Source organism: Bos taurus, chromosome 3 (assembly GCF_002263795.3).
Source record: "Bos taurus isolate L1 Dominette 01449 registration number 42190680 breed Hereford chromosome 3, ARS-UCD2.0, whole genome shotgun sequence".
NCBI classification, from domain to species: domain Eukaryota; kingdom Metazoa; phylum Chordata; class Mammalia; order Artiodactyla; family Bovidae; genus Bos; species Bos taurus.
This window is the reverse complement of record NC_037330.1, coordinates 114,531,984-114,675,109: the sequence shown is the minus strand read 5'-3', so window position 1 is coordinate 114,675,109 and position 143,126 is coordinate 114,531,984. Positions and strand designations below refer to the sequence as shown.

The 143,126-nt window shown below is 51.4% G+C and overlaps 1 protein-coding gene across 9 annotated transcripts; it reads right to left on the bottom strand.

Moving 5' to 3' along the window:
* Positions 1-41,154: 41,154 nt before the first annotated feature.
* On the bottom strand, positions 41,155-139,857 carry SH3BP4 (SH3 domain binding protein 4). Of its 9 annotated transcripts, XM_059884541.1 has the most exons (9): positions 139,727-139,809; positions 98,085-98,159; positions 93,959-94,019; positions 90,913-90,972; positions 67,915-71,043; positions 63,002-63,252; positions 54,860-57,219; positions 44,334-44,522; positions 41,155-43,089 (listed from the first exon to the last, which is right to left on the bottom strand). In XM_059884541.1, exons 6-9 carry the CDS (start codon positions 63,117-63,119, stop codon positions 42,865-42,867), a joined length of 2,892 nt encoding a protein of 963 aa, XP_059740524.1. In that variant the 5' UTR covers positions 63,120-63,252; positions 67,915-71,043; positions 90,913-90,972; positions 93,959-94,019; positions 98,085-98,159; positions 139,727-139,809; the 3' UTR covers positions 41,155-42,864. The 9 variants fall into 9 exon arrangements, with proteins under 9 accessions (XP_059740524.1, XP_059740526.1, XP_024844851.1 ...); XM_059884543.1 differs by lacking the exons at positions 90,913-90,972; positions 93,959-94,019; XM_024989083.2 differs by lacking the exons at positions 67,915-71,043; positions 139,727-139,809 and having other exon boundaries at positions 93,959-94,016.
* Positions 139,858-143,126: the final 3,269 nt, after the last annotated feature.

Here is a 143,126-nt window from a genome sequence, read left to right as displayed (position 1 = left end):
TGTTGCCTCAAACAGGATCACCAGTCTCTCAGGCCTGAAGAAACAGCTGGAATCAGGTCACATGTTTATGTGAGTTGGTTTAAAGTAATTTGAAAAGTCCTGATTAGATCTGCTCCCTGTTTATCAGTTTGGTGTAAACCAAAATAAAGAAGGAGAAAAAAAAAACCAAAAAACCCACCCCCGAGAAAGGACTGGGTTGAGATACTTCTCTGCACAATAATTTCCCCTGAAAGAGCAATACCTACCTAAAAATCGCCAGAGAAAGCAGTGAGTAACCAGGCAGAAGGATTTAACCCTGGTCTCTTTGGAGAATCCTCTTCTGATGCGAAGAGCCAGCTCACTGGAAAGGACCCTGACGCTGGGAAAGATTGAGGGTAGGAGGAGAAGGGGCGGCAGAGGATGAGATGGCTGGATGGCATCACTGACTCGATGGACGTGGGTTTGAGCAAATTCTGGAAGAAGGTGGAGGACAGAGGAGCCTGACGTGCTTCGGTCCTTGCAATCTCAAAGAGTAGGACATGACTGAGTGACTGAACACTCCTTGGAAAAACATGAGTTCAGGCAGCAGCTCCTCTGAGGACAGAGGCGTGTCTCCCAGTTCCTCACACCCAGAGAGGCTCTGTTGATCAGAGCTACCACCTCCCAGATTATCTTGGCCTTCATATGTAGGACATTTGGTCTACATATAAAGATGGCCATCTTTGTTTCTCATGAGAAAGAGAAATTTCTCATCAGAAGAGCTGGGAGTCCAAGTTTTAGAAGCCATTTCCCTGCTGTTTTTCTTCACAGACTCCAGTGGCTACAGAAATCAGGATTGAAGAGCCAGAGAGCAGTTTTTTAACAGCTTTCTTAGCAACCCTTGGCCTGACTTCTCCCTGCAGGGTTGCTCTTTATGGTGAATTAGTATTTCTCAGAAGGCCAGGAGTTAGGTCGGTTGATTTAAAAGGGGTCCCGTTGCCTCATCAACAGCATTTACGGACAGACAGTCTCAGTTGGGTAAGGGCTGTGGGAGTCTGCTGTGATGGAGGAAGAGATCGTCCTAGACGGTGCAAAAGGAAGGGCTGGGATGATGCTGGAGGGAACTGGAAGCATCCTCGTGCCCTCGGGTCCTTTGCTCATGGTCCTTCTTTGAAAAAGAACCTCCGTTGGACATAGGTCCTTATTAAGCCGTAATTCCCTGTCCACTTTTATATCCAGTTCCACAGCAAAGAGCATCAGAAGATAAGCATTCTCAGATCAGAGTGCTTGTGAATCCACCCCCAGACCACACGGAAGCCAAGTTTAAACTGGGCCGTCTTTGTTTCTCTCCCGTGAACCCCACGTGCTCCGCACTGCCCCTCACCTCCATCTGGGGTCAGGAGGGGCAACAGGGGTCTCCCCGCTGCTGCTGCTGTCATGGACCCACCTAGGACCCTGCCTGTGTCACAGCTGTTCATTCCCAGAAGTCCAGGGTGGCCTTCTTACAGCGAGGCTCCCCAGCGTCTCAACGGGGAGACGTGGTCTGCGGAAGGAGCGTGTGGCTGGGATGAATGCGTGCCTGGTGCTGGGCTCCTCATGGACCCCACGTTCTCAGACTGTCCACCACTCCCCCCCCAACCCTTAGGCCGTGCCTGATAACAGACGGGCATTTGCATTCCTCTGGAGGAAGAGGGGCTTTTCCTGAGGGCAGCACAAGCTACCAGTCTCTCCCCACCAGGTCCTGCATGGCTCTCCTCTCTCCCCCAGGCCTCAGACCCCAAGGGAGGACCACTTTGCACGAGGGTCCCTGCCTTCCCAACAGCAGCCCCTCTCCCGGTCTCCCGGTTCCCCACGCCCCCTCCCCCTCAAGTATACCGGGCTCCGCAGAAGCTCTGACAGGATGGGCTTTGCTTTACACGGGGCTGAGTCAGCACTTGGGAATCACGACGGCTCTTTACAAAGCTGACAAGAGGTCTCTTTTGGACAGGATTTTGTTTGTGGAGCCTTAGTCCTCCCCCAGGTTGGAAATCACCGCTTGAATCCGTAACCTCCCTTGTACAAATGAGAGAAGGGAGGCTCAGAGAGGCACAGTGCCTTTCTTGGGGTTGCACAGCAGCTGGTGGCAACAACGATAGCTTAACTGCAGTGCATTGGCACTGGCAAACCTAGATTTGGCAAAGCTCTCCAATCCCCCTTTGAAGAGTAACAGCTCCTTTCCTGGAGAAGGAAATGGCCGCCCACTCCAGTATTCTTGTCTGAGGAACCCCATGGACAGAGGAGCCTGGCAGGCTCCTGGGAATAACTTTTATTAGGCTGGGGAATTATTGGCAGAGTGTTTCAAAACTAAGAGAAAACTTAGGGAACATTTTGCCGCATTTACTCATTGAATAAATTCTAAAACTGGCAAACCGGAAGTCATAAAGTTACTGGTCCAAGTTAGCCTGCCTGTAAAGAAAGGGCCGGAATCAAGTTTTGTGGGTTTTTTTTTTTTTTTAAACTCTCAACATGGAGCTATTTGTTTTATGTGATGTACTGAGGGTTTTCAAGCTTTTAATCAACAGCAGCGACCCTCCATTCTATGATAGATGTATACAGTTCTTTCAAAGAACTCTCCCTCAGATCAATGGTGCTGACTTTCTGATGTGATCTGTATTCTTTTTCTGCTGTTATGTAAGAAACTGGCACCCGTTTGGCAACTCAAAAGCAGCCACATTTCTTATCCCATCGTTTCCGTGATGACGGATGGCTGGGTTCTCTGCTTCCGTTCTCACTGGGCAGGAATCACGGGGAGGCCATAGGGGTTGAGGAAGTCCCCGGGGTCCTCGTCCAAGCCCACCTGCTTGTTGGCAGAGCCCAGCACCCGGCCTAGAGCTCCAAGGCCCTGGTGAACCTCCCCCAGGTCCAGGCTCTGTGGTTCCCCTCACAATCATTTGCTTCTTCCAACAGGTGTGGAGTCTTAAGCTCACTAGGTGACCTTGTTATGTAATGTCCCCAAGCATCCGCCCTTTTCCCCATCCTCACATGATCACTAGCAGAGGGTGTCAAGGAGACAGAGGGCTGCCTGTGGTATCAGTAAACAAAGGGTGTTACAGCCGTCCAGCCGTAACATTATAGTCGCCACAGTGGTGAGCAGGGTAGAGACCGGATGCCCGTCGTCAAGCCATGAGCCATGGCAGCCACCCCCGATGATGAACCGCGAGGAGATTCAGGGCGACAAAGCACAGGATGCTGGCCCCAGAGAGCTGAGGTGTATATCAAAGGAGGGATTTCAGTGAGCCCAGACCCCGGGTTCAATCCCTGGGTGGGGAAGATCCCCTGGAGGAGGAAATGGCAACCCACTCCAGTGAGCAATTAACATTAACAGATCGTTGCATCTTCCTGTTAGCAAAAAGCACAAAATTCTTTAACTTGAGATGTCTGGTTTTCTTTAATTAACATGCATCTTTTGATGCTCTGACTACCTGGTCTTTGTTGCAAAAACACCTGTGTATCCTGGTGGCTCCCTGACCTCTTTGGAGCAGTCCCACAGAGCTATCTGAGAGGCTGCATCCTGGGCTTTACTTCAGTTCAATTGCTTATTCGTGTCCAATTCTCTGCGACCCCAGGCAGTGCAGCACGCCAGGCTTCCCTGTCCATCACCAGCTCCCAGAGATCACTCAAGCTCACGTCCATCGAGGCAGTGATGCCATCCAACCATCTCATCCTGTCATCTCTTTCTCTTCCTGCTTTCAATCTTTCCCAGAATTAGGGTTTTTTCAAATGAGTCAGATCTTCACATCAGGTGGTCAAAGTATTGGAGTTTCAGCTTCGGCATCAGTCCTTCCAATGAATATTCAGGACTGATTTCCTTTAGGATGGACTGGCTGGATCTCCTTGCAGTCCAAGGGGACTCTCGTGAGTCTTCTCCAACACCACAGTTCAAAAGCATCAATTCTTCAGCGCTCAGCCTTCTTCACAGTCCAACTCTCACATCCATACACAACCACTGGAAAAACCATAGCTGTAAGTTTTGTCTGCCGAATAAAATCTGATTCTTAACTTGCAGGTTGTGTGTTTTCTTCAGCCAATGGGTTATACCCAAGTCTACACCAGGGGGGCTGGGATCTTGGGGTGTGTCTGTGTGTTAGTTGCTCAGTCGTGTTTGACTTTTTGCAACCCCGTGGACTGCAGCCCTTCAGGCCCCTCTGTCCGTGGGATTCTCCAGGCAAGAATACTGGAGTGGGTTGCCATTTCCTTCTCCAGGGGATCTTCCTGAAGCAGGGATCGAACCTGGGTGTCCTGTATTGCAGGCAGATTCTTTACCGTCTGAGCCAAAATCTTGGGAGGCCCCTTAAAATCCTGTTACAACACAGCCTGATGTAGCTGCTCTTTCTGAGGCATTTATTCAGGATGCTTTTTAGTTCGTTTTCTACATGATTTCTGAGAAAAAACTTCTGTACACACATTTGTGAAAACCTCCAAGTCTACCTTTCACAACTATTCAACATTATTTCACAGAGATGTTATGCAGACCCCTCTTTGAACCTGAATATGTGGACTCCCCACCATAAATGGTATGTTTGGAATGGAATTTAGTTTCATATCATCCACACCCCCGACTGCCAGCCCCGGCAGAGCTATCTCTCAGGGAAGCGCAGAGATTTTATTTTCAAAAACCCATTTATACTCGGTCTTCCGGAGCTGTTGACGCTCTCCAAGTCTTTGACTCGTCCTGCCTTCCTCTGGGGGCCTCCACCTCCTCTGGGTTGACCTTTAACCTCCTTCCCTGGTGGAGGTCCCCATGGGGAGGAAGATGCTGGAGAATCAAAGAGCTTCTGAAAACGTCTTTGTTCGCTTTGATGTTTTGGGAGTTCCATGATGAAGGAATACAAAGTTCTTTTGTTTCTAAGGCGCTTAATTAATGAAGAATCACCAGGAGGCAGAACTGAGGGATTAAATCAACAAATTCCGAATCTAGGAAGCAGATGCCTGGGCGACCTATTTATTTATTCAGCCCGTGTGCCGTGGGTGACTTGCTTCCATAAACGCTCTTACAGGCAGGGAACTCCTCCTCTGAGAGGGTTTTGTACGAGAGAAGGAAGAACAGTCTCCTCTGCTCTCCCAGTTCCTTTGATGCAAAGTCCTTGGCTCTGGGTCCCAACCTTCAGCTGATAAGCCAGCTTGTCACAGCACGCTCCCCAGAGGATAACACAGGTTATCAACAACTACAAAAACGGCTGCCGTTCGCATTTGTCTCTGAGAAGAAACAGTATTTCTCTATTAAAGAAAAGGGGCCTTGTGCTAAAAGGTCATTCCACCGTAAAAGATCTCCAGCGACAATTATTTTAACAGGATAAGAAGTAATGACTTTAGAAAGTTTAAGGGACTGTGGGCAGTACCTACTGTAAACTCACAAGAGAATGATTTTTATTGCATAGTTCTGGATTCATAATAAAATAAAACTCTGATTCTCAGAAGGCTTAGAGATTTGATTTGCTCTGGTTAATTTAATTTTGGGGCGATGTAAAAGCCAATCTAAATGTTGGTTTCGGTGCTTGTTGAAATCTCTCTAAAATTCAGTGGTTGGAAAATGTACAGATTCCCTTTTTGGAAAATGTGGTTAATTCTCTTGCCTTACACATTTACTGGGAACTGGAGTCCTCTAAAGTCCCTCTTGATAGCTACATTTTGGGATGTCTGCCCAGCTCTAAAGGACGGCTTGACACTGTCCTGCCTTGGTAAGCTCTGATCATGCTTGTGACAATAACCTTGGCCTCTGGCCGCATGGAGTGGGCACCCAACTCGGAGGCCCAGTTAGAACCTTTTCCCTGGGAAGCTGGGACTAGGACCAGCAGTGAGAGGACAGTTTCTCCCAACAGCAGTGATAACCCCTGAACCTGGGAGCTGATGCAGCCATTTTCTGTAGACAGTCTACTCAGTGAACTGAGGAACAGAGAAAGGCAGTCTGTTATGGGAGAAGACTAGACAAAGGTGGAGGAAGGAGAGGGTGTTCTCCCTGGCCCGAGTTCCAGCTCCTTCCTGAGGTCTCTCTGCATTTCTGTCTTTATCTTCCAGGGCCCCCTGCTGCTGCTGCTGCTAAGTTGCTTCAGTCGTTTAGACTCTGTGCGACCCCATAGACGGCATAGACCAGGCTCCCCTGTCCCTGGGATTCTCCAGGCAAGAACACTGGAGTGGGTTGCCATTTCCTTCTCCAATGCATGAAAGTGAAAAGTGAAAGTGAAGTCACTCAGTTGTGTCCGACTCTTAGCGACCCCATGGACTGCAGCCTACCAGGCTCCTCTGTCCATGGGATTTTCCAGGCAAGAGTACTGGAGTTGGGTGCCATTGCCTTCTCCTGGGCCCTCTGCTAGCCTTCTAGAAAATCACCCATTTCCCACCGAAACTCACTCCTGCTGTCTGATGTTACTGATGTTACCAGCATCCCAAAGAAACAGAACACAGTCCCTGAAGCCACTGGTCTCTGGGGGTGGGGGGTGCTGGGCTAAGCTCCTCTTTCTCCTCCTCTGTTTTGTTCTGGTTCCACCATCTCTCATCATCCAGGCATGAGAGTAGGATGTCACCTTCAGTGTCTCCCTCTGTCCCAGAGCCAATCAGATGCCAGAATCCACGGAATCCTTCTTTCTCCCTCTCTCCCTGTGCCCACTTAAAATTACATTTTTAGTATGAGAAAATTCTTAAAGAGATGGGAATACCATGTCACCTTACTTGTCTTCTGAGACACCTGTATGCAGGTCAAGAAGCAGCAGTTAGAACCTGACATGGAACAATGAATTGGTTCTAAACTGGGAAAGGAGTACATCCAGGCTATATATTGTCACCCTGCTTTTTAACTTATATACAGAGTACATCATGCAAAATGTCAGGCTGGATAAATCACAAGCTTGACTCAAGATTGCCGGGAGAAATATCAATAACCTCAGATATGCAGATGACACACCACCCTTATGGCAGAAAGTGAAGAGGAACTAAAGAGTCTCTTGATGAAGGTGATGAAAGGGAGTGAAAAATCTGGCTTAAAACTCAACATTCAAAAAATGAAGATTATGGTGTCCTGTCCCATCACTTCATAGCAAATAGATGGGGAAACAATGCAAACAGTGAGATACTTTATTTTCTTGGACTCCAAAATCACTGCAGAAGGTGACTGCAGCCAGGGAATTAAAAGACGCTTGCTTCTTGGGAGAAAAGCTATGACAAACCTAGACAGCTTACTAAAAAGCAGAGACATTACTTTACCAACAAAGGTCCATCTAGGTTAAAGCTATAGTTTTTCCAGTAGTCAAGGATGGATAGGAGAATTGGACCATAAAGAAAGCTGAGTGGCGAAGTATTGATGCTTTTGAACTGTGGTGTTGGAGAAGACTTTTGAGAGTCCCTTGGACAGCAAGGAGATCCAACCAGTCCATCCTAAAGGAAATCAGTCCTGAATATTCATTGGAAGGACTGATGCTGAAACTCCAATACTTTGGCCACTTTGGACTGATGCTAAGAGCTGATTCATCAGCAAAGACCCTGATGCTGGGAAAGATTGAAGCAGGAGGAGAAGGAGATGACAGAGGATGAGATGGGTTGGATGGCATCACCACCTCAATGGACATGAGTTTGAGCAAGCTCTGGGAGTTGGTGATGGACAGGGAAGCCTGGCATGCTGCAGTCCATGGGGTCGCAAAGAGATGAAACAATTGAGTGACTGAACTGAACTGAATTGACTTTTTCAGAAGAAAAGCTATAACAAATGTAGACAGCATATTAAAAAGCAGAAGCATCACTTTGTCAACAAAGATACATACAGTCAAAGCTATGGTTTTTTCAGTAGTCATGTACAGAAGTGAGAGTTGAACCATGAAGAAGGCTGAGTGCCAGAGAATTGATGGTCTTGAATATTGGTGCTGGAGAAGACTCTTGAGAGCCCCTTGGACAGCAAGCAGATCAAACCAGTCAATCCTAAAAGAAATCAACCCTGAATATTCATAGGAAGGACTGATACTGAAGCTCCAATACTTTGACCACCTGATGGGAAGAGCCAGCTTATTGAGAAAGACCTGATACTGGGAAAGATTGAGGGCAGGAGGAGAAGGGGGCAACAGAGGATGAGATGGTTGGATGGCATCACCATCCAATGGCCATGAGTTTGAGCAAGCTCAGGTAGTTGGTGAAGGAGAGGGAAGCCGGGTATGCTGCAGTCCATGGGGTCGCAAAGAGTTGCACATGACCGATTGAGCAACAACAATGGCACATTCATATGTGGTTGCAAGAAATAAGACAGAAACATCTTACTAGTCTTTCATCCGTTTCCTTTAAGGGGGCGCCTTGCGTAATTGTAGTGCAGTGCCACGGCTGACATGGTATAGCATGACGCTGATACGGAGACAGAGGAGAAGAGCTTGGGAAGACCAGGCAGTGATTGGCGTTATGCTTCCAGAAGCCAAGGAAGACTATGGCCGTGGAAGCCGTAAGAGACAAGGATTCTCCCTTAGGCCTTCTGGAAGGAGCAAGGCTCTGCTGACACTTCGCCGGCCTCTGCCCTCAGAACCCAGAGAGAACAAACGCCTGCTGCCTTCAGCCAGCTGGCTGTGCTGTTTTGTTACTGCGGTCCTCGGAAACTAAGGCTAACCTCACTTGTGCTAAGTCACTGCAGTCATGTCTGACTCTTTGTGACCCTATGGACCATAGCCCACCAGGCTCCTCTGTCCATGGGATTCTCCAGGCAAGAATACTGGAGTGGATTGCCATACTCTCCTTCAGCGGATCTTCCCAACCCAGGGATCGAACTCAGGGCTCTTGCATCTCCTGCATCGGTAGGTGAGTTCTTTACCACTAGCGCCACCTGGGAAGCGCAACCTCTCTCAGGCTGCCTCATTTATGAAATGCACTGTGTGCCTGCATGCCTGCATGCTAAGTCGCTTCAGTCATGTCTGACTGTGTGCAACCCCACAGACTGTAGCCCACCAGGCTCCTCTGTCCATGGAATTCCCAGGGTACAATACTGGAGTAGGTTGCCATTTCCTCCTCCAGGGCATCTTCCCAACCCAGAGGTTGAAGCCAGGTCTCCGGCGTTGCAGGCGGATTCTTTATCATCTGTGTACTTGCTTGTTTTCCCACAACTCTATTTTGTATGTGAATTTGTGTGACCGTTACAGTAAAGACACAGAAAAACCCCATCCCAAGGATCCCTCGTGCTGCCCTGTCATAGCCAAAGCCACTTCCTTTCCTTCACCCACCCTCCTCCCTGGGGATCACTCATCCATTCTCATCTCCATAATTGTGTCCTGTCAAGAACGCCATATAAATAGACTCACACAGCGCGTGTATCCTTTGAGATTGGTGTTTTTTCCACTGAGCATGATCCCCTTGGCATCCTTCCCAGTTGTGTGGGTGCCTAGTTGGGTCCTCTTTTTATTATCGAGTAGAATTCCGGAGTACAGCCATGACCCCACTTTTTAACCATTCACCTGTGAGGGACATCCTGGTTGTTCCCAATCTGGGGCTATTACAAAGAAATCAACCACCAACGTTTATGTAGTTTTGAGTGTGCAAAGGCATTTTCATTTCTCTGGGATGAGGGCCCAGGAGTGCCATGTCTGGGTCGTATGGTGAGCACATGTTCAGTTCTGTAAACAGCTGCCCACGCTCTTCCCCAGTCTGGCTGTATTACTACGTTCCCACCAGTCTTGTGTGAGTGACCTGGTTTCTCCTCATGCTCATCAGCATTTGGTGTTGTCATTATTTTTTGTTTTAGCCATTCTGATGAGTGTTTGGTCTCCTAACTCACTGTGGTTTCAATCTACATCTCTCTGGCTGATGGTGTTGAGTATCTTTCTGTGTGTTTATTTGCCATCTCTATGCCCTCCACTGCAAAATATATGTTCGTGCCTTTTTGCATTGCTTATCTTGTTACTGATGCGTTTTGAGAGTTCCTTCATTTATTCTCCATGCAAGTCCTCTGTCAGATACGTGGTTTGCAAAGCTTTCCTCCCAGTCTGTAGCTTGTCTTTTTAATCTCTTAACAGGGTCTTTCGCAAAGCAAACGTTCTAATTTTTGATAAGGTCCAATTTATCGGATTTTCTTCTTGTAGATCCTGTTTTTGATGTCAAGTCTCAAAACTCTGCCTGAATCTAGGTCCTGAAGATTTTCTCCTAGGTTTTTCCAAGAAATTTTTTTCTTTCTCTCTTAGATTTTTTTTGATTAAAGTTAATTTATAGCATTGTGTTAGTTTCAAGTGTACAGCAAAGTGATTCAGTTGTGCATACGTATACATGTGTTCTTTTTCATATTCATTTCCTTCACAGATTATTATAAGGTTAGTAAGTATAGTTCCCTGTGCTATACAGTAGGTCCTTGTCACCAATTTTACATATAGTAGTGTGTATATGTTAATCCAAAACCTTTAATTTATTTTCCCCCTTCTCCCTTTGGTAACCATAAGTTTGTTTTCTATGAGTCTGTTTTGTGAATAAGATCATTTGTATTATTTTCTTAGATTCCTCATGTAAGTGATATATTTGTCTCTAACTTTCTTCACTTAATATGATAATTTCTAGATCCATCCATGTTACTAAAATGTATTTCATTTTACATTTAAGGCCATGATTCACTTCGAGTTAATTATGTAAGGTGTGGAGTTTAGGAAGAAGTTTATTTGTGGTTTTTTTTTTTTTTTTTTTTTGAGGAGGAGGGGTCTGCGGATGTCCACAGTTGCTCTGGGCTACCTTTTAATCATTGGTCTCCACCGTGTTACTGTTCCTTCTGTATTTCACTCCCATAGGAGTCCCTTGCTCTGTGTGAGGTGGGGAGCATGGGGGGCGTGTGGAAGGTTGGATTGGGGAAGTAGAAAGGGGAAAAAAGAAGGGGGAGAAAAGGAGGTTGGTCAGGGGTAAGACATCAAATGATGCAACAGCCTAACCCTCATTCCTGCCAGCGACGGCTGTGCCCCCTTATAGTGCTGTGATGATAATTGAGGACGTGTATGAGGAACTACGGTCTTTCCAGGTGGTGCTCGGGGTAAAGGACCTGCTCGCCAGTGCCAGAGACATAGGAGTCTCAGGTTGGATCCCTGGTTTGGGAAGATGCTCTGGAGGAGAGAATGGCAGCCCACTCCAGTATTCTTGCCTGGAGAATCCCATGGACAGAGGAGCGTGGCAGGCTACAGTCCATGGGGTTGCAAAGAGTCAGACACAGCTTAGCGACTTAGCACATATATATGAGGAACTATAACAACACAGCCCTCAGCAGACCTGCAGATCTGTTTGACATGAGTCCGGTGTGTGGTCAGGTGTTACGGTGGAATCCCTCTGGGTCACTTACAACCCTCCTGTATTTGTAAACTGCAGTCCTCCTAAAGTGCTTTCACGTACTATCTGCCTTTGCTCTCAGAGATATTTATTCATTTTCAGGCAAAAATACTGAGGCTATTACTTACCCATCTGTGTATTAAGTCAGCACTTATTGAACATTTACTTGTGCTTACAGAGAAATTAGAGAGAAACTAGACCTAGGAAGCAAAGGAAAAGCACAGATATTTACAAAAAAGAATTGGCAGTGTTGAAAAAATGATTCTTCAGTGATCACAGACACTGAGGTTTCGGGGCTACTGAGCCAGCCTCTGGGGCTGCAGAGCTGGCCTAAAAGCGGGTGCCCCTGGGGGGCTCTGACCTCAGTGGATTCTCTGTGCCTGGTTTCCAGTTCTTGTTTCCAAAACCTGGTTTAGTTACTGCTGAGACAGACACAAGTTAACTAGACTCACAGTGACTGATGTATAAACCCAGTGCTGCTTTCTCCATCAATCAGGGGAGACGTGATTACTGAAAGGATGACGTGTCTCAGCTTATGGGGCTAGTTCTTCTGCAGGCTGGTCCCGAGGGCATCTGGATGACAGATGCAGCTCTGTCCAGAACAGAATAGAAACAAGACCGGTGTGGGGATGTGGGAGCTCTCTCACCCTCTCCTAGCTAGATACCTGAGAATGATTAGGCAAGCTTCCCTCACCCACCTCACAGCCTGGCGTGGCTCAGATGGTAAAGAATCTACCTGCAATGCAAGAGACCTGGGTTCAGTCCCTGGGTCAGGAAGATCCCCTGGAGGAGGGCATGGCAACCTACTCCAGTATTCTTGCCTGGAGAATCCCATGGACAGAGGAGCCTGGCGGGCTACAGTCCATGGGGTCGCAGAGAGTCGGACACGACTGAGTGACTGACACTGTCACCTCCACCCTCACCCCCTGGTGGGCCTGGCATCACCCTGACCATGTTTGAGCCCAGATTTCTACACCTGACCAACAGATTTCCTCCTCTGACACAGCCTGAAACAATTCATCAGGTTTCTATTGCATAACCTAAAACCCTTGCTTCCCCAACATCACTCCCAGCTGGGGTCTGACGTGTCCTCCAGCTCACCCTCCGCCCAGTTTGGGGAATCCTCCAAGCTGGCTGACTCAGCGGCTGGTGATGTCCAGTGTGGGGATTTGACCAGCTCGACTCCAGGTTTTTAGGAAACCGTGTCAGCGGAGCCCCAAGTTCTGGCTACAGCTGGACACACGGGGTCATCTGTTACACATGGGGTTGGCCCTGGCTTTCTGAAACGAAAAATTGAGACTCAGGAGGGGAGAAGCTGGGTGCTTTATTACAGCACTTTTTCTTCTCTTTTCCTCTGCCGTGGGTGGACCTCTAGGGCTTTGTCCGAATGCCTTGTTCCAGAACGGCAGCTCATCAACAAGGAAAGATTCATGCACTAAGAGGGAACAAGCATGCATCTCCAGACAGACGCTAGGGCCAGCCTGCTATGGAGGTGACAGCATGTTACCTGGAGAACACTTTTCCTTGTTTATGTCCCATCCCTCTGGGACCTGGCAGCTGAAGAATACCTGTTGTTATCCCCAGATCGCCATAGCATGGTTCTCAGGAAGGCTTCACGCTACAAGGAAATTCACATCTGATTAATGATCACTTTTTGCCTGAGACAGACAGCCCCTGCAGCCTGGCTGTAGTGGTCTGTACAGAAAATGACACATTTTCAAATGCTCGTTCACAAACATATTTCACTCGGAGCTCATAATCACCCCCAAGGGCAGATAAAAATATGTGTTGCATGTGAGAAAATAAGGCACTGTGACTAAATAAAAGCTTGCCCAAGGTCACTCTGTAGCTGAGACTAGCTCCTGAACATCCGTCTTGGGGGCAGGTTCCTCGACTGTCCTGGGGATTGCTCTGAATGTTTTCAGTCTGCCTGACCTTGACCTGACCAGGGCAAGAGCAGAAGCAATTGGAATTTGCTTGGTCTACCACGGTCTTGCTGCTGGTTGGAAAGTATTTGCTGGAGGGGGTTGTGAATGGGAGATGGGGACGGTGAGGTATTCATGGACACCATCAAAATTCTGTGTCTTTGCAAAGTTATGAAACTTGTGAGATTTACATGGCCTTCAGCAGATGAATATGGAGATCTGGCCCTTCCTCTGTCAACACAGGGTCCCAAGAAAACTTAAAAAATGGGGATGGGGGTTCTAAATTGGCCTGGAGGAAAGTCAGCCAAGGAGTCCCAGGGCAGAGGCTTCATGTTCTCCTTCTGGGGCAAATGGGCCACGGTCTGCCCCTGACCTTCTTTGGCCTCAAGCAGAGAGTTTAGAGTTGACTCCAGGCCCTGAGTGGTCCCCTATAAATCCTATTTTCTGTGCTTTTGAGAGCTGAGCTTCATGGCTCAGTGGTAAAGTGTCTGCCTGCGATACATGAGACTTGGGTTGGATCCCTGGGTTGGGAAGATCCCCTGGAGGAGGTAAAGGCAACCCACTCCAGTATTCTTGCCCAGAGAATTTCATGGACGGAGGAGGCTGGCGGGCTGCAGTCCACGGGATCATGAAGAGTTGGACACGACTGAGCTGCTGAGCATACACAGCACACGTCTTTGGTGAGTGCCCTTCCTACTGTTGCACGTGGGGAGGGATCAGTTCAGTTCAGTTCAGTCGCTCAGTTGTGTCCAACTCTTTGCGACCCTGTGGACTGCAGCACGCCAGGCCTCCCTGTCCATCATCAAGTCCCGGAACTTACTCACTCATGTCCATTGAGTCGGTGATGCCATCCAACCATCTCATCCTCTGTCGTCCCCTTCTCCTGCCTTCAATCTTTCCCAGCATCAGGGTTTTTTCCAATGAATCAGCTCTTCCCATCAGGTGGCCAGAGTATTGGAGTGTCAGCTTCAGCGGCAGCATCAGCATCACTACCAAAAGCAATCTATTAATAATTCCAATTTTTCTGTGGCTCTTTTGTCCTCAAAATATATCCCACTGGAGGGTACACAGAGTAAACTTTTCAGAAATTACTTGAATTCCCTGTTACTTTTCTCTGTGGTTAAGGTATCAGTTTGATCTATCGTTAGAGTCATCTGTTTCTGCTTGTAGTCAACTGTATTTGATCCCAATTACAAAAGCCCAGAAAAATAGAAGACAGTTACTTTATATAAGACATGTACATAGAACAACCATGAAAAATATTACTCAGGAAATGAAAATCAGTTTCAATCAAACAGAAGATATTTCTTAAGAGATTTACTAACATAGGTTGACCAAACTTACGATATGTGCTTTTCCACCACTTTTTAAAAAATTTATTTGTTTATTTTGTTATTTTTTGGCCGTGATGGGTCTTCTTTGCGGCACCCAGGTTTCCTCTAGTTACAGTGAGCGGGGGCTACTCTTTCTCATCGCGGTGGCTCCCTTGTCGCGGAGCACAGGCTCTAGGGACGGTGGGCTTCCGTAGCTGTGGCTCCCAGGCTCACAGTAGCAGTGCGCATGGGCTTAGTTGCTCCTTGGCATATGGGATCTTCCTGGACCAAGTATCGAACTGGTATCCCTTGTGTTGCAAGGCAGATTCTTAACCACTGGACGCCCAGAGAAGCCCCTCCATCACTGTTCTTTTGAGCTATCTTTGAAGATGTGGGAACTTCCTAAATAGTCACACAATAAACAAGGGCCAAGATGAATTTGAGATGTAGGGAAAGTCCTGAAAGGTGATCATGGACCAACCAAGCAAGGAAACATGCTGCCTGCAGAAGAAACACACACACTTAGCAGTCTCAGTGGATGCAGAATAACGTGGAATAAACCCAGGTGTGCACCGGACATTGACTGGCCAGACTTAATACCTTCTATACTAAGGTGTAGAAGTAACTGACAAAGCAGGGTCACAGCAAATATGCTGTTGCCTCGTTTCTTCTGGAGACGCTGCTGCCTTTGACTCAGAAATTGTTCTGATCAAAATTTGGCAGCTCAGTGACTTCTTAACATCTTTATTTTCCCAAAGTATAATACATAAGGTTAATTAAAATTCAATTCTAGAGTGATTCATACATTCCGTAATTTTCAAACTTTGTGATCCGAATCAGGCTGACCTCCCCCAAGGAGCTACTGTATGTACAACAAGGAAATTAAAATGTCAGATGTGAGTGAAATATGCTTTTCTGCCTTAATAAACAACTGAATACATGCACACTGTGAATTCAAATCCTTTCCCCTGTGTGTCTTCAAGTTACCTAGCAAGACCACGATTCATCATCCTGGGTTTCCCTGGAAACCATTGATAAGATTTCAAAACACTTCAAAACAATGTAACCCTTCTCTGGAGATGTTTCCTTGGTTGCCTAGGAAACCTGTCTCTTGTTTTGGCTCCAGAGTGGATGGAATGAGATTCCTCTGCCAGGAGCAAAATGGTATCTGAAAATTCCTGAAAGGTGGGTTGGCCCCAAGCACCTTAGGTATTTCCGTCACTCCGCCTCCGGGATTCAGTCCGCTGTCCTGTTAGGGGCCCTCCCACCCAAGACAAGAGGGCTGCCTGCTCCGAAGTCCACCGCCCTCATTCCTCACCATCTTCCCGCACAGCTGGAGACGTCAACTTTAGAAAATGTGTAGGTGATTCAGTGTAGTGGTTTCCTGGCTTTCCTGCTGTTATCTTGGTTTCTTACTGTTATCCAGATAATTCACAGAAACTGAGTCTGCAAATCCAGGTCCCACCCTCCCCTCTTGCTCCAGCCCAAAAAGTTGTGGTTGTGGGCAGGGGTCTGGGGTGGGAGGCAGGACGTGGTGAATGACACAGGGAGGAAGTGATCACTGGCATGGAGAGCAGAGACATCCATCAGGGCCTTGTAGGTCCCTTCCAGCCAGGGTTTGGAGCAGAGGGGGCATAGAGCCAAGGTGAAGGTCAGCTTCTTCCTGCGGTCTGATCAGAAGGTGCCTCTGGGCTGGGTGGGGGGTGGGGTGGGGTGGGTGTGGGGTGGGGGCAAGTGTCCCATGGGGATAAAGACAAGGCTGCAGATGGAAGGAACTGCACGGAGACCCGAATGGACATGTGCATCCAGGAGTGGATGTGACCGGGCAATGGGCCAGGATGGGCTGAGACCAGAAGGACAGGAGTCCAACCCCTACTGACGGGAGGCTCCCTAGGGGAGGGGTGGGAGGAGGGGCCCAGGAGGAATGTTCCAGAAGGAGCTGGAAGCATCCGTGTCCAGCCACGGGGTGAAAAGCCTCCTCACAAACACATAAATCCACTTTTTTAGAGAAAGCACAGTACTTCTTAGGAAAGTTGAACTGTGTCTCTCAGGCTCAGTTTGAATGATGAGTTTGACTCAGACTGAGGCTTGACTCCCGGGCACCCCAGCCCTGTCTGGGGGCAGCAACAAGCCCACAGTGCCTGGGAGGGCAGAGGTCAGCTTTGGGAGCCTGGATGCCCCCGGGCACACAAGGTGACCGGACACTGCTGAGTCCTCAAGAGATACAGGCAGGTGGGTAGGGGACCTGGGGACACTCATGGGGCAGGAGGTGCTTGCGTGAAGCCTGAGGTCAGGTGCCCTGTTTATGACCCTTGAGAAGGAAGGAAGACTGTCCAGGAGCGATGTGATGGGAGAGTTGGAGGCCCAGTGTCCGGAGCTCCGGTTTTCGAAAGGGGGAGATACAGGTGGGTCCCGGCAGGTATGGGAAGCCTCGGGGTCCCTCTGTGGACAGCTGACAGAGCCCACAAACCCATCGGTGGCTTCACAGCTGCTGAATATGCCCCGCTTGGAAACATGGGGGATTTTCCTACTCTCAGGAGAAGGGGGATGAAGGCAGGATTTGGAGGAACCGCAGGCCGGTGGTGGAGACAGCTGGCGTCTGGGGTTTTTCACATCCTGCAGATGGGCCAAGGCTGCTGTGTGCACAGGCTGGTGTGTAGGGGAGCCTCAGGGTCCCAGTGAATCCAGGCACCGCGTTCCTCTTACTGAGGACACAAGTTGTCGGGCCAGGACAAGGCTCCTTCACAGGCAGGGCTGATGGATGCTCAGCATGTGGAAGGAGATTCACTTTGCTCCCTCAGCTCCCTCCCTCCTCCCCAGGGATGTCAGTTCCAAATCGCCCTTCATTCTGCATTATCAGTGTTTCCAGCTACGGGGTTATCCCCATTAGCGAATAAACTAAACACACACGCACACCAGCAGCAAAGTGGCGACCTTCCCTGCTCCTCCGACCACTCTCTTGTTTCCTCCTCCCCTTCGGCACTCAGCTTCCTGAAAGAGCCGCCTTGACTGCTTTCTGCCCCTTTTCTCCTCCCAGCTCCACACTCTCCCTCTGTGCTAGTTTGAGCCCCATATACACGAGCTGGATTAATCACGGTCCTCGATTCCTGCTCTACCCTCACGGTGGATCCATGGGTGAACCACACTGGCTTATCTACTCGTTAGTCACCCTTAAGCTCCTTTGGACTCACCGCCCAAAATGAAAGCTGGCGCGCTGACAGCGACCCACCTGTTGCCACCTGCTTTTCTCTGCTTCGGAGAAGGCAATGGCACCCCACTCCAGTACTCTTGCCTGGAAAATCCCATAGATGGAAGAGCCTGGTAGGCTGCAGTCCATGGGGTCGCTGAGGTTTCTCCGCTTGCCCATCCTGCTCCCGGTTCCTGCTCCCAGAGGCTGATCATCACCCTGAACCCTGAGTCTGTCTTTCCCCAGCTTTCCTTCCTGTGTGGCTTTACCACCTGGCTGGGTGGCAATGAACAGGTCATCTCTCCCATCGACCAGCATGAGGTTGTTCCCACGTCTGTGCTAAGGCCCCAGGGCTGCAGTGAATGTTCCTGTACAAGTTTCCTGCTGCACCATCTCGAGGGCTCACCTCTTTTCTTTTTAAAACACTGTATCCAGAACTATCTTCAATGCACACATATCTTTCTTCCTTGGGAAATGCACACGACAGCATGTCCTGTTTCTACCGTCCTCATGTAACGTGGTCGCGTGAAGTGGTCACAAAGTCCACTTCATGGATGTGGCCCTTTACCTCTAACTTCCTTACTGTATCTCATGGCTGATGCAAACGATCCCACCTTGAGTGTACTGACGGCACGACTTCCTGTGAATTCAGATTTGTGTCCCCTTTCCTTTTACACCATCGACCCCATGGACTATATAGTCCATGGAATTCTCCAGGTCAGAATACTGGAGAGGGCAGCCTTTCCCTTCTCCAGGCAATCTTTCCAACCCAGGGATCGAACCCAGGTCTCCTGCATTGCAGGCAGATTCCTATCCCTTCTCCAGTGGATCTTCCCAACCCAGGAATCCACCTGAGGTCTCCTGCATTGCAGGCAGATTCTTTACCAACTGAGCTATCAGAGAAGCCCTCACAGATACTTAAAGAGTAGTAAGTGGAAGTTTAGCAAATAACTAAAGCAAATGGCTAAACCGGGACCTTTCAACCCCCTCGACTGTGTGGATCTTCAAACCCACCATGGGTTTTCTCTTTGGCTTGTTTTCATAGATCTGTAGGGGCCGACTATGTTTTGTTAATAAATAATTGAAAGGCGCTCCCTTGGTTTCTTTAGGAAGGACAGGAAGCGTGCAGAACTCCTCCAGGCATAACAGATGTTGGGTGAGAGAGAGGGATGCATCAAAGAGATGAAAGACTCTCCACCCATGTGCGAGACTGAGGAGGAGAGCTACCAAGCAATGCCCTAGCTATTTTGCTATAGAACCAAACTCCCTGAAAAGTCGAGGTGGAAAACAACATCATCATTCGTGCGGATTTTGTGGGTCAGGAATTGAGGCAGGGTAATGGGGAAGGCTCATCGCTGTTCTACCATGTGACTAGGATCTGCTGGAGGCTTCTGCACTCACATGTGCTTTGAAGGATGGAGTTTGACCAGAACTGTCCCCATGGCCTCTCATGTGATCTGGGCTTCTTACACAGGTGCAGCCTCGTAGGACTCCTTTTGTGGCGGTCAGGACATCAAGTGTCTTCTGGAAGTCGCAGACACTAGGGGGCCCTCCTGTCCTGGCTTCAGATGTCACATAGCATCACTTGGCCGCACTCTGCAGGGTGAGGCAGTCACAGTCCATGTAGCTTCAAGGGGAGGGTGCAGAGAATGCAGAGCAGGCTGGGAGGAGGGACCAGGTGTCATTTTTAAACTAGAGATAGCAAGGGAAGGAAACTTGGTCTCAAAGGGCAACTCTGCTGTTCTGCGAGTCCCAGGAGAGAGCAGAGTGGGATAGAAGTGGGGGTGCTGGGAGCCCAGCCTGGGGAGCTCTGAAGACTTCGTGCCTTGATCACATTCTCCCAAAACATGAGAGCTGGGCTGCTCCATGGCATCCTTAATCCAGCCATGCAGGGAGAAGGGCTGACTGTCCTGATTCAAAACTGCTGAATGGTCCATGATTTCTGCTCTTCAAATGTCCTCACCACTGTGGTCCAGGCTTGGCAACCCCTTCCAGAGTAAGATAAAATGAGTTGAGAGTTCACTGGACTAAATGCATTCTAATGAGAAAGAAAGCCATGAAGTTAGAAGACACTTGCTCCTTGGGAGAAAAGCTATGACAACCTAGACAGGATATTTAAAAGCAGAGACATCACTTTGCCAACAAAGGTCCATATAGTCAAAGCTATGGTTTTTCCAGTAGTCTTGTATGGATGTGAGAGTTGAACCATAAAGAAGGCTGAGGCCAAAGGGTTAATGCTTTCAAACTGTGTTGCTGAAGAAGATTCTTGAGAGTCCCTTGGATTGCAAGGAGTTCAAACCAGTCCATCCTAAAGGAAATCAACCCTGAATATTCATTGGAAGGACTGATGCTGAAGCTTTAATAATATTTTGGCCACCTGATGCAAAGATCCAAGTCATTGGAAAAAATCGTGATGCTGGGAAAGACTGAAGGCAAGAGAAGGGTGTGGCAGAGGATGAAATGATTCAATAGCATCACCAACTCAATGGACATGAGTTTGAGCAAACTCTGGGAGATGGTGAAGGACAGGGAAGCCTGGCAGGATGCAGTCCTTGGGATTGCGAAGGGTCAGACATGACTTAGCGACCAAACAGAATCAACAATGAGACAGAAGAGACTCTGACAACTCTAGTAAAAGAGAGTTTGGGATCCACGGTCTTTGTGGCAGGAGAGAAGAAAGAAGGCTGAGAACCTGGGAGAGGGGAAACAGGGAGGAAGGAGGCGTGCAGTGGCTTTGATGGAGCCAGGAGCTGAGCGGGCTGATAGTTTCTTAATAGTTAAGGTGGGAGTAAAGGGCTCTACGTGGATATCCTGAAGATTAAATAAGCATCTTATGTGAGTGATTAGTAGGAGACTTGTGTATCCTTCATTTTTCTGGTTTTTAAGATGTGGTTTACCCCTGGGGATCTTTTTAAGAGAAGTTCTGGGACCTGGAGCCACTCAGGGACCAGATCCTGCCTTCACAGCACTCTGGACTCAACCTTTCTCTGTGCGAGTATAAGCATCAGTGGTGCCCTGGTCACTAGTGGGGTCCATCCCTGTGTCCCTCATCATTCCTAAGGGGACTCTGCATTGGAATCCCCTCAACCAGTAGATGACAGAAACTGGTGAGACACACACACACACAAAATGCACTCAACTCCAAAAGATGTCCTTGATGAGGGCCTGCAGCTCAGGGGGGCCTCCAGTGGAGGGAAGTGGAGACTCTTGTCCTGGAGGGGTCTGACACACTCTGCGGGTGGGGGTCGGGGTAGCAACAGTCACAACAGCGTTTCTCAAGTCTTTCTTTCCTACAAAGTTCCTCAGGGGATTTTCAACATTTTTCACAAAGATGTCTGGATTACTAAAAAGAATTTTTGCATTGTTTTCCTTTGAAAGAATCTTCTGGAAAAACATTCTTTTGGTAGCAGCACGTTGTACCTCTGAGACTACTGACCCTGCTGTTTATTGGGGTCAGGGCTCCTGTGGGCCAGACTGACTTGTGCTCATCCCAAGATCCAGACAGACTTGAGCATGTGTCTGCAACCTCTGGGCTGACACCACCAAGGTCATATTTGCTGAGAGCCTTTGGAACTTCCTGCAAGGTAAGTCATCTGAAGAAGAAGGAGAGAGGAAGAGCACAGGGTGACCTACAGCTAACTCAGGAGGGGTGGGGCCACTGTGATTCAGAACGGCGTGTTCCACAAACTGTCCACAGCCCAGGCCTGCATCTTAGGAAGAGGTTCTGGAAATGAAAAAGTGAGTAGGAATGAACAGACTTAGTGTTTCACTAACCTTCTCCCATTTTGCAGTGTGGACCATGGTAGGGAAAGGATGTGCGGTTTGGTGGCTTTGCAGGCTGTCCATCAGGGAGCTGGAATCAGGGACTGACATCTCATATCTCCCTGTGACTCAGAATGTGGAGGCAGTTCCTAGGAGCTGTGCATGGAATGGTTTCTGCATCAAGTAGTCCTAAGGGCCTGAGGAGAAGGCCAAGACAAGAAGTAGACCAGAGATGGTCAAGACTCAGTGAGGAGACTTGAGGAGGTAGGGAGATGAATCACAGAGGAAACCCTTGACTTGAAAAATAAGCAACAAATAACACCAATTAAAACAGAAGGCTCCCATTTCTCAGCTATGACACTGGCAAGGGTTTTTAAAAATTATTATTCTAAGGGACATCTAAAACTGTTAGGTGAAAAGCTGGTAGGCTGACAAGGCTGATCCCACTCATCTGTGTTAATGTTGCCAAAAGTGGGACTGCCAGACATCAACTCCCCACTGAAGCTCTGCAGTAGGAGGGTTACAGCCCCACCGGTGAAGTATCATTATGGAGAGATTGAACCTGAACCCGATCGAGCCTCTAGACCTACGTGCCCATTCATAGCTAATGCGAGGCTGAGAAGAAATTTAAATGATGCCCAGTGAGTCAGCCGGCCAAAGCCAGAAGTGAGACATTCTCTTGGACAAATGACCTGGAAAATGATCAGATTGTTTCTAACAAATCACTGGCATGGAAAAACCAGAAGAGGAGGCAAACTGCTAAGATTACAAAAGAATTAAGAGTCACATTATCTGAAAGCAGAGAGTAGAGCAAATGAAACCTAAAGGCACTTCTGAGACAATCAGGAAAAATTATAGATTGGTTTTCAGGTAACATAAAGAGATTATTGCCAATCTTTTGGGTGTAATATGGTGTGACATGTGTGTGTTTAAGCTTTGATCACTTATTTCTTAGAATGAACACTTGAATATTTATAAGTGAAATTATATGATATCTGAGATTTGTTCTCAGTACTCCAGATTTTTTTTTAAGTGTTCAGAGGCCAAATGAAACACAAAATAGAATCTGGGTAAATGCTGGAAATAAATGACAAGCACTGGAAGACCATCACCTTCTTTTCGACACTCTTGTGAATGTTTGCCATATTTTCATAAAGATAGAAAGAAATGGCTCCTCTGGATTGGCAAAGGTGTGGAGAATTTTCAATTTCAGATTTGTGTTATCCATCTTACTTATCAGTTTCCTTTGGTTTTATCTTCTATTTCTCTCATCTTTATGTTCTTATTTTCCTTAATATGTTTAAGCATATTTATAATAAGGTTTAAAGTCCTTCTCTGCTAATTCCATCAATTCTCCATTATCTGCACCATTTCTGAGTCTGTGTCTGTGACTGAACTATCTCTTGGTGGTGTGGCACATTTTCTTTCACCGTTGCTTATCTAGTAAAATTTGAGTGGATATTGGACATTATGACTATTATGTTATTGAATGTCCAGATTTTTTTTTTTGCGGGGGCAGGGGGGTGGCTTCCTTTAAATAGTATTGCAGGGTTTTCTTTTTGGCAGGCAGTTAAATTATTTTTTAGTCAGATTGATATTTTTGAGTCTTGCTGTTAAGTGTTTAGTAGACAGGTTTACTCTTGGGCTGTTTTTATCTATGACTAATGCACAAACTTTCTGAGTTCTTTTCTGAATGTCTTGTACATTCAGTGAGTTCTCTCCACTTGAGTGGTTGGGACTATGTGATCTCTAGAAATGGTTAACCTTACAAATCCCCTAATAGTTGCTCTTTCCCTGACTTTGGAGAGTTGGTCATATGTATGCACAATATAATTTCCCCCACAGAGACTCAAGGACATTGAAGGAGAACTCTAAAAGAGCTTTTTTTTTTTTTTCCCCTGTGTGGTTTATTCTACTCCAGTACTCTGCTCCATAAATTTTGGCTTCCTTGACCTCTCTGAATTCCAATTCCTAATGCTCAAGTCAATTAAACATCTATGACTTGCTTGGATTCCCCCTCTCTCTGCTGTGGTCCAGAAAGTGCCTCCCAGTGGAAATCTGGGGCCATGGTGGCAGTCACCTCATTTGTTTTCACTCTCTTAAAATCATGCACTGACAATCCCGTTCACCATTGCAATAAAAAGAGTTAAATATCTAGGAATAAACTTACCTAGGGAGACAAAATAACTGTACACATAAAATTATAAGACACCAATGAAAGAAATCGAAGATGACATAAACAGATGGAGAGATATCCCATGTTCCTGGGTAGGAAGAATCAATATTGTGAAAAGGACTATACTACCAAATACAATCTACAGATTCAACATGATCCCTATCAAATTACCAATAGCATTTTTCACAGAACTAAAACAAAAAATTTCACAGTTCATATGGAAACACAGAAGACCCCATATAGCCAAAGCAGTCTTGAGAAAGAAGAATGGAGGAATCAACCTTCCTGACTTCAGATTCTACTACAAAGCTACAGTCATCAAGACAGTATGGTACTGGCACAAAAACAGAAATACAGACCAATGGAACAAGATAGAAAGCCCAGAAATAAACCATGCACCTATGGATACCTTATTTTTGACAAAGGAGGCAAGAGTATACAACGGGACAAGACAGCCTCTTCAATAAATGGTGCTGGGAAAACTGGACAGCTACATGTGAAAGAATGAAGTTAGAACACTTCCTAACACCATACACAAAGATAAATTCAAAATGTATTAAAGACCTAAATGTAAGACCAGAAACTATAAGACTCTTAGAGGAAAACATAGGCAGAACACTTGATGACAAAAATCAAAGCAAAATCCTCTATGACCCACCTCCTAGAGTAATGGAAATAAAAACAAAAGTAAACAAGTGGGACCTGATTAAACTTAAAAGCTTTTGCACAGCAAAGGAAACTATAAGCAAGGTGAAAAGACAACCCTCAGAATGGGAGAAAATAATAACAAATGAAACAACTGACAAAGGATTAATTTCCAAAATATACAAGCAGCTCATACAGCTCACTACCAGAGAAACAAACAACCCAATTGAAAAGTGGGGGAAAGACATAAATAGACATTTCTCCAAAGAAGACATACAGATGGCTAACAAACACATGAAAAGATGATCAACATCACTCATTATTCAGTTCAGTTCAGTCGCTCAGTCGTATCCGACTCTTTGCGACCCCATGAATTGCAGCACGCCAGGCCTCCCTGTCCATCACCAACTCCCAGAGTTCACTCAGACTCACATCCATCGAGTCAGTGATGCCATCCAGCCATCTCATCCTCTGTCATCCCCTTCTCTTCCTGCCCCCAATCCCTCCCAGCATCAGAGTCTTTTCCAATGATTCTTTTTTCCAATAAAGTCTTTTCACTCATTATTAGAGAAATGCAAATCAAAACTACAATGAAATATCACCTCACACCAGTCAGAAAGGCCATCATCAAAAATCTTACAAACAATAAATGCTGGAGAGGGTGTGGAGAAAAGGGAATGCTCTTGCACTGTTGGTGGGAATGTAAATTGTTGGTGGGAATGTAAATTCCAGCCACCACGGAAGACAATATGGAGACTCCTTTAAAAACTAGGAATAAAACTACCATATGACCCAGCACTCCCACTCCCTGGCATATACCCTGAGGAAACCAAAATTGAAAGACACATGTATCCCATTGATCATTGCAGCACTATTTACAATAGCTAGGACATGGAAGCCACCTAGATGTTTATCGACAGATGGATGGATAAAGAAGTTGTGGTACATATACACAATGGAATATTACTCAACCATAAAAAGAAATGCATTTGAGTCAGTTCTGATGAGGTGGATGAATCTAGAACCTATTAGACAGAGTGAAGGAGTCAGAAAGAGAAAGATAAATACCGTATTCTAACACACATATATGAAATCTAGAAAAATAGTACTGAAGAATTTATTTACAGGGCAGCAATGGAGAAACAGACATAGAGAATAGACTTTGGACATGGCGAGAGTGTGAGATGTATGGAGAGAGTAACATGGAAACTTACATTACCATATGCAAAATAGATAGCCAATGGGAATTTGCTGTATGGCTCAGGAAACTCAAACAGGGGCTCTGTATCAACCTAGAGGGGTGGGATGGGGAGGGAGATGGGAGGGAGGTTCAAAAGGGAGGGGATATATGTATATTTGTGGCTGATTCATGTTGAGGTTTGACAGAGAACAACAAAATTCTGTAAATCAATTATCCTTCAATAAAAGAAAAGAAAAAAAAAAAAAAGAAAACCCATGCACTGACACATTGACTCTGGTCCAGTGTCTGAAAACTGCTGTTTCCAGTATTTTTGTCCCATTTTCTCATTGTTTATGGTGAGTAGGCAGGTTCAGACCTGGTTATACCTTGAGGCTAGAAACAAGTCCAACTTAAAAAAAAATCATTTAATCAATTTAGAAGCTTCTTCTAGAAAATGAACCAAGGCAGAAATGAGGTCTAGACAATAATAGGTTCAGCACTGCGGGGAGGTGGGAGGGAGGTTCAAGAGGGAGGGGAGGCATGTATATGTATGGCTGAGTCACTTTGTTGTACAGCAGGAACTAACGCAACTAGTAAAGCAACTAAACGCCAATAAGAAAAATCATGAACGGTGTTTTATGGCCAGAATGAGGGCCCCTGAAGCGAAGAAGTGACCATGACTCATTATTTCTTCATTATCTTTGCAGGAAGGAAAAACAAGTGCAAACAGTCAGCAATAAACCAGAATAGGAGAGGGAACCAGTTTCTTTAGGCCTGAAAGACTTTTAAAGGAATTCGATCCTTAGAATGAATAATGAACAAGCTCCCTGGTTAAAAACAAAAACAGAAACAGGTGTATCCTTCTTCCCAGCCACAGACCAACAGTAAGTCCAGAGGACCTGATCTGCTGCCGCTAAGTCGCTTCAGTCGTGTCCAACTCTGTGCAACCCCATAGATGCAGCCCACCAGGCTCCCCCGTCCCTGGGATTCTCCAGGCAAGAACACTGGAGTGGGGTTGCCATTTCCTTCTCCAATGCATGAAAGTGAAAAGTGAAAGTGAAGTCGCTCAGTCGTTTTCGACCCTTAGCAACCCCATGGACTGCAGCCCACCAGGCTCCTCCGTCCATGGGATTTTCCAGGCAGGAGTACTGGAGTGGGGTGCCATTGCCTTCTCCGCCTGATCTACTAGCCACACATAATAGTAATTGGATTCAATACATTGTAAACTTGCATTGATTTCCCTGGCACACACAGACAGCTTCTAATTTCTTATAACAGTACTTGAGTGGAGAGGTGTTGGTATGAAACCACTTTTATTAAGAGTGTGAATTCAAAACAAATGAGCCTGTTCAAGAGCAGTCAACAGGGGCAGACAGGATGAGCGGTGATATCCCACACAGTTTCTATTTAGGAAACTCTCCCCCATCCCCTCTCTCTCTCTCTCTCTCTCTCTCTCTCCCTCTCTCCCTCTAAGTCCTCAGGTCCAGGGCAAACCAGGCTTCTCTAAGAGCCGGGGGTGTGGTGGATGTGGCAGAGATCACGTCAGATCTTCCAGGATGGAAGTGGGGTTTTCTAGAATGCAGTTCAGCCCAGAAGGACACTGGCCAACTGCTGCCACCCAGTCAATGGATGTAGCTGTTTCTCCAGCACTCTGAGCCAACCTCCTCACGGATTTGCACTTTAACACGAAGAATCAAGTATCTCCCCTGATGCAGGGTTCAGGTCAACTTCACAGAGGTCATGTGTTGTGCTTTTCTTCCCTTCACACGGGATGTGTGTGTATTAATATAACTCAGGAGGAAAGAGCAACAATGGAAAATATTTGCTGCAGAGCAATGGCGAGTTATTGTCGTTTAGTCCCTAAGTGGTGTCCAACTCTTTGCAACCCCACAGACTGTAGCCAGCCAGGCTCTACGGGATTCTCTAGGCAAGAATACTGGAGCCAACTGCCATTTCCTTCTCCAGGGAATCTTCTCCAAATCAGAGATCAAACCCTTGTCCCCTGCATCGGCAGGTGGATTCTTCACCACTGAACCCCCAGGGAAGCCCAAGAAGGCTGGTAAGAGCACTTAAAGGTCCAAAGTTTGCAGAGAAGACTGAAAGAAGCTTCAGTCAAGCTCCTATCTATAGGCAGCCCTTCATTTTAACAAAACCAAGCTATAAAGCCGCAGGTAATGGGATTCGAACCAGACGCCTGCAGGCAATTTTCAAAAACCTACCATACATTCAGATCTCTGAGTATAAAATGTTTTTTTTATAAAATACGATGGCAGTTTTGTTCCTTTAAGCCACTGTAAGCCCGATGGGAGACGCAGCTTGAGAGCGACATTAGGCAAGGGGACGGCGCAGCAGCAAGGAAGCTGGCTGGAATCTAGCGCTTGGGCTGGCGTTGACGGGCTGTCTGCCTCTGAATAGAATCAAAACACCCAGCAAAGTTCATTCTGGGTTTGGCTCCAGTTTTGAGCTCCGTAGGGCTGTCAGACCAGAGCATCCATGTGAGAATTTGGGGGGCTCATCAATGCCACGCATGCCTCCCCAGCATTCTTCCCTTCTCCCCTTCCTTCTTCCTCCACAAGTGCTTATGGTGCGGCCAGGGATGCAGTGGTGAGCAGAGCCCAGAGTCTCATAGGGCAGGCAGAGGTCAAGGAAGCAATCACATTAAAGATGATTGTTGAACTGAGCTTCCCCTATGGCTCAGCGGGTGAAGAATCTACCTGCAGTACAGGAGATGCTGGAGAGATGGGTTTGATCCCTGGGTCGGGAAGATCCCCTAGCGAAAGAAATGGCAATCCACTCCAGGATTCTTTAAAGGAACGGAGCAAGCCAGGATGGAAGAGCATCCCTAAGATGTGCTGGGGAAGAAGCTCACTGGGGGCTGCGCAGGAGGGAGACGATGGAGGGAGCCGAAAGAGGGGACCACCCTCCCTGCTGTGTGTGTGCGTCCTCCCCAGGAGGCATCAGGGAACTGAAAGCAGCTTCCAGGTGTGATTTTTCAGGTCTCAGATGTGACCTTCCTATTCATCTTTAACTCAAAGAGATTTCTTCTATGGCGTGGTCCTGTGCAGGCTGACAAGATGTTGTTCTGGGTCTCCCTAGCCTGTCCAGATAAGGGGATTCTGGCTGCTTATCAGGGTGACCCCAGCACCTTGAGGAGGGGCTGTGCCAGACACCGAGTACATATTTGTGGGCTGACTTCAAGACAGCCCTTACAGCTCCTACATTTTTTACGGAGTAACTCATTTTGTATGCAGCTCCCACAGGGACATTTTAAAAGATTCACAAGCTGTCGTCGCATGCTCCAAAATGCTCTAAAGAATCAGAGTACACGAAATCCACCTCTTTAAAATATTTTAGAGCTGTGATAAACAAAGAATTTTTATGTTAAAGAAACAAGGGTGATAGGTTTATCCTCAGGAACTAAAAGAAAAAACTGATATTTCCCCAAATTATAGGCTTTTGAATCACCTTACAGTTACTCCTTTGGGTGTATAGGAAACATAAATCAAAGGTACTTTTGGAAGACTTAAAAAAATACCATCATGTGTAACCAGGAAAGAGAAGCTATGATCTGAATTCCCTCTCAAATAATCTTTCTAAAACGTTGAGCAAATATCCATGTATTTTGAATTTTCTCTTTTGGAGGCAAAGAAAACGTTATTCTTTTTCTTAAGCTTTGGGTATTTCTGTAAGGATATTACACTCAGTGTTTTTTTCCTCGTGTATTAAATCTTGATCTAACTGATCTGCCATGTTCAGGACGACCCTTATATTGTCATAAACAGGAGGGGAAACTTGAAGATTATGCTTTCCGGTAGCCTCGCTTTAAAATATAAGGTTTTCACATTAGAACTTTGGAGTTGATGTGAAGAAAATGGAAGCTTTTTAAGGAAGAGAGTGCTTTTGAATTTATACCCATACTCCGTTTCTGCGGAGATGCTATCATTAAGTAGAGGGTGCTTGACCTTTGGGGAAATACCACACTGCTAACATTTCTTAGCAAACATTCTGAAAGGGAAGGCCGTGTAGCCAAGAGCTTTCCTGGCAGTTTGATGAGTGCAGCTTGGACTATTGGACTGTTTGGATCATAGGAGAGGGGGCTGGGCTGTGGTGGGTGTGATTGTAGGAGGCTGGCTCTTATCCTCCAGAGAGACTGCTCTTAGTTAGAATACACAATAATAATAATGTCAATGTGTTAGACACTCAGCCGTGTCTGACTCTTTGAGACCCCATGGTCTGTAGCCCGCCAGGCTCCTCTGTCCATGGGATTCTCCAGGCAAGAATACTGGAGTGGGTAGTCATGCCTTCCTCCAGGGGATCTCCCTGACCCAGGGATCGAATATGGGTCTCCCACCTTGCAGGCAGATTCTTTACAGTCTGAGCCACCAGGGAAGCCCCAGTAATGTCAATGTCACTTCCTTAAACTTGAATTCTATGTCATTATCTGGACAGTCACTCTCTGTGCATCTGGACCCCTGTTTGGCCATTTACATCTCATCACTTCTAGCTGCCCTTTTCTTCCAACCGAATGCTTCTCTGGTGACCCAGCTCACTGCCTGCTCCTGCCCCAGGCTTCGGGCCCCAGTTGGGAGAAACCCACCCTTGCTGGCTGGTAGCTGGTGGTGTATAGGATGAGAGCTCAGAGAAAAGGCTTCCTTGCTTATTTTTAAGAGTGAGGAATGTGAGCCAGGCTCATGGAATTTTTGTTGATAATGGAGGTGCCCTGGAGAGTGTGCAGAATTGGAACTTAGGGTGAATTAGGCACAGGTGGCTGCTTTATTTATTCTTTTCTGGTAGGTCAGTTCAGTTCAGTCTCTCAGTCATGTCCGACTCTTTGCAACTCCATGGACTGCAGCACACCAGGCTTCCCTGTCCATCACTAACTCCTGGAGATTGCTCAAACTCATGTCCATCGAGTCAGTGATGCCATCCAACCATCTCATCTTCTGTCGTCCCCTTCTCCTGCCTTCAATCTTTCCCAGCATCAGGGACTCATTTCCAATGAGTTAGTTCTTTGCATCACGTGGCCAAAGTATTGGAGTTTCAGCTTCAGCATCAGTCCTTCCAATGAATGTTCTGGACTAATTTCCTTTAGGACTGACTGGTTGGATCTCCTTGCAGTCCAAGGGACTCTCAAGAGTCTTTTCCAACACCACAGTTCAAAAGCATCAATTCTTTCATGTTCAGCTTTCTTTATAGTCCAACTCTTACATCCTGATCTGGTAGACCACAACTCATCTGGTAGGTCATTTTTATTAAAATGCATTTTCCATTCAACTTAAAAACTCGCTAAACTCATAAACCTTCAACTTACTGCTGTATGTCAATTATATCTCAATAAAGCTGAAGAAGAAACACAGTTTGCTCTATTTTTATAATTTTTATTTATTTTTGGCTGCTCTGGGTCTTTCTGCAGTTGCAGCAAGCGGGAGCTACTCTTGGTTACTGTGAGTGGCTTCTCGTGTTGCAGAGCACTGGCTGCACTGGCTTCAGTATTTGTGTCTCTTGGGCTTGGTTGCTCCAAGGCAGGTGGAATCTTCCCAGACCAGGGCTCGAACCCATGTTCCTTGTATTGGCAGGCAGATTCTTAGCCACTGGACCACTAAGAAGTCCCAGTTTGCTTTCATCAGGAATGTTTTACCATGTCCCAAGTTGCGCCAGGCACTTTTATTGGAGTTATACTTGAATAGTTTAAAATCGTGTGATACTTGGCTTTGATTCTAATGGTACCAGTGGAAGCAGGTCTGTAATCACAGCTCTTGGCTATACTTTCACAGTGAAGGTTTTAAGCCAGCTTTCATGTCCAATTGACCAAATAATCCATGCTTGCCTGCGGGGAGCGAGCTCCGCCCCTGGCAAAGGTCATGAGGAAGGAGGCTTGGCATACGCAAAGGCGGGATCAAGCCTCAGGAGTCTCCCTGGAAATTCTCGAGCAATCTACCCCCAAAACCAGAGTCTGCCTACTTTCTGCTTTGTGCTTTCACCTACACCTCTGACTTTACGGGGGGCTGTCCCCCACTACCTCTCTGAAAAAAGAGTTAGCTTACAGCTCCAGTTAATAATTCCTGGGTGTGACAGTGTTTCAACCTACAAACTCCCTTGGAAGTCCTCTAGCCTGCCTGAATAGGTTTTTCTGGCCACATGTGATTGCTCAGAGCCTCCAAACTGTGAGAGGCATGAGATGTTCTAAACTGTCTAAATACAGATTCCTTTGAGCAGTTAAAAGATTGATTAGAAATTGTATTGGTGAAGGGATTTTCACTTGTTGGGCCAATGTTTGCTGCTAAGTCTCCATATCCCTTACCTGCTGTGTCCCTGGCAGTGTATTGATTAATATAATTGGTGTAAATAGTAGCTTTAATGTTTGTAACCTGGGACCCTTGAATTAATTCTTTTTTTTGTTATAGCCCACCACACCTTTGCTCTGTAGGAATGCAACTTTATCTAATGCTTTTTGGAGGCTGGCGCCTGACTTTAGAATAATCACCTTTAGAGAAAAAGGCCTCCGGGCCAGAAGATGATGCAAATCACCTAAACTTTTGCATATGCTAAGTTTGCAGGAAGAAAGCCTGGCTTGCTGCATGACTCTACCCCTTCCCCCATTATCCTCTATGCATAACTTAAGGTATAAAAACTACTTTGGAAAATAAAGTGCGGGCCTTGTTCACCGAAACTTGGTCTCACCATGTCGTTCTTTCTCTTACCTTCTGGCTGAATTATTCAGCCTCTTTTCTCCACTGAATTTCCTCACTGAGCTATCCTCATTCTATTACTCTTTATATCCTTAATTAACGTTTAATTAAGCAATTGTTTCCTGATCCTTGCTGACGCCGTCCCCACTTCGAATTCCCTGGATCCACCGGGGCTGGACCCCAGCACTTGCCAGCACATGGTGGAAAAATAGGTTCAGACACGTATGTGCATGTGCGTGCGGGGCTTCCACTTGGGGCTGCACAGCTGGCACCGGCCCCCAGTTGTCCATCCTCACAGGACGTCTAGTTGGTTTATGGTTACAGGACAACCAGCTAGCCGACAGACTGCTCCCCTTATGGCTGGGGAGGGAGGTGTCACACAGATGCCCCGAAGCTGAGGATCGTGGTGGGGGGGCAGTGAAGCACGATGGAGTTCTACGGAGTGCAGTTATCAGAAGGTTTTGCTTCCCTTACTAAAAGAGACAGACACCTGGTAGACCCCATGCCCTTTGCCCTCTCTCCCTCTTGCCGCCTGGAAAATGGACCTGGTACCCAGAGATGTGGTACAAAGCCACAGGGTAAGGATGACTGTGCGGGAGGTGGAAGGCCAGTTTTCTGAGCAAGTGCATCAGCCCCGGAATAAGCACTCAGCCTGGGCAACGGGTCAGATGAGATAAATAAACTCAGCTGGTCTCGCCCAGGTTTCTTTGCATTTGGCCCAATGCAGTCCTGGCAGACTGGTAGAATGATGGATGTCATGCATGTGAGACACACGAGATGCAGTTGTGAAAACCTCCAGGCAGGATGTGTGCTGGGCACTGGTGGGCTGCATTTGACCACGGCCAGTGCGTGGGGCCCTCCTGCTATGTGTTCCCCTAATACTTTTGAATGCCCTGAATAGGAGAGTCTTTTATACGGACATCACCATGTTTTCATATCCTCTAGGGTAGTGGTTGTTCAACTTTGGGGGATCATGAACATGTATGAGTACTTAATTAAAAAAAAATACTCTGGGACTTCACAGGTGGTCCGGTGGCTAAGACTCCATGCTCCCAATGCAGGGGGCCCTGGGTAGATCCCTGGTCAGGGAACTAAATCCCACATGCTGCAACTGAAAAAGATCCCACATGCCATAACCAAGATCCAAGATCTTGAGTGTCCACCACCAAGATTCGGTGCAGCCAAATGAATAAATTAAAATGAATATTTAAAAAAGCAAGCTCTAGATGTCTTCCTTGGAAGATAAACAGATCAAAGTAAAGAAAAAATTAGCACACCTTTTGAGGGTTTCAGAGAAAGTCCTAAAACGCATCTGAGGGCGCTGGCTACAAGCATTCTGTTCCAACAGCCAAATCAATTTTGATGATCTCCCTCCATAGGCCCACTGTGCTAATTAACAGTATGCAAATTAGGTACTTGTATGATTTTTTTTGATTTTGCAAATTGGAGTATTCGTTCTAATCCCTGGATGCCTACCAATTCTAAATTACTCTCATTTCATGAATCATTATCTGCAGCATATAGAATTATGAAAATATCACTGGTGCAGAGCCAGAAATCAAATGGCACAAAAAAGTGTGTGTTCCTACTTGTCACTTCAGTTGTGTCCAACTCTTTTTGACCCTATGGACTGTAGGCTCCTCTGTTCATGGGATTCTCCAGGCAAGCATACTGGAGTGGTTTACCTTCCCTTCTCTAGGGGATCTTCCCGACCCAGGGATCAAACCCGCGTCTCTTTTGCCTCCTGCATTGGCAGGAGGGTTCTTTACTACTAGTGCCACCTGGGAACCTGGCACAAGAAGGTCCACAAGGAAAACGGAGCCCTTCCCCGAAGGCAGATGGCCAGGCCCCAGCAACCCGTGCCCATACTTCCCGAGTGGCGTGCCAGGAATGCTTCTTGTGTGAGTTCCATAAATGGGAGATTTTATAGTCACTGTTCAATTTGTTTTCTTTTCAATTTACTAGATCTTGGAGATCCTTTCACATCAATTACTATAGATCTTCCTGTTCCTTTTAGAGGTTGAAGAGTATTCCATCGTGTAAACCTACTGTGACTTATTTAACCACCCCAGTATCACTGGTCATTTCTGTAGAGGAAAATTTTTAAATCACTCTCACTTGAGCAGGCTCATTGCTGTCTCCACATCAGCCATTGAATACATAGAGGGAATATAAACTAATTACATCTCTTTAAGCAAAGGCAATTAAAACAACAAGCGAATTACAAAACCTCTCTCCACTTCTCATTGTCTTCATGTAAAACATGCTGAACTCAGAAATACAATGTTTGCTCTTTACCACGTTCAATCACGCAAGTCCCCATTTCTTTCTCTTAGAAAAACATCACCTGGGTATGGCAGGAATGGGGTCCAGCAAGCACCTTGGAGCCAGACTGTCTGGGTTTGAATCTCGGCTCCACACTTCGTAGCTCTGTGACTTTGGGAAAAGTATTTAACCTCTCTGTGCCTCACGTTCTCTGTAAATGTGGGTAACAATTTTACCGATCTCACAGATGTGTCAAGAGGATCAAATGAGTTAAAATCTCTAAAGTTTTAGGGTGGTGACACACAGAGAAAGCGCCGAGTAAGTGTGGGCTCTCACTAGTCTGGGTGGCCTTGGAATAAAATGACGGCCAGTGGCTTCTGCCGTGGCATTGCTGCCCAAGGTGAGGAATGCCTGGAGGCTGGCTCCGAAGCCTCTGGACCCCTGGTGCAGGGACCCTCACACACACGCTCACGCACTCAGGCATACTTGTGCACACACAAGAACACTCTGTGCACACAGCCCTGGCATACCTGAGGTCTGCTACATGTCACACACAGAAAATGGAGTTGCTCTTTACTCGGGTATTAATGTTGGAATGCAAAACCAATTTATTTTTGTTTTGATGGTTTGAGATATACCGTGCCTGGCATCCTGACACTAACCATCAGGACATCGCTACATGTTTTGCACAAACCTAATATTTGAAAAATGATGACTGTCTCCCAGGTCCTGGGAAAAACACATAGATCTCCAAGGTCTGTGTAAATTATTTCTAACTAGGTCAAGTGCCCTGAGTCTCTCAGTACAGATTCAGCACCTTTTCTGACTTGAATTTCTCAACTCATCTGTCACATAGAAAAAGTGATAATTAGAAATATGTAAAGGTGTTTTGAGAAATGACTTGCGGAACTGGAACCTGATTTTCCAAGATTTTTGACACGTAATTGTTTTCCCACTAATTCACCAACTGCACAAAGAATACACATTCGTACGACACTTCCATACACACACGTGAGGTTGCATTTGTATGTTTCAATATTACATGCTGTTAAACTGACTTGTCAGCAGGGATTTTATTATAAGTTCTTCATTCTGCAGATGTGGATCTGAACCAGGCTCAGGGTCAAAAATGAAACTGACAGTTGTCCAGACCTTTTCTCTTCTAGACAAGGAGGACGCTCTGTGAGTCCCCAGAGTTGCTAGACAACCTCCTGCCTGCTCTGCTCAGGTGTCAGGTGGCGGCCCAGGGAGGCCTGTGACACCAGGACAGCTCACCCGAGGCTGCGGGTCTTCACTGAGTGTACCTTCGACTGCTAGTCTCCCCGAGGTGTGATCGTCCACACTGTGGGTGTGAACTGATTTTATACTTAGAGTGTAGAAAAAACATGCCTGTGTGTGAAAAATAAAGCAAACACTTTTTTTTTGCCCTAGTGTGAGCTTCAGCTGAGTTGAACATATGTAATGTGAGAAGACCAGTGAACTCAAACAAGTAGAGATAGAACTTTCCAGAAAGAAATCCAAAAGTGGACTCGCCACAATCTTCTATTTGTTTGATTTTTTAAAATCAGTACAATTGCACGCAAGGCTACTCGGACGCTGGTACCTGGCCTCCATTCTCCCAGGGGAATCGGTCGGCCGTGGTCATTGGAAGTTGTTCATTCAAAGGGGCATTCATCCAAGAATGTACAGAGTGTGAGTTGCTTGAGTGTGACCTGGGCGTGGGAGCATCTTGGTTGTCCAGTTTATAGTCTGGACACAACAAGCAAATGCGAAGTTCTAACAGACAGATTCGGGGTTTATTGTGGTAAGGCTGGAGGGCTGGCATGTGGGTTTGCATTTTCTGGGTTCCATGTACAGCAAGACTGTCCTCAAGAGGAGGACAAGCTGACCACCTGGAAAGCATGGTAAAGCCAAAGCACAGCAAGAAGGGTGGTCTCGGTAGAAACGGCCGTGAGAGTAGAGAGCCACGGAGACAGTACACCTTGTTTGTCCCTGCTTCGACGGACGATCTGAGTCATGAGAGATGCGTGGGTGTTTGCCCCTGGTGGCTCAGATGGTAAAGCATCTGCCTACAATGAGGGAGACCCAGGTTTGATCCCTGGGTCGGGAAGATCCCCTGGAGAAGGAAATGGCAACCTACACCAGAATTCTTGCCTGGAAAATCCTATGGGCGGAGGAGTCTGGCAGGCTACAGTCCATGGGGTCGCAAAGAGTCGGACACGACTGAGCAACTTCACTTTCACTTTCATCATCAGCCAGCACTGTACTTTGCCAAGAAAGACATTAAGACAACTACGATGGTTTACTAGGTCCATCAGTTACCAAAACGGCTCTTCAGTTAACATTAAAAAGGGACGGAAGGCTTCATCTCAGGAACAGAAAGGTGTTTGCTTTCTGTAAATCTGGCTTTCGTGAAAGCCCTCTGAGCAGTGTCCCTGTTCCTCTCATTTTATGGGGACAGGTAGAAGCTTATCAGGGCCAAAAGGGTCTGTGTATTTGGGAGGCCTCCATTCATCTGCAAGGTCAGGGTTAAGTAGGCAAGGGCACGCGTTTCTAGTCCACGTGGACCATGCTGGTGGCCATGTGGGCGATGCGCTGAGGAGGCAGGGCTGGGGTTGCAGGTATAGGGAAAGGTGACGTGGCCAGGATCAAGGTGGAGCCCCGTAGACAGGAGGAGAAATGGGGTGGGGGGTGACTCAGAAACCTCAGTGGTCAATGTAATGGTCGTGGGAGTCGGGGGAGGCCCACCCAAGAACATGGAGGATGTCCTTCCAGGTTTCCATACCATCTGCACCAGCTTCTCACTGGCTTTTTTTTTTTTTTTTTTTTGGTCTAAAATTTTCAGTGGTATCTTCCATCTTTCTGTTGCTTCCAAACAGAAAGAACTCACTGCTCTCCCCCGACATCCATGTCCATCGTCTGTAGCTTTCCTCCAGGACCATCCCCTCCCCACTTTCCGGTAAAGCTCTTCATCAATGCTTGGGACCCGTCATGACCCACTATGTTCTCAGAGGCCACTAGCCCCTCTTGGTCTCACTGCTGCTGTCCAATCAGAAGCCACACTGAGTCCATCTTCCCCGTCTGTCACCCACACCCTTCTGCCCCTGACATCCAGGGCCTTTGGGACTCCTGCTTCTCCGCGGCTAATCACACCAACACCTCCTATCCGATCTGTCACCCCTCACTCCAGTCCCCCAAAGCCTTCCCCTCCCTCTGAGCCTAACCTGGCTTCCAGGCTGCTCCTCCCTGACCCCACCTTCCCACTCTGCTCTCTCTGCCCTTTGTAGAGCAGCATACACCCCAGCCTCTCTGAACCTATGCATGCGTGCATAGTCGCTCAGTCATGTCTGACTCTACAACCCTATGGACGCAGGCTCTTCCATCCATGGGGTTCTCCAGCCAAGAATATTGGAGTGGGTTGCCATTTCCTCTTCCTGGGGATCTTCCCGACCCAGGGATCAGACTCAAGTTTCCTGTGTCTCCTGCATTGCAGGCAGACTCTTTACCCGCTGAGTCATTGGGGAAGCCCTCACTACTCCCAAACTGTGCCTCATCAGAGGCCTTCCAGGCTGTCCCGGTCTACACTCACTCCTTCCCCTAAGGTCACAGTTTTCTTAGTTCTCCTCACAGCCCTTACCTCCATCTGACCTGCAATGAACGCTGATCACGGTTATTGGCCCTTTCCCCACTAGCATGTGGGCTCCATGGGGACAGAGGCTACACTCCAGGCAGTATCCCTTAGTAACCCCTTTCCCCTGCCCTTCCAGAATCTTCTCAGGATTTCCCCTCCACCTTGGGGTCCCTTCTCAGAGCCCCCATACACAACCATACTCGGAGTCCCATCACCCAACAGGCTCCATTCTCTTTTCTCCAATTCGTTCTTGGTCCACCTCGTGGCAGTGCAGGGCATGGCGTTAGGAACGGCTGGGGCTACCAGCAGCTGCAGGGACCTGCTGACCGACGGAGGGGAGGTGTCGGGGCTAAAACTAGTGTTGGTGGATGTGGACAGGCGACCTGAGACTACCCGGAGGAGTGGGGGCTCAGTGACTACGAAGTAAACAGCCTCGTTTGCTAGGACTGCATGACAGTCGGGTAGAGACCAAGGCAGGAATGGACCACAGACAAAATTGCCCTCTTCTTGGGAAATCGGAGCACGGCTGTTTCCGATGTAGTCTTTCTTCTGGGTGTTATGTCCTCGAAGTGTTAGTCGCTCAATTGTGTCCCACTCCTTGCAACCCCATGGACTGTAGCCCACCAGGCTCCTCTGTCCACGGGGATTCTCCAGGCAAGAATACTGGAGTGGGTTGCCGTTCCCTTTTCCAGGGGATCTTCCCCACCTGGGTCTCGCACACTGTGGGCAGATTCTATACCATCTGAGCCACCAGGGAAGTCCCTAGGTCCTCAAAGACAACTACAAATACCATAACTTTCATGCCAACTATTACCATTCTCAATGTCAAAATCAACATCGTAAAGGACTGGAAATTTTATCTGAGCATCTTGGACCAGCTTAGAGAATATTCAGTAAAAACAGGATTAAGTCATTCATATTCAGACTAGTGGTGCTCAATTCTGGACATGGACAAGCAAAGAAAGAACAGGACTAAGTTCTCCTCATTTGCGACCCCATGGACTATACTGTCCATGGAATTCTCTAGGCCAGAATACTGGAGTGGGTAGCCATTCCCTTCTCCAGCGGATCTTCCTGACCCAGGAATCAAACCCAGGTCTCCTGCATTGCAGGCAGGTTCTTTACCAGCTGAGCCATCAGGGAAACGACTTTCACTTACCTGATATCATCCAGGTGTGACAGGGATTTTTCCCTGTAAGAGCAAATCCCTCGTGCCTCTAGCTTTTCCATTAACAGTAGTAATCTGAGAATACAGGACCTAGAGGAATGCCGGCTGCCCTAACAGTGAACCCCACAGCCTCAGAGGCCAGGAGGTAAACTCTGGTTTGAAGGGGTCATTTGAGGACCTGTGTCCTCATTTAGGTCCCTGGAGTTCTTTCTGCTCAATTGGGAGAGCAGAAGGGGTGCCCAGAAGGTTCGACAGGCCAGGCTGATGCCACCTATGGGTGGAGTCACTTGGCCACACCCACTTGAAGGGAGGCTGGGAAACACGAGATGGTGATATGGTTGGATGGCATCACTGACTCAATGGACATGAGTTTGAGCAAACTCTGGGAGTTGGTAATGGACAGGGAGGCCTGGTGTACTGCAGTCCATGGGGTTGCAAAGAGTCGGGACATGGCTGAGCGAACTGAACTGAACTGGGAAACACTTGAGCTGTTTGCTCAGGAAGGAAGTGGGTTTCAGTGAACCGAGTGGTCCTGTCGAGAGTAGCTTCCCATTGTAAAGATTCACCTCCCACTGCCCCTCTGGCTTTTGCTTAAACTGAGCAGAGACCCTGGAGACAGATCCAGCTGGATTTCTTCCCCATCCTCCTAAGCAGACCACCGCCAAGGCCTCAGTATAGGGGGCCAGGCTGTGGGTTGAGCTCTGTTTTTCAAGGTCTGCTGGAAATCCCATCCCCCAGCCTGTGAATGTGGCCTTGCTTGGAAATAAGGTCATTAAAGAAGATCAGTGGCTCAGATGGTAAAGAATCTGCCTGCAATGCAGGAGACTTGAGTTTGTTACCTGAGTCGGGAAGTCACCCCAGAGAAGGGAATGGTTACCCACTCCAGTACGCTTGCCTGGAGAATCCCATGGTCAGAGGAGCCTGGTGGGCTACAGTCTATGGGGTCACAGAGTCGGACACGACTGAGCAACTAACACACACGCACACACACACACAGAAGATCGAGTTAAGATGAGGTCACACTTGATTCGGGTGGGCCCTCTCCCATAACTGGGGTCCTTAAAGAGAGGTTTGGACAGGCACAGGGGGACGGCCATGGGACACCCTGATCTCGGACTTCTGGTCTTCAGATCCGTGAGAAGATGGCACTCTGTGACAGGAGCTCCGGGCTAAAACCGCCACCTCCGCCGCTAGCCTGTGTATGTCAGGGGCCTCGCTGAGCCCCTTCTCAACTGCAAAATGGTGTGAGGTTCTGGCTGGCGGGGCTGGACTTGACAAACGCTGAGGGGTGATGAGGAGGGCAGAGGTGCGCTCAGAGGCTCTTGCCTGTTCAGCACACCCCGGCCCAGGGAGGGGTCAGCCTCCGGTGGTCCCTGTGCCCCCTCAATGCTGCAGGCACCCTGTTCCCCTGGTCTGGCCTGGCTGGTGCCTGCTTACCCCTTGACCTTGGGCTCAAGTCACTTCTAAAGGAGGCAGGCCTCCTCCCCATCCTCCCCACCACCTCCAGGTGGGGCTGGGCTCCATCGCTTGCCCCCACCCCATTCCGTTCTCTCCCTGAGCTACATGGTATTCCGAAAGCGAGGTGAGGGCAGGGCCTCTGGGAGTCTGTCTTGCTCTAACCTGATGTCCACGCTCAGCTGTGTACGGTGGGTGTGGGATTGGCCAATTCCAGGTGCAAAAGACCGAGAAAAAGGCAAGCCATCTGCACCTTTGGGTACTCTGGGCCACACCTGATTCCCATTAGTCAGTAATGGCTGAGATTCCTATATTCCAAGAGCAATTAAATCAGCAGCAAGAAAACAAGAGCCTCACTAACCCAAATGTCACCCTGCCATCTATGTCATGTCCCCTTGACCATGGCGGAAGGCAGAGGGGGACACGGGACATGGCTCTGTGCATAGACACACTAGGCTTTGTGCTTTATTTAAAGTCTGGTTGGGTACAGAAACACACGCACGCACAGTTAGGTTAAAATATCCAAAGAAAATTTACTGCAACTTTCATACAATTGAATTTGTGCTACAAGACACGTTGCATAGGAAACTATTTAAAGCCCCTGAGGAAAAAAATCTCCATATTTAAGGTGCGACTGGTTTTGTTTCTTCTTTGGGGAAAAGTGAGAGATGCTCTCTGGGAAGACTGAAGGCGGAGAGTGGAGCGCAGAATGTAAGATGATTTCGTGGGATGATGGGGAGGGGAATCGTGGGGTGTCTCGGTTTTTGCAGCATAAAATCTGTAATGTTTTTTGTTGTTGTTGTTGTTTTCTAGCTGTGGGTTTTCTGAATCGGAATCAATAACTGTAGAAGAATGTTTTAGCCCAATAAGGGATTTACATGGATTATACTAAGTAATTAACGCGCTTCCAGCAAGCAGATTTAGAGAATGAGATTCCGGAATCCCAGATGGTGCATCGCTCCTGTAAGCACGGCGCGTGTCCCGGCACCTTCCCGGGCATCGACTCTATTGATCTTCCAGATGTTTCTTCTCGCCCATCCCTCACTTTCTTCCGAGATGATGCAACCACACGCGACTGCAGAATTCAGCCCAGCAAGGTGATCTCCAGCTATCAAGCCATCAAGGCAACCGTCAGCCAAGGCTCAGATTTTACGTGAGAACATTTTCAGACAATGGTCACCCTGCTCAGATAATCTTCATGCTCTTTTTGTCTTTAAAGATTTCCCTATGCTCTTTATTTCCAAGGAAAGGAGAGACAGACAGACGAGGAGGGGAGAAGGGCTCCATTTCAGGTGAAGTGGAGTTTGGCAAATGCCAGCAGGCGTCTCTGGACATCAGCATAGGGTGTGCTTGTGGTGATGTGTTCTTTGTGCCCAGAAGAGAGGCTGAAAGCTTTGCAGCAAGCATTCCCTGCCCCCGGGGAGAGGCTGGGCACGGCCTCTCAGAGCTGCAGGGACCACTTGGCTCCGGGTGGCGAAGGGCACACAGGCAGGGGCTCAGAAAGGCTTCCCCTGTGTCATGGCCGATCCTTCCTGCAACACGAGGCCAGGGTCGGAAGGTAATAAAAACAGGAGGGAAGAGTAGGACCAGGACAGCCTCAGAAAGAACGGGCGGGCACCGACTGGACTCGTTTACTGAGACACCACGTTTCTATTTGATTTCTTTTTCACAAGTACACAGCCAAGAAGGTCTGGCACTTGAGCAAGTGTCTTCCCGTGCTCAGTGGTGAAATTCAAAGTGTGTCCGACAACCAGAAATGCTCCCACAACCCTTAAATACATATATACATCTGTCACATAATTTAAAAAGGTCTTCATAGAACATAAAAACCTCAACACTATCTGATCCTAAGAAGTGTTTTCTTCTTTTAATTTAGGGTCCAGTAAAAAATTAGATAACCACCTTTCTGGTACGCCCTACCCCCATACTTTAAAAAAAAACAAACTGATTTTAAATTTAAATTTATACTTAACAAATAGAAACCTATTTGATTGGCAACTACCTGCAGTAGAAATTCCCTTCGGGCCTCCCCCACGATGGAGAAGGCCGGTGGAACATCATATGTGTGCTTGGTCCTGGGTGAGGGTCCAGTGGGGAGGGCCCCTGGGTCTGTCTGAGCAGCTGACCCTCCCTCCCTCCCCAGTGCCATGTGCCCGCCCGGGCATCTGGGGCAGACGGAGGGTCCGTGCCCCAGAGCAGCAGGAGGTCGGGGACCTGTTCAAATCACGAAGTCATCATGGTCCACGGGACTGAAGGCGGAGGCCCGCAGGATGTCCAGGGAGTTCACCAGGATCAGGGTCCCCGTGAGGTGCTTCCAGCGCTTGGTGATGGGGTTCTTCATCTTGTCCAGGCCGATGTGCAGTTCCTGGATGACATCCCGGTAGCTGTCCCCAATCTGGTGGCTCCAGGTGAGGAGAAAGTCGTAGGCGGGCTTCCACATGGCCTGGATGGTGCGGTCGTCGAAAACCAAGAGAGAGAGCAGAGATTAGGAGACAGCGAGAGAGCTGGTCCGAGTTACCTCTCCTAGCACCAGCATCATGAACCCCAAAGCAGTCGACCCTGTCCTGGGCCAGCACATTTCAGAGGGAAGAAGGCACTTTGCGTGAGAGCAGGTGGGCAGTGCTGAGAGTCAATTCCTAGGTAGGTTGATAAGAAGTCCAGGGTCCCCGAGAAAGAGAGAGGGGTCTGAGGCTCTCTAGGAGAAAAGGACAACCTTTTTTTTCCCTACTTTGCTTTGTCTTAGTCAATATAACAAAGTATCCTGCTCAAGTTCATGTTTCTTCCTAACAAGAACCCTCTGACTAATCTTGTTCTCTTAAGATGTTTATTGTGGGAGTGGGTCTGGTTAAGGCCTTGCTGTTGTCAGCTCTCGTCTTAACCTGGGAGTGGGTCTGGTAAAAGTATATATGGCCTTGGTAAGACTAGTGAGTGGGGGGCGCTCTTCGTCCCCCTTCTGAAGTCTATGTCAGAAGATTCCTCTGTCCTTTTCATACTTTAATAAAACTTTGCTATACAAAAGCTCCTGAGTGATCAAGCCTGGTGCCTGGTCCCTAAATCTTCTTCTTCGGAGATTATGAATCCAACACCGTTCATTGTAAGCTATCAGTACCACGTACTGGCCAAGCCAACAGAAGGGGCCTCTTTCCTTCCAACCCCATAGCACTTTCCATTTATTTAGAAACTCGCCACGTCAATAAAGGATGCCCTTATCCTGGGGACTTCCTGCTTCCTAGGTCTTGAGAGCCTTTCTGTCTTTCCAGAAGCTTAAAGTGACCTCCACAAAACAAGTGAGAAAACAGACTCTCTGAGCAGGGACCCAACCAGCCTTGGCTGAAGCCGGCAACATACAAGGATCTGTCCACCCCTCCCTGTGTGGGGCAGAGCCCCATCATCCTGCGTCCTCCAATCAGGCCAAAGGTAATTTAAGATCAGGATCAGCAAGGGACTGGCAGTTCTGAGGATGCCGTTCCAATGTCCCACCTGAGAGCAGAGCAGCCTCACCACCACCCAGGGCCTGGCTGCCAACTAAGGATCCCGATAAGGATGGACATGCTCCCTCTCATCGCGAGCCTCCTCTGCACTGAGCACTTGCCTTCACACTTCATCATCTGTCCTCCTAAAAATGCTCTAATGTAGACGCTGTCACCACTGCATTTGACAGGTGGAGGGAAGGGCAGCCGGGCTCACCTCGCTGTCCACCACCCCGTTCCTGTCCCGGTGGGGAGACTCGTACGCGTCCATCTGCTGCTTGGACACCTTGGCGAGCTTCTCGGCCAGCTCCCGCCAGCGCTGCGCCACCTCGACCGCCGTGGTCAGGAGCACGAAGTCTTGGATGAGTCTGACCACCAGGCCCTGGCAGTCCATCTTCAGTAAGGCCTGAGGAGGAAGGCGCGGGGATGAGGCAGGGCTGAGGGCAGGCTCTGGGATCCCAGGAAGCTGGCCCTGCAGAGACCACGTGCTGGCTCCCTGGATGCTGTGTGGCCTGAGCAAACCCTCTGCTGGAACCCACGATCGCAGGATGTACTGGGCCCCCCGCCTGCACATCCTCGCCCTCCTGTAAATCACAGCAGGGTCTTTGCAGATGGAACCAGATATCCTGTGGCCCTGGTGGACTAGGGTGCCTGCCCCTCTTCCAATGACTGGTGTCCTTATGCGGAGAGAAACAGACACGCAGAGAAAGAGGGAAGACTGGAGGTAGGGACAGGGTGATGCAACCGCAGCACTGGAGCCCCCAGGAGCTGGGAGAGCGGCACGACAGACCCCCGCAGAGCCCCCAGAGAAGCCAGCCCTGCGACAGCCCCAGAACAGAGGCAGGATGAACCTCAACTGCTTGGAGCCTCCCAGCCTGCGGTCCTTCCACTCGGTAGCCCGGGACACGGACGGGTGGGGTGGGTGAGATGACGGCTGTTCGTGTGTTCCCACCGCCACTGGGGAAACTGGAGAAGTGATGCGCTTGACCCAGACGGCCAGTGCAGGGCGGCCAGGGCGCAGAGCAGGACAAGCTGCCGCCAGCGGGTGGGGAGCCCTGACTCACAGAAGAGGCGCGAGCAGGGGGTTCAGATTGGGACCTGGCGTGCAGAGCAAGATCTGGGACCCTTGGGTTCTGCAGACACACGAAAGGCTGGGATACAGGGAGGCTGAGAGAGGCCAAACCATCAAGAGTCTCCAGAATCGATGGGACCCCCACCCTTGTCACAACTGTGAGAGATGTCCAATGTGTCTCTGCACAGGGCTAACTAACCGTGGAGGGACTGGGGGGTCAGGAGGTGAGAAGTGTTGTCAGCTGGGAAGGAGGCAACGGGCAGATTCCCAGGCCACGTCCCCGTGTGACCCGAACAGCATGTGGCCCCACCTTGGATGTCATCCCCCACCCAGGTGAGGGGCTGGCCCATCGGGGCAGGCTTTTAACACAGGGTTTGCTGCCCTGGGGTTCTGTGCAGCCCAGGCTGGAGGCGCGGTTCACACTAATGTTTCTGGCTTATAGAAATGAAGCCACATCAGTATCACAAACCCACAGGTCTACTGTCCCCACACGTCACCCCAAGCCACACGGACGTCTGCTGGGTGTCGGGCTGTGGGCCCCACGGAGCCGGCACAGAGTGTGTGACTGTGGGCGGCCAGGATGCAGCCCTGGCAGGAGGAGAAGACTCGGTGAGGACCAGACCCACCTGGGCCACGGAGCCAAGGCTCACCCCAACCTCATTCACCCAGCAGATCCCTAGATTACAGCCTAACAGCTGCAGAAGGGAGCCTCCGGGGCCCCAGCGATGGGGTCTGAGATGCCCTGGTGCCCTCGGACATCGAGGATGCGACTGAAGAGACGCTGAGACCAGGCCCTGCCTCCTTTCTGTCCCTGAACGCTCTGTCCAAGCACCTGAGGCTGTCACTTCAAGGCTCCACAGAAAAAGTGCTAAAAACATCAAGACACCTACCAGCCAACCCCTCCCCAGCTGAGCCAAACACATCTTTCTCTTCAAACATTTTGTGAAGCTGCAGGCAGCCTGGCATCCGAGCAAGGTCAGTCTGCTGGGCTGCTACTTGAAAAAACGCAGCTATTTTAGACTGAGCGTTCTCATTGAAGTACATTTATTTGGGGGAACTTAACAAAATGAATGGATGGTGACTTTGGGCAAAGGGGCTCCCTGAATGTATAAGCATCTCAATCTTTACCTTTAAAACACAAGCTCATTCTGAGGCTGTCCAGGGTCCAAAGGCTTAGCAACTGGCTTTAAGGTGGGAAACCAGAAGGGAGGGCCATGTGGTCCTTTTCTGATTTTTGTCTTTATAAACAAACTGCCATCACTGAGTCCTTCCGGTGAGCTGGGCATGGGGCTCATCTACTCCCCAGAAGCCCCATGGAGAGAAGCCAAGCTCACCCCAGTTTGCAGATAAAGTTGAGAGGACAGGGGTCCAGTGTTGGAGCTGGTCTGGCCTCCAGGCAGCCTGTGCCCGGCTCCCACTCACTGTGTGGGCTGTGTGGTGTCTGATTTATAGACCCCGTAGACACTGGTGACTTGTCCAGGGTCCCATAGCTCGAGGGGACAGGAGTGCTGCGTGGTGTCTGATTTATAGACCCCGTAGACGCTGGGTGGCCTGTCCAGGGCCCCACAGCTTGAGGGGAGGCAAGTAAGACTTCCTGGCGCTCAGGCCAATGCCTTGCCAGCTCTGTGGGCACCACGTGACTTCAGGACCCGTGCATGAGGCTTCAGCGCGATGATTCAGACATGTCAGAAATTGGTCTCTTTGAACTTAGATATCTTCAAGTGACATTGTTTGAAGAAAATTAAATGTTTACTAGATTTGTACTGCAGAACCTGCTATGGGGGGGATGTGTGATATATTGGTAGAATTCAGGATTTAAATTCTTTTGCTTGAATAATAATAAATTAATAATAAAAAAACAAGGTCCTACTGTACAGCTCAGGGAACTAGAGCCAATACTCTCTGATAAACCATAATAAATATGAAAAAGAATGTCTCTCTATATATGTATAACTGAATCACTTTGCTGTGCAGCAGAAATTAACACAACACTGTAAATCAACTATATTTGAATAATAAAAAAAGTAAAAAAAAAAAACTTTTGGCGTGGTGTGGTTTGAGCCCAGATGCACAGCGGAGGCAGGGCCCCTGCTAGCCACGCCTGCTGTTCTGAGAAGGAGCCAGCCGACCCCCTGTGACAACGGTCCCTCCCAGGCTTCCGCATAGCGTCCCGGCAGCGCGTGTGTGCTCAGCTGCCTGGCTCCACAAGCGGCCTGTTTTCCAGGTAACAGAACACTTCAGAGTCCCCTGCTTCTGCTTCGGGGATCCCTGGTGGGGGTGATCAAAGCTGCTCTCTCCTCAGGGCACAGCGCACAGGGACAAAGGTCCTGAGAAGCTCAGCCCCTCTCTCTGGCCTCTGAGCAGCTACAGCTGCCCACACCATCTTCAAGGGGTAGTTCTTACATTTTCCCCCCACCCCGAAGGATGCATTTTGGGTGCTCACCAAATCTCAGAAATAAAATTTTCTCAGCTGCAGGGGTCTGGTTCTGGAACCTTTTCCCTGTGGCACCTCTTTAATTTCTGCACACACAAGTTAACACAGGTAATAGCAGAGAACAGAACACACCCAATGAAACAAAGCACAAAACCGGCCCCAGCTTGACTCTCAGTAGCTGGAGTGACCGTGCCTTAGGTCAGGGTGGCCAAGCTTGCTCTGTAGGGCCAGACAGGATCTGTTTTTGGCTCTGCAGGCAGGGGGTCTCTGCCTTGGCTGCGTGACTGCGGTGGGGCGAGAGAGTAGCACAGACAGCACTTGAACGAGTGGACAGGGCTGCGTTCCAGTAAAACTTCCCTTACGAAAGCAGGTGGCCCTCGGGCCAGGGTGCCAATCCCCGTTTGAAAAGACATTCTTATGAGAATACGACAAAGCATCATTCTGCAGTATGCTCATTCCAAGCTTCCATTCCAGAGGTTCAAACACCAGAAGGGCGGTCACCATGGCAACCCTGCTCCTCCCTGTGTCAGTGCCCTTGGGGCTTCAGGACCACCTGGCAGGAAAGAGCCCAGAAACCTCCATAAGTGCACAGCTGATAGGTAGCTGCATCCGCTTCTGGGGGAGAAGGTGGTTTTGCTCCCTTTTCAGAGAATTCCTTCATCCCAACCTCTCCAGCCCCAACTCTCCCTGATCTCAACACTCCCCTCATTTCCATTCGCTTCTCCAGGTTCTCAGTGTTGATTTCACCTACAACCTTACTCCTAAAACCACCACCTGCCTAGACTTGTATTCTTACAGCAACTTTCTCTTTTTTCAGAGAAACTCCAAGAGCCCACAGCATCCTTCCCTCTAGCTCCTGGACTCCCACCGCCACCACCCGTGACTCCTGGTCACCCACCCTGATGGCTTCGCTCCTGGTGGCCCCAGGACCAGTTCTGATTGCTGGCTTAGGCCCCTTCAGGAGAGGCCGCCCTGCCCACAGCCTGGTTCCTCCTGTAGTTCCAGCCAACTCTCCCTCCTTCCCTCCCAGCCCGGAGGACAGACTCCTTGCCGCTCCCTCAGGGTGTAACCCCCAGAGTCAAGAATAATCTCTTACATTGAAAGAGTGTTGCTAAATGAAGACACTTCCAGTTCTTACAGAGCTAGGTTCCTGAGGGTTCTGTCTGCCACCCTCCATACACACGCACACACACACACGAGATGGCCATCACCCAAATCTTCACAGTCCTCGAGTATGAGCCAAACCCTTCCCTCCACTCACTGTAGTCGCCACGTCCTGGAACAAATACATAGCAGTGTTTCCCACCTGGATTTTCAACCACACTCAGAAAACTCTTCCCCAGACCCACAAAGTGTGTCAAAAGCAGCATTAATGCCTTAAAAACAGAAGAACACACTCTGTCATTTCTTACTCTCACGCGTACTGCATGTTCAGTCGCTCAGACGTGTCCAACTCTTTCGAGATCTCCTGGATTGTAGCCTGCCAGTCTCCTCTGTCCATGGGATTTCCCAGGCAAGAATAGTGCAGTGGGTTGTCTTTCCTTTTCCAGGGGATCTTCTTGACCCAGGGATCGAATTCATATCTCCTGCATTGGCAGGTGGGTTCTTTACCCCTGAGCCACCTGTGGAAGCCCTCTCACCCTCATAAAACAAAACTAAATCCCAGATGTGGGAACCCAAGGGTCAAAAAGGCGAGAAGGGTGCACACCCATCAGCAGGGGCCATTCAGTCCGGTCACTGCAGAGACAGAGATGGACACCGGTGGGCTTTTAAATCATCCCCCGTCACTCTCAGGCCTTGCTCGCCTCAATGTGACCCCGCTGCCATGGCCAATGCTGGCTCCTCCTTCTCTGCAGGGTGCCTGCAGCTGGCAGAATGTTGTCACGAAATGGAAGGGACAAGCCTGCAGAGTCACGGGGCTGGGACCTTCCTCGGAGCAGCGTTGGTAATGGTGAGATCAGGCACCACCGCCTTCTTGGAGATGGAGGACCAGAGCATCTGCCCAGCTGGGGGTGGCAGCTCCGCACAGACCCAGAGCCACCTGCTCACGTGCTCCAGGGGGAGGAGCTGATCACAGACAGTGCAGGGCAAACCCAGGGAATGGAGGAAGACCCATGGTGTCTACCCTGCAGACCGCTAACACAGGCTGCTTTGGAAGACGGGCCCGGAGTGGGGGCTTTCTGCTGCTGTTTCTCAGGACTGGCAAATAACAATGCAAGAAGAGCATCCGCCGTCTTCACAAACAGAAATGCCAATGAGGACTATCTTCATTTTGGAAAAAAACCAAACCTGGGATGAGCCACAGCAGCGGGCCAGGCCCAGGACCCCGGGGGACTCTGAAGGTCAGCACAGCTGTGCAGGTGGCCTGGGAACTGCCCCTCTGGGCCACAGCACAGACCCGGGGCCATCCGACCCCCACGCAGCATGGCAGGATGGAGAGAAAGCCCAGGGCTGCCTCGCTGGCTGCCCGTCCTCTTGCCAAGGTGGGCCAGGTCTGAAGGCTAAGAGTGGGGCAGGGGTGGGGGGGCACTGACTGTCAGCCGTGTGGCTCGGAGGCTGGGAGGTGACAAGGCACAACAACACACCTGGGTGGGTCCCCAAGGAGAAGCACACACCTGGGTCCCCTTCCCGTCCCCTGAAACACTTACCCCATCCCCTGGCCCAATGCTCAAGGAAGAAAGCACGAGCGTCATCCAGCCTGGGCCAGCCCCACCGTCAGCACGTGGCCATCTAGACTCAGCCCAGCCTCTGGCCTCCCCTGGCTTCTGGTGCTACCTCACCCCCTCCCCCCCTGCACACAACAGCCCCTCTCTGCTGGGTGGGCCGTGGCCCATCCCCCGTGTCAGCCCCTCTCTGTTGGGTGGGCCACAGCCCACCCCCCGTGTCAGCCCTCCCCCCACACTTGCCTTTCCCTGGCCCACTCACGTCAAGGGGATCTTTTCTTCAGGGCCCATCACTGATCTGTCCTGCACTCCTGTGGGTGTTCACTCCGCATCTCCCTCAAGGAAAGGCGCAACACCCTACCCTCAAATAAGGGCACAGCAGACACCAGAGACATGTTTCATGAACATGGAGTACCAACTCCCGCCCTGGACGGGGCAGCTCTTCCAAGCTCTGTTAGAAGCTGCAGCCATATGCCTGCCACCAGTTCCCCCTGGCCTGTTTCTGACAACAGAACTTGACTTCAGAAGCTCTTCAAATATGTGGTGCCTATTCCAGGATCTTCCTAAGCCACAAGTCCCGCCAGCCAAGCGATCGTCAGGGGGGTTCATTCAATGCTCTCTCATGCCTGGGGATGCTCCGTGAGCTCCCTCCGTCCTGGCTACTCTCCTCGGGGTCAGCATCTCACCTCCCCCCAGGGGGGTTCATTCAATGCTCTCTCATGCGTGGGGATGCTCCGCGAGCTCCATCCGTCCTGGCTACCCTCCTCGGGGTCAGCGTCTCACCTCCCCCCAGGGGGGTTCACTCAATGCTCTCTCATGCCTGGGGATGCTCCGTGAGCTCCGTCCGTCCTGGCTACTCTCCTCGGGGTCAGCATCTCACCTCCCCCCAGGGGGGTTCATTCAATGCTCTCTCATGCGTGGGGATGCTCCGCGAGCTCCATCCGTCCTGGCTACCCTCCTCGGGGTCAGCGTCTCACCTCCCCCCAGGGGGGTTCACTCAATGCTCTCTCATGCCTGGGGATGCTCCGTGAGCCCCGTCCGTCCTGGCTACCCTCCTCGGGGTCAGCGTCTTACCTCCCCCCACTCTATTGATGGTCGGGGTGGTGGTAGCATCACCCGTGTCGGACAGCCATCGTTTGTCACAGACAGGCAGGGCCTCTGCTGGAGAGCTGGGCAGGCCGGGGACAGAGGGGTGCTTTCCACGGTGGTCACACCGTGCGGGTGAGACAGGGCTGCAGAACAGCCGGAGATCGTAGTTACCTAAGGTGCTGCTGGGCCAGCTCTGATATTGAACAGATGCACGAAAATGGCGAAAGAGCAAGTGGAACCAGAGAACAGAAACACACGTGACCTCAGGAGACTGCGTCCAGGTCAGATCCTCAGCCTGCGTCACTCATTCATTCGCTCACTCCTCATTCACTCACGTGTTCACTCATTCATCGAATGTCTGGGTGTTTCCTGCGTGCCAGCATGGCTTCCCTCGTGGAGTTCATATCCAATTAGCCTAACGATAAGGACCGTGAATACGAGTGAACAAGAGCGTTTCGGATTTGAGAAAGCGCCATGAGGACGAAGCCGCAGTAACCCAGGGAGCCTGGCGCAGGGACCCAGAGGCGCCAGGTCGCTTCATCGAGGGCGGCAGAAAAGGTCTGGCAAGGACATCTGAGCCGGGACCTGAAGGACATAAAACGCAGCCACGTGAAACTGGAGTGGAGAGAATTCCAGGCAGAGGGAACAGCACATGCAGAGGCCCGGGCAGGGGCAGCCAGGTGTGTCCAAGGCACGGAGAAACGGCCACCGGTGCAGCTGGTGTGCAGCGGCAGGTATGACCCCCAGCGGAGGGCCCGGTGGGGCTGGACAACTCAGTCCTTGGTTCCTTTATCCTTCTCATCTGCCTGCAAATTTACTGTCTGAAAACCTTCACACTTTTAATTCATTCAATCACTGCTTCCAAACCAAGGAGTCATAACTGAACAGAAAGCTACCTTCAAAACGAGAGGGGTGGGGAAGAGGTGGTCTGCCTGGGACAGGGCTGGAGAGAGGGGGGGGTGGGTGAAATCAGCCACCGAGGCCGCAGGAAGCCTGATCGCCCAGTGATTTGTTAAGTCCCTGGAAATAAAACACCTGGTTTCCAGCAACTCCCCAGACACGCTGGGATAAATCAGCCTGTAGTTTCTAGAAGTTTGGCCAAGCATTCAAACCTGCCAGCCCACAAGATGAGGCGATAGGAGAGGAGCCGGGGAGGGGCGGGAGAGGGGAAACACTGCTAGACCAGTTCCACTGTGGCACCACAAATCCAACCTTGTCCCGGCGCCACGCTCCTGCGAAGGTCAGGTTTCATTTCCTCCTTGCCTGGGAGTCCTGGTGGGTGCGGGGCTGGCAGGGGATGGGGGGAGGACCGAGTTGCACACGGAACCCCTCTCCCCTCCCGACTAACCCAAGGAAGCTTCCCGAAAAACCCACTCTCAGGGCAAGCTCCCCAAGTTGAACAAAAAGAGGAAAAGAAATGAGTTGGAAATGGAAGTTGAGCGCCACCTCCTCAGTCCGCCCAGGTTCATTCATCCTGCCCCATTCAAGGTGAGCGATTTCCAGCTGTGAGGAAGGAACAATTAAATACCCTTCATGGTTCATGAATGCACATCATTCCACCATCATGGAGAATCCCTGCTGGTGGCTCCCTCCCGCCCCCCTGTACGGGGTCCATCCACGAGGGCACCATGAAACTCAGGCTGGACACAAATTGCGAGAATTGATCTCACAGGTGGGCTGGCGGGATGAGCCCTGAAGGGGGGCCCTGGCTCCTTGCTGTGCAGGACCCCCATCCAGGGCCTGGGCAGGTTCCTCTGTTGCCCATCCCCCTCACCTCATCCCCACCCCTGTTGCCATGACAACGGGCTTCCTCCCCACTGAAGCTGCCATCAGTGATGGATGCCCTCAGTGACCTCCTGGTTGCCACCTCCAGGTCCGGTGTCCCTCCCGTGGGCAAAGTCAGGCTCTTATCCCGCTCCGTGTGTCTGGCACTTTGTATTACTGTGGGGCTACTGTCAAGGGGTCTTTCTTGATGCCTTGCTTCCTGTTAGGCTGCCATTCACGCTCCCTGCAGCAGGGGCCATGTCCCCGAGGACATACCCCTTCTGCGCCCCCCAGCCCCAAGGGGCAGCACGGGATGTGAATGCAACACTTCCATCCACGCACACACCCTCACACCCACACAAACAGGCCGGGCCCATCCATTCCAACAGGCACACACTCAGAATGGCAGGTGCTGGGGGAAGGAGGGGAGTTGAGGTGGCAGAAATGCAGGGGCGCTGGGAGTCATACCTTACAGGGCTTAGGAGGTGAAAAGGGCTGAGTGGAATGGGCAGAACGAGGGGGAAAAAAAGGCTATGACCGAGTCATGGGCTTCCCACGGGAACAAAAACCAGTGGCGTGTTCGTATCGGGGGACGGGCAAGGGAACTGAGTCGGCTTCTGTTACACAAAGAATCAACAGAATGTCTGCTGGCATGAATTCAATCAGCGATGCCCAGAAGGCATCAAGCTTCTCCCGGGTAACTGCACTGGCAGTTAGAGTGACCAGTGCAGAGCCTGGGCCTGTTGGAAGCTGTGAATGGGTAAGGAAGGTGCTTTCCGGTTGGTTTATAAGCTCCAACCAGCAGGGGGGGCTCTAACTGCCCCCTCTTTACTTAGGATTCCAGTTCCCAGCTGTGCTGGCAAAACAGAGGCGGTCCTCACTTGTTTCCTGAAGGAAATCAACCCTGAACGTTCACTGGAAGGACTGATGTTGAAGCCCCAAGAATACTTTGGCCACCTGATGTGAAGAGCCGGCTCACTGGAAAAGACCCTGATGCGAGGAAAGATTAAGGGCAGGAGAAGAACGGGACGACAGAGGATGAGATGGTTGGATGGCATCATCGACTCGATGGACATGAGTTTGAGTAAGCTCCGGGAGATAGTGAAGGACGAGGAAGCCTGGGGTGCTGCAGTCCATGGGAGTGGCAGACAGTTGGACGTGACAACCACTGAACAACAACAATAACAACCACAACGTCACCCCAAATCAAACAGAAGCAAAAAGGAGGAAGAGGAAATGATACTGAGGAGGGCAGAACCTTCAGGTAAGGCCCAGAGAGAAAAATTCACATTGTGATCAAGTCAGACTTCGGGGCAGTGGTTCACCAAACCTTCACGTCACAGGTCCCACTGGATCTGACGAAAGGATGGATCTCCTCCCAGGAGATCTAAACAGGAGCGGGTGGACACAGGGCCCCCTTGTACCCCAACCCCCGCAACCGGCAGGGGAAGATGCATTCTGGACCTCCGAGCTCACAAATTCAGCGGGAGGAGCCCTGAACGACCCTCACGCCCCGGTGGTGCTGAGCTGCTTGGGGCTCCCCTCCCCGAGGCCCACGTAGAAGCCTGTCCCCAGGTGCATGTGAGTGTCTGGGAGCAGAGAGGGGCCCCAGAACCCGGGCCCACCGACTGAGGAGACCACGCCCGTGCGCGCGCATGCCAGGGCTCTAAGGCCAGGCTGGGCCCCCAGCCCCCGCGAAGCCGCGCCCACCGGCCACTCACCATCATGAGCTCCTTCTGGAAGGACTTCCGGTCTTTGTTGTCCGTGTTATTGCAGTCTTCCTTCAGCTTCTCCAGGACGGACGCTACCCGCTCAGGCTCGCTGTCCAGCTCGGCCCGGCAGAAGAAGGTGAGCGGCAGGTCCCCGTAGCCCAGCGCGTCAGCGAAAGAGCGCCAGCTGCTGACGTTCTCCATAAGCAGCGTGCGGACGGAGGCGTAGATGTAGGTGAGGAACTTGCAGGGCCGCAGGATCTGCTCCAGCAGCACCGACGTGCTCAGCTCGGGCCCCGCGAGCAGGCTGGGCCGCGCCTTGCCCACCACCAGCACGTTCTTGGCGTGCACCAGGCCCACCCTGCCCTGGTGGTAGCCGATGTACCACTCCTTCGTCCACAGCTGCCCCTTGAGCCGGATCTTCTCCTCGCTGAGCAGGGCGATGGCGTCGCCCTTCTTGTACTCCAGCAGGTAGTGGTTCTTGCTCTGCCGCACCACCGTCTTGAGTAACTTGCCGAACTTGAGGCTGGACACGGGGCGGTCCTGAAACGTCGGGTACTTGGTGGTGGCGGCCAGCGGGGACAGGATAATCTTCCCCACCTCGTTCTTCTTGAGGAAGCGTCTCTGCCCGGATGGCTTGATGGCGCTTTTGGGGGGCGGCTGGGGGGTCTGCACGCAAAACTGGGTGAGGATGGCCTCCTGGTCATCTTTCACCTGAACCCGCAGGGTGAAGTCAGAGAGCTCGCTGGGGTTCTGGCAAGTGATGGGGAAGATGAGGCGGCTGACCTTGCCCAGCTTCACCTGGAACCCTCTCACGGCCTTGGCCTGCTCGCTGGCTTTGACCTCGTAGTTGGTCATGTTGGAAAACACACAGACTTGGAGATCCTGGGGTCTGGACAGAACGAACTGGTGCTTGCCCCAGAGCTGCAGGGCCACTGGGGCTGGGGTAGGGGCCTGGCGGGTGACCTCGCTGACCAGGAGGGTCTTTGGGGCGCAGTCATGCCCGAAAATGGTCACCACTGTCTTGAAGGACGGGTGGATGTGTTTGGGGCCGTAGAGACCCACGGTGACTTTTTTATTGATGAAGTCCCAGACCGTGGAAGGGTAGAGGATGTTCGGGCCGTGGGCGACGATGGCCAGGTACATACAGGGCTCCAGGTTGTCCAGCTGGACCTGGACTGTGTCCCCGTAGCTGTAGGCGAGAGGGATGGGGACGTAGGGCCCCTCTTTGGAGTCGCTCCTCAGGCACTGGAGGCCCACCGTGCTTTTGCTGAAAATGTCACTCTTCACCTCGGCTGATACCTTCATCTCCAGGATGAGGTGGGTCTTCACCTCCAGGGTGCTCAGCTTCACCTCCAGCACTGGGCTGATGGAGCTGCACCGGTCGCTGTTGAGCTCCAGCGGGGGATCCAGCAGAGCCTTCATGGAGATCTGCTGCATCTCCCCGGGAGCCACGTGGCCCTCGGGCACGTGGATGCTGATGTTGGCGTCCGGGAGTTGTACGGCGCCCCCCGAGCTGTCCAGCTTGCACACGATGTTCGTCTCCACCGCCTGGGTCTGGCCCCACCCAGGGCTCTGGCCCAGCAGGTCCAGGTCGTGGCAAGACCGGGCCAGCTTCCGGTGGCTCAGCCAGGCAGCCCGGAAGTCCTCGCGGCTCTGGAACTGCTCGGGGGCAGGCGATTTCAAGCCCGTGAAAAACCCCGAGGACGCGGGCGCGTCAGACTTGGCCTGGAGCACGGAGAGCTCCGAAAGGCTGTAGGAACGCTTGCTTCGGAAGAAAGGGTTGTCCCGCTTGACGGGTGGCTCCGTGGGGAGGCGGCCGGCGGCCGGCAGCTCGTCGAAGATGTTGCCGGTGCTGTTGGTGGTCGCCGAGCTGGACTCGGTGAAGGAGGATGTCCCTGTGTCGAAGAGGAGCAAGTCCACGGCGCTTCTGGGCATCAGCTCGTCCACGCTGGGCATCGCTGGGACATTCCCATTAAGAAACGGGTTCGTCTGGACCCCGTTCCAGAAAGGATTATTACTGTAGGGTTTGCTGGATTCCTTCTTGGCATCCGTCCATCCCCCGAGCAAATCGAGCTCCTTGGCGACTTCGTCCGGGCTGTCTGGAAGATTGTCGATCATCCCACTGTCGCTGAGGGTGGAGTTCCGGTAGTTTAAGGGCTGCACGTAGGAGGAGGGGATGTAGCCCATCTCCGTGGTGTTGTGGGCATACCACCACTCCCCGCCCGAGGTGTCCAGGACATACAGGTGGTCGCCCTTGGAGAACTTGAGGGTGGTGAAGTTGGTTGGGCAGTAGTCCTTGATTGCAATCACCTCCTTTGCGTTTCCAAAGGGTGTGGGATTGTCGACGAGCAAGGCACTGGGAGAAGGCACTGTGCAAAACAAAGAACAGGAGGTGAGGGTGGGCTCCCAAGAAGAGGCAGAATGTTGTCCTAAGCCATGGAGAAAAGAGGCCTGGGAAACCATCACCCCCGACATGGAGACAACAAGCCAGGCATAACCGACAGAAACCAATCAGTGAAATCTGGGGTCTGCTTCACCTGGCTGAATTCTCCCCAAATTCCATCACATCCCAATCAAAGTCTAAGTCAGGTAGAAAGCCTCTCCACCATCCACAGAAACACAAATCAGCATGATAGAATTATCAGATGTCCCGGGTTTTACCATAAAGAAGGCTGAGTGCTGAAGTATTGATACTTTTGAACTGTGGTGCTGGAGAAGACTCTTGAGAGTCCCTGGGACTGCAAGGAGATCAAACCAGTCAGTCCTAAAGGAGATCAACCCTGAATATTCTTTGGAAGGACTGATGCTGAAGCTGAAGTTACAAAAATACTTTGGCCCCCTGATGCAAAAAGATGACTCATTGGAAAAGACCCTGATGCTGGGAAAGTCTGAAGGCAGGAGGAGAAGGAGGCGGCAGACAATAAGATGGTTGGACGGCATCACAGACTCAATGGACATGAGTTTGAGCAAACTCCGGGAGATGGTGAAGGACAGAGAAGCCTGCAGTGCTGCAGTCCACGGGGTCACAAAGAGTCAGACAGGACTTACTGACTGAACAGCAACAACTGGGGTTTTAAACATCTCCTTTTAACTGGACTTTTCTTGATTTAACTAACTTATTGGGACTGCTGCTAGGTCAAAAGAGAAGTTGAAAGTGATTTAGAAAAACAGTGTTAAATGACCCAATGCATGTAACCAAAGACCAGAAAAGCCCTCCAGCAGAAATCTCTGTGTCTAAGAACCAATTCCACTCTCTCCCTTCAGAATGAAATACATACACCGAGGGGAACGTACCCTTGATAATCAGACCCGTTTCCTGGTTCCCAAGTTGAACCCATTTTTCATCAAACTATTTATATGAAATAAGATTTTTGAGTCGGGTCTCTTTCAGCCTCTTTTAAACAATCGTTCAGAAGAACACCATGAAATCATTTCTCTCTTATCCCCTGAAAATTAAAGGTTGAGGTTCAGTCATAATTCACGTTCTTTTGAACAACTCTTGAAGCAATCTGAAAAAATGCCAACACTTTAAACAGCGGACTTAAGCTAATTTATGGCTCTTGGTGTCCAACTATGTGTTACCAATGTAGACAGCAATTAGAACAGCAGAGAAAAAAGTCATCTAAACAAGTAGGATGTGTTTTGAAAAATAACGGATAATTAAAAACCTCCCATAGGTGACCAAGTACATATACGTAGAGGATTAGGGTTAAGAGGATGAAGACATTTGTTTCTGATGGAAATAACCCCATATATTGGCCCCCTTCTTAGCCCAGCTGTGCCTTGTTTTACAGAGTTTGCTGCCTTCCTGTTACAGAAAAATGAAAGCAAATGTTCTTAGTTGTCTTAAATGAACAAGCAAAGAAAGGACATTTTTAGTGGAATTACACTTTCATCTTGTCTAATGTATGACTAAGTCAACAGATAAACTAGTCTATCAAATCGGCCCTCCTGCAAAAAAAACTCACCTGCCCATTTCCCTTTCCTAAAGGAAATAATAATAAATTGTATAAAGGAAATGATGATAAAGTATATTGTATTTCTACAGCAAAGTCTCAGGAAATAAGGTAGGAAGTTTCTATTTATTTACACTAACTAAATTACAGAGATATGCTTGGCAGGGTGTGTACCTGGGCCTTGGGGAGGCTGTCACCTACCACCAAGTCTGGGGTGTCAGAGAAAATCTGGCTCTGGGATCATCAGATCTGGACTTTTAATCTATACCCTTAGGGCTTCCCTGGTGGCTCAGCTGGTAAGAGAATCCACCTGCAATGAGGGACACCTGGGTTCGCTCCCTGGGTTGGGAAGATCCCCTGGAGAGGGGAACGGCTACACACTCCAGTATTCTGGCCTGGAGAATTCCATCGACTGTGTAGTCCAGGAGGTCACAAAGAGTCGGATTACGACTGAGCAACTTCTTTCACTTGAGCTGCTGTGGGATCTCTGGAGTCTGCGATTGTTCATGATGGATAAACCATCTATCCTCAGTGGGCTCTGGTGGGGATTAAATGAGATGATGCTGATGAAGTGATGAATATAATGATACTTAGTCCAAGCAAAGGACTCACAAAACCAACGAACTTATGGTTACTGCAGGGAAGGGATAGGGAGTTTGGGATGGACACGTCCCCGTTGCTATGTTTAAAATGGATAACCAGCAAGGACCTACTGTATAGCACAGAGAACTCTGCTCCATGTTATGTGGCAGCCTGGACAGGAGGGGAGTTCAGGGCAGAGTGGATGCACGTATGTGTCTGGCTGAGTCCCTTCACTGTTCACCTGGAACTATCACATTGTCAATCAGCTATACCCAATACAAAACAAAAAGTTTAAAAAATAAATAAAGCCCCCTCCTCCTCGAGCCCCCTCCTAATTTAATTTTTCTCCATAGCATTTATCGTTAACTGATACAAAATGTCCTTACATATTTATTTTGGTTTTGCGGGGGAGGGTTCCACTGCCCCACTAGGCTGTTTGCTCTGTTAGGGTACGTCTTGCTCACAGCAAGTTGCTTACAGCAGAGAAGCAACATCCACGTTATTGAAACAAGGTGTTGGCCGAAGTCAAAGTTAGTATTCCCCTGGCTTTGCCCTTTTTCTGTAAAATCACACCGGAGAGAAATCACTTAAGACAGAAAGGAGGGAGTGAATAAAAACAGCCAAGCCAAGATAACAGCTTTGGGGGGGTGGGGAGTGAAGAAGGGAGCTGGGTCAGCTGAGGTCCAAGGATAGGATAAGATCTTCCCGCCTACTTTTTTTTCCAGTCACAGGCTCCAGGAATACAAACAATTTTTTGTTTCCTTGACACGTCTCATGAAAGTGTCACATAAAAATTAAAACCAAATGATAATTAAAGAAAGCTGGCCGGCTATTAAAATCTTGTTAGACTTCCTCAAAAGTTATATCCCTATTACATTCCTCCAGAATAATTCCCTTACAGTAATATTTTTTTAAATTAAAAACCAAAGCTATTAAGCAGGATGTAGCCTGAGAAAATGTATCAGTGCAAATGAAGAATAAAATGGTTTTACTTAATATTCCAAGCTTTCTTCTTAGGAGAGGAGTGGCTACAGACTTCACTTAAGGATGAGGCTCATTTGATGGGAGACCGCACCCCTTCCAGTCGGGACCCTGTGGAGGTGGACCGAGGGGTGAGCTCCCTTCTAAGACCTGCCTCTTTATCAGTCGAGTGCTACAGACACCTGGGGACAAGAGGCTGGGACTTCCATTAAGTCCGATGCAGGAAAATCCCTATCGAATTCCATCTTAATGAATTCTGGAGAGTGCTGCCCAGATTCACAGGTACCTTGATTTTTAATACAAAAAAATATCCCTGGGTGTCAGGAGGTTCAACTTACTGAATAATACATTTCCTACCCTTCTGCCTTGGTTCTTATATAGGAAAAACATTTATCAGGTGTGGAAGACATTGTGCTGGATATTTTGCCTGAAATAAGACCCCACCTTGAAGCTGGCTTTATCATCAGGATGTGCAGGGAGCTGCTGGGCTGAAATGCTGCCTGGGCCACAGGTCGCCCCCTCCGGAGTGTGGTCCAGGGGTCTCTCCCCACTCCATCGCCCTAAGCTAACCGGCCCTGCCTCACAGCCCTGGCTGTCTCGCCTGCCTTCCTTCCCAGCTGCAGCATTCTTTTAGGATCAGCGTCATCATCTTTCAACGTTCCGCTCTCTGCCCCACATTTCAACATCCCCAGCCCAAACCCCATAACTTAAGTTCCCAGTTTCCCGCTTCAACTGTGAGTAGCTGGGTTATAAGGAAAACAGTGCCCAGTACCTGACTACAAAAAATAAATGGTTCGATTATTTATAGCAACACCCAATAGGTCCGCTGCTCTTACTAATAAAGCCTCCTGACTTCCCTGGTGGCTCAGATGGTTAAGTGTCTGTCTACAATGCGGGAGACCCAGGTCCAATCCCTGGGTTGGGAAGATCCCCTGGAGAAAGAAATGGCAATCCACTCCAGTACTATTGCCTGGAAAATCCCATGGACAGAGGAGCCTGGTAGGTTACAGTCCATGGGGTCGCAAAGAGTCGGACACGACTGAGCGACTTCACTTTCTTTCACTTTCCTGATTCCTTGGGGCTTCACTTCAGGAGATGTAACAGATGTGGGTTCAGTCCTTGGGTCAGGAAGATCCCCTGGAGAAGGACAAGGCAACCCACTCCAGTATTCTTGCTTGGAGAATCCCATGGACAGAGGAGCCTGGCAGGCTACAGTCCATAGGGTTGCAAAGAGTCAGACACAAATGAAGCGACTTAGCACACACGCATGATTCCTTGGCTAGTCTTTTCTTTAGAAAAAAATTTAAAGCGATACTCAGGGCCACAAGAATAAAGCACAGACAGGAAGAGGCAGAAGTTGAGGATTAACGGAAGAGAAAAGGCAGAAACGTGCACATATGTTTACTACATCAGGGTGAAGTGTCATGATTTTATCTGGGAGAGAGCAGTTTAGCTCAAGAAATATTTATTTAGCACTGACTTTGTGCCAGGGACTAACGACATAAAGGTACAGAGAAAGCTTTTGCTGTTGAGCTGTCTGTAGGCAGCACAGTGGATCATTTCAACAGAATTCACCGGCAGAGTCGACTGATGATGGTGGTGATGATGATGACGAAATGTAAGATGCCAGGAACCTCACAGGAGACACACCATGATGGCTAATGAGGGCAGGATGAACTCTAGGAGAAAAATGACCCACCAGCATCCTCTTTAGTGTCTAAGAATAGACTTCACCACCAGCCCAGTTTTATGGAGCTGTTAGGAAAACCCAGACTCAGTGATTAAACCCTGGGTTCACCTCTAAACCTTCCCTGGTGGCTCAGATGGTAAAGCGTATGCCTACAATGCGGGAGACCCGGTTTCGATCCCTGGGTCAGGAAGATCCCCTGGAGAAGGAAATGGCAACCCACTCCAGTATTCTTGCCTGGAAAATCCCATGGACGGAGGAGCTTGGTTGGCTACTGTCCATGGGGTCGCAAAGGGTTGGACACGACTGAGCGACTTCACTATCATCCACCTCTAAACCAGGGGTGGGCAAACTCTGGCCCCTGGGTTTGTCAGCTGTTTTGTGATCCAGGTGGTGGTTTTCATCAAGTTTTGTTGGAACACAGCTATGCCTACTTGTTTACTCTCTTCTGTGACTGCTTTCTCGGCCCAATCGCAGAGCCGAACAGCTGTGACAGAGGCCATGTGGCCTGCAAGGATTCGAGTACTTACCCTGTGGCCTCCTGCAGAGAAGGCATGCTGACCCCTGTCCCAGACCACCCTTCCCTTCCCCAATGGCTCTCAGGACCTCCTTGGCTCACCACACTCTCCTTCCCCTGGTTCTGTGTTCCACCACGCTCTTGTCTTAATGTCATCAAAACTCACACAAAGAGAAAGAATATTCTTCGTTAAGAAGCTGTTTCATTACTAAGGGGAAAATTCAAAACAACCTCCCCACACATCAAAACCAAACCAAACACGAGGCTGCCGTTGCAGGGCTGAATTTATAACCTGACGAAGTTTAGGCAGCTCAGATTCAGTTATCTGAATGTGAAACCTGGCAGCCTATAAGTAGGAGAGTCTCTGGGTCTTGAGCGCTCGTATGCTGCGTTTTCTCCCTAAGCCAGTGCTGTTCCCGGGAGCTCACCTTTGACATCATTAAAGCTCGATTCTGAAAACCCTTCGCTGAGGTCAATCAGGGTCCCCTCGGACTTGCACCGCGGGAGGCCGCTGGAGTTGGCAGCCCGGATGCGCTGAGCCGCCATCCTGAAACGCTTTTCCCCGGGCGGATGGGCTAAGGTTTCATATTTCTCCCTCCAGTTATTCCAGTGAGTGCGGAAGCTGCTGTCTCAGGCAACCATGCTGCACGACGGCATCAGCTTGGCAATGTGCTTCTTCCTGTGAGGGGTGGAAGAAAAAGAGAAATTTCCTTGGAGCAAGTGAAAAGACACGGGTTAAAGAGAAAATCAACGGCAAGAGGGAATCCTCGCTCTTCCAGAGGCCGTGCCATTTTTCCTGGCCCAAGAGCACACAGCAGGGCTCAGGCTCCAGCTTCTCTGCCCCTCTTATGCCTGTCTCATGGGTCTCTGGGTGCACACAGTCCCAGCAGTGTTCCCTGGCCTGCTGTGTGCACCCCCTCTTGCTGGGGGGTCATAATGAGGTTTGTGAAATCTGCTCGAGCACCTGGCCAACCCATTCATTATAGCCAAAGAGGAGGACAAAACAGCATTTGTCCCGCTGCTAGTTCCAGGGCTCGGAGAAGGGGGACTAGAGCTCAAGTGTGTACAGAAAGTGGCTGGTCCCCTTGACTCCAGCCCGGGGCGGGCCGTGCTTTGCATCTCTGCAGTGGGTGTGAAGGGCCTGCTCCCTGCCCACACACTCCCCTAGATCCTCCCTGGACCCCCGAATAAACACAACACACACGTGACCACCTGTGCATGCAAGGTGTTCTCATGTGACTTCTGCAGACGGAATTCGGTACATTCACTGAGTCACCGTGCTGATAGCACACCGGGAGAGGAAGATTTTGTGGGAAAGAACACAGCTTCCCTTCTGAAGCCTCGGTTTTCCTGGGAAGGGGCACCCAGGTATGTGTATGTGTGTGTGTGTGTGGCAGGGGAGGGGGTAGTGGTTGGAGATGAACAAGGTAACTGACTGTGAGCAGACCCCTCACCAGGGCCAACGGACAGGAAAGGACCATCCAGGAGTCAATTTCAGAGCAGGGAAGGTCACACGCTTTCCCAGAGCAGACCTGGGCCGACGTTGCTCTACCTGGCCACAGGTGACCACAGCACTCAGCTCAGCGGGCAACTGAGGGCAAGCGAATTTCACCCAGTAGAGCCGGGTTCATGAACCCTGGCCGCAGGGCCCCTGTTCCTGGATTGTTCCATCCACAGACAGTAGGAGATGCATCGTTTTAATGCAGGAGGATCACCTTTACTCATGAGCGAGACCTGGAGCCCCAGGACCGCCCTGTGCAGGGATGGACGCCCTGTGCAGAGTGGGCAGGACGGAGCCCGCCCCAGGCTGTGTGTGCAGCAGGCAGACCCAGATTGCATGCGTGCTGTCTGCTGGGGAGGAGCCTGTATTGAGCACCTTACATGAGGTTCGCTTTCATGTTGGTAACATGGGACAGTGAGAGCACCATCCTGATTTGTCTGAAGGAGAGAGAGATAATAACAACGGGAAGGTGCTGAGAACGAGGGGCCGGACCCCGTGACTCCTGGACCCCCCCCTCCCCCGCCTCGGCCTCCATAGCCCCCATCAGCAGCCCCAGTCCTGGCTCTGAGTGACCCGCGGGCAGTGGCTCAAGGGCAGAGTTTGGGCCGTCTGTCTCAAAGGATGCCACATTCCTGCACCTGAGCACCCTGGGGAGAAGGCTGGCTGTGGGCCGAATGCATCTCCTTTGTCAGAGCTCTGACACCCTGCAGGGATATCTGGAGATGAGGAAGGGGTGGGGTGAGGTTAGATGAACCGGGTGGCATCAGTGCCCTTACAGGAGGAGACCCCAGAGAGCTTGCCTCTCTCTCTGCTGCCTGCCAGGTGAGGTGAGGACACAGCGGGAAGACAGCCAGGAATGGGGCCCTTAACCCAAGATCTGGGGGTGGGGCACGCATGTGCACAAGGGGCAGGTCAGGAGTGGCAGGCTCCCTTGGAGGACACTTTCCCTAAAAGCAGGCCCAACCTGAGCCCAGACTGTGGTCCCTCCCACCCGTCTTCCATCCTGGAGTCCTGCAGCCCATCTGGAGTTGCCCCATCACACACACACACACACACACACACACACACACACACCAGCACTCACAGGCATGCCAGATATTTGAAGGATGATGGGGTGAAGCACCTGGATGGTTTCCCCGATCGAGTGGCTCCCACGTGACTTCCATTCCTTCCCTGTGAGGTTATGACTGACCAGGTGCTCAGACCCCCCTGCCCCACGCCCGGGTTCCTCTCTGCAGAGAACTGAGCTGCGCCTCCAGGAGAGAGGACAGTGGCAGGGACCTGGACTGGAAGCAGGAGGGCCTGAAGCCAGTCCCGGGATTCCCCGCCCCCAACCCAGAGCCCACCCTCCAGGTGGGGACACAGCCCCACTTCCCCATCAGCCACGGCGGCCACATGACTGTGCAGAGGCCATCGGAGCCGGACCAGATGACTGGTGACCAGGCCAGAGGCTCTGGCCCGACCAGGCAGCCTAGGGCCCTGAGAAGAGAGGATGTGAAAACATTTCGGATCCAAAAGTCGAAGCCTCATTTCCTGGAGGGAATCAACGCAGAGGATGAAATGGGATTTGTGGGCGGGCAGATCGGTGCAGGAAGAACTCTGTGATGGTTCTGCGCCCATAACCTTCATTTGACAGGTGGGCTTTTTTCAAACTAAGGACAATTTCTACCTGGGATTCCCGGCCTCTTGGGGAGGCAGCAACAGGGAAAGGAGGTGGGGGTTGGTTAAAGCCAGGAGATGCCATCAGCTGTGGAACCTGCCAGCCCTCCCCTCCAGGCCAGGTTGCTCCCAGGACTCACCAGCACAGGGACGGTGCTCGGGGTCACGCTCATAGTCGGACGCACTTCCTGCCCCACACCCCCCAGTCCAACTCCCCCCTGACCCACAGGCTCCCGGTCAGGACTCAGGAACCCCAGCAGCGGTGTGCTCACGGAAACAGGATCCCTGGGGCTTCCCAGGGCAGTTCACCCTGACCAAGCTTTGAGAGATCAAGATGCAAGAGGAGCTGCCCCCACTCCCTGCCTCCCCTTTACTCACTTTTGAAGTATCACTGAGCTGCCGCTCACATCTGGGGAAGCATCTAGCGGAGGGAATAAATAAAAGTGAGGATGGGCTCAGTCATGAGGCCTTACTGCTCCCGAGGACCCCAGGGCCTGCGGGACCGGTGAGGGTCCCCAGAGGCGGGACGGCAGCCCAGAGCAGGGAAAGGGGCCCAGGTTATAAAGTGCGAGGAATCAGTGCCAGGCAGAGCAGGGCCTGTGAGTCTGGGGGGCACGGTGGTTGAGCACCGCAGGAGAGGCGGGGCAGGGGCCAGTCTCGGCCCTGGACGCCACGGGAGAGCCACCGAAGCTTTCTGATTCAGAAAGATGACTTTGGCTGCTGATGACACCGCTGGAAGCACCAATGCTGTTTTGTCTTTCAAGACTACTGACACAGTTTAGGAGAAGCCAGGGACAGACGCAAGTGGAATTGGCAACGGAGAGGGGATATCAGGCAAGCCCCACCCCCTCAGAACTCTGCACAGACGCCCATGTCCTCGACAGAGGAGCTGGATGAAGTCTGGATGGGCTTTTACGCAGGGCTGGGAGACTGGTGGCCAAAAAGTCAGCTGAGGCCCAAGATAGGACACAGACGGCTTCGTGGGAGCAGCCAAGAAAAGCAGAGATTTAAGAGCGATCGGATTCCCGCCGCCCCTGCCGCTGCCAAGAAGGCAGTTGATGGGGAACCAGGGCCTCAGGGTGGGCAGGAGAACAAACCACAGAACACCGCTGGGAGCTGGGGAGACTGATTCCCATTTCTGTTGTGTTATCGATGGCAGATACAACCGTGACCCTGAGCCAGTGCAGGCAGAAAGCGTGCTGGCAGTTACAGTAAGAGATCTGTGGTCCTTGTAAAGCACAGACACCCCTCTCTGAGGCTGCCGTGCAAGGAACCTGGAAGCCACCAACTGTGGTCCTGACGTCGCCGCCACTTACCAGCCGGAGCTGAGGACTGAGGTCTGATTCCCCAACGACCGGGAGCCTCATTCACAGGAGCATGAACGCGGTCATTCACACCCTTCCTTGGGACCGGGGCCCTTTGGTCCGTGGTGCTCAATGCCCTGTGGAAAGCCTGGAACGGCTACTTTCCTCAGGGCAGGCCTGACATCCACCCCAGACACTAGCCTTCCCCTCGGGGATGTTACTTCACAGCAGAGAAAGAGCCAGGCCGGGCCACGCCTGTTGGGTGTGCTCCTCCCGACCTGACACCGCCAGGGTGAGGGTTCACGGTGAGGCTCTGTAACTCCTCCTCCAGAGATGCCTGGAGGGACCCCACTGCCCCGCCCAGCCGGGAGGGCTCCAGGAGGTGCGGCTGCAAAAAACGCTCCCTGCTTCCCGGCTGGCTGACACTAGAGCTCACTTTATTGCTCCTGGCTGTCAGACCCCCGATTACCGCCCTGGTCCAATCCATGAAAATGAAATGAAACGGAAATGAGCTCGGTCGTGTCCCACTCTTTGCGACCCCATGGACTGTAGCCTGCCAGGCTCCTCTGTCAGTGGGATTCTCCAGGCAAGAATACTGGAGTGGGTTGCCATGCCCTTTCTCCAGAGGATCTTCCCGATCCAAGAATTGGATCCAGCTCTCCTGCATTATGAGGGGATTCTTGACCCTCTGAGCCACCAGGGAAGCCCATGCCCTTAATTTTCTCAAAGGTCCCTCCAGCTCAAACCGCCCCACCCGCACCCCGCTGGGTGTGGTTTGCTGCTTTTAAACCATCAAAGGTGGACTCCCCGCCTGGTACTCAGAGCCCCACCGCCGTGCAGCTCCCCTGGGCTCACCTGGGCATCTGGGTTTACTCACCTCCACCCCGCGTGAACCGGGACCACTCGTCCGCCCACCCTGCGTGTCCATTGCACCTTCTGCCCCTGGAGCCCGCTCGCTGCCCTCCCCTGTGTCTCCGGGAAACTGTCTTCTCTCTCCCCACCCTCCTAGGGCTCCACCCTCCTCCCCACGGCCCTGCGAGCTCCAGATGACTCAGGGGCTGGCCTCAGCCCTGCAACCAGCAGAGGAGTTCTGCGCCTCTCTCCTGGAGGAGCCTCCGATTCAAGAGGCCCAAGGTCAAGAGCCACGCCCCGTGAATTAGTCCTTGCTTTATTCAAATAATAATAATAATAATGTGGGGGTAAATGACCTGATGCTCTGATCTGCTTGGCAGTGAGTTCACCAAGGTTCATCAACACTGTATTTTACCATCTGTTATACTATTCCTAGGACATCCCTGGTGGCTCAGCTGGTAAAGAATCCGCCTGCAATGTGGGAGACCTGGGTTTAATCCCTGGGTCGGGAAGATCCCCTGGAGAAGGGAATGGCTGCCCACTTCAATATTCTGGCCTGGAGAATTTCATGGACTATATAGTCCATGGGGTCACAAAGAGTTGGACATGACTGAGCGACTTTCACTTTTCATACTATTACTATATATTACTATACATTATGCTTTCTCTACTTTTTTTTTTCACCATTTCTCTATTTTATTATTTTTTATCATTATTACTTTCCTTATATATTCCTTCTACTATTATCTTATTTATGCATGTGTTTGAAAATGTCCCAAATGAAACATTTTATAAAATTAGGAAACCTCCATCATTCGCCTCTCCAGGAGGGATGTGTCAGGAATGAAGTTATGAATATATGTGTGTATGTGTCTCTTTGAAAGAGAAAACCTCTAAGGAGCGCTAAATACAAATGCCCAGGTGGTCTCACAGCACAGCTGGACATGGCAGGGTTCCCGCTCGGTTGACAAATGACCAAAACTCCAGACGTGGTCACCGGGGGCTCCCCTCAGGGCTAGCGGGCATCCTGTACCTCCCAATCCAAACCCAACTCCGGGTTTGCCCCAAACCTCCTCCCCAAAGTTGCTACCTTTAGTCAACAGGAGAAGGGCTCACTCGACCAGGCCCAAAGCCCCGTGTCCCTCCCCTGGCTCTCCATGGTGGGTGTGCACGGCGTGTGTGCGTGTGTGCCCACACCCCACCCCACCCCCGGCAGCTCCGGCTGAGCTCCCCTCAGCACCTCTGGCCACCATCCCCCTTCAACTCAATACAGTGGTTGGCTCCTTTCCATCAGGTCTAACACATCCAGCTCTGCCCTCCCGTAATCCACCCCGCCGTCAGCAGTCAGGACTTCCTTCAAAACAGTCAGTTGGGCCTCTGCTCAAAACCCTCCAAAGCTTCTCAGGCCTTCCTTCATGCTCGCAATGCCCTCGTGGGCCCTGCTGGCTTTCTGGTCCTTTTCCTGTTCTCTCCCTCCCACCCCAGGGCCTGTGCACATGCTGTTCCCGCATCCTGGGAAGCCCCTGCCAAGTATTTGCCAGGCTGGACCCCTCACTGCAGTCAGGGGTCTGTGACACCCCACTCTACTTTCCTTATCAACACCAGATAAAGCCCATGCTCTTCCGTTTCCAGCCTGATTTCTCTAAGAGAATGTAAGCTCTCTGAGGCCTCTTGGGTTGTGATAAGCCAGTACAGAGCAAGCTCTCAAATATAAATGGGTGAATGAATTCTATTTAAATAAAGAATACAGCGTTGGAGCTCTCTGGCAGGTAAAGAACCTGCCTGACAATGCAGGAGAAGCAGGTTTGATCCCTGGGTCGTGAAGATCCCCTGGAGGGGGAAATGGCAACCCACTCCAGTACTCTTGCCTGGAGGATTCCATGGACGGAGGAGCCTTTCGGGCTATGATCCACGGGGTCGCAACGAGTCGGAAAGAACTGAGCAAGTAAGCACACAACCTGGGCTAGTACCCTGTAAAAGCCCCAAACCCAACAAGGGTTACATGTCTCCCGGCATGTATGTCAAAGTCATAGTCGCTCTGTGTCCGACTCTTTGTGACCCCAGGGACTGTAGCCCACCAGGCTCCTCTGTCCATGGGATTCTCCAGGCAAGAATACTGGAGTGGGTTGCCATTCCCTTCTCCATGGGATCTTCCTGACCCAGGGATCACCCCCACATGGCAGAAGTCAGGTCTCAGAGTCAGGAGGGAGCATTAAAACTTACTAATGTCTGACTCACAATTAATGAGGTTTTCTTTTCTTTAGTATACAGGCCAATTCATTCAGAAAGAAAGGAGCCCGCTGCCAGCTCCCTCCCTGGTTAACTAGGGGGCTGGCCTCTGGATGGCCGACACCTTCGTACAAGGACACAATTATTTACAGATGCTGGTGGCACAGTCAGGAACCCACACACAGCTGCTCAGCTACCCCTGGGGACTCGTCACTCCCAAGATCCTGGAATCCCAGAATACTACTGTGGGGGCCTATGTGCCAACATTCTGCCCGACGAACAATTTAAAAGCGAAACAAACTGGGCTTCCCTGGTGGCTCCATGGTAAAGACTTCGCCTGCCAATGCAGGAGACACAGGTTTAATTCCTGATCAAGAAAGATCCCCTAAGCAGTGGAGCAACTAAGCCCAGAACGACAGAGCCTGGGCTCTAGAGCCTGGGAACTGCAACTGCTGAGCCCACGTGCCTTGTCTACTGAAGTCCCCAAGGCCTAGAGCCTGTGCTCTGCAACAAGAAAAGCCACAGTGAGAAATCTGGGCACCGCAACCAGAGAAAAGCCCATGCAGCAACAAAGACCCAGCACAGCCAAAAAATAAATCAATAAAATAAAATTATACAGAAACGCAACAAAAACCAAGCAGGAAAGAGGACAGAAGCATCTGTGGGGTGGAGACACCCTACAGCCAGGACCCCAGTGTGTGCACCAGCCAAGCCCGGGCCCTCCAGGTGACCCGCCCCAGGATAGCACAGGAGGCAGGCGCCGGGCCTGGACCGCTGCTGCGGGAGGCCCCGGGCGCTGAGACGGCCCTCGGCCTCCCCTGGGTGGATTCCGGTCGTGCCTGGTTTTTAAGATGACTCACTCTCCACGTCGGATTTTAATTTCTGGAGTAGGAGTATCATGTGGATTTCATCAGATTTCCTCCGGCTGAAAGAGAAAGCACGAGTTTCAACCGGCTCCGGGGCGCCTCGGTCAGCAGGCTCTGTGGACACACACTTCATCCTGTCTGCCACCGCCCCCCCACCCCCCGACTCTCTGCCCAAGAAAGAGCGTGATCCCGAGGACTAAAGTCAACCAGAGCTACGCTCCCTCCCTCCCCCAGGAGATCCACTTCACTTCCAGCGAGCAGCCAGAAGAAACCCAAAGCCCGGGGCTCCTGAGCCTCTGCGATGCTGCCTCAGAGAGGCCCACACGCCCGGCCAAGGCTGCGGGGAGGAACCTGGCTTTACGGACACCTCCCCGGGATCGAGGAGGAGCCCTGAGGAAGGCGGGCTGGGAGTGACCCAGCGGGCGAGTGTGAGCCCGTCAGCATGCCTGGAAACGTCTACAACAACCTCAATACCCTCTTCCCTCCAACGCCAACAGCCAGAGAGGGAGACGCCAACAGCCAGAGAGGGAGACGCCAACAGCCAGAGAGGGAGATGCCAACAGCCAGAGAGGGAGACGCCAACAGCCAGAGAGGGAGATGCATCCCCCAGCCTAAACAGCACCCTATCTTCCTCTGCCTCCTGACCTCCTGACCCTGACCTTGACCGGTCTGGGCAACTGGCCCAAGTGAAAAGGCAGCACGTGACTCGTGCCCCTTTCCAGGTTCTGCTCTCTTGGCTGGGAACGCATGGGCTCCAGTTAGGAGAGCTCCGTCCTGCACAGGGAAATCTGAGCCTTCCCGCCACCTTCAGAACCTTTCTGTGTCCTGGATCCACCTGGAGCAGAGATGAAGGACCATGATGCTGCCCTCTGGTGTGGCCTGGAGAAGGGCCGCCTCCTTTCGGGGTAAAGCCCACGGTCCCATCAGAGAATCGGGACCATGGGGAACCCAGCTGCTTTTTCCAGTGTCTGTCTGCGATGTATTTTGCTTTGGTTCAACGAGGACCTTAACATAGGAGATAAGTATTGGGAGGTATCAGAGCACCCCACAGCCGGCTGTCTGTGTGGAGTAATGAGGTTCGTGGGCAGAATCATCGTTCTGGCCCCTGGGCACCTCCTGAGCAGGGGACCACATCTCCTGGGTGAACAGCTGCTGAGAGCTCCACCTGCTTCTTGGAACAGGCTCTGTGTACACTGGGCTGGCAATGTGTCCATGTTCAAGGCCTAACTCTGTTCACCCAAAGCTGGTGATCAAGTTCAACCCCCCATGGTCTCTACGTGGTGCACAGGAGGGACCCCGCCATTGTGTGCACCACTTCTCAACTGCTGCTTTTATGGTGCCAAGTGTGATGGCTGGAAGGACCCAGCCTAAGGACCCAGCGTTTCACCTAGTGCTCAGTCGTGTCTGACTCTTTGTGACCCCAGGGACTGTAGCCCACCAGGCTCCTCTGTCCCTGGGATTTTCCAAGCAAGAATACTGGAGTGGGTTGCCATTTCCTCCTCCAGGGGATCCTCCTGGCCCAGGGATCAAGCCTGTGCCTCCTGCATTGGCAGGCGGATTCTTTACCACTGAGCTATGGGGGAAGCCCCAGTGTTTTCATTGGCCAATGACAAAATAAGAAAATCTGAGTCTGGAGAATTGCGGGGTCGTGGGCGATGGTCAGGGTGGGGCCAAGAGCCCTCCACTGCCTCTGCGTGGCCTGAGCTTCTCACTCCGTGGCCTCCTGCCTCCAGCCTCCAGGATGCCCAGCTGTGGAATTTTTCTTTGGGGCGGGCTGGACCAATCCCACCATTTCCTTGAGTCAAAACAACAATCTCAATCCCTTCAGGGGCTCCTACAGTCTGTAGAAGACAATCGACACCTGGCTTGTCTTTCCAGACCCTCTATACACTAAGCCACCCTCCATGTCCGTATCACACTCGCCTTCGTCAGCCCTGAGCTCACCAAGCAGTGACCGATTCTCCCACTTGGCTCTAAACGTCCCTTGACCACCTTGAAATCTCAAGCTTCCATCTCTCTTTCCACCCCATGGACTTAAAAGACCCAAGAGGGCTCCCAATTTCTGCTCTGTTAAAACCTACCCATCTGAGAGGACCCTCGTCATATGGTGCTTTTGAAGACAGAATTCCACCTTTTCTCTGAGCTCTCTTGGGCTTTATCCATCATCTTGTCTGGGCACTTACTGCTTTCACTCTGGGCATCAGAGCTGTAATCCTGCACACGATTTCATAGTTTCCAGACAGCTACCCTCATGTCCTCAGAAGCCAACTGAATACCTGGCTCCTCTGTAATCGTCCAGCACCAAGCACATGGGCCTGGCCCCAGCTGGGGTTTGGTCCATCTGCTGAACAAACAAATGCTTCATTCAAACATTCGTTCAGCATCACGGTGCATCGGGGGACCAGCAAAGACACAAGCAGATGGAGATGCAGTCTCTTCCCTTGACTGCTCCTCACTTAGCTGGCGCGACAACGTGCATGAAACTGACACCGAGGGGAGGGGAGGGCTGAGGTCTGCCCCACGCCTTCTGAGCCTGCACAGGACGAGAAGCCTACATGCCTTGGATTGCCCAGCACACTGTGTGTGCCACACGGACACCCTCTACCCGCCCGCCCTCCTGCGCCATCACCCCACTGCTGATGACAGCAGGGAGTTCAAAGATGGCCAGATCTGTGCATGTCGAGTGCTCCCCAGGCATGGGGTTTAGCCAGTCTGGTGGGGTGGGGTTGCACCCACCGAGTCACATGGGAAGAGCTGCGGCAGACAGGCTGGGAAATAAAATCTTGTGATCAGCCCAGACTAAAAAAACTTCCCCACTCTGGTCCCCAGCCAGTGACAAGAAAGAAAAGGCATGATTATCTCTGAAGATGTTATAACAGAGATGAGAAGAGAGGCCCATTCACTTGATGGGCTGGAAGGAGGGAGACTCAGATTCTTGACTCTCATCTGACACAGTCAATCAAACCGCAAAACATCAGCACTGGGAGGACTTGTGGTTTCCAAGCATTAGTCTCTGATTTACTGTTTTCCTTTAAAAAAAAAAATCAAATTATTTAACACTTCTCTTTAAACCAACCTACTTTCTAACAACGTAAGCTCATTCAAAAAAGTTATTTTAAAGGCAGCTTTCTATAGCTTTAAAAAGGAAGTTTCTAGTTTTTTTTTCCTTTAAAAAAAAAAAACAAAAACTCTTCCTTAGACTGATAAATCTTTTCTAGTATATATTAACTTAAAACATTTTTTAAAAGTTCATCTTAGCTACCACTTTGGGAGACAGAAGAGTAGCTGGTGGTACTCATTTTACAGATGAGGAAACTGAGGCTTGTTTGGTTTTGATTGAAAGAGGTTTTCCCTGGGGTTCACATCTGAGACTCATGAAAATACCAAATTCAGACAAGCTTGCTTGCCTGGGAAGGCATCATCTAAGGCTTCATGCTACTCCTGAATTTATGGATGATTCTCATTAATGACAGACACGTGCCACATCTGAGGTTCAAGTTCAAGTGAAGACGGGAGGACTGCAGAAACCAAAGGGATGGGGGTGGGAGGACGGTGATGCGTAGGCAGAGAACAGAGCCACACCCACCAGGAGGCATCACTGAAAACAACCAGCAAATACAGTGCGTGGCCGGCACTAACCCCACAGAGCCTGCCCCTGAGCCTGGGAAGAGAGCGATGCTCGAGGACGGACTCGTGAGGACAAGGAGCTTACTGCTGCCCCTCAGCCAGGCCCTCCCCAGCATCAAAGGGAACTGTGTCAGTTTCATCCACCCGTTTATCAAAGACCCAGCATCTGGCATAGTAAGCAACAGATGAAACTCAAGGAATAAATGAATTTTTTTACAGAAAACCTATCGTGTCCATGGCTAGTTGAGATATCCTGGGCAATAAACCAAGCACCAATCTCGACACTTCATCAGTATTTGTTAAGGGAAGGAGAGAGGACAGGACTCTTATTCCTGCTCCCGTTCCACTGCCCCTCAGCCTCTCTGTCCTGAGGAGAGCAAAGCTGCCGGCCCAGTGACCTCCGCACAGCACTGTTTGAGTGAGACAGGAGTGCTGCTGTGTTCAGCCGCTCGCTCAGCGTGTCCGAGCCCCTGCGACCCCGTGGACTGCAGCGCGCCAGGCCTTCCTGCCCATCACCAACTCCCGGAGTCGGTGGTGCCATCCAACCATCTCATCCTCTGCCACCCCCTTCTCCTTTGGCAGGTATGGGAACAATTATTTAACATGTGGCCTGAGGGTGTTCTAACTCCAGCCTGGGTTTATGCAGCTGTTAAAATTAATGTTCTAATACTCAAAAGAATGGAAAATCCACACAACAGAACTCTTGAGAAAAATGAAACCCACAAATATTACAATAATGTGTTCTTAGAAATGTGTATTTGCTAGAAAAAGAAGAGTCAATTTCACACTGAACGCCGACGGTGATTATGTCCATGTGGCAAGCGTATGGATCATTTAGTTCTTTATTTTTCTCTAAATTTTCTACTTTTTGTAATTAAAACATACACACACATTTTACAAAATAAATTTCCATCCTCCTTCCCAAACACCATGATTCCAGCAGGTCATTTCCAGCCTTGCAAGACCGTTTTCTAAGTATGTATAACAGTATGCCATCTGCCAAGCTGATTACACTTTTAAACACTTGACTGAGCATCTAGAATGATGCATCCATTAATCCCTGTGGATCTAAAGCCAGCCTTCCCAATTCTAGCTCCATGAATTCCTATTCCTTCTGGCCTCATGATTCTCCTAACTAGGAAACACAGGCTATCTGATTTCTGATAATGTGATTTATTTTATATACATATGGGCTTCCCTGGTGACTCAGCGGGAAGGAATCTGCCTGCCAATGCAGGACATGCAGGTTTGATCCCTGAGTCGGGAAGATCCCCTGGAGAGGGGAATGGCAGCCCACTCCAGTATTCTTGCCTGGAGAATCCCATGGACAGAGGAGCCTGGTGGGCTTCAGTCCCTGGGCCACAAAGAGTCGGACAGGACTGAACAGCTACCACTTTCCTTTTCTCCATAAGCTCTCTGTAAAAACCCAAGGCTGGAGTTCTGGAGGCTTCAGGGCTGGTGACCACATGGAGATGTGGGGGAGGAGAGGGGGTGCTAGGAGAGGAAGTGGAAGCCCTGCCCCCTTTTCCATACCTTGCTTTAGGCAGCTCTTCTGTCTGGATGTTCCTGAATTACATCCTATTTACCCTGTTAGTAAAATGTTTGAGTTCCATGAGCCTCTCTAGCAAATTAATCAGACCCAAGGAGGGGATCATGGGAAACTGAAATCTGCAGCCAGCTGGTCAGAAGCACACGTGACAACCTGGACCTGTGATGGGCCTCTGCAGTGGGGCGGTGGCAGCCGTCTTGTGGGACCGAGCCCTCGACGTGGGGGACCTGAGCTCATCTCCAGGCAGAGAGTTGAGCTGCACTGGACCCCCAGCCCGAGTCTGGGGACTGGTGGTGGGTGGGGGGGTCCCCACAGGTATTGGAACCACTCATTCCCCACGGAGCGTCATCACCAAAGATACTGCACAAAGGAGCTTGGGCTGCACAGTGTCCCTGGGCACAAAGGACTCGCCAGGCTTGTTTCCAGGTCTGTGAAGCAGGGAACACCCTGACCTGCGGTTGCCCGCAGGCTCCCCGCTTTCTGCGGCTATACATGGCAGGGTGGTGACCGTCTTTATCCCTAATCTCCAAACTTTGGATCATTTTCTTAAGATGAATTTCTAGTAGAGTACGAAGCGTTGCCAAACGCTTTTCCTGGAAAGCTGTAGAGAGTCACCCTCCCAACAGCAGCAGACATTCCTTCCCTCCCTTGTGACGGAAGTTCAAGAAAAGCTTCGCTTATCTGACAACTGGGCAATGAAATACCAAGTTTAACTCCACATTCCTTCGAAACCATCAGTCAGAAAATTTTCAAGTTCATTACATCTTGTTTGCTGCTTCACGACTATCATTATGCATCCTTTGCTTGATTAGACTGTAAAATTTCATTTGTTGTCGCCCAGTTGCATAGGAATCTTTGTGACCCCAGGGACAGTAGCCCTGCAGGCTCCTCTGTCCATGGGATTTCCCAGGCAAGAATACTGGAGTGCATCGCCAGTTCCTTCTCCAGGAAATGTCCTATCAGTTACAAATATCTCCCCTGCTGTTGCTCGCACACAGGAATCCATTTGCTAGCTGAATGAAGTCTCAATTATCTAACCCCATCAATCTTTCCTTTGTGATTTCACACTGAAGCACAGAGAAGCCTCCTCCATTGAAAAACTTGATAAACATTCACATCTATTTTCCCCTATTTAAAAAAAAATGGCGTGTGGACTGACATTAATGTACAAAGAATTTATTTGGCTGCTCAGAGAAGAACTTCGCCAAATTAATTAGCAAACAGCTAGGCAATTACTCGTTCATCAGTCCCTGCACAATCTGTCCCCTCCGTGATGTCACTTGGTGCTTTTTAAGTGTGTATAGATACCAGGGTTTGAATCCGCCCGATTCTGCGTCGTGAGTCTGCCTATTTTTATCACAACACCAGTCCTTATGTAACTCCGGGAGTTCTACCACAGTTGGCCATCTGGGAGGACTAGCCTCCATGACTCGTTCTATTTCAAAGCCTCCTATCAGTTATTTTTACCTATTTTTGTTTTCTTCCAAATGAACTTCAGAATAATTTAGTAATATGTCTTTCCCACCTTTTCATTCCTTCAGAAACATTAACCCCACTGGGTTTTGGTTTTTGCTGGCATGGCACTGCTGAGAACTGACACCTTTTTACTATTTTATCTTTTCCTCCAGAAATATGGTGGGTCTGTTTATTTCAAAACGAGTGCCAGAACAGTGTGTGTGTGTGAGTGTGTACGTGTGTGTGTGTGTGTGTGTGTGTGCAGTTGCTCAGTCATGTCTGGCTGTTTCTCACCCCGTGGACTGTAGCCCACCAGACTCCTCCATCCATGGGGTTCTCCAGGTAAGAACACTGGAGTGGGTTGCCATTTTCTTCTACAGGGGATCTTCCCGACCCAGGGATCAAACCCAGGTTTCCCGAATTGCAGGCAGATTCTTTACCATCTGAGCCACCAGGGAAGCCCAAGGAAGCCCAGCTGGTTTATAGCTGCTTCTGCTACTGCTAAGTCACTTCAGTCGTGTCGGACTCTGTGCGACCCGATAGATGGCAGCCCACCAGGCTCCCCGGTCCCTGGGATTCTCCAGGCAAGAACACTGGAGTGGGTTGCCATTTCCTTCTTCAATACATCCCTAGCGACCCCATGGACTGCAGCCTATCAGGCTCCTCCGTCCATGGGATTTTCCAGGCAAGAGTACTGGAGTGGGGTGCCATTGCCTTCTCCGCTGGTTTATAGAGGCTTTATTAAATGAGGACATATACTTTCTTTATAAATTACTGATCACTTCATAAATCCTACCTCCATTGCTATTACAACTGTGGGTTGTGTGTAGTGAGGGTTTAATATCACTGCACCTTACTTCCATTACCTTGAGCTATTTAAGGCCCAGCCATGGGGTTGAGGTCAGGTACTTGAGCAAGCATCTCTTAGCTAAAACCTAAAAACCACCAGGCCGGGGAGAGCAGTCCTGAGCAGTCACACATGTTCACGCCTTTCTCCTACCCTCATATTATGAACTGAACTGTGTCCCCTGCCGACGATGCTGAAGTCCCAACCTCCGCTACCTGCCAACACAAACTTATCTGGAAACAAGGTCTTTGCAGATGACCAAGTTCAGATAAAGCGATGAGGGCGGGTCCCCATGCAATATGACAAGCATCTTTACAAAACGGGGAAGCTGAGCACAGAGGGAAGGTGACGTGGAGACACAGGGAGGAGGTGGCCATCCAGAAGCCCAGGAGAGGGGCCCAGGATGCTTCTCCCTTGGGCCTCAGAAGGAGCTAGTCCTGCCGCCACCGCAGCCTGAGTCTCAGGCCTCCGGAGCCACGAGAGATGGAAGCTCTGTTGTGCTGAGCCCAGTCCGCGGCAGTGTGCTCTGGGGGCCCCAGGAAGGTCACACAGCCTCCTGGGGGTGTGGACACAGATCCGCCATCTCAGCCCCTGGTGCTCCTCAGCCGGCGTGGCCTCCCATCTCCCAGGAATTCCTCTTTTCCAGCCCCCTCTTTGTCCCAGCTGACACAACCGGAACTCAAGAAGCAAATGAGTGTCCAGTCCCAGAACACACGCCCGGCCTCTGCAAAGTGTGGTCTTACCTCCACATTTCTGGAACGTTATTTCCTAAGATCCCAAACTCCCAGGCCATCGACTGAAGTGCTGAATGTGGGGTGACCCACATTCCCGAAGTCAGAGTTGGACGTCGGCAGAGAATGGCACCCACGGACCCAGAGTGCTTCTGCAGAAAACCTTGCCACCTCATGGGCCCTGCAGAGGCATTTCTTTGCAGCAACCAAGTACGTGGGGGTTGGAAAACAAGCAAGTTTCACCATGATTCTGGAGCTCTCTGAACTTTTCCATTCACTGAGAACACAACGGAACCACCAGAAAATAGGGGTCGGGTGGAGGACAAAGTAGATCGGTGTCCCCTAAGCTACGGGGAGACCCTCCCTGCCAGAGGGCTCCATCTCCATGATGTCAGGCTCCCCGTGGGGGAGTCCAGCCCGTCTGCAGCAGGACACGCACAAAATGAGCAAATCCTTAGCAACACAAAAGACACCTTATGTAGTCACAGCACAGAAGCAAAACCTTGGCTAGAAATTTCCTGCAGCTGGTGGAAGCCGAGTGGGAAAGCAGCTGAGGGCAAGCGATTAGTCTTCAGGGGGCCCTGGGATCCCCCAGAGACACAGAGACAGAACGGGCAAGACGGCACAGCTCAAAATACAACAAAGGAGCGAGGGACCCGCCGTCGAGAAGAAGAAAGGCCGGCGAGAATGACAGGCCCGTGGGAACAGCAGCCGTCTGGAGGCCAGACAGCCCGGAGGACCAGCATTTAGGGGAGTGCTGTGTCTCCTGGCTCCCCTTGTAGCTCAGTTGGTAAAGAATCTGCCTGCAGCACAGGAGACCCGGGTTTGATCTGGGTTTAGAAGATCCCCGGAGAAGGAAATGGCAAGCCATTCCAGTATCCTTGCCTGAAAAATCTCATGGACACAGGAGCCTGGTGGGCTGCAGTCCATGCGGTTGCAAAGAGTCAGGCACGACTGAGCAGCTAACTTACACTTGTGTCTCCTGGCACAAACCGAACCACAGCTTCACTGATTCCTCAAGATGCAATCATTCTGGAAAAGACCAGGGCAGGGAAAAAGCTGTTCTGGAAACATCTGTTTCCAGACAAAAGCTCATTTTCTCCCGCGGGCCAACCCTCTCTGTAGCCTGGGAGATAAGAGGTCGTTTCCGGCGGCCTCACAAAGGTGAAGACGCTGCAGTCTGCACGCTCGGCACCCTGCCTCCAGCCCAGCTCTGTTCCGAGGCTCTGCTTGCTCTTCTAGCACGTGGTTTCCTCACCTGATCCTTTTATCACCATCTTCCTCCTCCTCCTCCTCCTGGCCTGCAGCCGGGACTAAACTAAGGTGATGCCACCGTACAAAGAAGGGAACACGAGGCTTTGGAGTCAGGCTGGAGTGTGACCAGCAGCTCTAGCTGTGTGCTCTTGGACACGTTACTTAAGCTCTCTGAGCCTCTATTTGTACCACCTTCAGCAGAAAGATAGTAAAATCTGGCTTGACATGTGAGCACGTAGTAGATGCTCAATGAGGGCCATTCCTAGTCATCACCGTGCCTGGAGATGAAGGCCAGCTGGCCCAGCATGGATGTCCCCAGACAGCGACGTGCCAGGGGCTCAAACCCACTCAGGAATTCTCTGCGTTTGCACTCAGAGGCACTGGCATGTACTCGAAACCAAAGCCACTACCTTCTCACCTTGATGAGCTCTCTTTACTCCGCTGTGTCACCTGGCTCCGGGCAGGGAAGCCCTCTGGCGAGCAGAATTCAACTGCTTGGCGCCTCCCCCTCTCCATCTATAATATGGGGTGACGCGCTCTCTGCCTCTTCCAAGTGTGTGGGTAAAGTCGGCTGGTTCATGCCGAGCGCTTACTAAGACCCAGCAGGTGCTCTGTCCCCAAGTCAGGGCTTCCTGCTCTTGATGCTAGAAACACTTTGGATGGGACCACTCTGTGTGTGTGTGTGTGTGGTTGGGTGGGGCCTGGCGGGGGTGGGGTGCCCTGCGGGACTTCTGGCAGCATCCTTGGGCCCCCACCCCCAGAAGCCGGGAGCATCTCCCCTAGACAACCCAACTCCAAGCACCACCACGTGTCCCCCAATATCACCCCTCTGAGAACCACCGTCCCTGCTGAGGGCTACTGTTATTAACGTTATTTATCCTCTTCCTTTACCTTTAAAACCGAGCTGCCGGGTCATGTGTTTCCGCCTCTCTCTGGCTCCTGCCCTTGCATTTCAGTCTCAACCTCCACCCCATGGCCACGGCCGGCACCCCTGGGCCCCAAGGGGCTCCCCCTGACAGTTTTCCCACCCTGGATGTCAATGACAACCACCTGGGGAGGCGTTGGACTAACACGGTCCCACCCAGAGATTCAGCAGCACATTTTCAAAGCTCACGCACTCCCAACGCACACACAGGGCAGAGGGTCTCTGTGCAGCCCAGACTCACCTCTCAGTCAAAGAGTCTACAACAGTCCTTCCTTTAGAACCCAGACCCCGATCGCTCAGCCCCCGCTGTGAATGGCAGTCCAAGGTCACCCCCGCCAACCCCACATCCTGGCCTCCTCAAGCCCCAACCAAGCTCTCTCTCCCTATTCAGGACCTAGCCTTCTCCAAGGTCCTCCAGATCCCTCAATATCTGTACGGCCTTACTACTCAGAAGAAAGCCCACTTGCTCAACCCCCGAGATACCACTGGCTTCATTCCCCCCAACCCCAAGCCTCGAGCTGCAGGTCCTAAAGACCAGAGAACAGGCCCCCTCCCCAAACTCTGCACGCTCAGCCAGGCGCGCCGCTCACCTTACCTGGAAGATGCTCTCTGACTCTTTTAAGCCTGACCAAACCCACCTACCCTTTAACAAATCCTCCCTGGACCTCTGCTGTCACTGACCCTAACCCCAACTCCATCACCAAAGCACCCAGGGGCAGCGGCACTTTCTGGGTGTTACTCACAAGGTCCTGAGTGTACACACTCACGGCACTAAGTCCTGGAGGCGAGTTCTGCAGGCGCACACAAGCTGCACACGGGACCCTCAAGTGACTCCTTCCACGCGGGGCACAAGCCCGCAGGGCAGGTGATAGCAGCTCTGCGAATGCACCGGCCACTGTGCCCAAAAGAGCATTTTGACCTTGAAAGGATCAAGGTGCATTTTAACAGGTAAGTAACAAAGGCCAGAGAGACGGCCCATGAAGGAGCAGACTGAAGCGGTCCCAGGAATTCCAGCACCTTCGCGTAGCCTTCAACCCCGACTCCCGGTGTGGCTATTGCTGCCTGCAGAACAGATGCAACCAAACGTCTCTGGGCCTGAGTCTGAAGTGAAGCGGATCACAGAAACACAAGGCCAAGCACTGGGGAGAACTCCCTGTAACAGGAGGGCCCCAGGGGCAGGCAAGGTTTTATTTTTAGAAGCAGGACACATTCTTCAAAGGAAATCTTTGCAGAAACCTTGAGCCAAAACCTCACCCAGGTGTCCTGGGGTCAGCGAGGCCCAGATGCGCGGGTTCCCAGGGCTGGTGTAAAAAATAACCACAAACTGGGCGGCTTAAAACCAAGAAACCATCCTCCCCCAGTCCTGGACGCTGAAGGTCTGAAATCAGGGTCTCTGTGGGCATGCTCCCAGAGGCTCTGGGATGAGCGTGTTCTAGGCTCCCTCTTGGCTTGTGGCTTCATGGGCAAGCCTGGTCTTTCCTCGGCTCGTAGATGCCCCTGCAATCTGCCTCTATCGTCCCGTGGCCCTCTTTCCTGTGTGTCCACACGCTGTCTTCTGAGGACACCAGTCACGGGATTAGGGCCCACCCCTGGTGGCTCAGTGGCCAAGCATCTGCCTATCAGTGCAGCTGCTGTGGAAGATTCAGGTTTGATCCTTGGGTTGGGAAGATCCCCTGGAGAAGGGCATGGCAACCCACTCCAGTATTCTTGTCGAGACTCCCATGGGCAGAGGAGGCTGATGGGCTACAGTCCCTGGGATTGCAAAGAATCAGACATGACTGAGCGACTGAGCATACACACAGACTTCAAGTCAATTACATCTGCAAAGACCCTACTTCTAGATAAAGTCATACTCTGAGCTTTTGGTAGGTGTGACTTTCTGGGGACACTCAGACCCTGGACATCGAGGAACAAGGGACAGGGTAGGGGCAGCAGGCCAGGGGAGTGGGAGGAGGCAGGCTGGCTCCTGGCTAGAGCAGACGGGACCCACCAGAAGTCCGAGGGGTGTCCAAAGTCCATAAGCCAGCAGGCTGCATTCTGAGTCAACACCACGTCTGTGGTCACCAGCCCCTGCGCCCCACGCTCCCCTACTATAGGACTGATCACTTCACGAGATAGCTCTTTTAACTGCTTGCATCTCCAGCCAGGCCAAGAGCTCGGTGTCAGCAAGCACCTTCAGCCTCCTTGGCAGATAGCATCACTCAGTAAGTAGTCCTTTCACCAACCAAGGGTTTGTGGGTTGCTCCCATCTCACAGTGCATAGTGGGCTGCCTCTCCAACCGAGACGTCTCGTGTTCCCAGCCTTCTTCACCTCTGTCTAGTGCAGATTTCTGTCCTGAAAACGGGAAGGTTATCAGGAGCGGCATCCTCCCTAGTGTCAGTCACTGACGACAGGGGCACTGAGCCTTGCCCTGCACTATGCGAGCTGCTACGTTAGAACACAGAGAGGAGCAAGACCAGCCTGCCGTAGAGGGCTCACAGAAATGAGGAAGACACTGAACTACAACAGAAACCACGATACAGGTTAAAACAGCCAACCACGCCCACTACAGGCGGTTGAATGGTGTCCCCCCAAAAAGGGGCGCTGGAATCCTAAACCATAGTACCTGTGAATTTGACGTTTGGAAGCTGGGTCTCTGCGGACGTGATCAAGTTAAAATGAGGTTACAATGGTTTAGGGCAGGCCCTACATCCAATCTCTGGTGTCCCTGTAAGAAGAGGGACCTTGGGATAAGGAGACACAGACACATGAGGGGAAGATAACTGGGAAGATGGGACAGAGACTGCAGCGATGAAGCTCAAGCTGCTGGGCATGGAGATGGGGAGTGAATGTCCAGAGCTATGAGGAGGAGTCCTCAGAGGAAATCTGGCCCTGTAGACGTCTCATCTCAGACCTGCGGCCTCCAGGCTCGAGAGAACCCACTTCTGTTGTTCTAAGCCAGGACACTTATGGTCACTTGTTATGCAGCCTTGAGAAAGGGGCAGACCCCTGAGACACGCAGGTTCGGTGCAAGACCTTGGCAATAAAGCCAGCGGCAGGACAAACAGAGGCGGGCTTCCGTGCTGGCTCAGCGGTATAGAGTCCGCCTGCCAATGCAGGAGATGTGGGTTCAACCCCTGATCCAGGAAGATCGCACATGCCGCAGGGCAATTAAGCCCGTGTGCCACAACTCTACAGCCTGTGTTCTGGGGCCCGGGAACCAGAGCCACTGAAGCCCGCGCATCCTAGGGCCCGTGAAGCCACCACAATGAGAAAACCACGCACCGCAGCTAGAGAGTAGCCCCGCCTGCTGCAGCTAGAGAGAAGCACACGCAGCAATGCAGACCCAGCACAGCCAGAATAAACAAATAAAATTTTTTTTAAAAGAGAAACTTAAAAAAAAAGATGCAGTAAGTCACATGAATAAGGGTTCAGTTCAGTTTAGTCACTCAGTCATGTCCGACCCATGAACCGCAGCACGCCAGGCCTCCTTGTCCATCATCAACTCCAGAAGTAGGTACCCCACCCCCAAAGTTGTACCGCTCTGGTCCACGGCCTGTTAGGAACCAGGCTGCACAGCTGGTGAGCAGCAGACAAGCGAGCAAAGCTTCATCTGCATTTATAACTGTCCTCCATCACTCGCATTACCACCTGAGCGCTGCCTCCTGTCAGATCAGTGGCCACGTTAGATTCTCGCAGGAGCTTGAACCCTCTTGTGAACTTCGTGTGAGGGATCTAGGTGGCTTGCTTCTTGTGAGACTCTAATGCCTGATGGACTCTAATGCCTTGGACTGCAAGGATATCCAACAGTCCATCCTAAAGGAGATCAGTCCTGAATATTCATTGGAAGGACTGATGCCGAAGCTGAAGCTCCAATACTTTGGCCACCTGATGCGTAGAGCTGACTCATTGGAAAAGACCCTGGTGCTGGGCAAGATTGAAGGCAGGAGGAGAAGGGGATGACAGAAGATGAGATGGTTGGATGGCATCACCAACTCAACAGACATGAGTTTGAGTAAACTCTGGGAGTTGGTGATGGACAGGGAGGCCTGGTGTGCTGCAGTCCATGGGATCACAAAGAGTTGGACACGACTGAGCAACTGAACTGAACTGAACTGAATGCCTGATGATCTGAGGTGGAACTGTAATGTGCTTGAAAGTGAAATGAAGTTGCTCAGTCGTGTGTGACTCTGTGCGACCCCATGGACCGTAGCCCGCCACACTCCTCTGTCCACGGGATTCTCCGGGCAAGAATACTGGAGTGGGTTGCCATTCCATTCTCCAGGGGACGTTCCCAACCCAGGTCTCCTGCACTGCAGGCAGAAGCTTTACCATCTGAGCCACCAGCGAAGCCCTTGGATCATCCCCAAACCATCCACCACCCACCCCCCAACCCTGCCAATGCCAGATCCAGGGAAAAACTGTCTTCCATGAAACCGGTCCCTGGTAAGAAAAAGGCTGGGGACCGCTGACGTGAGTTTTTTGGTTTCCCAGAGCATCTAAGTTGGTTTTACACTACACCACAGTCTATTGTGCCATACAGTTTATGAAGCTCTGATACGACCGTCTCTCTCCCATCCCTCTCCACCACCCCGCTAAGACTCAGAGCTGAAAGTGAAAGTGTTAATCGCTCAGTCGTGTGCAACTCTTTGTGACCCCATGGACTGTGGTCTGCTATGGTCCTCTGTCCATTGGATTCTCCAGGCAAGAATACTGGAGTGGATTGCCATCCCCTTCTCCAGGGGACGTTCCCAACCCAGGGATCGAACCCGAGTGAGTATATGATAGTACTGTCAAAAAAAAAAGTGCATGCCTTAATTTAAAAAGATTTTTTATTGCTACAAAACGCTAACCATCACCTGAGCCTTCCCTGAACTGTCTTTTTGCCAAGGTCACATCAAAGATCATAGATCACAGACGCTTAGAACAAATATAGTAGCTATTATTTGAAATATTTAATTTAAAAAGTGATAAAAAGTTAGAAATCAAGCATTACCGAAACGTAACAGAGACACAAAGTGAGGACCTGCTGCTGGAAAAAAGACGCCAGGAGACTTGGCTTGATGCAAGGTTGCCACAAATCGCTGTCAATCTGTAAAGACTTGCCTATCACCCCCCAACCCCGCCGCTCGGAGGGCATTTGTTGGGTGCGTGCCAGGCGTTATCATTCTCAGTGCTTCTGTGCTCACTGATTTACATGTGATAGCCACCCCATGACACAGACATTATTCCCCCATCGAACGGTTGGGAAAACCGAGGTCTCTGGTCCAAGGATCCCAGCTGGGTGGCTGAAGGGGGAGCCCATGAACCCGAGGCTGGTGTGAGCCCAACACAAGGATGGCTGAGCTGGAGAAGCCCTTTTCTAGACAATTCCAGGACCACCAGCTGTTCCTCCCTGCTGCCCACTGGGCCGACAGCAGCCTGGCTCCTGGAGACCAGAGCAGGACCCTCAAGCTGGGCTTCTGGGGCAGAGCTGACAGGACAGCCCAAATGTCCGCTTGGTGCGTTTCTTTTTTTTTTAATTAATGCATACATTAGCAGGGGCTTCCCTAGTGACTCAGATGGTAAAGAATCTACCTGCAATGCAGGAGACCAGGTTTCCAACCCTGGGTCAGAAAGATCCCCTGGAGAAGGAAATGGCAACCCACTTCAGTATTCTTGCCTGGAGAACCCCATGGACAGAGGAGCCTGGCGGGCTACAGTCCATGGGGTCGCAGAGAGTCGGACACAACTGAGCCACTAACCACACACATTTGCAAGCCTGGTGTGAAACCACCCTGTTTGTCCGCTGAGCTTCTGCTACCCGTCTGCACCAGGCAGGGATGAAACAGAACCCGACCGACCCAGCAGCTTTCCTGCGCGGAGACTGAGTGCCCCAGAGGCCTTGGAAGCCAGGCCCCTGGCCTTTTGATAATCGGCTAATTTCCTTCCAGTTCTGAGGGTGACGCAAGAGCTTGGCCGGTGCGGGGAAGACTGTGACCTGGAGCCAGAGGGCAGTCGGGGAGGAGCTTTCCTTTCGCCTCCCAGAGGGTGATTATTTTATACAGAAGGTCAGAAAAAGCATCGAGAGGAGAAAAGAATCACCCATGGGCAGAAGGGGCAGCGCCTCGGTAGTTCCCATCCTCTGCTTTCTCTGCTTAGCGCTCGCACTCGGCTGTCTAGAGGATTCTCAGCAGCACCTTCGCCCTGCTGCCCCGCCCCATCCTTCCCCCTCCCCTGGTCCACATGAGGTCTCTGTGCTCCGTCCTGCCGGGCCTGGGCTTGGACTGGAGCCCCAGGCAGCTTCGGGCCCCCTTGCCTACAGCACCAGCTGCTGGCCTGAGCCCAGGGCTCCTGGCTGGCTGGCTGGTGCCAGCGCCTTTCTGCTCACAAACACCCTCCCTGGCTGCCCCCTCACTGCCCCCAAAGCCGCTCCCGCCTCAAGGCCTGGACGCCCTGTTCTCATTGGAGTTGATAAGGCCACGGGAGCTCCAGGTCCCGAGGGCGTTTGCCCACATGCGTCTCCCCGGGTGGCTTTCGCACACTGACCGCTATCCCTGCTCTGAGCCAGCCTGCGAGGCCTGTCCCGCAGGTCTCCTCTCGCACCTCCAAGGCTGGTCCTCCCCCGTCCTTCCATGCTTTCTCCTCCTCTGCCGGCCCCTAGAGTGCCCCCTGTCCCCAATGTCCATCCCTGCCCTTCTGCTTCATCACTAGGCACATTCTCCTTGGGGTCTGGCCACTGCCAGGCCACCTCTGGGGACAGGGTGGGGAGGGACCGCCTAGTCTCTGCTGATGTCTGAAGCCTGGTCTCTGCAGTACCTGCCCATGCCCTCAGGATGGCCACCACAGGGCCAGACAGCCAGGTCCTTCCCCCGCTGGTCTGAGACCACTGCCCCTTCTCCTGCATCCCTATCCTAGCAGAGGGCACCACCCATCTCCCCCAGCCGGTCAGTTCTGGAGTTGAAACAGAAATGCTCTTCTGGATGGCAGTGTTTCTCAACCTTGGTCCTACCGACATTTGGGGCGGGATCATTTTTCGTCATGGGGCCCATCCAAGTGCATCCCAGCAGCACGCCCACCTCTACCCACTGGATGCCAGGAGCCCCCCACCACTGCCTCAGCTGTGATGACAGAAGCGTCTCCAGACGCTGCCAGATGGCCCCTGGGGACACCCTTGCTGGAAAGGGCCAGGCGGGGAAGACCGCAGGCTCTGTGGACCACATGGCCTCCACTCGAACCATTCAGCTCCGCCCTGCAAAGGCAGACACAGCCACAGACAGTGTGCGCGGCTGGGCTCCGAGGAAACCTGATTTGCAGAGGCAGGGGGCACACCGGATTTGGTCCACTCGGTCCTGAGACCGCAGCCTCCTGGTCCTTCTCCGGACGCACCTGCTCTCTGGCGGGCTCCCCTCCGCATCCATCCCCTCCTTTTGGGAATTTCCCACGCATCACCTCAATATACTGCCTGTGGTCTGGACCCCCTACTCAATTTCTCAGGTATGAGTCCTCCTTGACCCTAGGAAAACAGAAATCGTTTGAATCCTAACTAGGAAGATAACGCCCTTTACCATGGGCCAGGCCCTGGGCTACAGGCTTTACCAACTAATTTAAACCTTTAGAACAGGTTCGGTCAGTAGAGGGAATGAAAGAGATTTGGGGAACCAACTTGTCCACAGAATCTGTGTGGGCCCCAAACCTTCATCCTATCCCGGGGATATCACGTGGACCACTTGCTGCTATCCCTGCCCGCTCCCCTGGCACCTTCCTCCTCCACCGTCCCCTTCGGTCTCAGACCCTCTGAGACCACAGGCAGGGCCATGGGACGAAGAGGTGGTGCTGGAGGCTCGCGGCAACCTGGACCAACACCGCCATCCCTGGACGGGCTTGCGTCTCTGTGGGCACACTGGCCAGGCGGAAATCCGGGCCAGCAGCCCTGGGTGGCACCTCAGCGTGAGACCCGCGGTTCTGAACACCCCGCAGTCCCGGTTGCCTCCAGCCTGCTGGTTTCTTTTCTGGAAGGTTTTCGCATCACAGTTAAAAATCATTAAAAATGAAAGAGAATATACTTTGTTTCTCATAAAGATGCTACGACAGAGATTTCTGGTTGATCTCTCCTTTATCAAACCCCAGAAACGTCAGGTACGATATCTTTGAAGCAGCAGGTAGCCCTTACGAGGTTTTCTGAACGTGCCCAAGAGCATAGGAAAAGGAAAAACAAAAGAGAAAGGAAGGCAGCAGCAGCATCATCAGTAGGAACAGAGCAGGGAGAGATGGGGAGGGTGAGGCCTGCCCCCCTCCACCACCTGCCGCCTGTCCTTTGCTTTGGATCGCAGAGTTAGACACGACCGAACGACTGAACTGAACTGAACTGAATGACAGTGAGATGAGGGGAAGGGGGGCAGCGAGTGTAGGGAGACCCCAGAGTAATGACAGTAGGAAGGAAGGGATAGGGAGGCAGGTACTGGGGATCCAGGGAGCGACCACCCCGATCTCCCCTGACCTCCTGTCCAGCCTGGTCTTTCTACTGGAGGCAAGCGAGCCCACCCCATGCAGTGGTTCCAGATGAACCCCCAGGCCGACCTCCCAGCAGGTGCAGAAAGGACACGAGGGGAGTCAGCACACAGGAGCCTGTCCATGGGAGCTCACTCATGAGTGGTACCCTGAAGACTTCCTGCAGAAACTGAGCATCCCAACTGAGACAGGAAGCGGGTAGGGTTTAGGAAAATGACGTAGTCCGAGGACACAACATACACTGATTGGAACCAACGAGGTCCAAGACGGCAGACAAGTGGCCCTCCACTAGACCTCGAGCCACAGAATACGCTCGCTGTAGCACACCAGCAACCTAAACCACACACCCCCACCCACAGGCGTCACGAGAGCGCCAAGGCCGAGCATAAAAGGTCAGAAAGTCGGGGAGTCGTCTTTGATGTCTTTCATCAGAGTCATACTATGACTCTGTATGCAGCTCTTTCGTCTCCTTAGGTAAGTTTATTCCTAGGTTTATTCCTAGGCATTTTCTTCTTTTCCTTGCAATGGTAAATGGGATTGATTCCTGAATTTCTCTTTCTGATTTTTCATTGTTAGTGTATAGGAAAGCAAGTGATTTCTGTGTATTGATTTTGTATCCTGCAACTTTACCAAATTCACTGATCAGCGCTAGTAATTTTCTGATAGGATCTTTAGGGTTTTCTATGTATAGTATCAAGTCATCTGCAAACAGATGAGAGTTTTACTTCTTTTCCAATGTGGATTCTTTTTATTTCTTTTTTTTCCTCTGCCTGCCATAGCTAGGACTTCAGAACTATGTTGAGGAACAGTGATGAGCCTATCTGAAGGGCAGCAGTGGAGATACAGACATAGAGAACAGACTTGTAGACACGTGGGGGTTGGGGAGGGAGGAAAGGGTGGGATGTATAGAGACAGGAACATGGAAACGCATACATTACCATATGCAAAACAGATAGCCATCGGAAACTGGCTGTGTGGCTCCAGGACCCAGACCAGGGCTCCAGAACCCAGACGGGCGGGAAGGAGAGGGAGGTGGGACGGAGGTTCAGGGGGAGGGGGCGTATGCGTACCCATGGCTGACGCATGTTGCTGTATGGCAGAAACCATCACAATATTGTAGAGCAGTTATCCTTCAATTAAAAATAAAGAAATTTAATCATAAAAAGGTGGGGTGGCTCAATTCCTGGAAATCCCCACCCCGTCCCCCAAACAGCTAGAATACTCCTCCCACTCATTAGCCTACGAAATTACCACCCCTTGAGAGTTCCTTGGACTCTCAAGGAGATCAAACCCATCAATCCTAAAGGAAATCAACCCTGAATATTCACTGGATGGACTGATGCTGAAGCTGAAGCTCCAATACTTTGGCCACCTGAAGTGAAGAGCTGACTCACTGGAAAAAATCCTGATGCTGGGAAAGACTGAAGACAGGAGTATAAGGGGGCAACAGAGGATGAGATGGCTGGATGGCATCATTGACTCAACAGACATAAGTCTGAGCAAGCTCCGGAAAATGGTGAAGGACAGGGAAACTTGGAATGCTGCAGTCCAGGGGGTCGAAAAGAGTCGGACACAACTTAGCGACTGAACAACAACAACAACACATAACCGACAACCCCATACCTTGGATGCCCCTCACCTTCTGAGACGGCCCACCCTCTGTCTATGGAGTGTGCATCTCCCTGGATAAACCTTTTTCCTCTTTACCATGGCTCACTCTTGATTTCTTTCCCGCAAGAAGCCAAGATCCCACATCCAGCGGTCGTCCCAAGGACTCAGACGTGACCTGGGATGTGACCATCCTCTCGGGCTCCACTCTCTATCCTGCAACACAGGGAGGGCAAACTATTTCCTAGCGATGCATGCCAACCTGCCTCCCGACAAATACAGATGACTGGTTCTCGAGTTACGTTACGTCCTTTGGAAATGTAGAGATCCCAGGTAGAAGCAGTGTCCATCCTGGCCTTACTTGGACTCTGGGATGTGTCCCGCTGATGGACAGTTCAAGAACCCTGCCTAGCCTCCCACCATCTGATCCCAGCTCTTGTCGCTGTGGGGAGCTGTGTACTAGTGTTGGGGTCAGAGGCTGCTCTAAGCTCCCATTAATCACGGTTGGGCTTCCGAAGCACCACCTCCCTCATCGGTAAGAGGAGGCCATGGAGCCCTACCTGGCCTGGCATCACCTCTGGGAGAAGGTCAAAAGGTCAAGAACAAATCCGAGAGCTCTGCAAACTGTAAAGCACTCTGCAAAATTTCAACAGTGAACCTATGGAAGAGCTCTTCGAGCACTGCGCAATACCGTCTCCTCCCTGAAACCTCCTCGGCCAAATCCACAACAGGCCCAGACCGCACACACGGTGCATCAGAAGCCCACCTCCCCTGAGAGCCCATTCCCAAATTCCTCTTCCCACGGCCCTCAAACCTGAGCACCATGCAGACTGACAGTTCAGGAGGGCCCCCTCTCTCCAGCCACCAACCCACGGACAGCCTGCTGGTGGCCCGGACCCTGGCTTCCTGTCAAACACCCGCAGAGCATCTGATTTTCAGGGGTGGGACAGAGGAATCTAACAAGGGCTATGGGCTTTCTCTTTAGAAAACCAGCTATATCTGTAAAGTTTTGCTTGACATGTTGGGACCTTAAGGACCCTCTCAATAGGCTGCTAGAAGTCCCATGGGGACACGCCTGCTATTGATGAAGATGATGTTCAAGGGGCCGAGGCTCAGACCACGGTGACACCCCAAGCACACCTACAGCATCAATCAATGCTTTTCACAATTACTTTAAAAAAAAACCAAAGGCAGAGATGAGGCTCTATGTTCACACAGAAAAACAGCAAATGTAAACAGGATTGATGGTGGGCAATGATGAAGCGGGAAGAATCAGGTTTATGGAACCCAAAGTCCAGGGCTGCCCAGGAATTGGGGGTGGGGGGGTGTCCTGTCCTCTAGGAGCCAGGGCGAAGGGCTTGAGAAACTGTGTGAAGTGTCTGGGGCAGGGCAGCCCTGGGGCCACATCAGTGACATGTTCAGTGACTGATGCTCGGGGGCCCCTAGATACAGACACACGCCAAGGGAGTCCCTGGGAGGTTAAATGGCTTACCCATCTGGTGGGGTGGCAACCTCAGAAGGAGGGAGGCAAAAGGGAAGGAAACAAGGAGGATGGGAGGGAGAGAGAGAGGGAAGGAGGGAGGGGAGGTACATTTGCATAAAGGCCCGGGGGAGGGTGAAAGCTCGCCTCTCCTCACTCTGCTGGGCGCTTCACTGCCTGGTCCAGGCGCTCCTCCAGCCTGGACACCCCATGGCCTTGTCCCCTCCCTCTGATGGACCAGCAACGGACCCCACTTGCAGGTCAGCCAATCCACCATCTGCCTCCAGACCCAGCAACTGAGGACCTGCTCCAAAGGGTCAGCGGGCCCCAGCCCACTTCCAAGAGCAGGGAGCTGAGAAGGGCAAAAGCACCCCGGGGCAGGTCCTGCTCACAGACTGCCGGACCGTGGCTGGCGGCCATTCCTCTGCACGCTGGCTGAGCGACAGAGGCCGGGTGACCGGGGAACACGCCACACAATTCCTGAAAAGCGGTTTCATTTCTCCAACCCTGGTTCCCAGGTCCTCTGCGATCTGGGGGCTTGACCTCTGATCTGGGGGCTTGACCTCTGGATGTTTCCAACAACCCTCCCGCTGTTTCTCTTGAGCAAGCTGGAGTGCCTATTCCATTTCTTTTTATCTGAGAACCTTCTGACCTGGGCTCCGTCTTTACAGGTGAGGAAACCGAGTTTCAAGGAAATTAGTTTATGCAAAATGCTTGTGCTCATTATTGAAATCTGTCTCTGCCTGGAAAAGATTAAAGCTGTAAGTTTTTGGCAGAGATGTTTTTCTGACTCCAAATAGACATTTTTCTGACCCAGGAATGAAACACATTCACTCTGTCCTTCCTGAGTTGCAGCTGGCCCAGTCAACTTCAAAAAACAGATGAACGAAAGGGGAAAACTCCAGCCAGGGATGGGGACCCGGGGGGTTTCTGATTAGATTGGAAAGTGCTTTGTAGCCTACGCAGGTTTCAGCAGGAGACTGGAAGGCTCTGGAAATAAACAACTGCGGGGTCTTTCTTCCACTCACCTTTTATCTCCATGGCCTCAAGTATGTCAAAAATGTCTCAGCGGTCCCCATGCCACGCCTGCTTTAAGAAGAGTGAAAACGCAGGCTGGTGAGGAAACTAAAACGCAAGGCCTGTAAGACCACAGAGGCTGTTTTCCGTTTAGTGCCTCTGCCCAAGTACTCAGGGTTCTCACCCGCCCGCATTCCCCGGACTTCACTCTGGTGGCCCCTGACCTCACGGTCAATATGAGGTTTTTAATTTTTATTTAATATAAAATTTAAACTTATTTTAATAAATATTTTTAATTTAATGAGGCAGCCCCGATGTGACTGAGGCTCACTCATGCAGAGCTTCCCAAAGAGGCTGAGCACCGCTTCACATTCAAGCGATGTGTGGCCAGGTCCCTGCAGTGGTCCAGCTGCTGATCCCCTGTGATGACAGGCCTCACCTCCAGGGGGCGGCCTGCAGGCCTGGGTGTCTGCAGTTAAGGATGCTGGCCTTGGCTGCAGGAAAACCGTCCAATTCAAACCTCAAGAGTTAACCCCTTAGTGGCAGGGCAGGAGGGCAGGGGGCAACAGGAGTAGGCCCTGAGGGGGAGCGGGGGTCTTCTTCTGAGGTGATGGAAAGGTTCTGAGACCAGAGAGGTGCTGGTCACACGACACTGTGCACTAAATGCCAACTGAACTGTATACTTTCAAATGGTTAGTTGAATGCTATGCAAATTTCATGTCCCAAAACCCAAGCTCACCTAATCAGAAAATCTGGCGATACACAGTCTGAAAAGTAACCCCTGAAGAGCAAGAATCTGTCTGAGTGTCCACGTGGACGAGACCTTGGCCAAGGCACTCCCTACAGGGAGGGTGGACAGGTCCATGCAGCTAGACAGCACCGATCTTTGAGACCACCCAACTCACTTCCTAACTGCAGCCTTGATTTTTAAGTAAATTTACAGTTTTAAGAGAAAAACTTTAACCTGTTTGATTCACAAGTGATTTCTACTGGCCAGAGGGGGACTTGGGGATACTGGCCCCATAGCTCATGTGTCCTCCCAGTAAGGAAGGATGACTTGGTACACACAAACAAGCTTATTAATAACCCTCTGAACCTGAACTTGAATGGGGCACTCTCTGAGCCTGGCTTCTTGTCTGTAAAATGGACAGGACGTGTTCCTGGGCGGCAGGAGACCTAACATGCAGACAACAGGTGAGCGAGGCTGGAGCTCCCGCCTCCATGGCCATTGGCAGGATCATGGGAACTGGCCTTGACCCTGGTCTCCCGCTGAGCCCCTCTTTGGTTGGCATACTCAGGCCAAGTTCTGCTATTTGCCGGTTACGCTGGTCCTTCACACGAGTCTTAAAGTGAAGGGAACTGGAATCAGGCATCATTCCTGCTCCCTCACCTGCTCCATCACCTTTGAACAGCAGCATCCACTGGCCTTTTAATAAATGATTTCTGGTGGCGGTAACAGGGGATCAGTAACAGGTAAAGAACCTGACGCCACGTGAGTGGAGAGTGAAGTACTAAGTCGCTTCAGTTGTGCCCGACTCTGTGCGACCCCACGGACTGTAGCCCGTCGGGCTCCGCTATCCATGGGATTCTCCAGGCGAGAATATTAGAGTGGGTTGCCATGCCCTTCTCTAGGGGATCTTCGACCTAAGGATCAAACCAGCGTCTCTTAAGTCTCCTGCATTGGCAGGCGGGTTCTTTACCACTATCGCCACCTGAGAAACCCAATGTGTATGTAATTCCACGTGGGTGGAACTACATGCAAATCACAAAATTAGGCACTGGTGGCTCAGACAGTAAAGAATCATTCGGCAATGCGGGAGACCTGGGCTGGATCCCTGGGTCGGGAACATCCCCTAGAGAAGGGGATGGCTACCCACTCCGGTATTCTTGCCTGGGGAATTCCATGGACAGAGGAGCCTGGTGGGCTACAGTCCATGGGGTCGCAAAGAGTCAGACACGACTGAGTGACTAGCACTTTCACAAAACCCCTTGATGCCCCTCCTCACAATGAACTTAGGACAAATCAGATCTTGAACATTAAGAAGCAAAGAGAAAACACTTCATTTGTGTGTTTTCTGTAGGGGGGAAAAAGCCACAAAAATTGGCCAAATGTGTGAGGATCCCTTTCTGGCCATGGCCAGTGGGTGGTCTCTTTAAATGCTGGGAGACACACATCCACTCCCTAAAGCCCCCACGGCTGTCTGCCATCTCCATGGCCAGGAGAGGTGTGAGCCCCTCTCTGGGAGCCCTTAACGACAGGATGGAGACCCCGGGGGCAAGGCCCACCCACCCTGCTTCCTCTTCCCAGGGGTCCTGATGCCCTGGGTACCCTGGCTCACTCCCAGAAAAAGCAAACCACATAAATGACACCCAGGAAACTGTTGGAGCTGAAAAGGGGTCCTAAGTAGAGCTCCCTGTTGACCTCCTGCTTTGCTCGAGGGGTCCACCCCGGCCAAGCTGTGTCCTCAATTCAAACCCAGAGGGGGTAACCTGGGGAGGGGGGCCACAGGGCAGGGAGCCCAGCCACACCATCCCTGGTATCTACCAGGGTTATCTCCAGAGAAGAGCCAAGCCACATGCTTGCTGTTTGAGTTCAGAAACCCCAGCTTTCCGGCCAATGCCAGTCCAAAAGAATGCGAGGAATGTGGATGCCTTTCACTGGGTTTCACTGCAAACCCAAACAGATCGCAACCTCCAGGGCAAAGGCTTGCTGACAGCCACTTCCTGGGCAGAGGTATTTTAAGTCCCTAAGACCTCAGTGGGGACCAGAACACTCCTGAATTCCTCACCCACTATTAAAAGCCCCAGGGTCATAACCTGCAAACCTCCTGCAACATTCTTTCTTTATAGCAAAGGCTGATACTGGAAAACAAAAAGATATGATATAAAAGGTGTGTGGGGGGGGGGGCGGTGAAAGCTGAAACAAAATCCAATCAGCTGCCTCCCAGGGAACAGAAGACATACAGGATTTAAGGATAACCTGCACTTATTCAGACACTTTATCCGGAACAGCTTTTATTATTCAACTGGGTCCTGCAAGGATTTCCTGGCTTCCCTGGTGGCTCAAATGGTAAAGAATCTGCCTGCAATGCAGAAGTTCTGGGTTCAATCTCTGGGTCAGGAAGATCCCCTTGAGAAAGGAATGGGAACCCACTCCAGTCTTCTTGCATGGAGCATTCCAGGGACAGAGGAGTCTGGTGGGCTACAGTCCATGGGGTCACAAAGAGTTGGACATGACTGAGCAACTAACATTTGACTCTACAAGGCAGCAGGGTCTGGGCTCTTCCATCTCAACCCCCTTCTTCAACTTGTGTCTGCAAATGACCCCCTTTCATTATATCTGATCCTTTTCACCCCGAGTTGGAAAGTCTCCTTTGTTTTTAAACATGAAGTCTGCACCATGTTACCTAGATAATCTGACCCAGCTGATTGTACAATAGATGGTTTTTCCTACTATTATTGCAGGTCATGGGGATAAAGATCAAGAACAGTGGAGAAAATATCTGAGAACGTTCTACCCGGCCACCATTCACTCTCCCTTCTTTCTGCCAACTCCTTCCTCCTGAGCAGTGGCTAAAGCTTCCTGCTCACGTTTTCTGCCAACCTCACACTCCTTTCCCAGGACACACCTGTCCCAGGGCCACACAGAGCCAAAGGCATCGCATCTCATCACTGGTGGCCATTGTTTGGGAAGCTCGGAACCTCTCCAGCTTTAAGAATAAAGCTTCTTTGTGCAAACACACAGGACAGCCAACCTGGGCTCCGTCCCCCCGCTGTCAGGGAGGCAGACAAGCTGCCCGGCTGGTTTCTGGGCAGAGAGAGAACGTGTCATCGGTGGACACAGAGGGAAGTCACCGAGGTAAACAGAAACCCGAAGCTGTTCCGGGAACTTGCCCGTGCCAGGAATGCCGGTGACCTCTGACCTCCTGCAGGCACGTGGAGCGCTGACGAGGAGGAGGTGAAGACAGGCCTGTGCGGGGGGATGGACGGTACTGCAGGGTCTCGGGGAAGCGACTTCTCCCTCCTGAGCGGCTCGCAGGAACTCCGGGCACACCCTCTCCAGAGGGTGACGCCACCCCCTCCGCGGGACAGGCCCTGGTGGGGGACAAACTCAGGCGCCCTGCCCGCATCGCTTACCTGCCACCGGCCCCAGCTCCCTGACGTCAGAGCACCAGCCCCAGGACGCAGCCTTCTGTCCAGAGAAGGAAGACGCTGCAAGACAAAAGGGGAACTGAGACTGAGAGCCAGAGTCTTGTGCTGCTGAAGAACTCATTTCCACCTCTTTCCTCCAAGGCTCTTCCACATCTGGAGCCAATTACGCTGGCCACTGCGTTTACCAGGGAAGATGAGGGTGGTGGTGGATGCTGGAATCTGCCCTGGAACCCTTTCCATTCTGGCCGCCAGGTGCGTGGCCGGCTTTCTAGAACCCCCTCCCAGAAAGAGGCCCTCCTCCACCAGGTCACAGCCCCGCTGGGGCAGCCACTCTGCCGTAAAAGGATGCCCCCCACCTCCTACCCAACCCGGACAAGTGGGAAAGGGCTGTCCAGGGCTGGAGCATCTGTGGGGTCTCAAGGGTTACCCTCTGCATCCCCAACCTCAGGTCCCTTCCAAAGGGTCTGACCCCAAGAGTGCACCCCAGTAACCTGCACCACAGTTGGCTTCCGGGAGCCCAGGCACCACGAGGGCATTTTGGGCTTGTTTCTTCTCAAGGCTGTATTGTCTTCCCTCACCTGCTATTACTTCTGCAGAGATAGGCAGTGCAGACTCAACAGAATAATCTTATCAGCTAGACCCAAGAGATGGATTCCTTGATGGCTTGCCAGCAGTGGGGTTTCCTCCCCACTTGCTGGTCACTTAGGAGGCGGTGACTAACAGTAACCAAGGAGCCCACGTCCGCAACAGGTTCCTTAAACAAGGGTGATGATGGACGGTGGGATCGAAGGTACCATCGTGGCACGACACCCTGGCCTTCTGGACGGGAGTAACAGCTGCTCCAGGATTTACAGGAGCCCCGCATCCGGCCAGCCTGTGAAACAGGAGGAGGAAATCCCATCCTGGGCACCTTCCCTAAATCACTGACCTCCCCTGGAACAGACCCTCGGCCACGTTATCAGTCCACATGCAATCACAAGGAGCATCACAGGAGGGCAAGAATTATCCCGAGATGCTGGGGCAGCTGGCTGGTCTCCATAGCACTGTTTCCTCCGGGGCTTCCATGGCGAAATGAATTCCAGATGCACAGAAAGGTGAGAGGACGGGCTGGGAGGCGTGGAAGGAAATCAACCAGAAGGAAAGAGAAAACCCAGCACTTGTACACTTAACTCTTAAGGTAGAGACAGACCTAACGCACAAGGAACGCTGGACACACAAAGGCAAAAGGAAAAACCCCAGTGAAATCAACGAATGCTACAAAGAGGCAGCAACAACCTGAGGAAACATATCTGAACGTGACTAAAGATTCAGACCCTGAGAAGTTCAGAAAATGCAGGTGGGGTAGGACGTTCAAGGCTCAGGATGCACAGGCCGCTGTCCACCCATCACCTGGATTCTGGGTGCATCTGCAGACCTTGGCGTGCCATCGAGTTGCTCGCGGGACCCCAAAGACAGTCTAGACAGGGCAGATGAGAACCTCGTCACTTTGAAAGGAGCGGAAGTACTGAAAAGGCCTGGGGGGAATGAAACAGTGCAGGGGTGGCCTCTCAGAAGTGGGTTTTTGGTATTTTAATGCTTGTTCCCTGGTGGCTCAGTTAGTAAAGAATCCGCCTGCAATGCAGGAGACCCTGGTTCGATTCCTGGGTCGGGAAGATCTGCTGGAGAAGGGATAGGCTACCCATCCTAGTATTCTTGGGCTTCCCTTGTGGATCAGCTGGTAAAGAATCAGCCTGCAATGTGGGAGACCTGGGTTCGATCCCTGGGTTGGGAAGATATTCTGGCCTGGAGAATTCCATGGACTGCATAGTCCATGGGGGTGGCAAAGAGTCGGACACGACTGAGCGACTTTCAGTTTCACTTTCGATGCTTGTTCAGACTTCTCTAATCTTTCCAGTTTGCTCTATGGTGTGAATAGCATACATCTCTTTTTTTTTTAAGTCACTGTATCAGCCTGAGGGGCTTCCCAGGTGGCACTAGTGGTAAAGAACCTGCCTGCCAACGCTCGAGATGCAGGAGAGGCAGAATTGATCCCTGGGTTGGGAAGATCCCCTAGAGGAGGTAAATGGCAACCCACTCCAGTATTCTTGCTTGGAGAATCCCATGGACAGAGGAGTCTGGCGGGCTACAGTCCCTGGGGTCACAAAGAGTCGGACATGACTGAAGCGACTTAGCACGCACACATGCACCAGTCTAAGAACTTGGGTGTCTCCTTTGCTTTATAAACCATCCTCTCCCCGGCATCTAGGCTGGGGGGACAGGACTTTCTACCCTCCCTCCTGTCCAGGTGCCCACTCTGCTGAGCCTCTTACCTCTGCATGGGTCCACCTGCAGGCCCTTCAGGAAGGGCGAGAAGGGGTCGGGGGTTGGCAAGGCCACAGAGTCTCATGCAAAGAGCATCTCTAGTAATAAAAAGCCTCTACTTCCCACATCTACATCACGGCTCTCCCTAAAGCCCATTTCCCAGATGCAAAATAGCTGTGTGCTCTGCGCAACCAGAGGAGACCACCACCAAGTCTTTTATGAGAAGGGGAGGACTTTATGAAGAGGGGAGGAATGCGTTTCCTCTCCCATTCCAATTACAGCATCCTCAGTCAATGCAGCTTTAAGTGCTGGATCACTCAGCATTTTGGGCAAGAGCCTAGGAAACCACTGGGCTTTTCTCTTGCTCACTGCAGCAGGCTCCTGAAGCTCTGTTCCCTCATAGGGATCCCTGGAAGGTTCCTAGATAGATCTGTGGCAGGACAGGTGCACACCCGGAGCCCTCTGACCACTCAGTGTTCACGACTCTGGCTGTGAACGGGTGAGTCTGTGAGGTCCAGGGTACGGGGACTAGGTGAACAGGATCAGCACCTTCTCACCTCCCCAGCTGCAGGCTCTACCTCTCTGGAAGCCCCAGGTCTCTGCACAAGGACCCGCTGACCTGAGAGGAGAGGGGTGTGGTCCTTCAGTCAAGGAGGGAGCAGCCAGAAGCCAGGGGCCCATCAGTCCCCACAGCCCCCAAAGAAAACACAGGACTTAGTGTATGTGGGTCAAGTTAGCCCCAAACCCTGGAGTCTAGAAGATGTCTGATGTCCTGATGGTTTGTTCATGGTTTGTTCATGGTTTGTTTCCAGACACATCAATGCTGTTACTGCTGAAGTTCGGGGGGAATCTCCAAGAACCACAGAGCTGTCATAAAGCAATGCTGAGAAGGCTCTGTTGTCTTCAGGAGGCTTCAAACACGACCACAGCCCAGTGAGGACACCATTGACATCACTGGCCTGCATCACTCTGCACCTGCTTCATCTGCAGCTTACCATCTTGGCTGGTGATAGGATGACAGGGCTTATCCTACCTGAGGACATCTGGAAAGCTCAGCAGGTAAACTTAGAGGCTCGAGAAACTTAGACGAGAAACTATTCAAACAAAGACAGAGCCTCATCCTAAAGTCTCACCCCAGGACAGGTCCCAACAAGACACTCAGCCATTCTCTCCCTGTGTCTGAAGTTATGGCCAAAATCATGCCCCCTGTCCCATGCACACAGGCATCCCAGGTGGCACTAATGGGAAAAAGAACCCACCTGTCAATGCAGGAGACATAAGAGACTCAGGTTCCATCCCTGGGTTGAGAAGATCCCCTGCAGAAGGAAACGGTAACCCACTCCAGCATTCTTGCATGAAGAGTTCCATGGACAGAGGAGCCTGGTGGGCTACAGTCCATGGGGTCGCAAGGAGTCAGACACGTCTGAAGCAGCTTAGCACGCCACACGCACCCCATGGATACGCTGAAGCCCTAGCCCCCAGACCCTCAGAATGTGACCATATTTGAAGAAAGGGTCTTTATAGAGGTAATTAAGTGAAAACAAGGTCATGAGAGGGAATCCAAACCCAGTTCGACAGGTGTTTTCACACAGGAGGAAATCTGGAGGCAGATACACAGATAGGGAGAACTTCATGTGAGGATGAAAGTGAGGGTCAGGACTATGCATCTACAAGTCAAGGTTGCCAGCAAACCACCACAAGCTGGGGGAAGCCTGGGACCATGTCTCCCGCAGAGCCTCACAAGGAACCGACCCTGAAGACACTCCATGTTGGACTTCCAGCCTCCTCTGTACCAGGAGACGATACATTTCTATTGTTTAAGCACCCAAGCTTGGGGCTCTTTGTTACGGCACCCAAGCCAACTCATACAACCAATCTCATACAACATACAACAAACCAGGAGAAGGAATCCTCGGGAGGCCACCTGTCTCAAGAGCTGAAAGTGACAGGTTCAGAAACACTCTGAAACGTTCCCTTTGCTCGATGTATAGCTTGGTTCGCGTTAACCCCACAAGAGCTGGCCATCCTGCAGTGCCAACCCTCTCAGAGCAGGACCTAGGTGGCCCTCTGATGTCACTGAACACCCAAACCTCCGTGCTTTGCTCCTACAACTCCAGCATGTGCTCAGTGGCCTGGGATCTATGCAGTCACCCAGCACAGTTCTTCCCAGCTGGAGGAAAAGCATTTCTAGGGTGGCGTTGGGGAAACTGGCCTATTACCTGGGTTTCTAACCATCACGATGGACACGTATGGATCCACTGGCCAGAGGGTCCTTTACATCGGGCACCTGCCAGTATCTAGACTGGGATCTCTCTAGGGGAAGATTCGGTCTCACCCACTCTTGTGCCCACCACACCTGAAAACACCAAGTAGCAGCACTAAAGCACAAAACAGAGCCAAGCCCAGCCCAACAGCTGTCTCCGCCCACGAATGAAGAGCATTTATCAACAGGGAAAGCACATAATAATACATAAAAATTATACGAAATGTTTTAAAAATATGAAATTCAGACCACAGTGTGCAGAAGTACAGTTTTATTGAACACAGGCACCCTGTCCCTTTATGGATTTGTCTGTGGTTCTTCTGTGTGCTGACGGCACACAAAGGTAACTGCCACAGACCCCTGGGGGCTGCAAAGCTGGAACACTGCCTGGCCTGGCCTTCTACAGTGAAAGTGCGCTGACCCCGGTCTACACCAGCCCCATACAGGCTGCAGGGCAGAGGCCAGCCCGGGGTAGGCTCAAATCACAGAGGTGGGCAGCACCCACGGGGCGTGGCCAATGCCCGAGGGCTGGCCAGGTAGCAGGCAGCATCTGAGATGGCAAGAGGAAGGGAAGGGCAACAATGGGAGGTGTGGCTTGAAAAGGAAGCAGGAATGACCCAGAGGTAAATTTTATCAACCAGAAACTGCTTCCTGGAGCCCGCTCCAACCTGCGAGGGGAGAGCTTGGGCCCTCTGGGGCACAGGTTAGCACCCCGAGTCCCTCTGCAAGACATGCTCAAGGCACATGAGCATCGGGGTCCCAGGCCTGGTGGTGGACTTCACTCTTGGTTCTCCATTGTTTATGGAAGAAAGGACAAGGCAACCAATTTATAAAACTGAGAAAAATCATGCTTCTGCAGACAGACCTTGGTATTTAACGCTAACAAAATAAACACCAGTGAAACAACAGTACTTAGGTGTGTGGTGGGTGAGGCACCAAGTGAAAGGAACACCTGGTCTCTGGGGAAACCTTTCTTACAGAGAACACAGAACTGCTTCACCTACCTCTCCTAAAATTTCATAATATTTCAAATTTTATAGATTGGGGGGCAAGGAACAGCCTTTCCTCTCTCGTGGAGGAAGCCTAGATTGACTGTGAAGCACAGAAGGTGGGTTACTGAGACACAGGTCGACCAGATGCCCACGGCAGCTTCACCCTACACACCTGTGCGTTCCCACCTGGCGCCTGGCACAGTATCAAGTTGGTGGTTTGGTTCATGGTTTGTGGCCGGCATTCTGCGCATCCTTCCTCCCCAGCAGGGTGGGGGCGAGGGTGGAGGCTCCCGTGTGTGGGGGTGACCTGTGCCCACTCCCTCTCAGGTATGTGGACGCCCACACCTGTGGCCACAAGGCTGCCTTCTCCTCCTCCTTTGGGCTTCTGCTCCCGCTGGATGGAGCTGATGGGCTTTGCTACGGACATTTTAATGGATCTAATTATCACATAAATCATCACGGGAGATAAGCAGCTTCCAGGACCAGTCAAGTGGAATATTTTGTAAAGACCTGATAGAGGGGAATCACTTAAAACGGGCTGGCAAACTAGACCACATTAACACTTAAGAAAATAAAATAAAATAAAATAACTCCAGAACTCTTGACTCAGGCTGCTTTGCCAGCCTTTGTGTCATCCCTTGACTCTAAACGGGGAATCGGGACTTCCCTGGGGGCACAGTGGGTAAGAATCTCTCCACCAGTGCAGGGGACAGAGGTTTGATTCCTTATCCAGGAAGGGTCCAGAGGCAGCAGATCATCTAAGCCCGTGTGTTGCAACTACCGAAACCTGTGCCCTAGAGTCTGTGCTCGCCAACAAGGAGCCATCACGATGCGATGTCCGCACACGCAACTAGAGAAGCCCCTGCCCCCCGCAACCAGAGGAAGCCCGCGTGCAGCATCAAAGACCCAGTGCAGCCAAAAACAACAAATAAATATAGTAACTGTAAAAAAGTAAACAAATGGGGAATCGTGAGGCTGTACTAGGCTGGGGTCCATGCATGCCAGATACAGTCATCAAACACACACTCAGAGAAAGACCTTCACCCAATGTAGGAAGACTGGAAGATCCATGGACACTGGTTTTTTTCCATTAAAAAAAAAAAGTCAATTCTTCCAGGGTTTGACTAACTTTTTCCACTCACTGACTAATTACTTAGGACCTTTACAGTCTGACCGGGGTCACAGATCTGGGCTCCCAGGAGGGCTGGAGGTTTAAATCCAACATCATGACAATCCCTACTGCAAAGCTGATGAAGGAGCTTCCAAAGTCTGAGGTTTTCCATCCTGACCGTAGCCTCCTCCTCTGAAGGAGGTGGCTCCAGCCAGGGGCTGGGTGTGTGAGATGCCATATGGATGGGGAGAGCCTGGACACGGAGGTTTCTGAGATGACCCCATCAGATCTGAAGACTTGCATTCCAGCTCTGCCCTTCATGGGCCTGATAACCTCTGCCAGCTTACCTAACTTGACTCTAGGTCTGGGCTTCCTCAAGTGTAAAATGGGGCTTTCCACGTCATGCTGGAGATTACTCTTTAGTTTTTGTTTTTTCTACTCTACCATCTTTTTTTTCTCTTATGTAGAGTAGACACTTCCCATCTTTTCTGTTAGTCTGTGTACTGCAAGGAGATCAAACCAGTCAATCCTGACGGAAATCAACCCTGAATATTCACTGGAAGGACTGATGCTGAAGTTAAAGCTCCAACATTTTTGCCACCTGATGTGAAGAACTGACTCATTGGAAAAGACCCTGATGCTGGGAAAGATTGAGGGCGGGAGGAGAAGGGGGCGACAGAGGATGAGATGGTTGGATGGCATCACCGACTTGATGGACATGAGTTTGAGCAAGCTCCGGGACATAGGGAAGCGTCTGGAAGGACAGGGGAACCTGGCGTGTTGCAGTCCCTGGGGTCACAAAGAGTCGGACACAACTTAGCAACTGAACAACAGCAACATGGGCCACCTTAAGGGCAGAGACCCTGCCTTTCTCTTCTTTGAAACACACAAGTCCAGGGATATAGCCAAATGCAAAATAGAAACCTCGCGATTATGCTTATGGCATGAATGGCTGAGAACTAAACTTCTTCTGTATGAATAAGGCGGTGATTCTCAAACAAGGGCATGTACCAGGCTCACCTGGAGGGTTTGTTAAAACACAGCCTGCCGGTCTCCACCGCGAGGCCTGGGCCGGGCCTGAATGTGCATTCCCAACTTGCTCCCAGGTGATGCTGGTGCCTCCGGTCCCTGGACCACACTGATACTACGTGGGGTAACTGACAACAATGTGCTTCTCCACCTGGCTCCTGGAGGTTGGAGGGGGGCAGCGTCAGCACCACTGTGTCCTCAGCAGACTCAGTAAGTGAGGTTCAACGGGGTTTCAATGACTGACTGAGGTCAACAAATGGGAAGCTGAGATCATAACCCACCGGTCCAAAGCCGCCCCCAGGACCTCGATGAACAGAACAACGGTTAAGCACAAAGAGAACAGAGGCGGGCAAAGCAGGCTGCAGGCAGACCGAATGTCTCCGCCTGAGGGCATCAAATGCCAGCCCGGGTTCCAGCGCTAGCCTGCCTGCCTTCTGTCCTTCTTCCAAGACAGAAATTATAACCTCCCCCGTCTCAAGTCTCCTAAAGTAAGAAGAAGTACACCATCCTGCCTGGTGTTTATGAGCTGCAGGAAGGGGGGCTTCTGTGCCAGGCCTGGGAGCCTCCCGACAAATCCAGAGGCGGCGGAAATACTGGGACAAGTCAGCGTGTGCCAAGCGCAGACCCTATTTGAACAGAGCCTCAAATCTGGCTTCGGCCACTGAATCTGAGACCTGGGATGCGCACCCTTGCTCCCTGGCGCCCAGCAGGTGGGGTGGGGAACTGCCCAGCCTCGAGTGTGTGCTGGCAGGGCCTGGCACACGTGGGCTCCAGCACAGTCCCTTTTCTTCCAGGACCCCAGCAGCCACCTCCTTTCCCAGAAGTGCTCTTCTGTGGGTCACCCCTCCCTGAATGGGGCTGGAGGGGAAGACCTGTCAAGGCGAGGACCACCCACCCTCTGACCTCGCAGATTCTTCCTGGAGGTCACGTCTTCACCCTGGCAACCTCTCACCTTGGCAACAGTGAAAGAGGAGGGAGATGGAGCCTGAGCCCTCCCCCCGCTAACAGCGGGCCTTTTCCAGCTGACCCCAAATCCCCTCCATGCTGGGCTCGCCTCCCAAGAGCCCCCTTCCCCTCTCAGTTCTGCAGAGTAGGCTGGGGGTCCTCTGCCTGCCTTGCTGTTGGACTGGGGTACCATAGTCGTGGGAAAAGGGTGGAATCCCTTCTCTAGGAGAACACGGACTGCTTTGTCATTTGTTAATCTGCTATGTACCCCAGCCCAATCCCACTTTTAGATAACATGCCCTACCCTCACAGATATGCAGAAATGGGTCAGAAACAAGACTCACTGCAACATTTTCTGAAGCCCAAGACCCAAACCAGGTTATAAGAGGACAGTGTGTTTTTATTCATTTCCCCCAAAATAAATCCCTAGTTTCTAAATCTCTCTGTTGAGATAAGTATACTGTTATCCAGAAATGCAAGGCAGTTCCCAACCCCTGGAACAGCCTACTTTTTAACAAGACTTAAAAAAAAAAAAAAAAAAAAGCAATCTTCAATACACATAGATAAAGAAAATGCTAACTTGAAGCTATTTCAATAGACGCCTGTGTGCTGGAGAGGTGGGCATTGGGGAGACACTGGTATTGGTGGACACATGCTTGGGTGACCATTACCCACCACCCACCAGCAAGGCTGGGCCAAGGGCACAGCTCCATGGGGTCACTTCCCTCTCTGACCCCACAGCTCTAACTACAGGCTGGAATAGGTGTGTGGAGCCAGGTCATGTCAGAACACCCCGGCCCAGGTGGCTATTATGGGACAAGAATGGTGGATTCCACTGGCCATCCTTCACTCCCCGCCAGGGCCACGTGAGCCTCTCTGATGAGTCTCTCCACCCAGCGGCTGTTCTACACAGTAAGACCTCTGTCATCAGCAACCACCAATCAGGCGTGAAAGGTTAACACAACTGTGAACACAGCTCAAGCCGTCCTGGCTGGTGCTCATTCGGCTCTGAGGGACAGGAGGTTAAGTGTCAACAGATCGCTCCGCCATCTCCCAAATCTGCACTTGGGCTCTATTCCCTGCAAGGTACAGACGGACCGGCAAGATAAATAAAACCAGGTCCTGCACTCTAGACAGGAAATAAGAGACAGCAGGGACCTAAGTATAAGACAAGGCTGGGGGCTTCCCTGGTGGCTCAGTGGTAAGAATCTGCCTGCCAACACAGGAGACGTGGGTTCAATACCTGGTCCGGGAAGATGCCACATGCGGAGAAGCAGCTAAGCCTGGGAGGCACGACTTCTGGGCCCTCGAGCCCTAGAGCACGTGCTCAGACAGACAAGAGAAGCCACTGAAGTGAGAAGCTCGTGTGCCTCAACTAGAGAGTAGCCCCTGCTCTCTGCAACTAGAGAAAAGCCCGTGCAGCACGAAGACCCAGCACAGCCAAAAATAAAATAAAATAAACTAAAAAAAAAAAAACAAAAAACAAGGCTGAAAATGGAAGATGCCAAGACACAAAGCTGCTGGTTTGAGTCCAGAACTAGATGGAGAGAAAACTCCTGAATGGAGGAGGGGCTTCTGGGAGACGGGGAAGGTACCACCTGCACTGACCGGGTTCCAAACAGGTACCAAGAGAGGATGCTACACACAGGGTCAAAAGTCCCTCTGCGGGCGAGGTGCTTGGCGCCTCTGTGTTCCCATCACTCCTCACACATGCATCTGAACTTTCTCCAAGCCTCACCCAAACACCGTCTGCTTCACCGACCGTGGACAGGCATGAAGACATGCCTGGGAGGCTGTCTCAGCTCTTGCTGGAGGGCGGCGGCTGAAATAGCTGCCTTTCTCAGGACCCACAGGGATCGTGAGTCTGGATTTCACGGAGGCCACACTGTATCGGATTTGTGTACAATGAGTCACCCCTCACTGTGCTGTCAAGATACCCTCCAGGACTTCCCTGGTGGTCCAGTGGTTAAGAATCCACCTGCCAATGCAGGGGACATGAGTTTGATTCCTGGTCTGGGAAGATTCCACATGTCACAAGGCAACTAACAGGACAGCTGCAACCACTGAAGCCCTGCACCGAGAGCCTGTGCTTTGCAACGAGAAGCCGCCCAGTGAGAGGGCCATGCCCTGCATCTAGAGAAAGCCCACAAGCAGTGAAGACCCAGCACAGCCAAAAAAGGAAAAAGACCATACCCTTCAAATGGGTGGGTGTGACCCCCATCACAGCACCCCAGGCCCCCAGTCCTCGAGCAGCCTTTAGGGCACACTCCTGTGGCTGCCCCATCCCCCAGAGGGACCATTCTAAGGTTCTTCAGGAGAGTCCCCAGCAGTCACAGTGACCATGAGCTCACAGACTCACCTTGTACTTGCCTCCCTCACTTCCTCATGTCACCCACCTGTGTCCCCACTCCTGCTTCTGAGGACCACCTCTCCCCATAATGTCAATTCCAAAGTCCTCACCCGGGGCTCCGCACTTGGGGATCCCAAACAAGAACAGATGGCAAATGTCAAGCTGGCACTTGGCCACTAGGCCTTTTTTGGCCAAGACACAAGCTGAGTGACATGGGTGCGTTATTTCTGGCCAGTTCTGGTCAAAGCCAGTGTGCTATTTTGTATTGCTAGAAACTCCCAATTTAGAAAGCCAAGGAAATATTCTGTTCCATTAATAAGATACATGTACACACAGCTAAATCTGGAGAAAAGCAGTTGACATTTTTACATTCAGTTCAGTTCAGTTCAGTCGCTCAGTCGTATCCAACTCTTTGCGACCCCATGAGCCGCAGCACACCAGGCCTCCCTGGCCATCACCAACTCCTGGAGTCCACCCAAACCCATGTCCATTGAGTCGGTGATGCCATCCAACCATCTCATCCTCTGTCATCCCCTTCTCCTCCTGCCCTCAATCTTTCCCAGCATCAGGATCTTTTCAAGTGAGTCAGCTCTTCACATCAGGTAGCCAAAGTATTGGAGTTTCAGCTTCATCATCAGTCCCTCCAATGAACACCCAGGACTGATCTCCTTTAGGATGGACTTGTTGGATCTCCTTGCAGTCCAAGGGACTCTCAAGAGTCTTCTCCAACACCACAGTTCAAAAGCATCAATTCTTTGGCACTCAGCTTTCTTCACAGTCCAACTCTCACATCCATACATGACCATTGGAAAAACCATAACCTTGACTAGACGGACCTTTGTTGGCAAAGTAATGTTTCTGCTTTTTAATATGCTATCTAGTACTCTTGCCTGGAAAATCCCATGGACGGAGCAGCCTGGTGGGCTACAGTCCATGGGGTCGCTAAGAGTCAGACACGACTGAGTGACTTCACTTTCACTTTTCACTTTCATGCATTGGAGAAGGAAATGGCAACCCATTCCAGAGTTCTTGCCTGCAGAATCCCAGGGACGGGGGAGCCTGGTGGGTTGCCGTCTATGGGGTCCCACAGAGGCGGACACGACTGAAGCGACGCAGCAGCAGCAGCAGCAGCAGCAGCAGGTTGGCCATAACTTTGACTGTGTGGATCACAATAAACTGGAAAATTCTGAGCTTTAGCTCAACATTCAGAAAACTAAGATCATGGCATCTGGTCCCATCACTTCATGGGAAATAGATGGGGAAACAGTGTCCAGACTTTAGTTTTCTGGGCTCCAAAATCACTGCAGATGGTGATTGCAGCCATGAAATTCTTCCATTAAAAATGTATAAATTCACTGCAGATCATGTCCAGGCTGAGGGCCATCAGGGCTCACAGTTCCCAAGGAAATCTCTGACTCGAAGCTGGGACTGGATCCCAGGGCAGGCCCCACGGTCCCAGCCCACAGGTCAGCCGGGGAGCCCACCCTCACATTCTGAAAGCATCGTGAGCTATGTTTCCCACCCCTTATACCTGAAATAAGTGAAAGTGAAGGTGTTAGGCACTCAGTCGTGTCTGACTCTTTGTGACCCCATGGACAGAACCCACCAGCCTCCTCTGTCCATGGGATTCTCCAGGCAAGAATATTGGAGTGGGCTGCCATTCCCTTCTCTAGGGGATCTTCCCGATCCAGGGATTGAACTCGGGTCTCCTGCATTGCAGGCAGATTCTTTATCTTCTGAGCCACCAGGGAAAGTTTTTTATTTACACCTGGGCGTGGCTTAAACATCACCTCCTCAATCTCCGGGCTTCCATGTTCCTTTCTTAGGGAAAGCATGTGACAGCCCTAGGAACTGTCACAAACTGCCACAAACCTGGCGCCTTAAAACCAATTTATTCTTACCATCTGGAGAGCACAAATGTGAAACCAGTTTCACTGGGCGAACATCAAGTATTGCTGGGCCTGCTGCCTTGTGGAGGCTCTACTGGGAGAACCCGTGGCCTTGCCTTTCCCACCTTCTGGCATTCCTGGTTTACGGTCCCTTCCTCCAACTTCAGAGCCCACTCACTCCATCTCTGACTCCATCACCTCCTGCTCTGCAGTCACATCTCCCTCTGCCTCTCTTACAACGAGGCTGGTCACTACAGGACATTCAGGGCCCCTCCAGGTAGGCAGGGTCATCTCAGGATCTTTCAGTTATCACACCCACCAAGTCCTTTTTACTCTATGAAGTACCATTCATAGGTTCTGGGAATTACCACGTGACGATCCCTGGGGGAGGTGGGAAGGGACAGTCAGCCTTCTACAGGAGTGTGTGCTAAGTCGATTCAGTCATACTCGACTATTTGCAACTCTATGGGCTATAGTCCGCCAGGCAACTCTGTCCATGAGATTTCCCAGGAGAAGAATACTGGAGTGGGTTGCCATGCCCTCCTCCAGGGGATCTTCTCAACCCAGGGATGGAACCCACGTCTCTTGTGTCTCCTAAATTGGCAGGTGGGTTCTTTACCACTAGCGCCACCTGGGAAGCCCCTGAGCCTACTACACTCCCTCTTTAAACAGCACAGTTTGTCTGCCCATCCCGATACCCGGCTTCAGTGATCACTCCCAACACTCTTTATCATCTGTTTATTTCCTTTCTCTCCCACCAGAGGAAAGACTCCTGGAAGGCAAAGATCTCACCCGGTCCACCTGGAACACAGCAAGCACTCAGTGAACTGCTATAGAACCCCCCCAAGGAATCAGCCCTGGATGTCTCACAAGCCTATCTATATGGTGCACAGGGCAGGAGAACACCTGTTGTGCTCAGCTCTGCATCCAGCCCCTACGCCTGCTTCACGGAGCACACAGTAAGATGCTCCACCAGTGGTTCCTGGTGCCTGCACATAAAAGGAAGCCCCCCCACCCCCCTCCATCTATAATCTGCTGGCCATCTTGGAGCAAACGATCAGCTGTTTCCCAGATGGTCCCAGCTGCATCTCCACCGAATCCATCCTCTGGCTCCCTCACCTTCAGCGACTGTTCCCCTGCCCGTGCACAAAAAGTGCCCTTCTCCCTCCTAGCACCAGCCCACCTGAGGCCAGGCGTCCCTGCCCCAGCTCAGGGCTCTCCCCAGCTTGGCCCCATCCCACCAGCCTCCTTAGCACCCACGCCAACTCCCTTCACTTTGGTCAGGCGAGCCACCCACCAGAAAACTCCTACGTACACATGTCCCCTCTTCCTTCGAGGCCCAGTGCTGGCCCACGACTCCCACCAGGAGATCTGTAACTCCGGGTCTGGGTGACATGCTTGCCGCCCACCTCCGCTAAAGGGATGGCACTCCTGGGCAGGCCAGTGAAGTGGGCTGGTGATGCCCCTGGTTCCGTGAACATGAGCTTCTGATGAGCACGTCTGTTCTCCAAGGAAGATGACGGGCCAGCTCCCCCGTGCCCTCCAGCTTCTGGGCATGGAGTGATGAGGTGGAAGGACCCTGATGTGCGTGAGCGACTGGAGACCTCCTGTGTGTTCTCCATCCGCGGAACGGGGGCAGCACGCGCCATGATTGCCTGACTGCAAGCCCGAAGCAGCAGGTGAAGAGCGGCCAGCCCAGCGCCGGCAGGAGGAAGTGTCCGAGCCCCTAGGGACAAACCTGGAGAAGCCACGGGGCCCACCAGCCAGCAAGGAGCAGGCGATGTCCCTTCCTCACCTAGCAGGGCCTCAGGCACCATGAGAGCAAGACCGAGGACCACAGAGGAAAGTCAGAGGTGCTCTCCGGGTGTTAGGACACCCTGTTAAAACTGTATTTCAGACACGCAACAAAATTTTATTACCCTAAGTAAGTCCCAAATAGTCAACCACGCCAGGGTGACATTTTATTTTTATTTGCTAAACCTGGAGGTGGGGTGGGAGGATGCCCCCTCCCTGCCTACCCCAGTCAGAGGGGGCTCCCCCAGTCACAGGGGGCTCCCCAAGAAGTCCCAGCCTCCCCACCAGGAGAGGTGGCCTCCCCGCGAGGGGGCGGGGCGATGGGGATCCAAGCCCCCGCAAGGGCCCAGGTCCACTCCTTCCAGGGTTCACCCACAAACAGATGCACTCCACGGTATCAACTGCCCATTCAAGAGCTTTCGCAAAAAAATAAAATCTTTTTTGCTAGCCATAGAAAGGAGCTGTTTCAAGACTATTTTTCCATGCTGGCACAATTCTCCGAGAATTCACAAAGCAGTGACTTCAACCACAAAGATCGCCATGGAAACGGACCACCTCCATCCCGCAAACCATGACTTCACCGTCATACTCCACCAGAAACCGACCGCAGATTGTTACCAGAAGAATCCTTGTGCAAACAAACACCAGCCAACTGCGGCTGAATGGCAGGAAGTGTAACTGCTTTTTCTAATTTTAACTTCCTCCAGGAATGCATTCCTTCTAAACAGGCTGCATCCAGGCTCCCCAGACCCCACATTCCTTTAGTAAAGCTCCCACCTCCAGGGGCCACAAAGAAACGCAGCTTTAATCTGCCGGGCCAGGTGGGGCTGTGCCCCAGGCCCAAGGTCCAGGGCTGACTCACTAATTTTCCCCCAAATGACTAAGAGACCAAAACGATTTGTGCAGGAAAGCACTCCCAGACCCCGGGGTGGGGCGGATCCATGAAGGGGAACAGAAAGTGAGAGAAGGCAGTGACGGATCATTACAATAAGCTGGACCTATGACCTCCCAGGCACGATGCCTTGGCTGAGACCAAGGACACACCGGCCAGAACTAGGAACGCCTGGAAAACAGTTCTGTAAATTATCTCCCAGGACAGATTTGGAACGTGCCTCATTGGATTTTTAAAGCACGTGTGGGCAAGTAAACTAGGAGGCAATATTTGCAGTGCTCACAGCCAAGAAAGACTTATTTTCCAGAAAATTCAAAGAACTCCTACAATCCAACAAGAAAAAATGGGGAAGACCATGGAAAAAGGGAGAAGCTATACCAGTCTTATGAGTGGTCACTGTTTCTGCCATCTTCTATTCATCCCAGATATTTAAGTGTTATTTGTATCTACAGGCTTCCCAGGTGGTGTTAATGGTAAGGGACACGCCTGCTAATGCAGGAGACCTAAGAGAAGCAGGTTCAATCCCCGGGTTGGGAAGATCCCCTGGAGGAGGGTGTGGCAACCCACTACAGTATTCTTGTCTGGATAATCCCATGGACAGAGGAGCCTGGCGGGCTGCAGTCCATTGGGTTGCAGAGAGTCGACACAACCTCGCACGAACCCATGCATTCAAGATTTAGGAACCAATTGGCCTGGCCCCCTGATAACCCAGTGGAGTGGTAAGGACAGGCACTGCAGGCCTGGGGAAAAGGTGGCTCCCTCCCCGATCTCCTTGCTCTGCAGAGAAGCGGCCCAGCTGTGACCTGGAAATAGGGCCCCACCTAGAAACCCTCCTCCCAAACCAAATTCACAGGCCTCCAGCCTCACCTGGAAGCCGTCTCCCCCTGGGCTGGGTTATGACTGTAAGAAATCGCCCCACCTCTCCCCCTCCCTCCCATGCAATTAAAGATGCTGGCCCCAGACGCTGCCGGGCTGGGCTCTTCATTAACCCAGGGCTCCCCCCAGGGCCCCCGAAGCGCCCTGTGGTTACGGGGTTTGTCCCTCTCCAGGCAGTGGAAAACAAGAACCTTCGATTGCTGGAAGCTGGGAGTCACCCAGACCACATCCTGTTTGGCAGCAGCCATGGATTCAATCATGCCAATAGCACCGAACAAAAGAAACCTACGCGGGCTGACGGGCAAGACTGCGGCTGGCAGTAGCGCAGGGGCCCAGCCAGAGTTCAGCGCTCAGGGCGGCCCTGGTCGGTGAGCACACGGCCCAGTGCACACCAGCTCGGCCTGGGGCCCAGGGAAAGGGTATCTGGTCCCTGCTGCCCACGGATGGAGAGTGGGCTGTGCCTGGGACTCTGTCCTTGGCCCCCTCCATACTCCCAGGTGCAGCAGGCTCTCAAATACTTGTTGACTGAGTGATAAAGCACTTCCAGAGGGAGTGACAGAAGGCAAAAGTTGCAAACCATCAACATCACCTGAAGGGGACGAAGCTGCCCTTGGCTACAGGAGCAAAGCCCCCAGGGCCATGGCAAGGCGGCCGCCCTGCTGTTGGGGCTCCGGTCCCATGGCCAGGAGAGACATGGGGAATGTCCAGGACCTAAAGATCAGGCCAGCTGTAGAAACCCCCCCAACAAGCTGCACAGCCTTCTTGCATGGAAGAGCTGAAAAGGACCAGAAAACTTAAACACACCTTGAGCACGTTAGGAATCTGGAGAGGTTTCTTCCCAGGGTGGCTGGGGAACGCGGTGGTGCTAACTCAAACGTGCGGACTCTCAGATTTGCACATCTGAGCGGGAAGAGTGTCGAAGGGAGAAACTTCTGGAAAGCTCCGACAGCAGGGAAGTGGTCCCCGGGTGTGGGGCGTGGGGCTAGTCACCAAAGCAGCCATCCCCGCTCTATGTCCATCGTGGGAGTCTCTGGTCCAGAGGTTGTCAAGAGAAGGGCGACCCCAGAAGCTCCCAACACCCGGAGCTCTCCCAGTGCAGGGACCCTAAGCTCTAGGGCGATGCCTGTCTGTGTAAACACACTGGCTGGGAAACTCCAGCTGTCCCACCCGAGGAGGTGCCAGGCAGGGTGGGCTGCCTGGGGCCCAGCAGCATCATTCCCATGCCCTCCCACTGGCAGGACCTTGAGCTGGGAGCAGACCTGCCTTCATCTCTAAAAAAGGGCACCCAACCTACAAGCTATTGTGGGGAGTGTACGTGTGAAGCGTTTAAAGAGCTCGGCGCCTACAGTTGGCACTACATAAGTGCTCCAGGATTTACCCTGCGATGAGGAACCAATGTGTGCACACAAGGGCCACCCAGGACGACTGCCATCTCTGCTCCTCCCACCTGACGCCCCCTTGTCTCTTTCCAGCTGAATCTCAGCCCAGACCAAGGCCCCCTGCCACTCAGCATGCGGTCCCCACATCAGTAACCTCCTCCCGTCACCAGGAGCTGCTCAGAACTGCCCCCGTCCCGGGCGATCCCTGGGCACAGAAGACTGGCCAGAGGACGGCGGGGTCCAGCTGGAGACAGACATTTGTCCCCATGCTGTCCCGGAGCCGGGTCCCCTAAGAAAGCCTTCTGGCCTAAGAAGATTACAAGCTCAAGTGCAGGGGCCGGAGCCTCCATGCCTGTGTGCGCGCTCACTTTCCCGGTGCGGGGCGCGTCACAGCGCTTGCTCCCCCAGCCCTGACTCAGGGGATCAGCAGAAAATGCCTGAAGGAGCAAACGCCTCAATGCAGCCATGCATGCTGCTATCAGCCCTCTTCAGAGGAGAGACAACTTCACCAAATCATCCCCTCTTCCGCGCATCACCCCTCGAGCTGCTAACAGGATTAGTGGGGCCCTCGGCCACCCCGACCACCCCTTCTAATGCTCCACCACCAGCCTAATGCTCTAGACTCGGAATTGCAGGGCAGTTTATACACAGCCCCACTGTTCCCGCTGTTCGGCTGCCTTTCTCAAGTTCAAGTTCACCTGACAGAGCTGACCTGTGCTTTGTGTTTGGAAGCTGGCTTCCTTGCTGACCTGGAGAGCAGCTCACTGTTAAAAGTCCAGTCCAGGAGAGAACAAAGAACCTGCTGACTGGAGGAGACAGGCCAGCGCCTGACCTGGAGGGGGTGGGCACCACACTTGGCAGAAGGTGAGGAGGCCTGGGATCCTCCCTGGAGGGGGCCGCCGAAAACCACGGGCCCGCACTGCAGGGCACCCTCTGGACTCCAGCCACGGTTACCGCCAACGGCAGATACCAACCAGAGCCAAGGGCCTGAGAGCCGAGCCCTGGCACCCCTGCCTCCCAGCGGCCCTCCCTGCCATCGTTTTGTCTCTTTTCTAAAACAAACTTCCTTTTAAAGTGGATTTGGATGTATAGAAAAGTCGTCAATATAACACAAGGTATCCCCATATGCCAGCCAACACCTGACTTCCCTGTTATTAAAATCTCCCATTAGGATGGCCCATTTGCCAATGAATGATGACGGCACTTTAGTTCAGTTATATGAACTGAAGTCCACTCTCTGATTCCCTTTTTGTTGTTGTTTAGTGGCTCAGTCACGTCCAACCCTTTACTACCCCGGAGACTGTAGCCCACCAGGCTCCTCCGTCCATGGGATTTCCCAGGCAAGAATACTGGAGTGAGTTGTCATTTCCTTCTGCAGGGGACCTTCCAGACCCAGGGATCGAACCCTCATCTCCTGCATCGGTAGGTGGATTATTTACCACTGAGGCACCAGGGAAGCCCTGAGATTCCCTGAGTTTTTCTCTCTCATGTCCTTTCTCCATCCCAGGATCCGTGCCAGGTATCACACGACATTCAGCCCCGTCTCCTGAGGCTCCTCTGGACCGTGACAGTTCCATAGGCACCCTTTGTCTTCAGTGACCTTGATGGTTCTGAGCAAGACCAGGCAGGTACCGGGTAACTGCCCTTCAGCTGGGGTGTGTCTGCTTCTTTTCAGGGTGAAGACTGGGGCTGTGGATCCTGGGGAGGAAGGCGGCAGGGGAGGTGCCCTCTTCACCCCGCACAAGGGCATATACTGTCCACAGGACTTGGCACTGTTGATGTTGACCTTGGTCACCTGGCCTGACGTCTACTAACCCTCTTCTCCAGGCCACTCCCTCCCTCTTTGCTGAGACACACCCCCTCCCATGCACTGCCAGTGGGAAGGGCATAAATACAAGCTCCTCTATTACAAAACAAGCAACAGTCAAAGAGCACCACACGGGTGCAGGCAGCCGTATGTAAAAGCTGCTTGGTCACACACTCTGCCCTCCGCCCTCCTAAGGACTCAGGTTAGATTCAGAACTGTCCACTGACTAGAACATCAATAGGAAGTTACAGCCTGAGAGGCTGGAAAACAGGTGATAACCTGGCCTGTATTTATAAAAAAACAATTTATAGAAGGGCCCAGACACCACTTGCTCTGCTCAGGCCTTTATGCAATACCTGGCCAGGTGAGCAGGGGGGCCCCCCGTGCAGGGATGGATGGGTTACCTGAGGAGGTCCCCTGGGTCTGCAGGCATCCTTCAGAGGGGTCTCTGGGTGACAGCTCGGCCCCCAGCCTCGGAGACGCCAGCCCGTATGGAGGACACGCAGCGTCCCTGATGCCGAACTCAGCCCTGGACTCCGGTGCTCTGGGGTTATCAATCAATTTGGAGAATCGATTACCATCTGCACAGGACTTGGAAACGCTGGGCTGGAGGGCACCCAAGGATGACACAGGAGGAAAGAAACTCATCCCCTTTTAGCTTCGTTCAGGACGAGAAGCGGGGAGGTGGTCGGGGGAAGCGGGGGTGCTCCAAGTCAAACCACGTTTAGTTTGATTTCTGACCCTCAGGGGAACCGCTCCGTGCCCCCGGGTTTCCCCTAACGCTGAGTGCTCACAGTGCCTGCTTCACAGGTAGGATTCTAGAGGCAGGCATGAGTCTCCAGGCAAGGGCAGATGACAGCTGTTCCAGGGCAGTTCCAGGATGGAATTCAGGCCGTGATGGGGGCCCCAGGCTCGGGGGCAGGCCACGTCTGGGAGGAAGGCGGCCACGGTGGGCCCTGGGATGTGGCTCAGCTTCCCCGGGGGAAGCTTCTCCATCTGTGAAAAGTGGGAAGGGGCAGCAGCCGTGGGCAGAGGGGCCCGGCACAGCGCTGCCCTACTGCTCACAGGCAGGAAGGACTCTGTTTAGGGGAAAGCAACTCAACCCAAACCAAACTCCTTTCCCTGGGCAGAGCATTCCAGCACGAAGCTGCTGGATGCCGTCCGGCCAACTCTGCACCATGCCGATCCCGAGAGATCCACCACGCCCCAGTCACCGCCCGCCCCATCCCTGACCCCTCGGGCTGCAGGCAGCTGCCGGCTAGGCCAGCTCGACTGCTCCCCGGGCGGGGCTGAGCCGTGAGTCAGGCAGGCTCCACACGCGCCTCTAATCGGGCAAGTTATACAATTATCCCCATCACAAATCGCCACGCGTCACGGGCGGCGGGCCTGCACGGTTGAGGATGAGCTCCTTTCCCAGCGTGGGTGCAGAGACCGGCTCAGAGCCACCTAATTCCTGCCCCTCCTCCCCCCCAGCAGCCAAAAGGGACCCCAACACCTGCCAGTGAACAGGGAAGGTGAGGGGCAGAGAGAAGTCAGAGCGGCTGGGCTGGGCTTGAACCCCTTGCCCTTTCTCAGCTAAGGCGGCTGGACCTTGCAGTGTGGGAACAGAGCTCCTGCCTCCCGGAGCAGCAGATGGGCCTACCCTCAAAGCAAGAGCCTCAAGGCCAAGTCCAGCTAAAGATTCCAGGAGCTCCTGGGCTCCCAGGGGGACTGGCAAACCCCGAGTTGCATTTCAGGATAACTGTCAGCCAAGGGTGCGTGTCCACAGGCCCACCCACTACACCCGCCCCACACACCGTGCGTTTTCAGTTCAGTTCGGTCACTCAGTCATGTCCAGCTCTTTGCGACCCCATGGACTGCAGCATGCCAGGCCTCCCTGTCCATCACCAACTCCCAGAGCTTATTCAAACTCACGTCCATTGAGTTGGTGATGCCATCTAACCATCTCATCCTCTGTTTTTCCCTTATCTTCCCACCTTCAATCCTTCCCAGCATCAGGGTCTTCTCAAATGAGTCAGCTCTTCGCATCAGGTGGCCCAAGTATTGGAGTTTCAGCTTCAGCATCAGTCCTTCCAATGATTATTCAGGACTCATTTCCTTTAGGATGGACTGGTTGAATCTCCTTGCAGTCCAAGGGACTCTCAAGAGTCTTCTCCAACACCACAGTTGAAAAGCATCAATCTTCATTGCTCAGCTTTCTTTATTGTCCAACTCACACATCCATACATGGCTACTGGAAAAACCATAGCTTTGACTAGATGGACGTTTGTTGGCAAAGTAATGTCTCTGCTTTTTAATATGCTGTCTAGGTTGGTCATAACTCTTCTTCCAAGGAGCAAGCGTCTTTTAATTTCATGGCTGCAGTCACCATCTGCAGTGGTTTTGCAGCTCAAAAAAATAAAGGGCAGCAAAGTGGAATCAAGTTCACGACTTTCCTGAATTTCTAAAGGACCTTCCCTCAGGCAGGTAAGGAGCTGATCCACTGAGATAAGTGTAAATATTTCTTCTGCAAGGATGAGCCTAACTTTCTAAATCACACCTATCAAACCAGACTGGGGAAAACACTTTGAGAATGGCTCATACTCTGTGCGGGCTGGTTTCCTCTGGTGGCTCGAATGGTAAAGATTCTGCCTGTAAAGCAGGAGACCTGGGTGTGATCCCTGGGTTGGGAAGATCCCCTGGAGAAGGGAATGGTTACCCACTTCAGTATTCTTGCCTGGAAAATTCCAATGACAGAGGAGCCAGGCGAGTCCATGGGGTCACAAAGAGTCGGACAAGACTGAGTGACTAACACTTTCACTTTTCACTTAGAAACGAACAGAAAAGACAACTGACCTCCACTCCTTAGAGGCACTAGTACGTCATCTTAGTCACTCACTTGTGTCTGACTCTTTTCGACCCCAAGGATTGTAGCCTGCCAGGCTCCTCTGTCCATGGGATTTCCCAGGCAAGGATACTGGAGTGAGTGGCCATTCCCTTCTCCAGAAGATGTTCCCAACTCAGGGATCGAACCCGGGTCTCCCGCATTGCAGGCAGATTCTTGACTGCCTGAGCCACAGGGAAGCCCTAGTGAGAGGCACTGGTTGGCTTCAGTTCTTACGTTTCAAATCGACAGGGTGACGATCGTGTTCTACAGGTGTCATTCATCAGAACGCGCTTGAACCCTTTGAACAGCCTGCAAAGGGGAAAGTGGCTTTCTGGGGTGAAGGCAGGGGACGGGGGGCAGTGAAGGAGGCGATCCCCCTTTTCACAAGGAGCTCCTCCTTCTAAACGGTCTATTCAGAAATAAGTTCCCCCAGCACACCTGCATGGGACAAAGCATGAAATCTGTATCAATTAACTTGAGTTTTCATCTTACCAGGAGTATGGAGAAAAAGCCTCCTCAAAAACACTTTATAGAAAAATCTAAGTAAATGAATGCCATTTAAAAAGGGCAGGCTAGCCAATAAGCATATGAAAAGATGCTCAATACCGCTAATCAGAAGGGAATGCAAGTCAAAACCAGGAGATGTCACCTCACACCCTTTAGGCTGGCTGTGTATAAAAATCATAAAGTCACAAGAGTGGATGAGGATGGAGAGGCTGGAACCCTTGTGCGGAGTCTGTGGGGATGCAAACTCGTACCACCGCCGTGGAACAGAGTATGGAGGTTTCTCAAAAAATTTAAAAAAAAAAAAAATTTTTTTTTTAGTGACTTAGTAGCTGCTAAGTCACTTCAGTCGTGTCTGACTCTGTCCAACTCCATAGACGGCAGCCCACCAGGCTCCCCGGTCCCTGGGATTCTCCAGGCAAGAACACTGGAGTGGGTTGCCATTTCCTTCTCCAATGTATGAAGGTGAAAAGTGAAAGTGAAGTCATTCAGTTGTGTCCGACTCTTAGTCTACCCTATGATAAAGAAATTCCACCTCTGGGTATCTATCCAAACGTGAAAGCAGCTTCCCAAAGAGATATTTGCCCACACCTATGTTCACAGCAGCATCATTCACAGTCTCCAAGAGGTGCAAACCAAAGGTCCAGGAATGGATGGGTGGGTAACAAAATGTGGTCCATCCATCTGATGCAACATCCTTCAGCCTTGAAAAGGAAGGCGTTCTGTCACAGGCTACCACCCGGATGAAACCTGAGCAATATTCTAAGTAAGATAAACACCAGTCACAAAAAAAGACAAGTACTATATGATTCTACTTATATGGGCTATGTGAAAGAGTCAAATTCACAGAAATGGAAAGTAGAATGATGGTTAGTTCTCAGCTGGTGCTAGAGGAGAAGGCGAAACGGGGAAAGGTTTAATGGGTAAGTTTCAGTTTGGGAAACTGGAAAAGTTTTGAAGACCAGCTGCACAACCATGTGGACGCACTTTACACTGTTCAACTGTATGATTTTAAAAACTGTCAAAATGGTAAATTTTATATTATGTGTTGTTTTTAAAAAACCACAATTTGAAAAATAAATAAAATTTCTAAAAAGAGAGGGAGGTCCTATACGGTGGCCTATTTTGTTTTCTTCACAGAGTTTCTGAAATTGGTGTCTGGCAGCGCCCTGCAGCAACACACAATGTAAGTCCTTGCCATTTCCACCGATTCCCCTCAGGATAAGTCTAAAGCAGTTTCTTAAAAAAAAAAAAAGAGGCAAAAAGTGATCTTGATCCCCAAGCTGATAAACAAAAAGGGAAATTATACCTAAACCCCACGTGGGGATACAGAAGCGGAACCCTGAGTGATACAGGTCGGCAGAAAAATCCACAACCTGATGGAATTCGCCCCAGGAAAGTTGTCAGAAGCAGAGATACAGCCGGCCCCAGTGAGGGAGAGTGACTCACTTTTCACTCTCCAGGCAATATTTGGAATGATTACAAAAGCACGTACTTTTCTTACAACAAAACAATGTAAAGCACACTGACGTTTTTGAAAAACCATCATCTGAGGAACAACACTGTTCAATACGTGGATTCCAAAGGGGTGACTTGAAGCTGGGCAGAGGGTCATTTAGGATGCCTCCTTTTCTTTCAAGGAGCAAGTTTATGGCTGCAGTCAGCGTCTGCAGTGATTTTGGAGCCCAAGAAAATAGTCTGTCACTGTTTCCATTGTTTCTCCATCTATTTGCCATGAAGTGATTGGACCAGATGCCATGATCCTAGTTCTTTGAATCTTGAGTTTTAAGCCATGATGTTAGTTTTTTTGAATGTTTAAGTTTCAGTTCACCAGTATGTCTAACCAGTGTAGCTGGAACTAAACAGGAAGACATTCAGGGCCACCGTGTGTGACTGTCTGTGAGGGACATTTATCCCCAAGGCCTGTGGAGAAGGGTCCATACACATCACACTGGGGCATCACCATGCGGCATCTCAGGGACCAGCGGGCCAGTGCAGAGAAGGGCAGGCCGGAGTCAGAAAGCTCAAGGACAGCCTGCCAGACCCAGTGCTGGGCTGAAAAGGCCAGACTTGCTCTGTGAAACCGGGAAGGCGTCGAAAGTGTGCAGGCCTATAAACACGGTCAGCTCCTGCTCTTAGTTCTTGGCAAAGGGGAAGTGTCACTGCCGAACCGCGTCTAGCACACTAAAGCCACCAGGTGTGTCTGCGAAGCGCACTGATGAGCAGGTGAGCGGGAAGAACAGGAGGGGGTCGGCCTCCCAGGCAGACGCGGGCCAGAGAGCCACACCAGGCACAGCTGAGGCCAGTGCCTGGCGTCACGTGACTGCAGGGTCCCATCGAAACCCACAGTCCACGTGACACACACGACCGCCCAGGCACACAGAAGGGGCTGCACGCTGGAGAGGGGGACCCCGAAAGTCCTTAAGCATCAAGGCACACCAAACCAAACCACACACTCAAGGCTGCAAACCCCGACTGATTAGAGAACCCTTGCCACAGAGAACACAGCAGCATCACAGACGCCACATCACCAGGGGAACACAGCGCCCCGGGACCCTGGGAAGAGGGAACCCAGGGAGGAATCCAGGTTGAAACACTCGCTCTGCCCGGGGAGCAGCAGAGTGCCTGAGTCCTGATACAGCTCTCGACATGCACCAAGCACTTTCCGTCAAAATGTCTTCCTTTTCAACGAAGGTAACTAGAGCCACGGTCTTGGGTAGTTTAACTTCCAAACCACGCTCAAAGGGCGGATAGAAGGAGCAAACCCTTCATGGGAAAGGCAGTGATGGAACCAAGCATATGATTGTTACCAACATAAGACGTCCAGGAAGGAGCACTGACCGAGGGAGAGAAAAGCTTAGATTCCACATGACGCACATCTGAAAATGACCCAGGAGGGAAGACAGAAAAGCACGATGAGAAAGGTACAACTCAGGCCACAGACACTGAATACACACGGGAGAGGATTTTCTGATTGATCCAAAGATCCAGTCAGCTGCCAGAACAGCTCATGAATACAGAGAAGCTGTTAGAGTTGATCCAGGAAACACGACAAAACCACAGTCCCGTCGGGAAACTGGAGCCTGACCCTTGAATCTGACAGCACAGTGAACAGAGCACGTTCTGGTCACCATGTGAAACGTGATGTAATCAATGAACGTAATTTAACTGATCCACATTCGCCTGCATGTCCTGGAGAAAATGCAACTGCCGCTTGAGTATCCAAGGAACGTTTGCAAACATGAGAAGCAACCTGGAAATCCCAAAACCCTCTAAAGAAGAAAGCTGCACAGGGCATCGCTGACTCCAGTTGAGTGGAAAGTAAGAAGAAGGAAGAGGAGGAAAGAGACAAGGAAAAAAATTAAATACTTAAGAAAAGAACTCTTGGGTTAAAGAGTATTAAAATTAAAATTAGAAGAGACGCCTTAGAAAAAAACAAGGATGGCATTGGGGTCCACCTTGCTCCAGGCACTCGGGTGGCTCCTTGGGATGTCCCATCCCAGAAATACAACTGTAACCCCACTACCACCAGTGGTACTACAGATGTTGCTACTTTCAAAAATTCCCTCTTGAGATCAAGCACTGAAAAAGGCAAGACCCTGGACATTCCATCAGTCATCACCAAGATAACCAGAGCCGCAGACCTCCTGGTGGACCACAGCCCACCTTCCCTTCCATCAGCTGAGCTCGGATGGGTCACCCGGGACCAGGTGGTGCCCTCACCTGAGGGAGGGAAGTCTGGTGGGGCTCCTCCGTGGGTGGCAGGTGGGAAAACCGGGGGCACCAAGCCCGTAAGTGAGAGCTTCTCACACTGCACTAGTTCTTAGCTGAACATATAAGGGCTAATCAGATTCTTGGATTCAGTTGCTAAGTCGTGTCAGACTCTGTGACCCCAGGGACTGCAGCACGCCAGGGGTCCTCTGTCCATGGGATTTCCAGCACTACTTGCCATCAACGAAAGAACTTATTTCTGAAGTTTCTGAGTATTCTTGTAATTCAAAGGAAGCTAAGAAGGGGTCAAGGCACAGGCATCCTCAAATGCAGGATGTGGGGAACGAGTCGCTATTACATTAAAACACGATGCCAGGGTCTAAGGTGAGTTCAAGTGGGTGGGAAGCGAGCAGCGTGCCACGTGGGGCCCGGGTGAGAACGCTAGTGCGGCTCTGATCTGACAGGTGCTGGTGAATGAATGTCCTCCAGGGCAATGTCTGGTTGGGGTCATTCTCAATGCACTTGATCCTTCCACTCTAACAGTGTATGTTTCCACAATTGAACAGCTGCACGCGGAGCCTGGCATTCATGCTTTGGGTAAATAACCCTCTCGCTTAATATCCAGGCATAAGGGCCACATACAACAGCTTACTCCCTGGGGTTTTTGGATACTCCCTGGGTCCAGGGACACAATAATTACCCTTTTTGGCTCTGGTTTCATCATTGGAAGATGTGAACAAAGCCACCTACCCTGCTGGCTTTTAGAAGAAGTGAAGTCGCTCCGTCGTGTCCGACTCTTTGCAACCCCATGGACTGTAGCCAGCCAGATCTCTCTATCCGTGGAATTTTCCAGGCAAGAGCACTGGAGTGGGTTGCCATTTCCTTTTCCAGGGGATCTTCCCAACCCAGGGATTGAACCCAGATCTCCTGCATTGCGGACAGACGCTTTACCATCTGAGCCACCAGAGAAATCCACTGGCTTTTAGAAGGATCTTATATATTAAAAGTGAGAGCACCTGTTATACTGAATGCCTGTATCTGTTTGACAAATATTAGCTACCTTTTCTCCTCTTTCTCCCCCAAACATGTTAAATTTACAGTTTACTTTTTTTGTTAAGGACAACAGAGGGGGTCTTAGTTGAATGGGGAGATGACCACTCCGGACCAGCCCAACAGTTTTCACACCAAAACCACTTTTGTACACTCCCGCTAGCCTGGTGTGCAAGCTCTAACGAGCTGTCTATTTGCAATTCCCAGCAGTAAAACCTGAAGGCAAAGGACAACTGCAAGCAACCTGACATATTCAAAGTCACACTCGCTCAAGATTTTCCCATAATGCCTAATTTACAGTGGTCTGCTAAGCCGTAAATCAACACTGTGCTGAATGTCTTGCACACCTGTTACTCACAGCCTTCCAACACCCAGTCCCCATGGGAGTCACCCAGGGCTCTACATGTTCCTGCTCATCAAAATAGCCCTGCTTCTTCCCAGAATAATCATCAGACCCTCCATTTAGCAAGCGGCCAATTTCTTAACAATTTCACTAATGACAAAAAAAAAAAAGTGGTATTTATGACATCATTGTCCAGCTTTTAGTTCTGTCCCTTTTAACCTTGATAAAGGAATGGCTTTCCTCCGAGAGCATGATGAACAGTGGGTTGTCTGACGGGTGCAGAAGGTGGGACTGAAGTTTTTCCCCAGAAGTAGACACAGGATTAGCCAGGTGAATGTGGGTTAAACACAGAAATCTTCTGGAAGGCCAGCAAAGCCGCACCTTTGCGGCTACCAACTCAAGGTAGCCATATCGTAGAAGAAGGGGGCCATGGGAGGGGAATGACTGCCAGGCCTGGTGAGAACCCGACAAGGAAAATCAGGACTCACCCTGCCTGCGCCCCTGAGCGCGGGGTTGAGGGGGACAGCCATGCTCAGAAACGGCCAGGGACTCCACTGACCAGGGCAAGGCACTCAGATCTGTCTCACCGGGTCCCTCCCACGTCGTTTTATCCAAGAAGCCTTTGCATCTTGATCCACACCTTCTCCTTTCTGGAATACGAGATGCTATAACTTGATAATCCGACAGCTGGCCCAGTTGCTAAATGTCATTTGGGTAATGAAGGTCACTCTTAAAACTGTCCAGGGTGGTCGTTTAAACATTTGAATGATTCTATGATGCTCTCACAGTAGGTCAGAAGGGCGTGGCTCCCCACGTGGGTTGCAGAGTGGGGCGACAGGAGGGGACCCCAAGGTAGCTGCAGGGGATCACAGATGTGAGCAGGGAGGCATGGTCATCTGCTCAACTTCTGGACCCCTTTCGAGTCAGGTTCCTTGTCATCATCCTTCTGGTGGCCTGAGATAAAAGTTCAATGCTGACTAACGACCAGAAGGACCCACCCTTCCAGACGCCTGCCACCCAAGTTTCCTATCCCCTCCACGTGCTCCCAGAAAACTAGTACCTCTATTAGTTCCAGGCATTCCCCCAACCGCCCGCCACGCCTAAGTCCCCCCATGGGCTCCCACTCAATTCCTTCGGGGCCCCCACTTGGCAGGGCTTCTCTGGGGAGTCAGTCCTGACCTCCAGCACCCCTGGGGAGCCCTGACCTCGTTTCCTGGGACACTAGCGGCTGATTCCTGGCACAGAGGCTGTCCCTGGTGGATTTTCCATCCCTCCAACCCCACCCCCCCACCAATCTGGCTCACAGTGAGGGAGGAAATGCATGAGTCCAAGTGAAACACGAGCTAACGAGTAGGGGAAGGCACCAGGACAGAGAGTTACAAGAGGGCCTGGCTCTCAAGCCCGATCTAGAGGCTCCCCATCCCCTCAAACTCCATGAGGTGGGCCTGGCAGCCAGGACAAATAACCAGTACGAAAGAGCGGTCCTCCTGCCTCCTGGGCAGCCTGAAAAGTGCCGCCTCATCTTACGCTGAGTGGACGATGACTCAAGGGAACCCTGGTGCCAAGACAGAGGAGGCAGCCAGGTCCCCCGCAAACCACGCTCAGGACATGGGCCAACCAATATTCCGCCCATAACTCAGCTTCCCCCTCCTGCCAGAAGGAAGAAGTCCTGTGATGCCAGACCGCAGCTAGAAATCAAAATTATGGCCTTACCATCAGTGGAAGGTGTTAAGTACTTTCTGCCCTTAATGAACCCACAGGTCTCAGAAATCAAGTCTGCGCCATCACCGTGGGCTAGATCAAAGTGCAGTCTGTCAGGCCACAGCTCCCCAAGGGACACAGACAGCCCCAGGGGTCACTCTCGATGCCCATAGCGACAGGAGCCTGGGGAGCTCCAAGTGGCAGTTCCTGAAGCCGCATGCACGGACATCAGCCGCTTCCCTTTCCAGCAGGGAGAGGGCCCCGAAGATGTCCAACAGAAACATTTCCCAGGCTTCAGGACACACGACGTCCCCATATGGTCTTGTTTTTGAAACTGGCACATGTGTACACTCCCTAAAACCGTGATGAACACTTCCAGCCCCTGCCTGCCAAAACTCACGAGGTAGAGCACACTAGCACCCGGACGGTCAGAAACCAATTCCCCAGGAATTCCTCGGGGCTCCAGTGGCTAAGGATCTGGGCTCCCGATGCAGAGGACCCGGGTTCAATTCCTGGTCAGGGAACTGGGTCCCACATGCTGAAACTCAAGATCCTGACTACTGCAACTAAGACCTGGTGCAGCCAAATAAATAATTACATTAATTTAAAAAAAATAAGAAATCAATTCCCTGCAAAGGAATGCCAGAGAGGCTGAGACTGATCTCAAAGTTCACCAAGTTTCACTCATCATATAGAGAAACTCTCCTGGATGTCACTCCCTTCGGACATGCTTTTCTGAGCACCGATTATGTATTGGTGTGTGCTCAGTAGCTAAGTTGTGTCTGACTCTTTGTGACCCCATAAACTGTAGCCCACCAATCTCTGTCCATGGGATTCTCCAGGCAAGAATACTGGAGTGGGTTGCCATGCCCTCCTCCAGGGGATCTTCCTGACCCAGGGACCAAACCCAGGTCTCTTGCGTTGCAGGCAGATTGTTTACCATCTGAGCCACGCCAGGGTGTGAGAGGGGTGAGGGAAGCTTGCCTAATTATTCTCGGATCTCTAGCTAGGAGGGGGTGAGAGAGCTCCTACATCCCGACACCGGTCTTGTTTCTATTCTGTTCTGGACAGAGCAGCATCTGTCATCCAGATGCCCTTGGGACCAGCCTGCAGAAGAACCAGCCCCATAAGCTGAGACACGTCATCCTTTCAGTAATCACGTCTCCCCTGATGGATGGAGAAAGCAGCACTGGGTCTATACATCAGTCGCTGTGAGTCTAGTTAACTTGTGTCTGTCTCAGCAGTAACTAAATCAGGTTCTGGAAACAAGAACTGGAAACCAAGCACAGAGAATCCACTGAGGTCAGAGCCCCCCAGGGGCACCTGCTTGTAAGGCCAGCTCTACAGCCCCAGAGGCCGACTCACTAGCCCCAGAAGCTCAGTGTATGTGATCACTGAAGAATCATTTTTTTAACATTGCCAATTCTTTTTTGTAAATATCTGTGCTTTTCCTTTGCTTCCTGTGTCTGTTTTCTCTCTTATTTTTGCTGTAAGCACAAGTAAATGCTCAATAAATGCTGATTTAATACACGGATGGGTGAGTAATAGCCTCAGTATTTTTGACTGAAAACGAATAAATATTTCTGAGAGCAAAGGCAGACAGTATGTGAAAGCATTTAGGAGGAGTGCACTTTATAAATACAGGAGGGTTGTAAGTGACCAGTGGGCTTCCACTGTAACACTTGACCACACAAGGGATTCACGTCAAAAAGATCTCCAGGTCTGCTGAGGGCTGTGTTGTTATAGTTCCTCATGTATATGTGCTAAGTTGCTAAGCTGTGTCTGGCTCTGTGACGCCATAAACTGTAGGCCACCAGGCTCGTCTGTCCATGGGATTCTCCAGGCAAGAATACTGGAGTGGGTTGCCGTCTCCTCCTCCAATTATACATTCACCTAATCAATAATAAAGTTAGAAGTTCTTTGTAGAAGTTGAGAACAAAAGAAAAGAAAATCATTGGAAGAAAACACTTACATGTGTTGAAAGATGTTCACTGCAGTACTGTCTATAATTTCAAAGTCACTGGAAACTGTCTATGAACAAGAACTTGTTAAGGGGGTGCATCCCCTAAGAGATCGACAGTAAAACTGAGGATGCAAATCTGTACTTATTGATCTGAAGGCATATCAACAATTTTTTTGGTAAAAAGCGTAGTATTCATTCAACAGGGAAGGACTGACTGAAGGATAACTATGCGTCAGGCATCTAGTGAACAGAAAACCAAGTTCCCACTCCACCGTCTTGTTCCTTTTGCAAGGATCGAGATTTACATGTGAAATTATCTGAAAGACACAAAAATGCCCAGAGCAGTTACCCTGAGTGGCAGAATTCCACTGTGAACTTTTTTCTTCTCTTGCATTTTCTAATGTTTCTAAAGGGGCTCCATGATGGCTCAGATGGTAAAGAATCTGCCTGACCCAGGTTTGATCTCTGGGTCGGCAAGATCCCTTGGAAAACAGAATGGCAACTCACTCCAGAATTCTTACCTGGGAAATCCCATGGTCAGAGGAGCCTGCTGAAGTATAGTGTATGGAGTCAAAAAGAGTTCGACACAATCGAGGGACTACCACACGCACACACACGTTTCTAAAATGAACACATAATTACCTGAGGAAGGGAAAAAAAACTTAAGCGGACACGGTTTTTTTAAGAATGAAAAATCACAAAAGACCCTTCCCAAAACAATTCATATATTTAGAAAAGATGTCTGTTGAACACTAGATGCTTCACCTCCCTCCCTGGACATGTCAGGCCTTCTTGCAAGAGGCACAGAGCAGCCACTGGCTGCTGGGGCCCCCAGTCTACAAGCCAGGACCATTCTCCACCCCAGGTCTCAGACTGGAGTGAAACTTACCAACCCCACCTCTCACCTCTCTTCCTGCACCAGGAATTTCAGAGACAGAGCAAAGACTGGCAATTCTAATCCTTAGCCATTTACCATCATCTTTAATGGAAACACTTACATTCTTTAAACATCAGACTGAATACCTAAATAATATAAAACCCCTGCACTCCTGTTTAATTCACATGTGAGGCATCACACAAAATCTCTACTTAACATTTTTAAAAAAATCTACAAGTGTGCACAAGGCCCCAAAGGCTACAATCACGAAAACCTCCCCAGGACAGGTACGGGGCTCAAAGCACGAGAGAGGGGGATGCAGTAAGGTCCATTTCTCCACATGAAAATCTCCCACCCAGGGAAGTTCAGTCCCACCAACACGGCTTTACAGGTAAGAAAGCTCAGCTTCAAAGAAGTCAAACAATTTGTCCAAGGTCAAAGCCAGAAGCAAACAGAAGTCAAAGATGCAAACACAGACAGGTGTGTGGGATTTGGAAGCCCATGACATCACCCAAAATAAAACAGATCTCAACAAAGGCCACTGATGACACACCGGAGGAAAGGAACTTGTCACATTCCAGTCTGCCCCGACAGTGGCCTCAGGTACAAAAACCAGTGTTTAGAAGAACATGATGGATGGTCAGTCACTTAATTTTTGAATCTCCTCTGATGACTTTCAGTTGTGCAAATCAGACTGTTTCATATTTGGCTGACTGAAAAGAAACATGTGATCAAAATCTGAAACTCTGGTCTCCTAATCCAGGACAGAAAGGTGAAATAGCCTAATGGCTGTGGACCAGCACAAAGCCAGAATAAAGCTTCCCTCCTTAAGATGTCATAAACACTGATTTCTGAAGCCACAAGGGCGAAAAAAACCACTTCTGCCAGAGGGTTATTTGGGTCAGGGTGACAGGGAGGGAAAGTGCGAGCAGACCGTAGCAGCTAACTGTTTCTACTACCATTGCCTTCACCACCTGCTGCGGTGAGAGGCCTGGCTCACAGGCCTGGCCCAGAGCTTGACATGAATCATTATATGCAGAATAGCGACTCCAGCCAGCACCCCCAGTTAAATTCAAACACCAGGCCTTATTTTCCACTTCTCTAAGGAACACACAACAAACATCTGACACCACTTGTCAGAACGACAATTCTTAGGGTAATTTTCAAGTGTTTAAATGAAGCTGCATTTTCCACATATTCCATTTACAGATGGTCCCTGACTTATTGGATGTTATTGCCGACTCACTGGACATAAGTGTGAGCAAACTCCGGGAGACAGTGAAGGACAGGGCAGCCTGGCAGGCTGCAGTCCATGGGGTCACAAAGAGTCAGACACGACTTAGTGACTGAACAACAAGCTGGCTCAGTGGTAACGAATCTGCCTACCAGTGCAGGAGATGGGAGTTGATCCCTGGGTCGGGAAGATCCCCTGGAGAAGGGAATGGCAAACCCCTCCAGTATTCTCGCCGGGAAATCCCATGGATAGAGGAGCCTGGCAGGCTACAGTTTATGATCCCAAAGAGTCTGATGTGACTCAGTGACTAAGCACAGGCATGCACACCTGACTCACATCTCTTGACTTTGCCAGACTCTCTTTACATCTCTTCACTTTATCATGTGAAAGCAACATCCACTCAGTAGAAACAGGACTTCAGATTTTCAATTCTGCTCTTTTCTGAGGCTAGCGTATGTGGGTCTCACACTCTTCTGTGATGCTGGGCAGGGCAGAGAGTTACCGCTGGGGCCAAGAACAGACACAAAACCATTCTGCGCCCAGACAATCATCCCGTCTTTCGTTCAGTACAATATTCAATCAATTATGTGAGCTATTCAACACTTCATTACCCAAGAGGCTTTGTGTTTGATGACTCTGCCCAACTGTGGGCTAACAGTGTTCAGAGCACGCTGAAGTTGGGGAAGGTTAAGCTACGATGCTGGGGAGCTTAGATGTATTAAATGCATTTTCAATATATTCAGCATACAATGGATTTATTAGTACATAACCTCATCTGAAGTCAAGGAAGAGCTGTACCTTCCTGTATCCTAAAGTTATAAAAATTAAAATCCTTTCCAAAAGGGTGATAGCTCAAACAGGTAAACAAAGGCAGGAAGTTGGGGTAAGTGACACGGCAAAGGGCAGAGCTGCGAGGGGACTGCTGGGCAGCATTTCAAGTCCGTTGGTTATTATTCATAGGCATTGCTTTCCTCCTCTGGCATAATTTTTAGCTGTGAAGATAAGAAGAGACCATCAGCATCGCTGCTTCGTGGTTACAGGGCAGTCACTGCCCTGGTCTCCACCCTGCTCCCTCCTGGTTCACAGGATGCGCTGTTTGTACAGCAAGGATGCAAAGAATAAGAAAATGCAGCCCCTTGCCCACCAGAGCCCCGCCCAGGGGGATGACAGCGAGGAAGCCGCGGTCAGCTCCTGACCTCAGCAGTCAGGAAAGGCTTTCCTGAGGAGACTCAGGGAGCTGGGTCTTGGGGACAAATGAAGACCGCCCCCCTCACCCCAGAAAAGGCTGGTAAAAACAAGCTGCAGATGTACAACATGAAAAGGCATGGAGGAGGGGGTGAGGGGGAGTCTTTTAAAGAGTTGGTCCCCATGACAACCTCTCACACCCACCTCTTGCCCTCACATCCCCGGGGCCACTCACCCCCTCACTGGACCTCCATCACTCTGTGCTGATCCTACGCCCCCTCCCTTCAGCCCCCCACCAGGCCTCCACAGCCCTAGCATCCCAGCCCCTCTGACATAATTCCGGGTCCTTCCTGCCTTGACACCCTCAAATGACACTAACACTCAGTGTCCGTGGGCTACGTGTCCCGTCCTTGGTTTTCTAGAAGCTTCCCCAGGAGCACAATCACACGGTCCTAACAAACAAACCCAGGGGCCCCTGGTCTTCCAGGTGTGACTTCTCTGTCATTCACGACCCAGAATTGTTCTGTTTGTATTGGGCTCCCAGACCCCTTCCTCCACATCCCAACCTCCTCCTGGGTGCCTTGTCATCATGGAGTGACTGAGAAGGGTGTTCCCAGGCCTGTTCCTCACTTCAGTCTGCAGTGACCTCTTCTGGGGTGATGGTTCGACTCTAAGGAAGTAAGCCCCCAGCCAGCCCCTCTCACAGAGCCGCTCCCTGACCCTGCGTGTGTATCACACGAGACAGATGCCTCCTTGAGCCTGCATCCCAGGCCTGGTGGCCCCTTCCTGGTCCCAAGCTGCTCACAAGCCTGGCTCAGCCCATCTCCTTCCCACGCACTTGCTGCCTCTCAAGGAAGCACTTACATTTTAAATAATTTGACTGCTAATTATGATAGCGAAAAAGTACTCAGCTTATGTGCAACCAAGCTCAGACTCTTAAAGGACCCTCAGCCATCGAGTTTCTCCCTTCTCCCCTTGTACGATCCTAGGAAGGCCCTGTGGATGCCGGCTCTGTCTCCCTCACTCCACACGGTTCAACTCCTTGGTTTCAAAAACAGAGTTGACCACTCCTAGTCCCTAGTTTCCTTCTTATACAAATTCCCTACCTTGGTGGAGTTCAACCCTGGACACACATCAGAGTGCTGATTCCACTGCTGCTGCTGCTGCTGCTGCTGCTGAGTCACTTCCGTCGTTTCGACTCTGGGCGACCCCATAGACGGCAGCCCACCAGGCTCCCCCGCCCCTGGGATTCTCCAGGCAAGAACACTGGAGTGGGTTGCCATCTCCTTCTCAAATACACGGAAGTGTACAGTGAAAGTGAAGGCGCTCAGTTGTGTCTAACCCCATGGACTGCAGCCCACCAGGCTCCTCCGTCCATGGGATTTTCCAGGCAAGAGTACTGGAGTGGGGTGCCATTGCCTTCTCCAGCTGATTCCACGAGGGAGCTTTTAAAGTTTCCAAGGTGGCGCTAGAGGTAAAGAATCCGCCTGCCAATGGAGGAGATATGGGTTTGATCCCTGGGTCAGGAAGATCCCCTGGAAATGGCAACCCATTCCAGTATTCTTGCCTGGAGAACTGCCATGGACAGAGGAGCCTGGTAGGCGACAGACCACAGGGACATGACTGAGCGCACACGCATACACACGTAGGAGCCTTGAGTTTTGAAGCATTCATCTCTTGCTGGCCAAATTAGGCTACTCAGCGACATCCAAATCCTTTCAGAACATACAGCTCCCGGGCAGCTGTGGTCCAAACAGAAGCCAGGCAACCTTTTCACCTGTTCTACAAGGGGGCTGAGCTGGTGAGCTCAGTGCAATGAAAGGCAAGCTGGAGCCCACTCTTACTGGCTACACAGATCTTCAGATGCTTCATAATAATATTGCCAGACCCAACTGGCAGCTTGAACTCAGCCATGGGGGCAGGATGTACACCAGGGCAGCTTGCATCAAGGCTCTTTGTTTTTTCCCTGAGAGCAGGTTGACCAGCACACTTCAGGCTCAGAGACCAAGGAAACATTTAAATTCCTTTTATGCCTGCAGACCTTAGCAAGCTTCCCTGTTTCATGAGAATGGGGCAGCGTTTTCCTCAGTGAAGCAGGCTGGGAGAACAGGGAAGGGGCGGGAGAGGGGAGAGGGTGATTTAATAAGAATTTGGAACCACAAAAACTCTTTCACAGAAAGGATTCTTTTCAATTGGTTCAGAAGAGCTGGGCTACCAGGCATCAGCTCAGAGTTCCCTGAAGACGAGGCTTCGTGGAGCAGATAAGAATAATCTCATTAGTATGTCCTTTATTTGATTGTACAGTGGAAGGTGGACCTTATCTTACATTTACTTAACAGCCTTCCTATAATCTTAATCTTATTCTAGTGACCTCATCTGCCCAGAATACCCTCTTTTCATGGTACAAGGACAAACTTCAGAGCAGATTCTGAGCTGTCCCCAACTTCAAAATCACCATCTTCCAAATACATCAAACTTTACCTTGTAGATAGGGTGCAAGGGCATGGCCCTCTGGGGGACAAAGGTGCAAACAGACTGCCTTCCATTTAGGCTGCAAAGATTTCTCAGGTTTGGAAGATTTCACCACCTTTTTGTTATCACTGTGTAAAGGAGGTAGGCACTCTGCTATTTCCATGCCTGTGTCTTCACGCTCCCAAAGGTGTGACTTGTTTCTTTTATTTAGGCACACGGGGAGATGTGATGAAGAGCTCTGGGTTCAGGCAGGTCCGAGTTTAAATCCCAGCTCGAGCACTTACTGGACAATAAGGCTGGAGGAGCGACTTCAGTTCTGGTAGTTGTCCTGTAAAAGGGAAACCCTCACGGTTTTTGTGAGGATTTTAAAGTCTGCACGCTGGATCAGGTCCATCACAAACCCTTAGCAAGCAATCCCCGTTTGTGTTCAGCTGTGTCCGACTCTTTGTGATCCCATGGACTGTAGCTTGCCAGGCTTCTCTGTCCACGCAATCTCCCAGGTGAGAATATTGGAGTGGGTTGCCGTTTCCTCCTCCAGGGGAATCTTCCTGACCCAGAGATGGCACCCAGGGATCGAACCCGTGTCTCCTGCACTGGCAGGCAGATTCTTTACCACTGTGCCATTTGGGAAGCCCAAGGGATCCTCATTACAACACCCCAAATCTCAACTCACAAGTCCATACTTGCTTACCAGTGCTTTGGGAAGGTATTTTGTACGCTTGGCGGATGGGAGGCAGTGAAGAACTATAAAGAACTTCACCCTTCCTGGAATCACATCACACACTCTTGTGTCAACATCCTTCCCCCAGACTCTGGTCCTGAGTGCATCAGATGCTGTCCAGTAACACACGATGCCCGCAGGGCCCACGGAGAAGCAGGCTCAGGCTCCCTGGAAGACCCTGGTAAGTAGTTGGGTTTTTAGGGGCTTGCTGAATTATTTTTTCTGTCACTCTCTGGAGGGTGAAGGCAGAATGTGGGGCTTCCACTGTGCAAGCAGTGGGGAGGCAGGATCCAGCTTGCAGAAAGCTGAGTGTCAACACTGGACTGCCCCGGGCTCCCCTCCTGGCCCTGAGGTCAGGGTAAAGTCTATTTAGCTGCTCGGTGACCCTCCCCAGCTCCCGGCTGTCAGGCGGTGCCCTCAGGACAAAGCAGTCCCAGTGCTCATCTCCAGGACCTTAGGAAACACATCTCAGGGGACTGACTCCAATTCTCAGAAGAAAAATTGCAACGTGGCCCAATTCAGGTGTCGAATTTGAAAATAACCAAGTTAAAGAAAACCCACGTGGCTGGCCCCGAGCCCACAAGGCACACACAAGCCTGGTTCCTCAAACAGAGAGCTATGGTGATGGTTTGCCCTCAGCTGGGGTAAGGTCAGCCAGGGCCCAGTGAAGTGGCTTCTAACCTTGTCTGGGCCCAGGGCTCCCCCAAGAAGCTGAGGGAAGCCAGGTGGCCTCCTGCCTTGCAAGAAGGAAGCGCACACATCCTTCCCACACTTAACCGGCCCGGAAGCAGGATTTAAACATGGGAGCGGCCTCCCAGGACCCAGGGGCGTCAACCTTGTTCCTATTAGCATATCTTATTATCACACCAGTACCATTAGAATGAGAAAAAAGTCCTTTGAAGCAGCCTGCAGGGAAACAATTCCAGGCTGCTGGGTGACTAGAAATTGAGTTAGCAAACAGCAGAGGAGAAAATCCAGGACTCCCCCTTCCTCCCAACTCAGAGAACATTCTGGGCACAACACTAAGAGCCCAGGAGCCTGGAAGGATTCTTATCAGTAACTCATCCAGCCCACTTTCTGGGTCCTTCCGAAAAGCCCCCTGTGTCTGGACTGTGCTCAGCTCCTAGCCCTTGGGCAGAACAAAGTGCTGGTGGGAGTGACAATTAAAAAAAAATGAAACTATCAAATGACAGGAACCCTCCAGACCTACTACAGAAAGAGGCGCTTCCGTCACGGCTGCTTTGCCAGGGGAACAAAAGGCAACCTGTGTGGCACCTCAGATGGCTCTGGCTCCAGCTTTTAGTATCCGAAATTAACAAATGATCCGAGTCCCTCCCAATTGCTTTCAAAGGCTCCTTAAAGCATGGTGCCAGAGTCTTGGGACAACAGGAAAAAAATGAAAGCTCACAGAAGCTTCTCAGGCACCACAGATCTGAGCGGGTCATTGTTCATTTGGTAAACAAGAGTGCCGTAAAACAAATGCCTAGGAAGCCAGGGTTGTTCACTGTCTGAGTCCTTCTCCCAGAACTAACTGTTCCCCCTAAGATCAGCGTGGCCTCAGCATCAGGCCTGTGAACCCTGGGGCTTTAATGTCAAAGCCCCCTTTCACTCTGGGCATTTGCCCATGTGCACAAAGCAGATAGGGAAGGGATAAGGGGGTTCTGTCTCCTTCCAAGCCTAGCACCGCCCCCCCCCCCCCCCATTTCCTGAGAGACTCGGCCTGGAAAGACAGTGCTGAGCAGGGAGCCGGGAACCTTCTCCAGACTCCACTGGACACTCCCGTTTCCTAGTCGGGATGACCAGGTGGCAGGTAGACTGTTTTATTTGATGATGGAAGCAAAGGACACGAATGAAATGCTTCCTAGCCCCTAAAAGTACAGCCGCTGTCCATGCAAGGATGTAGAAATGCTTTGCAAACCACCCATTAATTTTTATGGTGCACTGAGAAGCAGATTGAGAATCATTACCTTCATTTTTACAAGGCATGGAACCCAAACCACAGCCAATCCCCTCTGAGCCAGTGGTCTAGCTGACTGCCGGCTTCTCTCTCCATCTCGGCCCTGCAGAAGGCATGCAAAACACCACCCACTGGAAAGGGGACCCCCGGGGCCTGAGAAGGCAGCCAGGTCCAGACACCCAAACTTTGGTGCTCAGAGACAATCAGGTTTAGAAGTGGGGAGGGGAAGAGCTTCACAAAGGGATTGCTTTCATTTAGTCAAGAGAGGTTCAACGTCTAAACTTACCGATTAGATGAGCAAGCGGGTGCAATATGAATATCAAAGAAGGAAAATACTGAAGCCGGTAGGAACTGTGGGATCAATGATGGTTTCTGTTCTACTGTTTATATTTCTATGCTTTCCACCCAGAAAATACAGTGTTGCTGTGATCCGAACAAAAGTTGTGTGTGAACTTCTTACTACTAATAAAGCACACGGTACCGATCTAGTTGCACTAACTTGGAAAGAAAAGCGCGGATAACATCCTGCCCGGGTTCCCTTTTTGAATCGCATTGACCGGTTAGGCTCCACCGGCCTCTCCGCACGCAGGAAACCCGGCCGCCGTCCCCCTGGCGGTACCGGGGGCAGCCCAACACCCCCGGGAGAAGGGCCAGAGCGGCCTGGTCCCCCCGGCTACCCGGCCGGCCCGGGCTGGGAGCCGCCGGCCTCCAGGGCTAGGGTCCTACAGACCACCAATACGCACCGCGGAGCCGGCTTCCCGCGAAACACCACTTAGCAACGTGCGTCTCTGCCAGTCTTCCCCGCCCGCCCGCCCGCCGCCGCCGCTGTCACCTCGCGGCTGTGGGTCACCGGACGGCGAAGCCAGAAATCGGGGTTCTCATTTCCATCCTAAAATGAGGGGATCTCCGAAGAAGCTGAAACACGCATTGTCACTAAGTTTAACCCCGGACTGCGCGCCCTTCCCTTTGCCCGGGACCCGCGCCAGAAAAAGCCCCGGCGCCTCCAGACCTCGGAGCACCCACGGCCCCCCGAGCCGAGCGCCCCGAGGACGCGAACAGTCGCCGAGGAGGGTCACCTCTCAGGGCCGGCCTCGCTAGGACCAGGGAAGGGGGATCTGCCGGGCTTACGCGGGAGCCGTAAGTGCGGCTCGGCTCCCGGAACCCCGAGCCAGGCCAGCCTGCGCCGAGGTGACAGAGTCCCCGGGGAGCACGAGGGGCACGCACGGCTTCCCGAAGCCGTCCGGCGCCAGCCGCGCCCGGGCACCCCGGAGCCCCGAACTCGGGCGGCGGAGGGGAACGATCGGCACCCGCGAGGCGTGCAAAGCCGCCGAGCCCCAGAAGGCGCCGCGGGAGCGCGGCCGGGCGCGGGGCTGGAGCGGCCCGCAGGGGCCGGCCCGGGCGCGCAGCCTGCCTACCTGGCTCGCATTGCGTCCCGCGGGCTCCTGCGGTTCTCCCCGCGGTCTGGGAGCGCGCCCAGGCCGGCACCGCGCGCCGATCCGCGGGAACCACCGCGCGGCGGCAGCTAGTTGCCGGGACCGCCGAGAGTGCCGGGAGCGCTCGGCCCCCGCCGGGGAGGGCTGAGGGTGGTCCCCGCTCCGGGGCGGGGCGTGCGAGGCGGGGCGCGGGGCGCGCGAAGAGGAGCGCGGGAGGCGGGGACCAGCGCGCGGGCAGCCGTGGTGGGGCGGGGGTGTCTCCTGGCCCGGGCGAGGTCAAGAGGGCGGGGCCTTGGGGCGGGATCGCGGGGTAAGGGTGTTCCTGCGCCGGAGCGGGGAGCCTTGGGAGGTAGGGGACAGAGACTGAGCCGACAGCCTTGGGGAGACAGGGGTGGGACGACGCCCAGGACGAGTAGGCGAGCGGGTCCTAGCCCGGGCCTCCGGGAGCCAGGGGCGGAGCGCGGGCGGGCAGGGGGCGGGGCGAGCTCGAGGGGGGCGGGGCCCAGAAAGCAGCCAAAAGGGGGGGCGGGGTGGGAATGAGTGGTGGGCGTGGTCACGGTGGAGGGCGGGGCCTGCCTGGGGCGATGGAGAGGAGGGCGTGGGGCTGGAAGAAGCAGAGGGCGGGGCCGAGCCCATGTGGCCTGGGGCCTGGGGGAGGGGCGAGCGGCGGGGGCCGGGAGGCGGAGCGGGGTGCGGACAGACAGGGGGTGGGGCCTAGAAAGCAGCCGAAAGGCGAAGGCGGGGGTGGGATTGATTAATGGGCGTGGTCACGTATGAGGGCGGGGCCTGCGTTGGGTGGAAAAAGGAGGGGCGGGGCCGAGCCGATGTGGCTTGGGGCCTGGGGGAGGGGCGAGCGGCGGGGGCCGGGAGGCGGGGGCGGGGTGTGGGCGGAGGGGCGGGGCCGAGCCCTAGTGCAGAGAGGCCGGGAGGGGGAGCGCTCGCAGGTGAGGGTCTGGCGCCGCGTCTCCCGGAGCCCTGGCTAGGATCCGGCCTCGGCGTCTCCTCCTCTTCCTCCTTTAGGCGGGGGGCCCCGGAGCGAGGTCCAGGAGGCCGGGCCCCTCCGGAACCGTGGTGGTTGGTACCGAGCAGATCTAGAGGTGGCGGTCGTCTCGAGACGTTTTGGCCGCCCTCGCAAGCCCCTGGCATCTTCCTCCGCCCACCCCTTCTCTAGGAGCCCCAAGCGGAGACCCCTGGGTGATGTTCGGATCCGCAGACTGGCCGGCGTCGGCCAGATCGCGGACATGGGCACCTGATTCTCAAAACCTTTCTTACACTCGTCTAGGACCGTAGAGAAAGAAAAAACAGCATGTGGGGACCAGCGCAAAGTTTAAAAAGTAAGAACAAGAAAAAAGTCAGTCACGTGGAAAATTATAAAGAATTTCCTGCTGAGCAGATCGCAAATGGAATACACATCATCTGGCCGTGTACACGTTTTCTGGTCAGCACACCGCCGGGTCATCAGTGCCTGGAATATGCTTGGCACGTAGTAGATACTCAATAAATGCTCAGTGAATGAACGCACCACTTACTGTGTGGCAAGCAGTTTCCATGGACTGGAGCATTTAATCTCCCCCAAATCCCACACTTGGCTACCCTCATTAGTCCATTTCACGCCTGAGTTCACTGAACCTTGGAGAATTAATTTGACAGCAGGAAACTGGTAGAACCAGAATTTGACCTGAAGGCACTTGGGAGGTTGGGCTCTAGCCATTTCGAGGACCACTGGTTACCATACTGAAGGACTGGGTGCCCCATGCAATGCAGAAACCAGGAGGAAGAACGGGTTTTTAGGGGGAAACAAGCTAACACGTGTTGTTCTGTGCCCAGAAATATTGTGGCTCAGCTGGTAAAGAATCTGCCTGCAATGCGGGAGACCTGGGTTCGGTCCCTGGGTTGGGAAGATCCCCTGGAGAAGGGAAAGGCTACCTACTCCAGTATTCTGGCCTAGAGAATTCCATGGACTATACAGTCCATGGGGTCACAAAGAGTCGGACACGACTGAGTGACTTTCGCTTTCGCTTGACTCGCTTGAGTCATTCCTCACCGTTACCTAGCGAAGTCGATATTATTACTATTCTCATTGTGTAGATGACTTTAAACCTTAGGTTACTGCTGTCATGAGCCCTTGGGGCATAAGTCTAAATTCAAATCTTTGATTTTCTGGATCCCAAGCCCTTGCAACCTCATTGGTCTTTGAGACCTCCCTTTAACTTAGGGATCTGTTTACTGCCACTTCAATTTTAAGTTTCTGATGAATTTTTGGAAGGAGACATAGGAAGACAGATACATGGACCTAGAAGGGTGGACACTGGTGTTCTGATTTGGCTATCATCTATGTGTCAGTCACTCAGTCATGTCTGACTCTTTGTGATCCATGGACTGTAGCCCGCCAGGCTCCTCTGTCCATGAAATTCTCCAGGCAAGAATACTGGAGTGGGTTGCCATATCCTCCTCCAGGGGATCTTCCCATCCCAGGTATCAATCCTGCGTCTTCTGCAGCATTTGCACTGGAAGGGAATTCTACATCATCTATGTGTTAGGACAACTGAATTCCTGAAAATAGATACAATTAGCCTTAAAATGTATGCTATGGATTTCAAAAGGAAGCTGTCACCCTGAAAAGACCTCAGAAGAAGGGTGCAAAGGAATGTGGGAGGCCTAGGGGGTCCTTAGTAGTATAAGTACACGTTTGGAGCACTGGCCTGGAAGCCAGCCTGCTAGACTTGCCTCTCTGTGACTCGGTTTCCTAAATGAGAATGAAAATTCAGTGCAGCGTGTAAGGTGCTTAGCAAAGAGCCTGGCACAGAGTAGCATTCAGTTTGCTTTGTCTACTATTATTACTGCTATTCCCAGTGCCTAATATCCTTACTGTGTAAAAATGCCTGTAAAGCATTGAACAAGACAAGCCAGTGGAAAATGGACAAAAGCTATGAAAAGACAATTCCCAGAAGCACACAAACGGCCAAACACGAGGAAAAGCTCAGCAGCCATACCAAGGAAGGGAGCTAGGGCAGAGCACAAAAACAATCAAATAAGAAAGCCAAGGACAAGTCTGGGAAAAGCTGAGTTCACTAAGCAGTGAGGGAAGAAGAAGCATTAAAGTGCACAAACAACAAAGTGATGTGGAAACGCAAGATACAGCGCTGATAGCAGAGTGCCTGCTGCGTTCCCCTTTGGGGGCAAAGAGCTGGTCTCATGGTGTCCACAGCTATACCAGCCCAATACTTGGTGCCATAGGCATCTTCAAAGCAGCCTGCATCCTAGGAGAGGAATTTATGGAGGTCAGAATGTTTAAAGAAAATTGAAAAAAAAAGGAAAACCCGTGAACAGATTCTCTTGTACTCTCCTGTATTTCATGGATTTGATGTGGGAATGAGCTGGG

Coding starts and splice junctions, on each gene's coding strand:
- SH3BP4 (XM_015467119.3), bottom strand. CDS start 63,119: ATGGCGGCTCAGCGCATCCGGGCTGCCAACTCCAGCGGCCTCCCGCGG. Junction 57,220..63,001: donor GAGCTTTAATGATGTCAAAG/GTGAGCTCCCGG, acceptor TGTTTTGCACAG/TGCCTTCTCCCAGTGCCTTG. Junction 43,090..44,333: donor ACGGGGTGGTGGACAGCGAG/GTGAGCCCGGCT, acceptor CGCACCATCCAG/GCCATGTGGAAGCCCGCCTA.